The sequence below is a fragment of the Malus domestica genome, chromosome 12 (assembly GCF_042453785.1).
Source record: "Malus domestica chromosome 12, GDT2T_hap1".
Taxonomy (NCBI): Eukaryota; Viridiplantae; Streptophyta; class Magnoliopsida; order Rosales; family Rosaceae; genus Malus; species Malus domestica.
This window is the reverse complement of record NC_091672.1, coordinates 4,415,372-4,558,008: the sequence shown is the minus strand read 5'-3', so window position 1 is coordinate 4,558,008 and position 142,637 is coordinate 4,415,372. Positions and strand designations below refer to the sequence as shown.

Below are 142,637 nucleotides of genomic sequence, written 5' to 3'. Positions count from 1 at the left end.
AATAGATTTTCTTCTAATGAGGAAAGGAGATCGTATAACTTGTAAGGATTGCAAAGTTATACCAGGAGAGAGCTTGGCTAATCAACATCGCTGGTTGGTGATGGATGTACATATCAAAAGAGTGAGAAAAAAAAACAAGACTTGGAAGTGTCCAAGGACTAAATGGTGGAATCTAAAAGGAGAAAAACAAGCCATTTTCAAAGAGAAAGTAATCACCTAGTGTGTGTGGGATAGAGACGGGGAAGCTAGCCAAATGTGGGATTCCATGGCTAATTGTATCCGAAAAGTAGCAAAAGAGGTATTAGGAGAGTCTAAGGGCTTTGCTCCACACCAAAAGGAATCTTGGTGGTGGAATGAGGAAGTACAAACAAAGGTGAAGGCTAAGAAGGAATGTTGTAAAGCCTTATACAAAGATAGGACCGATGAAAATGGTGAAAGGTATAGAAGAGCGAAGCAAGAGGCGAAGAAAGCTGTGAGAGAAGCTAAGTTAGCGGCTTATGACAATATGTATAAGCAACTAGATACCAAAGAAGGAGAGTTGGATATCTATAAACTAGCTAGAGCAAGGGAAAAGAAGACAAGGGACCTAAACCAAGTGAGGTGCATCAAGGATGAGGATGGAAAGGTTCTTGCTACAGAGAACGCGGTCAAAAACAGATGGAGAGGTTATTTTCATAATCTTTTCAATGAAGGACATGAAAGGAGTACTTCTTTAGGGGAGTTGAATAACTCAGAAGAGTGTAGAAACTACTGCTTTTATCGTCTAATCAGGAAGAAAGAAGTGGTTGTAGCTTTGAAGAAGATGAAGCATAGAAAAGCAGTAAGCCCAGATGATATACCGATTGAAGTGTGGAAAGTCTTGGGAGAGACAGGTATAGCATGGCTCACTAACCTTTCCAATAGGATTTTGAAAATGAAGAAGATGCCAAATGAGTGGCGAAAGAGCACTTTGGTGCCTATCTACAAGAATAAGGGCGATGTACAAAATTCCATGAACTATAGGGGTATTAAACTAATGAGTCATACAATGAAGCTCTGGGAGAGAGTCATTGAGCATAGATTGAGGCAAGAGACATGGGTTTCGGACAACCAATTCAGGTTCATGCCAGGGTGCTCAACCATGGAGGCAATCTATCTCTTACGAAGATTGATGGAAAGATATAGAGATGGGAAAAATGATTTACACATGGTCTTTATAGATTTGGAAAAAGCGTATGATAGGGTCCCAAGAGACATTCTTTGGAGGATTTTAGAGAAGAAAAGAGTACGAGTAGCATATATCCAAGCTATAAAGGATATGTACTAAGGAGCAAAGACTGCCATAAGAACTCATGAAGGACAAACCGAAAGCTTCCCTATAACTGTAGGATTACATCAAGGCTCATCCTTAAGTCCTTACCTTTTTGCGTTGGTAATGGATGAGTTAATAGGACATATTCAAGATGATATTCCTTGGTGTATGCTTTTCGCAGACGATATAGTGTTGATAGATGAAACTCAGGAAGGGGTAAATGCGAAGCTTAACCTTTGGAGAGAAATGTTGGAATCTAAAGGTCTTCGCCTAAGCCGATCAAAGACAGAATATATGGAGTGCAAGTTCAGTGCAAATAGAGGCCAAAATGAGTTAGGGGTAAGGATCGGAGATCAGGAAATACCAAAGAGCGACTGCTTTCACTACCTAGGATCTCTCTTGCAAAAGAACGGAGAATTAGATGGAGATCTCAACCATAGAATACAAGCTGGATAGATGAAGTGGAAGAGTGCATCTGGAGTGTTGTGTGATCGCCGTATGCCACTGAAGCTCAAGGGAAAATTTTATAGGACGGCAATAAGGTCGGCGATGCTGTATGGCACAGAAAGTTAGGCGGTGAAGCATCAACACGTACACAAAATGGGTGTAACGGAGATGAGGATGCTTCGTTGGATATGTGGGCACACAAGAAAGAATAAGATTAGGAATGAGGATATCCGAGGTAAAGTAGGAGTAGCCGAAATTGTAGGAAAGCTAAGAGAAAATTGATTACGGTGGTTTGGACATATGTAAAGAAGGCCTACTGACGTTCCGGTTAGAAGATGCGACTACAGGACAGAGGTTCAGGGCCGAAGGGGTAAAGGAAGACCTAGGAAAACTTTGGAAGAGACTCTAAGAAAATACTTAGAGTACTTGGATCTAACGAAGGACATGACACAGGACTTAGCACAATGGCATTCTAAGATTCATATAGTCGACCCCACTCAGTGACTTGGATTTTTCAAGTCTCCAACCAAGAAGTTTTCCTCACTCGGGAAATTAAGGGAACACTACCTCAACCTACATGCTCCACTCACAAAGCTTCAACATACAAGCTCCAACAAAAGAAAAATTCAAAGAACTTAGTGAAGAAGGCTTTGGTATATTTAACACAATACGTTGAAATGAAGCAAAGCTTATTTATTGATATCTCCGATAAGTTACAAATATGTGCATATACATGAGTCAAAATAAACAAATAAGATGGAGCCTTCACAAAGGTTGCTTAGGAAAAGTCTTAGCAGTCGGTAGAGCCCCAGAAAGAGAAGGCACCGGAAGGTGATCATTCGAAGCCTCAGTACTGGACAGAACCCTAGAAGGAGGAGGCATCGGAGGTTGATCATTTGGAGCTTCACTACACGGTACAGCCTCAGAAGACGAAGGCAATAAATGCCTTTGGAACAAACCCACAAACCTCTGATGATCAGATAAAATCTGACCATCAGATTCCTTCATCTGGTCAAGCTTCCTCTTCATGTTTATAGCATAGTCATGTGCGAGCCGGTGCAACTGTTTATTCTCATGCTTGAGCCCTCTAATCTCCTGTTTGAAACTTATCACTTCAGCCGCCAATGATTCAACTTGGCAGGTTCGAGCAAATAGGCGTTGGGCCATATTAGACACAGAACCTGCACACTGAACATTGAGAGCCAGAGAATCCTTAACAGCCAACGCATCAAACCGTTTGGAAAGTAGTCTGTTATCTTTAGGAGTGAGAAGGTTTCTGGCCACCACCGCAGCGGTTATATCATTCTTCATTATGGAATCCTCAACGGTAAGAGGACCAGTAGGAGATAAGAAGGATGGGCGCCATATGTTGTCTGGAGAAGGCGTGGCTGCCTCTTCAACAAGGTTTAAGTCAAAACGACAGTCGGAAGGGCCAGACATTTTCAAAGGTGTTGAAGAGAGAAGAGGTCGGACAAATCAAGATCTTAGAAGTGCAAGAAGGGAGCTTCTACTAGTAGAGATTCAAGTGTGCTTTGGAACTTAATACCAGCCTCTATAAAAATATGCACTCGACGGAGCTTCAGAAATCGAATAGGCGCCTGCTCAGAAATCGAAGAGGCGTTTGCTTTCTCAAAAGCTGGGCTGCTCAGAGACCACAAGGGCCGATCTCAGAAATCGAAGAGGCATTTGTTTTCTCAAAAGCTGGGCTGCTCAAAGACCACGAAAGCCGATCTTAGAAATCGAAGAGGCGCTTGCTTTCTCAAAAGCTGGGCTGCTCAAAGACCACAAGGGCCGATCTCAGAAATCGAAGAGGCACCTGCTTTTTCAGCCTTGTCAGCACCTGTCACATGCACATTCAGCTTTGCAAAAATTACGGGCATTCTGTCGAAGATTTCTGGTGAAGTATAAAGCATGTGAATCTTACTGTTCAATCATCCACTTTCCACATGCAACATCAGCTCATGGGTACCACAGATAACTTTGCCAAAGATCTCTGACAAAGTTTAGACATGTGAAGCTTGCAGCTCCCACTACATCGTTATGACCAAGAAGGGTAAAAGAATAGTAAAGAAACAACACTAACAAAGTTTAGACACATAAATTTTGAAGGTCTAGCTACCATATTATTACCCATAAGGGTAAAGGAACAGCACCACTGCTGGATAATTGGAAAGTCCCTGTGTGTCAACCTCTATGCTCCGTGGTAAGGTAGACTAGCAAACATGCCCAACCTTTACTCACATTAGAGAAAACACTCCCAACAAGATTGCTTACTCCAAAATCGAAGAGGCACTACCCTCCGAATCTCGAGAGCCAGACTCCCAACATGATTACTTTCTCAAAAATCGAAGAGACACCGCTCTCCGAATCTCGAGAGCCAGACTCCCAGCAAGATTGCTTTCTCAAAAACCAAAGATGCACCGTTCTCCGAATCTCAAGAGCCAGATCCCCGACAGGATTGCTTGTTTGAAAACCGAAGAGGCACCGCTTTCTCAACTTCGAGAGCCAGATCTTCTTGGATAAAGCTTGTCTGTAATCTTCACACGCAACATCAACTTTCCAGATACCACAGACCACTTTTTCAAAGTGCTCTGACAGAGTTAAAACACGTGAAACTGGCAGCTCTCACTACAGTGTTATGACCAAGCAGGGTAAAGGAATAGCATTACTATTTGTTGTTAGGGAGACTCCTATATATGTCGACCTCCATCCTCAACGGACAGGCAGACCTGCAAAAATGCTTAACCCTTCCTCATATCTGAGAGGGCACTCCCTACGAAGCCTCTCGAAATACTCAGCTTTCTTTCCCCCCGATAATACCTCTGCAAACAAGCTACACCAGAGCAAGAATATCTCATATCATCAGGGTTAAAAGCAAGAGTATCCCATATCATGCTTTTTCCTTATCTTTTCCTTTGGCCTTGTTCTTACCTGCAAGACAAGGAGAAAAAGAGCAATCAGTCAGCACTTGGAATCCAGCTTCCAGTTAGGAACTGACTGCCTGGAACCCCTTACCTGATTACCTACCTGGCATTGCTTTCAAGTACTCATCTTCATCTTATGCTTCCAAAGAAGATACCACATCTGTCTGAGGAACAGATATGGCAAGTGACAAGGATACAAGGAAGCATGTGGAGACAAGCGTAACAGAACACGTGCCGATACATCCACTACTTTGTCAACAGCAAAAGTATCACATATCAGCAGGGTCGAACGTACTCTAGATTTGATGAACTTGTTTTGACCCTCAAATTCTTCAGTTGGCCTTATACTCTGGAGGAAACCAGAAAACCCTCCAGCCCAGTTCAAGAATAAGCCTAGGGAAAGTTACTTCTTCAAAAGCAAAAGTATCTCATATCATCTCTTCTCCTTTTCTTCTCTTTATCCTTCATGCTGCCTGCAAGATAGGGAGAATGAGAACAATCAGCCGGAACTCGAAATTAAACTTCTGATCTGGCACTGATTGCCTAGAGCTCTTATTGCTTACCTTATATGTCACCTCTTTTAGCAGATCCCCTAGCTCGGCGACTTGGGGGACTCCGGCTACATGGTTTGTATCGCGCTTGACCAAGCTTGAAACTACAAGTAAGCTTCAAGTGAAATTGATATATACCTTGTGCATCTCCGCCAGTTAAAGATACCACCACTGGATGGAGGAAGAGTACTTCCAGAGAAGATGCCACATCTACCCATGAGACAGATAAGGTAAATGAAGACGATACCACACTTCGGTACTTAGAAGTTTCGTGATTACTCAGCGGCTTGGATCTTGCAAGACCCCAACCGATGAGCTTTCCTCACTTGGGAACTTAGGGGAGCACTGTTTGTACCATACTTGACCAATACTGAAACTACCGAGCACCGGTCAACGTTACATCGTCAAGGACCCAGAAGAGTTTCCCTCCAACCAGGAGGCCAATCACAGAGCGACATGTGTTGACATCAGAAGCCAATCATGGCGTGACACGTGCCAACATCGGAAGCCAATCACAACACAATACGTGTCAATGTCAGAACAAGGCTAGAAACTCTCTTCTATAAAAGGAGATCATTCTCCCACAATATTTCCTAATGTCATTTGTACTAAATCATTCACTTGTACTCACTAAAGGAGAGCTTGAACCTATGTACTTGTGTAAACCCTTCACAATTAATGAGAACTCCTCTACTCCGTGGACGTAGCCAATCTGGGTGAACCACGTACATCTTGTGTTTGCTTTCCTGTCTCTATCCATTTACATACTTATCCAAACTAATGACCGGAGCAATCTAGCGAATATCACAAACTTAATGCTTTTTGTTGTACCAAAGTCCTCACTGATTTTGTGCATCAACAATCCTTAAGTCCTTACCTTTTTACGTTGGTAATGGATGAGTTAACAGGACATATTCAAAATGATATTCCTTGGTGTATACTTTTCACAAACGATATAGTGTTGATAGATGAAACTCAGGAAGGGGTAAATGCGAAGCTTAACCTTTGGAGAGAAGTGTTGGAATCTAAAGGTCTTGGCCTAAGCCGATCAAAGACAGAACATATGGTGTGAAAGTTCAGTGCAAATGGAGGCCAAAATGAGTTAGGGGTGAGGATCAGAGATCAGGAAATACCAGAGAGCGACCGTTTTTGCTACCTAGGATCTATCTTGAAAAAGAATGGAGAATTAGATGGAGACCTCAACCATAGAATACAAGCTGGATGGATGAAGTGGAAGAGTACATCCGGCGTGTTGTGTGACCGTCGTATGCCACTGAAGCTCAAGGGAAAATTTTATAGGACGACAATAAAGCTGGCGATGCTGTATGGCACAGAATGTTGGGCGGTGAAGCATCAACACGTACACAAAATGGGTGTAGCGGAGATGAGGATGCTTCGTTGGATGCGTGGGCACACGAGATAGGATAAGATTAGGAATGGGGATATATTGAGATAAAGTAGGAGTAGCTGAAATTGAAGGAAAGATGAGAGAAAATCGGTTACGGTGGTTTGGACATGTGCAAATAAGGCCTACTAACGCTTCGGTTCGAAGATGTGACTACGGGACAAAGGTTCAGGGCCGAAAGGGTAGAGGAAGACCTAAAAAAACTTTGGAAGAGACCCTAAGAAAATACTTAGAGTACTTGGGTCTAACGGAGGACATGACACAAAATCGAGCGCAATGGCGTTCTACGGATTTGTTTTAAGGGATTTGTTTTTAATTTGAAAATCGTTCTCTTGTTCTTTTCACTCTTTGGGCTAAGTTGCCAATTCCAAACTAACCCGTCTACCCCAGCCTTGCCAAAATAGAAAGACAATCATTGAGCACCAACGTTTTTTCTCTTTCTTAATTTAATTTATTTTTCCCTTAAACTCCTAGTAATCCTCAAGTCATCTATTGATAATTGGCTGAAACATTAATAGAAACGAGAGCAAAAGAAAACAAAATAATAAACCATAATTAACTTCATGATTTATGTGATATTCATCTCTTGCTGCAGACATTTCCCCATTGGAAGTTCGAATATGGTCCAAGAGAATCGAATAAAGTGGTTCATTGGTTGGGTTTGCTAAAAAAAAAAACAAATGGTTCATTGGTTGGCGAGAATGGGTATAGTCTCAGTTAATCCGGGCGTTTGGCTTGAGAATCCCCCCGATGTAATTTCGGATCTACTATTTGAGGAGAGTTATATTAGTCAATTAATTGGTGTGGGATGCTCTTTTTCCCTTGGTCTGGGTTGAAATCACCAGCAAGGCTTTTATCGAGGCCCATTGTAAGCACCTTACCCCCTTGTTATGTACTTATTCCTTCGTTATCAATGAATATCGCACTTTCACTCCAAAAAAATAACTTCATGATGTTATAAACATTGTATTTAAGTGTGATTGTGTAAATCCTATATTAGATTTAATACTAGTTATTCTTCTCTATTAGGACTTGTATTCCTTGGAGGAAAAGGATTCTTCCCTCCCTTATTACTATAAATAAAGTCACTGCGTAGAGGAAATAACACATATTCTACACAATCATACAAATGCATCTCTCTCCCTACTCTTTCTGCTGACATACCTCCCTCTCTCCTTGTCAGCACGCTCCTACTGCTGTGCTTAGGAATCTGACGTGAAAGTTTTCTGCATTAAACCAGTTCATCAATATCATCACGCAATCAAGTTCTTCCAAAAAATGGTTTTTAACTCAATATTTTTGCAGCCTTGATAGCATGAACATTCACCATAATGCATGATCCAACTTTACGTTTTGCAAATTTTAGATTCTACATAAATTGTGTATGCATTACATCCATAATCGTTGAATTATGTGAATTGATATTGCCATGAATTGCATCAAATATTTGTCCATGCATTAAATTATATGTTGAATATGCATGAAATTGAATTAATTTATAATCTAGAAACGAAAAAAAAAATTAAAGAAATAAATTAGGGTTTTCGTGAAACCCTAGCAATGCCCGTTTTAAGTAGTGCCACCGTGTAAGTAGGGTAGCAACCTGCATCGGCTTGGTGAGCCCAACCCAATCCCAAGGCTGCAAGCCCAAAGAACCCAAACGTGCATTCCAGCACCACCATCCTTAATCCATACCCGACCTGAAGCTAAGGCCTTTCCCGTTGATTATTTCGACGAAACCACGATTGGCAATTGTGTGCTTAGGACAAAACTCATCGTTTTCAACAACGATTTTCAAAAATTCTAGAAGAATTTCTTGAGTTTTTCATGGGATCCCCTCGAATCCCTTCGGTTCTCACATCTACAACGTTGAGACTTTACCTCTGTCGCCAAAAAACTTGGTTCTCTGATGAACCATGGCCTGCTTCGACCATAGAAAACAGCCTGAAGTGGTGCCGTTGACCATTTCCAGTAGATTCCCACACCCAGCGTCGCTGGGGTAGCCTGCAAATCCAACCCGAGCCCTAAGGGGCCACAATTTCCTTTGGTCCATATTGGACAACACCCTTATTTTTTGGGCCTACTTGTGCTTATCACCTTGACCCACATCACCAACCCTTTGGGCTTTGGTGATTATTGGCCCGATAGCCAATTGAGACGTTCTGGGCTTATTCTTTCTCTCATGCACCGCGCCACACACAATCCTAGCCTTCTGTTGGTGCCTGTGTCTACGCCGCACTGGAACAAGCCCCATATCTAGGGCCTACGTGTTCCCACCCACACTTGATCCATGCCAATCTGAGCATTTGGTCTATTGAGCCTGCAGCCCAACCATGCCTATTCCAACACATTTCTGGGCCTGGACCCCCATTACCTTAAATTACTCAGTCTACCTGTGAGCCTTGAGTTTTTAATTGCCTATTTTTTTAGGCACTCTTTGGGTTTTATAATTTTTTTCACCCACACTTTAAATTTGGCCCGAAGTCCAAATAATCAATTCAATTATAATTTTAGACATGAAGATCTATTTGCATATTTTATTGTTCCATATTTCTGTATATATATTTGTGTTTGTCTGCAGGAACATATGAACCTGAAGTTCATAATTCTTTTGAAACCCGAAGTTTCTAGAAACATGCCTTGTTTGAAAACCTGAAGTTTTCATTAAAAAAAACATCACCCATGAAAACCCAAAGTTTTTTTATGTAACTTTAAACCAATAAATGTCTATTAGAATATGAATGTTCTACTCCTATGTGAATGGATTGATTTTTCTCCATTACACTAACCATATTCATGTCCATTTATTTTGTGATAGAGACATGTTGAATTTGAACAAACTCTACTTCACCGCTTTAGAGGTCTTTAGAAGAAACTACCTCAAGTGGATCTTCAGATGTGAAGCTCCATCTCACCGTCAAGAATTTGCGCCCACCATTGAAGATGAGACGGATAAACTGGTTAGCATCTGAAGACACATTCATGATGCACGCAAACCGAGTACCTTTCTGAAGAAGACCACGGGCACTTTGGGTCGCTTTGGCTGATCACTTCGATCACCAAAATGACATCTTCTTGCCTGAAGCAAAACACGACTGGCAGCATCTGCGCTTCCAAGACTTTAAATCTGTGAATGAATATAATTATGAAGTTTGTCGAATCCGATCACTTCTCAAGTTCTATAACTAGAACTTGACCAAGGAGGATCTCCTAGAGAAAACCTATTCAACCTTCTCTGCTACCAATGTTATTCTGCATCAACAATATAGGGCTCAGAAGTTCACTAAGTTTTCAGATTTGATCTATGTTTTACTTCTCACTGAAAAGTATAATCAGTTATTGATGAATAATCACCAAGCTCGACCTACTGGGGCGACTGTTGTTCTTGAAGCACATTATAGCACAAACTAATACCTAAAACACCAATACCCCGTCAAGTTCAACAAAGACAAGGCCCATCTAAAAGAGGAAACCAAACCTAGAAGCTGACACACCTCGACCCGAAATGTCCAATATGACTCCGAATCGAACTGTTCTGGCAACACCTGGAAAGTGACAAAGCCATAAAGTATAATGATGTGGAAAATGTAAATAAATTTAAACCTAAAAGTGCCTAAAGACAAAAGAGCGCTGTGAGCGGGAATGAACCCATTTCACACGCAACGTCAAAGCATAAGTAAAATACAGTAGTGTGGGTAAGGATCATACCCTCAGAGGTAGCCACCTATACTGTAATTCGCCAGGAATCCTTGTCGATACGAACTCTCAGCAACTAAAACCTATAGGGGCGAGAAACAGAAAACGTGAGTAGGCAAAAACAAAGTTTTTGAAAACATCTTTCTCTTTAAAATGTACTAACTCCTCACCGTAAAACCCGTATAATTTCCCAGAAAATAATACTACATACATATATACAAATCATATTCAAGAACAATGGAAATCAAGTATATGCCATGTCAACCATCTCAGCAACAAATGTGTAAGCCAGGTGATAAAATCAATACAAAATGATATGTTAGTCGGAGTCACCTAATGTGACCTTGTAGACATCGAAATTGCGGTGAAATAAATGTTCACCAACGCATTAAAATTTTGACGTGTCAAGGCATACATGGCATATGCCACGTGTCATACAAATTGTACACATGGTGTGTGACTCAACAAAATAAAAAGAAATACCCTTGGAGGATTACACAAGTTTTTCTTCTCATTTTGGGCAATGACAAGGCAAGCACATTTCAATCCATTGAAGATCAAAACAAGGTTTTCTTCTCATTTTGGGCAATGACAAAGCATGCACATATCAAGTTTAAAATGATATTAAGTGGAAAATTAGGCCATAAAATTACCACTTCAAGTTTAAAATTGTATTAAGTGGGAAATTAGGCAATGGTGCTTGGAAAAGAAAAAAATATTTTGTGGTGGTGATTCATTCTCAAAGCCTATAAATAGGCTTCTACATCAAGGTATCATGAACCAATTCACAAATACATCTCTCTACTCCCAAAATGGAAGAGAATACTCCCCACACATCCAAAATCCTTGAAGCTTTGAAACTCTAAAGCTTTCAAGCATCCAACCTCCCAAATTCAAGCAAATCCCGAAGGATCAAGAAAGCCCTCTTCGTTCTTCGTCAAATTTCTCCTTCAAGATCAAGCCCCAACGGCCCTTGAAGAAAGTGTTCAACAAATCCACACAACTGTTCATCCTAAGATCAAGCCCCGACGGCCCTTTTGGATCAACAACATCACCAAATCCACATAACTGTTCATCCTAAGATCAAGCCCCAACGGCCCTTTGGATCAACAACATCAACAAATCCACACAATTGTTCATCCTAAGATCAAGCCCCGACGGCCCTTTTGGATCAACAACATCACCAAATCCACATAACTGTTCATCCTAAGATCAAGCCCCAACGGCCCTTTGGATCAACAACATCAATAAATCCACATAATTTTTCATCCTAAGATCAAGCCCCAACGGCCCTTTGGATCAATAACATCAACAAATCCACACAACTGTTCATCCTAAGATCAAGCCCTGACGGCCCTTTTGGATCAACAACATCACCAAATCCACATAATTGTTCATCCTAAGATCAAGCCCCAACGGCCCTTTGGATCAACAACATCAACAAATCCACACAACTGTTCATCCTAAGATCAAGCCTCAACGGCCTTTTGGATCAACAACATCAATAAATCCACACAACTGTTCATCCCAAGATCAAGCCTCGACGGCCCTTTGGATCAACAATCATCCACCAATTCAAGATCAAGCCCCGACGGCCCTTGAAGAAAGTGTTCTTCGTTCCTCGTTCATCATTCTTCCAAGATCAATCCCCGACGGCCCTTGGATCAACCATCCACCAATTCAAGATCAAACCCCAACGGCCCTTGAAGAACTTCCACCAATTCAAGATCAAGCCCCGATGGCCCTTGAAGAAAGCACCATCGTTCATCATCTGTTCATCCAAGATCAAGCCCCGACGGCCCTTGGATCAACAACATCAACAAATCCACACATCCAACCGTTCTTCAAGATCAAGCCCAAAAACCCTTGAAGATCCGTTCATCACCATTATTCAAGATCAAACCTTAACGGCCCTTGAAGAAACACTCATCCTCAAGATCAAGCCCCAACGGCTCCTTGAAGATCCGCTCAAATCCACCTTCAAAGATCAAGCCCACGGCCCCTTGAAGAAACTTCCAACAGTTCATCCAAGATCAAGCCTCGACGGCCCTTGGATCAACGAAACATCCACAAATCAACACCTTACGGAGATCGAATCAGAGGATCAAATTTGAGAGAGATTGTAACCCAAAATCATCAAACACAAATATTATTTTGTGCACGTTGTTCTTGTCTCTTTCGTTTCAGGAATTTTCCATGTTCACAGACCTGTACGGCTGAACCTATAGCTCATCTATCAACTTCTGCACACGAGTCAGAACTACCTAATGTGGTCTGTACGACAGGCCAGGTGTAAATAAGTACACTCAAGTGCTACGATCACGTGAAGGCTGTGCGAAGTATCGCAAGTCACCTACAAGTCAAAACCACCTAATGTGGTCTGTACGACAGGCTGGCACCTGCCTTGGATCCAAGGTGAGCGTATGGTGCGGGAGGTGAACGATCACGTGAAAGCTAGACCCTGGCCTCGGCGGAGCACTAACACCGGGGTGCAGGATAATAAGCACTAGATGCATTGAATCACAACCATACATAATGCAATCACTATCACCAATAAGTACTCACCTGAAGCCTACCTGGACTTCCGCAACATCAATGAATATTATGCATATCTATACTAATGTATATACTAAAATGTAATGCAATTGACATGACATAACAAAACGTAATTCCATTTAAAATAGTTTCTGGGAAAAATGTAAAGCATATATATATATATATATATATATATATATATATATATATATATATATATATAGAAAACCAAAAGCCCATTCACCTGGAGTCTATGCTACAACTCCCTAGCATAAACATCGAGGCGTCACGAACGATCGGCGCTTAAAGCAATTATAAAACCACATCTCATAATCTTTATCAATAGAACATGTAACTTACATAAAATACATCCCTAAGGACGTTCTATAATGATTTGAGACACATTGACCAAAATTTGACCTTCGGTCAAAGATCGACGGTAGGGTCCACAACCCTACGTAATTCAATTCAGAAGATCCACATCTTAGATTTCTGATCCGTAAATTCCAAAGATCCACATTACGCTTATAAAACATCATACTAAAGTTTCATTACGATCCAACGATTGGATCTCCGCGAATTGCAAATTCAAGTGGCGGTTAACGTTTTATTCTATGAAGTTACAAATCCAATTTGAGAAGATCTGTATGTCGGATTCCCAACCCATAAGTTCCTACGATCCTCAAATATTACATACCATAACGTATTGAATTTTGGTGACAATCCAACGGTCAGATCGTCGATTCATACAATTATCAAGTAACGCAAGTTAATCAAACTAGATTCACACCAATCAAATCACATCATACGGACATCAAATCTGAGATCAATATATCGATTTAGCATAAAATAATGTCGGCTGCCCACTGGCCACGCGCCGCCACATGCACGTCGCCGGTTGCGATCTGCCGCCCCGATTCGTCGGAAAATTCAACTATTTCTAAAAATTACCAAATTTCACAAGAAAGTAGATCTCAGTGAGTGAAGCAACTTTCATACCTGTGACTAAGGCCAATTTGGCCTGAAAAATCCCTAATTTCGTGAAAACCCCCGGAAACCCTAAAGAGGGTGTGCTTCGATTCGACCTCTATAATCACTCTGACGCCTCCACCACTGCTTGGGCTTTGTTCATGAGGTTGAGGGGAGTCTAATAGTGGTGGTAATTGAATGAAATCATTTTATATTTAGAGGATTTCGGCCAAGAGTCTTCGCTGCACCCGCGGCTCCCTTGGTTTCGGTTCTTCACGAAATCAAGGTTATACTCAATGGAGTTTGGGTGAAAATGGAAGAGGGAAGGATGATGGCCAGTTTACAGGTGGTGACAAGGTTTGGATCACTGGAAAATCGACGAAAAAGCGTCAGAAAATCCACGGCACGGATCGGATCCGATGGGATAAATGGGTCAAGGGGAAATAAAATTCCCGTTTGGTGCTTCTCACTTCCCTCATTTCTCTTCTTGCTCTGCCTTCTCATTGGTCGTTCTTTCTCCCCATTTCACTAATTGGTCCACACCCTTCCTTATCCTCCTTTCATTCCCATCAGAGCCACACACATGGCATAACCAAATAATGCTCCAAAAAATTGAAGCATTCCAGAAAATAAGAATTTTACAATTTTGCCCTCAACTTCAATCGTTAATAACCCATTCATTATAACTCCAAATTACGTTTCGTTTGCATCCACACGTTCATAGTGATGAGTACTACGAGGATATGCCAAGAAAATAAGTTTTGTGTGACACGACATGGCAGTCAACAAAAGTCAACACTTTGGCTCGAATGGCATTTCATAAATTCACTTATTAAAATTATGAAAACTGAAATTTTTAGGAATGGGTCGTCACAATCTTCCCCCCTAAAAAAATTTTGTCCCCAAAATTTAAGATAACTTGTAAAATACTTGAAAATAGGGAGATGATATGTATATAGATACATATACAAGGAAGAAATTGAGTTCGAGCGGCTGCATAAAAGAGAATGCCATTCCGTCAAGATCAGATTGCAATTATTCCTCTTTCATGCCTCCAAGTTTTTACCTTCTTCCTTCCTTGATAATATAGTAGTGTAATACTTGTATAAAATATAAATTCGGAAATACGATGACAAAAATTAGATATGCAAAAACGTACGATTTGAATACTGATACCAAGTTTGAAATTAAAGGTGGAAATAACTCTTCCAAATTTTGTAATGGCAGAAATACCCATATAAATAAAATAACGTAGTAGAAATATATTTGCACGAAAAATCAAAACTCAAAATGAAAATGGACTTCAACAAACATTCGTCATGTCATGAACTTCGAGAATAAGTCTGAACCATAGTTAGCTAGTGAGTGTTGCCGTAAATGATGCGTCTCGCCCACTTGCTTAGTGAACTCAACAATTAAGCCATTGATATTGCAGTCTGCAGCCTGTAACGCCGATAACCCATTGTTGTCTCAATAAACTAGTGAGAAGTTCCCGAGGATGCCAAAATATCATTTTTCATCCTCATGTGCGAATATGCCTAGATAGTCTTATTCATGCCTCAATCGCGGCGCCGTAATATTCCAGAGCACACCAATTTAGCTATTAGAAGTGCTTCGAAATCCATGTTCACTCGAACCAATAAGTTCTAGAGTGATGTAATGAAAAGATACGTAGAAACGAACACATATCGTAAAATATTTCCTTCGTGACTAATCACTAATGTTATTCACCAAATCAAGGGGTATAACCTCTGAAATCCTGAATTAGAGAACCCATATCTCTGACGACATTCTTCGAATGACAATTGCAGTTTCGAGCCACATATGGAGATTGATGCCACAATTGTCGAGCTTTATACCTTCACCAATACCATGCTGAAATATTGCTTAATCTTCAGAGCTGCTTGGAATTTTTCCTGGGTAAGTCTAGTCGCAAGAAGATTATACTCCAATGGTTCCTGCTATCATCGATATGAAACTAGCGCACACATCCGCCAAGTCGACCTATCATGAATTCCTGACTGATTGAGCGAGAAACCATGTCGGGAAGGCTAAAAGAATACTCAAGAATTTGAGAGTCAAAACAAGTTCATCAAATTTGAAGCTCAAGATATCTAGATTGATTGCCTGCCATCACACTACAAAACAACTTCCAGAATATTCAATCACCAACGGTAACGATCCATCTAACAAAGTATTTGACAGATGATTGAAGAATTAATAATCACAACTAAATTTCAATATCCAAGCAATTCTTCTAAACAGTCTACATGTCTTCGAAATAACACAAACTGCAGTAGAGTAGACACGTACCCAAAGTTGACTAAAATGTCTTTCCAGCAGAAAGGAGTGACTATGGAGCCACAATAAAAAAAATGATGATCACAATGCCAGAAAATCTGATAAATTCAAGAATGGGTAATTTTACCAAGTGGTCTAAAATGTAGTCCCTCTTGACCAATAAAAAAATGGGTTGACTTGTCAAATCGATCTATAACCATTGAAACATCATCATAATCTCCATATGTACAAGATACCTCATACCATAAGCTTATATTGATATTTCTCATCTTTATACAAGTACAGGAAATGATTATAACCATCCAAACAATTTATTGATATCTCACGAGTAACGTTAAAACAATACTTTTGAGTTCCAATTGAAGTGGGATAAGACAAGCTAAAGGTGCTCAATAACTACGTTTGCACCAACAGGGTAATACACGATAGTGTAATCGTAGGCGTTGATTTGGTACTTCCAACGTTGCTATTAGAAATTTTAGTTTATCTCTAATGAAGATGTATTTGAGAAATCTAAGGTTGGTAAGGGGTTTAAACATGCTTCTCCTTAGAGAAATGTCATTTGATTTTCCAAATGAAGATGATAACAATTGACTCTGGGTCATGGATAAGGTAGTTCACTTCATACGGTTCCAACCGTTGAAAATTATACAAGCGATACTCTGTCAAGTTATCTCTGTACAGTCGAACATCCAAAGAACACATCATCATGCATTTCCAAAATAATCAATGTCCTCGAAAGGCGTAACACAAAGGTAGACTGAGACAATAATTCAGTTGTTAGAACTTTATTCATACCAACATCACAACTAAATTAACTTTCCTCGGTTGTGAGTGAGGAAAAACACTATAGTTGAAAATCGCTAACCAATCGTCTAAAGATATCTCGAAATTCACAGTATCTTGTAAGAATTCCCACTTTCTTCCACTACAATCTTTTAGGAAAAAGAAAAGAATCTCGTTCACTGAGATCACGTCTCCCAAAAAGAGTATCAATTTAATCAAAGTTTACAGTCGAGGAATCTGGTATAAAGCTGACTAACAGAGTTCAGAGGATTTGGTCTCATTGCCGAGGTAGATAAGAAGGTAGTCGATAAGACCACTATGAATTCATCAGACCATGGAGGCAAACTCTAGTTACAAAGGTTGGTCGATTAGATCATCAGCTCGAAGTAGAGAATAACGGGCTTGGTTAAATAAATTCCTAATCGGTAAGCTTTAGTAACTAAGTTCTTCCAAATGGTAGGAGTTGTTCATAAAGGCGCAAGGAAGCTAATGTAGTATGAGAAAGTGGATCGATGATAATATCTAAGGTAAGACCTTGGAATGTGACGCCTGAATGTACGTCCTTAGAACGTACCATAGTACTTCTTTTCACTATGCCATATGCTAATAGATCTTCACTGCTTCCTCGATACTTAATTCACTCTAACAGTGAGAAATTAACTTGTACTTCGATTTTACTGTCTACCTGTGAAGGTGATCGAAAAGGTGGCTAGTCAGAGAGGTTATGTTTACCTAGATAGGTGATAAGGTAAAAACAACTATGAGTTTACTATCCTAATACAAAGCATGCTTCTAACGTTTCGAGATTTAGTTTCTTCGGCTCCAGCAGTCACTGTTGATTAGTCTATTATTCACGCGCTAATTAATATATTTATGATATTTTGATATTATTTGTTATCTTGAAACTGTGAACAAACATTTTGGTATAAAGGTATCACTCCCAGATACCAGCACCTGTGTCCGGTATTAAAAATCATACTGCTGAATACTGGTTAGCAATTTCTGGATATCGGACAATATCGTCAATTAGTAGCGCCACCATGGATTGATTACAGACTAGAGCCTGCTCGAGTGGGTAGTTTTGGACGACTGATAAGGAACTAGTCATGTGAGGTGGTTTCATAATTCTAGGAGAAAAACTCATTACCACAGAGATTTTATACTAATAATAGGTATAACAACTCGTACTTCGGTACATATACTCGTCGAAATGACGAGTATATCACCAAAAGAAATTTGGAAACTAGTATTGGTTAAGATGTCCTAAAGCCGGAAAAAATGAATTTACTAATAATGTACTTTAGAATGGGTTTAAACAGAAGTCGATCTTTCTTCTGAAGATCCAAAATGATAACCAATGTGTTTGAGAAGGCAAGTACCATCGAGGACCAAAGTGACAGTTCCCCCAGATGTTTCTTTTGTCGAGTGCTACCACTTTAGCACCAAGTGTCGCTCAAGACAATTTTGGACTCTTGACGAAGTAAACTTCGTAGGAATTCCAATAAATGGTATGCTAACTGGTATTGCCAAGGAATCAAAATCAATTCTGGTTTCCTATCTCAAAAATGTTGATAATGATGGCGTCAAAATAATGATGGGATTGATTTACAGTTCCCTGGTGATCCACCAATATCGATACATTAGCCCTGCTTTAAAGCCATCAACTTGTCCCAAATCTACATGTTTCCTTGGTAGGGAAGTTCTTCGCTTTAAGTCTAAAAGCGTTCGCCAAAACGACTTTCTAAATATCAACAAGTCGACAAAACTACCAAAAACTCAAGAAAAGCTAACACATTTTTCCTATTCGACGATGTGGCAAGATTCGAACATTAGGCTCAAGAATCAAGAATGCTTACATCATGCGTGTGATGAATGCAATACTGCCCAACATATGCTCTGATACCAAACTTACACATCCCGACTCAGAATGTCCACTAAGACTCCAAATTAAGATGTGCTGGCCGACACCTGGAAGGTGACGAAGCCATAAAATATAGTGATGTGGAAAATGTGAATAAATTTAAACCTAAAAGTGCCTAAAGACAAAAGAGCGCTGTGAGCGGGAATGAACCCATTTTACACGCGACCTTAGAGCATAAGTAAAGTACAGTAATGTGGGTAAGGATCATACCTTCAGAGGTAGCCATCTATACTGCAATTCGCCAGGAATCCTCGTCGATATGAACTTTTAGTAGCTAAAACTTGGAAGGGTGAAAAACAGAAAACGTGAGTGGGCAAAAACAAAGTTTTTGAAAGCATCTTTCTTTTTAAAATGTAACAACCCCTCACCTTAAAACCCGTATAATTTCCCAGAAAATAATACTACATACGTATATAGAAATCATATTCAAGAACAATGGAAATCAAGTATATGCCATGTCAACCATCTCAGCAGTAAATGTGTAAGCCAGGTGATAAAATCAATACAAAATGATATGTCAGCCGTAGTCATCTAATATGACCTGTACGGCTGAACCTATAGCTCATCTATCAACTTCTGGACACGAGTCAGAACCACCTAATCTGGTATGTACGACAGGCTAGGTGTAAATAAGTACGCTCAAGTGCTACGATCACGTGAAGGTTGTGCGAAGTATCGCAAGTCACCTACAAGTTGAAACCACCTAATGTGGTCTGTACGACAGGCTGGCACCTGCCTTGGATCCAAGGTGAGCGTCTGGTGCGGGAGGTGAACGATCTCGTGAAGGCTAGGCCCTGGCCTCGGGCGAAGCACTAACACCGGGGTGCAAGATAATGAGCACTAGATGCATCGAATCACAACCATACATAATGTAATCACTATCACCAATAAGTACTCACCTGAAGCTTACCTACACTTTCGCAACATCAATGAATATTATGCATATCTATACTAATGCATATACTAAAATGTAATGCAATTGTTATGGCATAAAAAAACGTAATTCTATTTAAAACAGTTTTTAGGAAAAATGTAAAGCATATATATATATATATAGAAAACCAAAAGCCCACTCACCTAGAATCTGCGCTACAACTCTTTAGCATAAGCATCGAGGCTTCACAAACGATCGGTGCCTAGAACAATTATCAAACCACATCTCAAAATCCTTATCAATAGAACACGTAACTTACATAAAATACATCTCCAAGGACGTTCTAGAATGATTTGAGACCTATTAACCAAAAGTCGACCGTCGATCAAAGATCAACAGCAGGGTCCACAACCCTACGTAATTCGATTTGGAAGATCCACATCTCAGATCTCCGATCCTTAACTTTCAAAGATCCACATTATACTTCTAAAACATCATACTTAGTTTCATTACGATCCAACAGATGGATCTCTGCCAATTGCAAATTCAAGTGGCGGTTAACGTTTTATCCTATGAACTTACAAATCCAATTTGGGAAGATCCATACTTCGGATTCCCGACCCATAAGTTCTTATGACCCTCAAATATTACATACCATAATGTATTGAATTTTGGTGACAATCCAATGGTCAGATCGTCGATTCATATAATTATCAAGTAACGCACCTTAATCAAACGAGATTCAAACCAATCAAACCATATCATACAGATATCAAATCTGAGATCAATATATCGATTTAGCATAAAATAGCATCGGCGGCCCACTAGCCATGCGTCGCCACACGCATGCCTCCGGTGGCGGTCAGCCACCCCGACTCACAGGAAAATTCAACTATTTCTAAAAATTACCAAATTTTACAGGAAAGTAGATCTCAATGCGTGGAGCAACTTTCATACCTGTGATTTAGGCCAATTTGGCCAAAAAAAACCCTAATTTCACAAAAACCCTCCTGAAACCCTAAATATGGTGTACTTCGATTCGACCTCCATACTCACTCCGACACTTCCACCACTGCTTGGGCTTTGTTCATGAGGTTGAGGGGAGTCTAATGGTGGTGGTAATTAAATGAAACCATTTTAGATTTGGAGGATTTCGGCCAAAAGTCTTCGCCATAGCCGTGGCTCCCTAGGTTTCGATTCTTCACGAAATCAAGGTTATACTCAGTGGAGTTTCGGTGAAAATAGAAGAAGGAAGGATGATGGCCAATTTTCAGGTGGTAACAAGGTTTGGATCGCCAGAAAATTGACTGGAAATCATCGAAAAACCCATGGCACGGGTCGGATTTGACGGGATAAATGGGTCAAAGGGAAATAAAATTCTCGTTTGGTGCTTCTCACTTCCCTCATTTCTCTCCTTGCTCTGCCTTTTCATTGGTCCTTCTTTCTCCCCCTTTCATTGATTGGCATGCACCCCTCCTTATCCTCATTTCCTTCCCATCACAACCACACATGTGGCATAACCAGATAATGCTCCAAAAATCTGAAGCATCGCAGAAAATAAGAATTTTACAATTTTGCCCTCAACTTCAATCGTTAATAACTCCTTCATTATAACTCCAAATTACATTCCATTTGCGTCCACGCGTTCGTAGCAACAAGTACTACTAGGATATTCCAAGAAAATGAGTCTTACGTGACACGAAATGACAGTCAACACTTTGCCTAGAAGGGCATTTTCATAAATTCACTTATTAAAATTATGAAAACTGAAATTTTTAGGAACGGGTTGTTATAGAATCACCCTAACCTTACTCACAAAGCCCCGAACTTCAAGAATAAGGACAAAGCACCTGATACCATGGATACAAACACATGCTACCATTGTGGTTCAGATGACCATTAGTCTCGTGTTTGCCGTGCTCCCTCAAAGGTTGTAACTGAATATCATTCATGTCATAAGAAGTTTGAATCAAACTTTGTGCAAGTAGATGAACCGGAGAATACCAAAATGGAGGTTTCTGATTTTCAACAGGCTATTACCCCTATGGAAGATTAGAATCTTATACATGAACTATTTTTAGTTGCATTTTAGACCCATGAAGCAGAATTCCACCTAGTGGCCGAACCCTCTTGTTTTTTTAGTTTAAGTTTGAACAATTTTCCTTTATTTTTGGATTATTTGTTGTGATTTGTATTTTGGATATTAAGTTTTTTTTTTTTTAAATTACCAACCTTGAATGCTTAAATTAGTTTGAATTGATTTTTGTTTTTAGAACTTTTATGCATGTGACCGATTCAAATTAATTTTTATTTCAAGATATGACTAGTGGGAAAATTAGTTGTCTAGCGGATAGTGCAACCACGCACACTGTTTTGCGTGAACACATGTATTTCACTAACTTCGTACCTAAGAATGCACATCTGACAACCTTATCAAGCTCATCCAACCTGATTGAAGGATACAGTAAGACACATATAATGTTATCCAACAGTACAATCTTGACCATTGAAGAGGCGCTTTATTCTCCATGTTCCTGAATAACGTTGTTGAGTTTCAAGGACATTAGAGACAATAATTACCACGTTGAAACCTATGTAGAAAATATAGTTGAATTGATGTGCATCACTTCCTACGAATATGGCCAGAAGCGTATTCTAGAGAAGATGAAGCGTATCCCGAGCGGTTTGTATACTACAACCATACGCCTTCTAAAGAGCCAATATGTGTCGGCTCTACTTCAAGGACCACGCACGAAATTACACTTTGGCATGATCGTTTGAGACATCCTGGACAAATAGCGATGCGCCGTATTCTCAAATCTTCATACGGGCATCCACTAACCCAAAGTTTAGGTTCAATTCAAGCAATTGCATGTCAAATATGATCCATGGGAAAGCTTATTATTAGGCTTTCTTATGACAAGATTTGCTCGAATCCTCCTACTTTTTTACAAATGATTTACAGGGACATTTGTGGATCAATTCACCTTCCATGCGAACCATTTAGATATTTTATGGTTTTGATTTACGCTTCCACACTTTGGTCACACGTGTGCTTGTTGTCCACAAGGAACGCTGCATTCTCCAAACTGTTGGCTCAGGTTATCAACCTCAAGGCTTACCAGCCTGATTATTCGATCAAATCTATTCGATTGGATAATGTCGGATAATTCACATATAAAACTTTTAATGACTATTGCATGTCAATTGAGGTTAAAGTTGAACATCCAGTACCCCATGTTCACACCCATAACGGCCTTGCAGAGGCATTCTTTAAGCGCTTACAAATGATTGCTCGATCGTTGGTCATATGTACCAAGCTCCCGATCGCTGCTTGGGGCCATGCAATATTGTATGTAACCATGGTGGTTTGTTTGAGGCCAGTTGCGACCAACCATATAGCACCCCTCAGTTGGTTAGTGGATACAAACCCGACATATCGCACCTGTATGTTTTTGGTTATGCGGTCTATGTACCGTTTTCGCCGCCCTTACGTACAAAAATGGGGCCTCAGCGAAGAATGAGAATCTATGTCAGATATAATTCTCCTTCAATTATTTGTTACTTAAAACCTTTGACATACAATTTTTTTTTACCGCTCGTTTTACGGATTATCACTTTTATAAGACAGTCTTCTAGTCATTAGGAGCAGATAAGAACGTCACCGTTTCTGAAGAACGATGCGAATTATCATGGAAGACTCCCACTTTGTCTCATTTGGATCCCCTCACCACACAGTCTAAAACTGAAGTTCAGCGCATGTTAGATCTTCAAAGCATAGCTCAGAGCATGCCAGATGTTTTCATGGATCTAGCGCGAGTGACAAGATCACATATTACGACTACAAATGTGCCTGCAAAGATGGATGTACCAAATGTACGAGGGACTTCCCTCCTAGAGGCCCGAGAAGCCATTTTAGCCGATCCACGTACATTAGTGGCTAGCCAATCTTTTGCCCCTACACAAAAGCGTGGCAAACCACTTAGTTCAAAGGATTCACACCCCCATAAAAAGAAACCCACAACACATTTTGTTCAGCCTACTGTGAATCTGTCTGTTGCCTACTAATTCTATTCAACTCATGAGGAAATTCTAGATTACGGAAGCGTCTTTGAATAGACAAATCCACATCCCGAGATTCGTGAGATTTTGGTCCATTATGCTAGCTTGGATAGTGTTTGGTGTAGAAATGAGATGATTATCGACTATGCATTAGCATATGCAATAGCTACCGAGATCATGTTGAGCGATGACATTGAACCCTGTTTCGTTAATGTATGTCGACATAGAACTAATTGTTCAAACTAGAAATAAGCAATCCAAGTCGAACTCAATTCGCTTGCTAAACGTAAGGTGTTTGAACTTGTAGCTCATACTCCTCCACATGTGAAGCCCGTTGGCTACATGTGGGTTTTCGTTCGAAAGCGTAATGAGAAGAACAAAATTGTGCATTACAAAGCTTGTCTTGTTGCGCATAGCTTCTCACAACGCCCTAGGATTGACTATAACGAAACTTATTCACCCATTATGGATGTGATTACTTTTCGCTACCTTATCACTTTGGTAGTTTTTGAAAAATTGAGTATGCAGCTAATGGACGTAGTAACTGCATATCTCTATGGGGATCTTGATATGGAAATTTATATGAAAGTTCCTGAAAGACTTACATTGACTGGATCAAATATTTCCAAACCCCGGAACACGCTCGCAATTCGGTTGGGGCGCTTCAAAAGAATGTGGTATAACTGTTTGAGTGAGTATTTGACTAGTCAGGAATATGTGAACAACGAACTATGCCCTTGTGTGTTCATTAAAAAGTCACATTCCGGTTTTGCGATTGTTGTAGTGTATGTCAACGACATGAACCTCATCGGAACTTCTGAAGAGCTCGAAAGAACTGCCGTGCACATGAAGTCAAAATTTGAGATGAAGGATCTAGAAAATACTCGATATTATCTCAGTCTCAAGATAAAGCATCTTTTGGATGGAATCTTAGTACATCAATCGAACTACACATAGAAGGTGTTGCGCCGCTTTAACGTGGATAAAGTGAAGCCTTCAAGTACTCCTATGGTCGTTCAATCGCTAGATGCAAAACGAGATCCCTTCCGTCCAAAAGAGGATGATGAAGAGATTTAGAGCCCGAAGTTCCTTATCTAAGTGCAATAGGCACTTTATTGTACTTAGCTTAATGCATTAGACCCGATATATCTCTCGCTGTTAATCTTTTGGCAAGATACTGTAATGCACCAACACGCAAACACTAGACTGGTGTTAAAAACATATTCCGTTACCTTAAGGGGTACTACGGATCTAGGCTTGTTCTATCCTTAGGATCCTCGAGTGATGCCGCACCCCTATCTCGAGTTGATTCTCACCTTGTTGGTTATGCCGACGTATGTTACTTATCTGACCCACATAAGGCGCGCTCTTAAAGGGGTTATGTCTTTACCGTTAAAGGCACCGCAATCTCTTGGAAGTCAACTAAACAGACCTTAGTTGCCACTTCATCTAACCATGCTGAAATTCTTGCCTTACACGAAGATACTCGGGAGTGCTTCTGCTGAGAGCAATTTTGGGCTATATTTGAAGCTCCAACGATCTTTACCCCATCGTTGACATCCCGACGACAATCTTTGAAGATAACGCAGCATGCATTGAACAACTCAAGAAGGGTTACATCAAAGGAGACAACACTAAGCACAATGCGTCGAAGTTCTTCTTATATCAACAACAAGAGCATCAAAAGATTGAAGTCACACAAATCCATTCACAAGATAATTGGTCGACCTCTTCACCAAATCACTACTGAATGCGACGTTTCAGAAGCTTGTTCAAGGAATAGGTATGCGTAAACTTTCTAAGTTGTAACATTGTTAGTTCTTTTTGGAATTATGTCAAACTCAAGGGAAGTATCCTGAAGTATACTTGCTTGATCCTAATGTACTTTTTTCCCTACAATTAGGAGCATATTTCCCTTTGGGTTTTTGCTACCTAACAAGATTTTGACAAGGCACACACCTTGGGTTGATTAGATCCCTGATGACGTCTCGTAAACGTTTCATTTGACTTTGCATTTTCTCACACATTTTTCCTTAGACTACGGTTTTGTCCCTACTTGGTTGTTACCATAGCCATTGGGTTTTTTTGTGAGACTTAGTTCCATATGCAAGTTCCTACTTTACTTTGAGACTAGCGTGTTCCCAGAATCAGTGTCGACGAGTCGACTTCCTCAACTCTACATGATGCTGAATCTACTTGAGTATTTACAAACTCAAGGGTGAGTGTTATAAGCATTGTATTTAAGTGTGATTGTGTAAATCCTAGATTAGATTTGATACTAGTTATTTTTCCCTATTAGGACTTATATTCCTTGTAGGAGAAGGATTCTTCTCTCCCTTATTACTATAAATAAAAGCACTACGTAGGGTGAATAACACATCATCTACACATCTCTCTCCCTACTCTTTCTCTCCTGCCGCGCCTCCCTCTTTCCTTGTCAGATTAAAATAAGCCACAACACATGAATAATTATACCCACCTTAATGTTATCACTAATTTAATTAAATGAAGAACAATAACATTATGATTTTAATAATACATTCCAAAATCGGGGAGCTCTCACCACTTGCAAATTGACCCTTCTATCACAAAGATGAATCACAAACCTCGAATTATATAAAGTTGTACCAGATTCTTTGAAGGATATTTACCTTTAATTAACCATCATGCAGGAGATTTAATCGCCCACTACTCGGGAAAGAAAAAGATTAAGAAACGTTAATCCACTTGCTTAGTGGCAATCCAATTTCGTCCACCCTAGCGATAATACTTTTTAGTAATTATATTTATATAAAAGTGAAGAAAAGCATAATTTTTTTTTTTTTTGGCTTAATTAGTTAACTCCCTTTCCTGGTGAAGTGAATATGCATGCCACGTAATAGGTCTTTACCGATAAGGGGAAAACAATCCTCCTAAAACCAATACGACACAAAGTGAAAATAATTAAATAAATAATAAACATCGCCAATCCAACTTTAAGATGCCGATGAACACCATAAGTATACATAGTAAAATCCTGCATGCAATCACGTAAACACCATACACCTGTAAAAATCTCTTTTATATTTTTATTACATATGTAGATGTGAAAAGATCAAGACACAAACACAGTGGATCAAATCCAAGCAAAAATAATTGTAGTCACTCCAATTCTATTGTATTATTGGTACTCCGTCCGTCCGATTACGCCATGCCACTTAATCATTAATTTATGATATTTATGATTTATGCACTTTTTACATAAAACTGGTGCATCTCATTCAACAAATTTTATATCATACTTTTGGTTAAAAAAAAAATTATATCATACTTTTTAAAACGATAAAAGATATATAGGAGAGTAATTTTGATTGCCTAGTCTTTTATTAGTTTACCTGTTGTCGTTTTCTAAATTATGATACAAAATTTACATGAATAATATTATTCACGTATATTTTTTTTATCAAAAATATGAGTCACTTTTTCTAATTATATTAGTAAAAATCGAATCATGAATCTATTTAATTTCCACCTAATCATGAATCTATTTAGTTTCCACCTAATTATCTCACCCTAAAGCGTACCCTAGACCTAATATTACCTAGCTAGCTAGGTCAAGGTTCTTCTTCCATTAATCTCTTTATATGGCCATCACTTTCTTTTATACTATTCCTTGTAATAGGTTTTCATTATTTTCTTATCGTTTTCGATGCTCTCTGCTACCTTATCTTAACAATAAAAATTACCACCACGTAGAGCTAGCTGGCTCGACCTCTTTGTTATTGAAGCTAATATTTTTGTGTTAGGACTTGGATTATGAATTCTAATTCACGCTTGTACAAACACAAAGAATATGGTGTACGTGTCCACTTGATCAGCCTATTGTGGATCGATCCAAGAAAGCAAACCCTTTAGACGTTCACAATGAAATAAAGCTCTCTAGTTCTCTCTCGATCTCTCCTGATCACATGTATCCAAAAGGCCATGCCAGTGCTGGTGGTGTAGTCTGCTAGTTAGGGTTAAAAGATTAAAAGAAAGTTCAAAAGCTTGGTTTGTGATTAAGTGGATTGCAAACCTAACAGGCACAAAATAAAGATCAGTCCACCTTTTGTACGTGTCCCTCCAGCAGATTTCCCACTTGGCGGCTCGTCGTCCGCCATCGTGGAGCCATTTTTGGGTGCTCCATATATATAATGGACACGGTTCACACTTCACAACCCATAGTGTCTTGAGTGGTGGAAAGCTTTCTCAATTCAACATCAAACAGTGAGAGAGCTGAAAGAGGTAGACAAAAAGTCACAAAGGATTGTTCATTAGGAGTATATATAATTGTTTGAGCAACGAAGCCATGCGTTGATCACAAAGCAAACTATTCTTTCGCCTTTTACTAAAGAATATTGTGTGCTTGTCGTTTTAAATGGCATACGTCTATTTTTGGAGGGGCGCAACTCTGTCGGTGCCCCTTGAAAAAAACTAATAAAAAAAAAATTGTTTGAGTGAGTAGCTTGTATGACCATTTGGCTTTTGTAACTTTGTTATATATTAACGACCTTTATCAACGTACGTACTACTTGGCTAACGATATTCTTGAATAATTGAGGAGAGAAGCTAGCTAAGACTAGAGACAGCCAGCTAGGCATCTGCTTTGAGAAACTGGTAAAAGTATGGGCATGGCAGAGGAGACTAGATGTAGGGCTAGTTTGGTATTGTTGTGCTTTGAAAAAAAACTGCTGTGAGAATAAGCGGCTGTGCTGTGAGAATAAGCGGCTGTGAAAAAAATCAGCAGAGTGTTTGGTAAACTTTTTTGTAAAAGTGTTTTTGAAGAAAAAAAGCAGTCTGATAGTGGATCTTTTCATTAAAGGAGCACTATAGCTCCGTGTGCTTTGAAAAAAAAGCCAGTTTTCCAAAGTTGCAAATAGCAGCTTCAGCTTTTTCCTTTGATTTCAGCTTATTCTCACAGCGGCTTCCAAAATAAGCCATTTTTTTTCAGTTTACCAAGCACCTAAAACCCTCACAGCTTTTTTTCATGGGTGCTTTTTTTTTAAGCATCTCACTCCCAAACCACCCCGTAATGTGATTTTCCTGTTTGGTTAACAACAATGTTTGGACTACTACTTCATATAGGTATGCATGCATGCTTCTTGAAAAAAGAAACATTAATTACAACTTGTATTCTGTGCTGCTGAATTTTGCCATTTTAAAGATACTATTTAGGTGGGAGGACTTGAATGCATATACTAGTACCCTTTGCCACATTGTCATTTTTTATACAAGTTATATTGAGGGAAGAAGAACAGAATGTAAGATTTCAAGTAAATCGATGAATACTCTGAACTACTTAAGCTACAAATCTCTTGTACCATATTAATCACGAATACTACATCCTAATTTTTTTTAACTAGAAATATAAACAAATAAATGAATCAAGAAAAATAAGATTCATACTTTCCTCTCATGAGATCAGCAACCGTAAAATACCTTACAATATTTAAAAGCTAGCACTACTGTCATGGTGAACTACTCAATCAATACTTGATAATTGATATATATGTTGTTGGGCCATTAGTAATAGACAATTAATATGTCATGAAGCCATTAGTAATAGATAATTGAATTGGTATTTTTAGTGGAAGTTGTACTTATCCAGAACTTGGTTACCAATGAGCAAAACAATACTGTAATCTAGGGTTTCTGAAGTAAGAAATTGAAGAACTCAGAAGAACTTGAAGAAAGAAATGAAAACGCAGAAATTGAACCTTTCAATTAACCGACTAAAGTCATTTCCACATCAGCTATATATAACTATCCAATCGTCGTTTATCAACTAGGCTATTACACTGCTTACAATTAAACAACCAACACACAAATGACAAGTGTACAAATACACAAATGACAAGTGACATCATCCAGCATCATCTATGTTATTAGCTCCAGCTCATTAGAAGCGAAATTAATTATATTATTAACGTTAATTAAACCTGGAACTAGGTAGTTAGTGTCTGTTGAAGTGTGGCTGTTATTTGAGACCTTATGAAAACTTTAATTGATAGGTTGCTCCCTGCCCTATCAACCATCCTCTCCAGCCCCTCCAAATAAACAAATAAGTTGCTCACTCATTGTCATCATTGAACTAAATTTCTTGAAGCAAACAAATAAACTTTAGGTACGTCTCGGTGTTTGTCGGGGTTTTGTAATCTAGCTATATGTGTTGTTGTTTTAGTTTCCTTATAAAAAGTAATTAGAGAAAAATAAACATTGATGTATATGTTATTAGCATCTTTGGTAATATTCCAGGTTTTGGAGCAGGACAATGGACCTTGTCTCATCGTTCAAATCATTTTGGTGTAATCAAAGTCTTTACCTACTCAATCACACGAGACCAAAGTAAAAAAGTAAAGCAAAAGTTCAAGGAAAAGGAAAATGACTAACGGGGACTCTCACAGTGCCCAGTAGGAATTTTTTATTTTTTGAACAACCAATATTATCTAAACTAAGAGAGTAGGAGTGGGCTAAGCCTTACAATGGACTTACCATAATAATGTGATTTAACTTCACCTACGATGATTGAACCTAAGACCTCTCACTAACAGATAAAAATGAATACCACTGGATTGTAGTACTAAATTGCAAAAGTGCAAAGTAAGATTTAAAGTTATTTATTTATTATATCTTCTCGAAAGCAAGAGGTTATTTAGTTAGAGAGAAAAAAAACAGCGTCTAGGATCGTGCTTTAATACTAGATGCAAATTACATAGGGTTTAGTGCTTTAATACCTAATTTAATTACTCTTCATATTTTATTTCTGAAAAGTAAAAATATCAGATATATATGTGTTTCCATTTTGTTACAATCGAATTAGCGAAACACATTTTGGATACAACATAATATATAGCAATACTAATCAAGTTTAGATCGGGTGTTACTATGTTCATGTTGAAATAAATATGAACACAAGATCGATACAATGGCATAGAATAGATGCCTAAGAATAATGAGGAGCAGCTTGACAAGAGTGACTCCATAAAGAACAAAGTCCATTCTTTGTAGATTGCTCTAAGCTCTTATTTAAGTTAAAACTTATTGTTTCGAAGAAAATAATGAGAAGAGTCAAAAACATTTTTTTTTAGTCATATGTGGTCCCCTTAACTCTAATTCGATAATAAATTGTCTAAAATCATTTTAAGTATTACCTAAAATCATTTTTAAGTATTACCTAAAATCATTTTAATTATTTATGTAATCTTATTCTTGTTTGTATTTTGCTTCCAATTAGGGTTTCTGGGGAAACTCGAGTTTGAATTTTAAGCAACCCTAACTCAAAAATAAAAGAATTGATATGCTACATGATTAACTAGTTGTACCATGTTAACAACCTAATGCAGTTAATAATCACATGTTAACTAAATTTGAAGAACTCGTGCATCACTGCTCTATTAATTTGCAAAGCCTTTTTTTTTATTTTTTTTTTCCAATTGGAAAGGAAGAACAACGTTGCGGTGTTACCTGACAAAACCTATTGATTACAAGTAATACTATGGAATAATTTACCCTAAAATACTGAGTTTATTCCTTACCAAACAGAACCTTGTTTTTATTTGAATCCTAAGCCGTACAAGTAGAATTATTGAATAACAAAAGATGATTACTAACTTACCAAAACCAGCAACAGCTTGTTAGACTACTAGCCATAGCCGGCGCATATACATATAAATTATAATACATTCTTCGGATAAATCACCTTCTACAACTAATTCAGTAGTATTAGGCATTCCACAGTGGTTCAAACAAGTGTGATACCTATATATAGGAATCAGACATCATGAGTTTGATTTTTATAACATTATTGTTATACTAGTGCGAGTTCAATATAATGGTACCACACTTATGTGTCTAATATATTGAACTATCATGAGTTTAATAAATTGGTATCACACTCAAATTTTTTGATCCACTGTAGAAGTGTTGATTCCTATATAAGTTTAATAATTTTTTTGGTCCACTGTAGAAGTGTTGATTCCTATATAAGTTTAATATATCAATATCACTCTCACTTTTTTCAACCTACTGGGGAAGGCCTTAGTATTAAGTTACAATGTGCCTAATGAAAACAACTTGAAATTTTGAATTTTTGAGTCTTAGATTAATATATATATATTTAATCAAATTAAAACATAAAAAGATAAAAACCGAGCTAGCTACTACGCGCCTAAATATCCTTGTATCTTGTCAGTGTTTCACAAGAAAAACTGAAAAACTACCACGACAAGGACTGCAAATGTGCAGATATCTTAGCAAGTTTAGTGAGCTTGACCAGTCCTCCTACCAACATTTCTTGTGGTCCAACCTTTCGTCTATATTCATTTCGTACTTCGGTTGCTTTTTCTGTAGGGTTTTGTTAATGATTGATGTTTATGGTTCCTGAAATCGAAGGTTTGGTGATGTCACATGAATGTACTGAGCTTTGCCGCTAAGCAAGGGGAAGCAAAGCACTGGCCAGTGGGCACCTCCAAATTAACCTAATTATTCTTCAAACATTCGAAGCAAATGGCCGGCTTAGAAACACAGCCAAAACTAAATTAAATAGTGTGAGGGAGCAAATGGCACAAGTGTCAAGAGCTGAGAAGGCCGATTCCCCATTTTCCAAAAGTCCCTGTCCACTTTATTCTAACAATTTTGGGGACATTGCCGGCTATTGAGCCCAAACTCTATGGAGGGTGCCATAAACTCATCAATGCTGTTGATTTGTCTAATCATTATTTTCCCTTCAATAGGGAACAAGGGATTCTCTCCTAGCTAATATGCTTCGGGGCATCTTATAAACTGAAATTTTTAACTGTTAAATTTTTTGTCAAGTATGTAATAGCCAATATTTTACAGTTAAAAATCTCAAAGTAGTTTTTTTCGTTTCAAAATAATTTTTCTTATTAACTAGCTAATAATGCTACCATGCCTTTAGCTAGCTAGCTAAATATTTTAAAATGTGTACCTTAATTACTTGTACTTTTCAATCCATTTGGATTGGGCATCCCTTGTGCAATGCAAGTCTTTCATAAAAGGAAAATAAAAGACTAGTTCCAGATAAATCCTAGAGCAGAAACAGATTTGAGCCAGTGACAAAACTGCCCCAACGTAATTAGCTTAAAGGAAGTACTACAGCTACTACTTGGAGATAAAATGAGAGTTAACCCGACCCAACAGGATTCTCTCCGGATCCTTTTGGTGAGGATCTTAGGAATCCGTGAATCGTGTCCGTTCCTCGTATATCATGCGGTTAGCTTTTGTCAAGTACTGTTTGTGTTTAATTTTAAATAAAATATTTAAAATAATTTCTGACTGCACGATATACGATGAACGGACAAGATTGACGGATTTCCGAGATCCTCACAAAGAAGATTCGGCAAGGATCCGGATTCTAACCCAACTATGTTAATTTAGACATGTTGAATGACAAAGCAAATTTTAGGAATTGTTATTAGCACTCTAAAAATCTTATTCTACACTTCTCATAAGTGTATTTTTTTCTAATGATAGAAAGATTGAAGTATAAAATGAGATTTTTGGAGTGTCAATAACAATTATCTTATTTTATTATATTAAATATGGGTCAAGATCGGGAGACACACACTTTTTAACACACATTTTAACACTCCTTCGTTGAGCCCACTCCATAATGTACTTAAATGATCCAACCATCTATTTTTTTGGTATTTCCTCAAAGATAATCTCTACAAAAAAATCACTCAAATGCGAAACCATATAACCATTGGATTTATTTGTAGTCATTAAGTGTTTCTTTGTGAAACCTATTTTCTTTACTATAATAAATGTTTTAATGGTTTTGGATTTGTCTCATTTTTGGTAAGGATAATGTATGAATGATAATTGAAATATAGACAACTCAGATCCTTAAAAAAACACTACTACATTTAACGGTTCTAGCGACGAAGAACATTTGGTTGTGCAAAGAAAAATTCTGTCACATAAATATTAAAGAGACAAATCTTCGTCATTTGCACAAGTTGTCGCGCAAAGGTCATGAAAAAAGATCTTGTGCGATGAAATTATGAACTTCGTTGCGCAACAAATGGAGCCGCACGACAAAATGAGGTTTTGTCGAAATAAATGTATTGGAACAAAGCCCTTCGTTGCTGGAAGAATAAGGGTACAAGAAAATGTTTCAAAATGGGTGTTCCCTGATCCTAACCCATTAAATATAAGTGACATACGTTACTCGTCATATTAAAGTTTTATAGAGATACTATATATATAAAAGAATGATTTTCATGTAGTCATAAAAAATTTCGGTCCCAACTCGGGACTAGTTATATATTGGAATAAACCAAGAGAGAGAGAGCTCCAACTTACCTAATCCATATCAAAGTAGAACAACGTACATAGGCGTTGAAAAGAAGGAGATATGTTCTCAATCTTCACTTTAACATGCATCTTCTAGGTAGCCATTAGCAAGAAAAATCTAGCAACTAGCCAAACATATTGAATGACAAGACAAAGTCAAACACATTGTGCATACTCACGATCAAAAAAGTAAGAAGATAAAGGACACTAGTTGTAATTTTTTGCATCTTACTATTTTTCTTTTATCTCACAACCAAATTAAGTGCCTGGCAAGCCAAAGCCAAGCTACTGGTTGGAAATTTTTTTGTATTCTCATATCAGAAGATAAAAAAAAGGTTGAAGTACAAAAACAAAATAACAACTTTAAAAAATAGTGCATATGTATCATCCCAACCCACCCATCCATCCAATAACTTGATGGGCCAACCTAGAAAAGTAACAGATGTTTGAGATAGCAAACCTAGAAAAGTAAAATATAAAAGTAAAGTCATATACTTATATGATTGTACATTTTAATATCTTAATTATCTTATCTTTATGAGTGTTAAGTTTAAACTTATCTGTCACGCACTTGTATTAGTAATAACAAAGGGCACTTGTGAATAACGTGACCACTTCTCCAACATAGATGGCATACTCAGATTCTCAACTAAAATAAATACCAAAATAAATCTAAATTAAAAGAAAGAAAAAAAAAAGCATAAATGGAGATGTAGAGATGAGGATTGGTGTGTGGTTATACCATCATTTCTTTTTATCTTTTGGGTCAATTGGTATTGTTTTTGTGGGGGCATTTTCTCACCACCTTCATGTTGTGGCAGAGTAATGCTAGGTGAATTAAATTTGTAGACTAAATGATGTGTCATAAATAAGAAATAAACATGTTAATCAATACTTAAGTAACAGTACAATCATCAACTTTAATATCATTTAGTTTACATAATTCAGTCAACATTCAGTCTCACTAGCATTGCCCGGTGATGATAATATGCTCATATTCTACTTCTTATTATTTGGATAAGTTTAAATTTTAAGATTTGTGTCTACCCACTATCTCAATCTTGAAATTTAAACTCATTTAATATTTGTGATAAATAACTTAGTAAGCATAATCATCAGCTAAGGGTGGTGAGAAAAATAACTCCTTGTTTTTGTGGCCACTACCCTCTCACTAACAGATCTCAACACCCTTGGTTTTGAAGTTGGGATACATTAATTAAGTATAATGGCCCCAAACTTACCATATTATTATTATTATGATAAATTATTTAATTAAGTTATTCTAATACTAAAATACAGAAATATATAAATACAAAAGTGAGAGAAGGAGAGAGAAAATGTGTACGGTATTTTTATAGTATTAAGTATGGCAGAAAGGCACATATTAGAAAGCGGGGTTGCATGAAAGCCAAAGCTCATTGGCCACTGGTGTGGAGTTCCATATCACTTGTGCGCATATATCATCGCTCTCTTCGGCCGTTTTTCTCTCCCCTTATCTCTCTCCTCTCTCTCTCTCTCTCTCTCTCTCTCTCTCCCCCCCCGCCCCCTCTCTGCTTTGCTCTTCTGCTTGTAACTGTACCGACATGGCTCCTAGCAAATGGGGTTTCTCTGCTTCTGCTTAGAACTCAAATTAAGCTGCTCCTTCCACTTACTCTACAAGCACTTCTGCAATTGGTTTCTTCTCCACCAACCTCACTGTTAAAACGGTCTGTTCGGAATCTTTAGACCTGTTTCTATGCTTTCTTTCTTTTCTTCAGTTGTTTAGCTTCTACGGTTGTGATTTCCGGTTTTCGCTTCTGGTTTTCGCTTACATGATTGTTGCTCTCTCTTCTAAGTTATAATATTTTTGCTACCTCACTGCTAAAAAGGGTCTGTTCAGAATCGTTAGACCTGTTTCTATGCTTTCTTTCTTTTCTTTCAGTTATTTAGCTTCTACGGTTGCGATTTCCGGTTTTCGCTTACATGATCGTTGTTCTCTCTTCTAGGTTATCATATTTTTGCTAATATCTTTCACAATTCAGTATCTTTTGTTGAGTTCGTTTTACTCTTTCTGGTATTTTTTTTTTTTTTTTCCCGTTATCTAATTTTTATGTATGTCTATTTTCTTCTCTCTTTTCTTTCGAAATATTCCATTTATTTATTCCCTAAATTCAGCTTGTTTTCATCTTCTATGTACCAATTGGAAGCTCATATGAGCAGTTAGTCATTCTTTTCTTATATCATAGGAACATTTTAGTTGCATATTGTTGTCAAATATTTCATTAAAATCACACACAGAAGAGGCATGTTGATATTCGAGCGATTAGTAACAGAAGGAAAATTGTCCTCTTTGGTGGATTTATTTCAGTAGATACATTTCAGTCCTTTTCCTTCTTTAGCTGAAAGGTAGCATAATTGGTATGTTTTTAACATTCAACTTTGAATTTGCAGGCATATTGTGTGGAATATTTGAATTAGAATTAAGTAAAACTCATTGCTGGGATCATTAGTTTTGGAGGACAATATGGCTATGCAAACTGTGTATTTCAAAGGACATGAAGGAATTGCCCCTAATCCCATAGGCCAGTTTTCATCAGCATTGTCAGGACCTTGGTGGAGTTCCTTGGGATCTCAACCGGTGTATGGTGAATCCTGTGGTCTGTCGAAACCTTCTACTAAGGAGCAGCCTAATACTGGGGACCATTTCAATGCCACTAAACTTGCCGGGCGGGGTACTGAACAAGGACTGGAAAAAGGGAACACAAATCAGTTCACTATCTTTCCTGGTAATAATCTCCTCCTTTACTTTTGATGTCTTTCCTTCTCTAAAAGACTTCTCTTTATGAAGTCTTTTGGTCTATAACATTTACATAGTGGTTTTGAAAAGAAAAAGAAATGCTTTACTAGCTTCTTTTTTGTCGCTTAAATTTATGTCTGAAGATAAGGTTCGTATCCTTCGTCATGAAGATCCCTCGTTGTTTCCTTGTTCATCATAGACCGATTGGAGATGGGCTAAAATGTGGGGTCAGGAAACGTGTTTTTTCTTTTCGTATCAATACATTTAAGGATTCCCTTTTGGCGATGATTGAAGGTAAAGTCAGTAACAAACGTTTAGTCATATTTGGTGAAGAGAGTGAGTGTAGTTAGTACTTGAGAGATACTAGAGGGGGTATGAGAATCTTTCTATGCCAACCTCAAGGTAAGGTTTTTTTTTTTTTTTTTTTTTTTTTCATGCAAGCTTGTCGATAAGTTTTCTTAAATATCATTGCTGTTCCGCAGCAAATCATGAAGAAACTAGCTAACAAGGTGTGTGGAAGATGAGAAATGAGATAGTAGAAGAAGGTTTATGAAAAAGACGCACCATTACATGTTCGAATAATATCCCTTTCGGGATCATATGTCAGAGCTTATGCTGCGATGATCTTAGTGTTAGAGGTTTTAGGAAGTTAAGGTGGAGTTTCTTTTACTATAGTCTCTTTCCCAATAAATTTGATTATGCTGATGCGATATTGGATATCTTATAATTTTTTAAGTATGATCTTCATCAGGTTTAGAAATAATAAAGAAGGGGCTTATCTTTCCCCTAAAGATCGGAGCCTAAATGTCGAACCATCTAGATTCATTCATTGCTTATATGTTATAGGACGCTACTAATTGTAACTTCATTTGGAGTATTCTCATGAATCCCAGGGAGAGTAAGAAAACTATGAAACTGGACGCATAAGGTTTAGGTGATTCTCTAACATTGCCTAGGAAATCAGTGACAGCAATAACATTAACCATGTACCTCCACTAAGAACTTCTCTATGCCCCTCCCTCACCACTCATTCGAGCTCTTCTTTACTCTGAAGCCTGATTGTGTAGCCCACCCTTGTCCCGGCTTAATTATGAAGAAGAGGCTGTCTCAGATCACGTGGGAGTCGGAGCCCTGCTGCCGAGAGTTATTTAATTTTAACTGTTTTTGAGTAATCTGGGTGAGAGGAATATGAAGGACCCATGAGAGACTGGTGAGGGTTTTGACGTGAGCAGCATTAAAGCGAGCTTTTAATCCTTTTTTGACGCTTCTATTCCAAACTGCTCTCCAAATGTCACCTTGTAGGAATTAGGTACAAAATTTGGTTGTCAATTTCCGAAGCATTCTGAGGGTCATTTCCAATGCAATACTATTGGCTGCAACTATAGAAAATGATTCGTAGAAGTGTGCGAGTGTAGTTCGCAGTATTATTATGGAAATTAAATGTAGACTTGGTAGAGTAAGCTTTTCTCCTGCTGAGTAGACATGCCAGTATGAAGGAAATTACTTTATAAAAGAAAAAATGGTTACAAAGAATGGATGTAGATGCTGTAGGAACAAAGTCTTAGCAGTTGATGTTGTCCACTCTACGTGCTTTGAAAGATCGAGTTCTTACTCAACGACGAAATAGTTGTTGATAATTGCATTATTAGTTACACTTGTTTTCTCACCTTTTCTGACCTTCTGTGGCAATAGAGATTGTTAAACTGGTTTGCCATTACAGAAAACCTTCCATCCTCCCTCACAAGCCCTTGTTAACTAGAACCGATGAATAAATTATCAACTCGTTTACATTATCGTTCTTTCACAACTTGTTCAAAATGATTTACTTCTCAAACAGAAGTTATTTTTAGTCATGGATAACCAGCCAAGTAGTTTCTCATTCAGGTGAATGTTAATTTTCAGGGGATGGACAGAAGTCCCAGGCAGCAATCTCTCTGCAATCATCGCCAGGAAAATATCATGGTCATTTTGAGCTCGGATTCAGCCAGCCAGTGGTAAGCTTTTCTTTTTCGATTACTTTCATTTGTTTATTTGTGAATCAATAACTGTTTTAGGAATAATGAATATGGTTCTTGTCACAATTGCTGATAAGTTGATTCTTTGTTTGGAACTTAAAATGTAGATCTGTGCAAAATATCCATTTATGGATCAATGCTATGGACTCTTCTCAACCTATGGACCTCAAATTTCGGTGCTTCTTCCATCTCTTCTCCTACCTCACTATATATGGAGCTATTACTTTTTCAATCATGTTAATTCCTTGAAAACAATATTTCTATTTCTCTGTAACCTGCTAATTTTGGAATATACTATCGTTTTCTTGCTAGTGCATTAAAATGGAAATATGAGAAATAGAACCAGTTTAAGAAGCATGAATCTCTATTTACATTCTTGGTTCTCTACGATAATTTTAGTTTTGCGAACTAGAAACCATTTAGGATTTAACTTAGAAAGTCTCTCTTAGCACCCCTCTGTGTATTTTCGTGAGTTAGAGTAAGCACGTCTCTGCTTGTCTTTGAGTTTTACTCTTATTAAAAGTCGGAACAATGTCAAGACAAGCAGAGAATCCGTTTCTCTGCGAAAGAGGCAGTTCTTTGAGTGTAGCATATTTACTGATGCACGTACTTATCCGTTTGCAATGGATTAGGGACGCATTATGCTGCCACTGAACTTGACTGAGGATGAAGGACCAATCTATGTAAATGCTAAGCAGTACCATGGAATCATGCGTCGCCGACAATCCCGTGCGAAGGCTGTCATTGAGAACAGAGCAGCTAGACTGCGTAAGGTATGACATCTGAATTCGGTAGGATGCAAGTTTGAGAAACAAAATGCACATCTGATGCAAAAATATTTCTCTTGTGCAATGACATAGTCAGTTAGAATGACCTACGATCTATTTTTTTTCTACAGCCGTATATGCATGAATCGCGCCATCGTCATGCAATGCGCCGACCAAGGGGCTGCGGTGGTCGTTTTCTGAACACTAAGACTATGAACAATGGGGACAAGGGAACTGAAGGGAAGCAAGTTGGTGATGGGCAGCTGTTTAGGCTTTCGGGTTCTCAGAGTTCTGAAGTCCTGCAATCCGACAGTGGAACTTTAAACTCGTCAAAGGAAACGAATGGCAGCATTTCAAACATATCCGGGTCAGAGGTGACAAGTATGTACTCTAGGGGAGACCTTGATTGCTTTTCAATCAATCATCTCGGTCCCTCCCTGCACTCTCTCTCAGACATGAGAGATAGTGCGCGTGGTATGGTCATTCCCACGAAATGGGTTGCAGCAGGAGATAACTGCTGCAACCTCAATGTTTGATAGCAAAGGAAAAGATGGGGTTGGTGCCAACTCCGTTGCCTCAACCCCATCTACTCGGCAACCAGATGGAGAAGCTGGGTTGCAGTTTCTGTTACGGCTGTTGCAACAGGCTTTCGGTTCTAGGATTGTCCTGCCCCCATTTGGTTGCTATCAAAAGGCAACTCATTCTTGGCTAATGCTTGCGGAAAAGTTTTCCTGCCGTTCGATGCAGTCAACCTGTTCGGGCGGCTAGCGAAAACAGCGGAAACCTTGAAGCAGCATGAATTAATCAGTAGACTATATATATGGCTCTCTTCCCATAAGAGGAATCAGAACTTGAGAGTCTGGTGTGTGTTTGTGCTAAAATTAAAAAATTAAAAAAAATGCTAAATTTCTTGTGTAACACTGTAATATCTTAGTGTCTGGATTTTTGACCTACTTGGTTGGTGTGATGTATAACTGAATGTTTGTGTTGTGTTCCGAACGTTTGGAAGAATAATGTATCATATTTTAAGACATATTTCTTGACTTGTTGATGTCAAGGAAGATGCTTTTCAAGTGTGGTGATACTCAAGCCAAGCACCTAAACAACACATATAGCATATTGTTCTAAGAATTCCCATCTAGACGCTACGTGGTTGGCCATCGTCTTGATTAATCCCTAAGCATTTGAAAATTAAGAAATGACGTCTAGACCTGCTTAGGCGCCGATCTAGCCGGTCCAGACCCGCCTAAGTTGTGACTCTCATTTGGACAAAAAATAAATAACTTTCAATGAATTTTTTTTTTGTTCAATAAATTGTAAGAGACTTGTTGATGATTTAGATAAACTCACATTATATGCTTATTCCCCATTGTTTCATTATGTTCTAATACTTTATAATCTATATGTTATTCTATTTTGCAATTTATATATCCTAATGTAATTATGTACTTTTTAAGTGTAAGAAGAAACTTATTTAAATGATAATATAATAAATTTACTTAAATCTGTCGAGTCCGCCTAGGACCCCGCCTACGCCCAGCCTAGGCCCTGCTGCCCAACTAGCGCCTACCTTCTTTTAGAGCAACTCCACCGTTGTTTATTGCCTAATTGGGGATAGGCAACCCAATCCACTCTCCCCTCCCCCAAAACACTCCAGCCCACTTGGGCAATAGGACCCAAGGAGAGCCCGATGGAGAAGTCAAACAATAATCGCCTAACTTAGTGCCCTACCTATATAATGTAAGGCTGACATCAACCACAATTTAAATTATTAAAAAATTAGAGAGAATATAAAAAATTATAAATAAAAAAAAAACTAATTTTTTTTCTATAAAGACGTAACCATGTTCTTCCATGTTACAGATACATAGCCACGTTCTTCCACTTTACATTACATTTCAATATTTTTGAATACTTTCAACTAATCTTTTATTATTATATGAAATTAAAAATAAAGTTATCTTTTATTATTTTATAAAATAAAAAATATTAATATTTTAATATGAATTGCCTGGGCTATTCAATTTAGGGGTGGAGATGAACTCGGACAGTTATTATTCATTGCAGGCAATTATAATTCATTTAAGGGGATTGAGTTGCCTATTGCCCAGGAGGCCTTCCTACATTGGAAGTGCTCTTAGAGCCTTGATATCAGGTGACGTTGATCAAGGCTCATTACCAAATTCACAGAGTAATACTTCACCATGGAATTTTGATTAGGGGTGGGTTCAAAAAACCGAAAACCGAAAAAAAAAAAACAAATCAAACACCGAACCAAGATAGAAAAAACAGAACCGAACTGAATTCTTTTGGTTTGGTTTCAGTTTTAGTGGTCTAGAAACCGAATCGAATTAATTAAATTAATTTTTATTTTATTTTATTTATTTAATTATCTGTTTTGGATATATATGTATGTGTGTGTGTGTTGGAATGTGTAATAGGTAATTATTATATTATTAAAATAACTAAAATTGGTTGACAAAAGTTGTATCAAGCACATGAGTGCTTGCTTTCTAAAGACAGAAATCTATCTCTCTCTTATTTTCTGTTGCCTCAGACTACTACCCATTTCTGAGATCTAGCAAAGAGCCATCTTGAGCCCAGAGCCAAACGGCTCTCTTCCACATTTCCATCAGTCCTCTCCCTCAAAACAACACATGCCTCCATTTCTCTTCTCTCAGCACAAATCTCATCGCTGCAACCAAAATCACAGAGCCTCCAAGGGTGCACAAGTCTGCAAACGAAATTGCAGACCTTGTTGAAGGATCAATCCCAAAAACAAACCCCCAAGGTAAAAATCTCTCTTGGCTGCTATCTAGTTTAGTGGGTTTATTTTCATGGAAAATCAAAGAACTAACACATGCATGCATTTTCTCTGCGAGAGCTCTCAGACCCACAACAAAAAAGACACACTGACACCCAATAATGTTAGATCCATGGCCGATCGTCCAACTCCTGATCATCAGTCATAGAAACAAAACCCCACTCCCAATCATCAATCATAGAATCAAAACCCTTATCAGGTGTATAGCTTCCATCTGCTCTTGACTGCCCAGTTAAAAAAAATCATGGAAAAACCGAACTGGACTGAAACCAAACAAAAAAAACCGAAGAAAAACTGAACCGAACAGTAACTTCGATTTGGTTTCCGATTTCGGCCAAAAATCAAACCGAACGGAACCAAACCTACCCCTAATTTTGATTATCTTCACGAATGTGTGACGAAAGAGAGTGGAGTGTCAGAATCAGGAGCCTCTTTCATCACTCAAGGGTTTAGTATTTAGGGTTTAGGGTGTGTTTTACTATTTCAAAAATATCCTCAGTAAACAGTGTACATGAATCTCTCTGCAGACCTGCCTCTCTCTCTCTCTAAAGTATCTCCCTCTTCTCTCCCTCGCCAAGGTCTTTACCCATAAACTCTGGTTCCCAGCCGCCGGCCCCTCTTTTGGTTGGGGTCGGTGGCAATCCTTAAGTTTGCTTTTCCTGCAACTCTTAGCTTTCCTTACTTTTCTTGCTTTACTTTTGATCCTTGTATTTGAGCTCGGTCTCACTTTCCCTTAGCTCTGTCTCGGTTTCCTGGGCTCTGTCTCAATTTTCCTGGGCTGTTAGGCCTTTACCTTATATTTTATTTGGTTGCATTATTGCTTGGTTGTTTTGGTTTTTCTACGGACTTTCCTAACCTTGTATTAGGCTTTATTTAATGAACTTCACTTCTTTTGGTAAAAAAACAAAAAAAAACAGTGTACATGTATGTAAATAAAGGATATGGATTGTATGCCCTCCCCATCTCATACCCTCTTCATGTCCTCTTATTTCTGTGATCACGATTAAATCACGTCAACATTTTATATTTCAATTACTTTTTGTCTTATTATTTTTATAAAAAATCAATATAAAATGCTGACTTGGTTTAACCTTTACCACATAATATAGAAGGGTATGGGATGAGGAGGGCAGACAATCCATGTCTGTAAATAAAGGACTTGAATTGTTTGCCCTCCCCATCTCATACCCTCCACATGCCCTTCTATTTCTGTTGTCACGGTTAAGTCACGTCAACATTTTATATTCCCATTACATTTTGTCTTACTATTTCTATAAAAAAATCAATATAAAATATTAACGTGGTTTAACCATGACCACATAATATAGAAAGGAATGCGATAGAGAGGTCAGACAATCCAAGTCCGTAAATAAATCCATAAAGTGGGTGGGGGGGGGGCGGGGGGGGGGGGGGCGGGGGGTTATCAAATGAAAATCCAAAAATCCAGAAAGCTTATCCATGTCCCACACGTGGGCATTCGTCTTAGTCAAATGGGAAGCCCCTCGTCCCGTCTTCTGCCACTCGAAGACCTTCCATCCCCAAACACCATTTCCTCCCACACAATGCTATCCATGGCTTCCACAAGCACTTCTTGTTCTTCTCCCCTCTGCAACAAAATCCCCAACTTCTCAATCTCCCGCTCACTCACTCCAATTCCCACCCACTTCCCACCACACATTAAACTCCTAAAACCCCTCGAGCTCAAAGCCTGTTTCCACAGCTTCCCTCACCTCTCTCCTTCCCCCAGTTTCCGCCGCTCGTTGGCGGCGTTTGACGGCTTCGAAGTCAAAGAAGATAGTGAAAGCCAAGCCGAACTAGACCCAGAAGCAGAGCTCCATGAAAAGCAAGAAGAAGAAGAAGAAAGAGAGGAAGTGCCAAAGAGCTCAGACGCCGGGAGGCTATATGTAGGGAATTTGCCTTATAATTTGACTTCGACCCAATTGGCTGAGGTTTTCGGGGAGGCTGGCACGGTGGTTTTCTCAGAGGTTTGAGCTCTTCTTCTTCATGTTTCCATTGTTTGATTTGATGGGTTTGTAAATTGTTGGTGATTGTGTTTGTTTGGTGTAGATTATTTATAACAGGGTCACAGATAGAAGCCGGGGATTCGGATTTGTCACAATGTCAACTGTTGAGGAAGCTCAGGATGCCATTAGGATGTTTGATGGCTCTGTAAGTATCAGCGAAATGTGTTTCTTGTGTTAGTTGATTCTTTTAACACGAAAAAACTCGAGAACTGTTATTGACGCTCCAAGAATGTCTATCCTTCACTTCACCAAGTGCGATATGATATTTTTGGAATGTCAGTAACAGCTCCCAGAAACTCGAACTCTTTTCGGTTTGTTAATTGTGTGGGATGGTGGCAATGGTTGACAGCAAGTAGGAGGTAGAACTGTGAAGGTGAACTTCCCAGAAGTGCCAAGAGGAGGTGAAAGGGAAATTTTAGGACCCAATAGCACAAGGACAGGGTTCAAGGTGTACATAGATAGTCCACACAAGGTTTATGCAGGAAACCTTAGCTGGGGTTTAACTTCACAGGGTCTTAAAGATGCCTTTGAAGAGCAGCCAGGGCTGTTGGGTGCCAAGGTCATATATGAGAGGGTTTCTGGACGATCCAGAGGTTTCGGGTTTGTGACATTCGAAACTAATGAGGCTGCGGAATCAGCTGTCGCTGCCATGAATGGAGTGGTAAGAAAAGTTTGTTAATAGGTCTTTGGTACGCCGTATTGGACTTTGTGTATCTTATTACGTTGCCAGACTGAATACGAACAGTTGGTTATTAGGTTAATTCTTAAATCAACCTGCGGTCTAGGTTCACATGGTTCCGTAATAATCCGTGTGTTCGTGTATGAAATTGCAAAACAGGAGGTTGATGGGCGGCCTTTGCGATTAAACATGGCGGCAGAAAGAGCAAGGCATGTTGCTTCCTCTCCGGCAGCACCAGAAACAACTGCACAAGACACAGATAGTAGTGAATTGGTCTCGCCTCCTGCATCGGAAACAACCACAGAAGACGGAGACAGTGGCGAATTGGTTTCCAGCGTTAGCATCTGAATTTAACATTGCACTAAAGGGCAGCCTAGTACCAGTTTTACCAAACAAAATGATACCGAGGCTGTGGTGATTTTTCGGTTGCAGGGGCAAAGTGAGACTCGAGTTTTTCCAAGGAGCGAATAATTAGGCCTTAATCATGTATAAACGAATGGAAAACAATTTCAAAGTAATTTTGTTTCATGTATAAAATAAATCAATACAAATGTACCTATTATTTTAAAATGGGGCCGACAACTCGTTGGAATTTTTCTTCAGGTTCCCTGAACAATGGAGGTTTTCTTGTTTTAATGGTCAATTTTGTTAACATGGAACTGCATCGAGTTTTTATCATAACAACCACAATGATTAACTTCGTACTAAAACGTAATGCAGCCTGAGAACAAACAAATTAATCTCTTAAGCAAATTTAGGACAACTCCCAACTCCTCGGAGTAAGATAAAATCTCAATTTTCAGAGCCAGAGGCAGCTAGCAAATAAATACAGAATGCAGTTTAACTAATTTCCCTACCATCCATCAATGTTGTTGAGTATGTCACTTTTAGAAGAAAAAGAAGAGGTTTACGCATTGACATCCCAATAAAAAAGAGGAACTGAATAACCTTCGGCACGAAGGAGTTTGGCTTTATCACTGAGGGTCATGACCATCAAGTAAAGAATCTGCTGCAGAATCCAAATCCTGAGGAAAGAAAACCCTGCACAACAGTATGTTGTTATTAATCAAAGCTCATACTGTGCGGTGATTGATTCTTCTGGCAGATATGGTGTGGAAAAACTGGCACGATCATGATCAGCTTGCACTAACAAAATTCATAAAAGCCAAAATACACAGCGAGAGGTAAGGTTTACTCCATGAGGTTCACTGCACATCTAAAGCAAACACAGACTAGTACAAAATCCAGAGTCCAGGAACATTTACCTGCAAGTATTGTGATACAATGTCCGGCTCAGCTGACCTATGTCATTGATACCCTTACAACCAGCTACCACCTCAAGAACTTGCCTGAAAGAAAGAAAAAAAAAACCTCATGTTGAATGACGAAGCAGATACATAAATTAGGAGCTAAAACAAAATTCACTTCAGATAAACATGCACTTGCTAACAAGGAAATTGTCATAACTGGTATGGTCAAACTAAATTCCATGTCCTAATGTCAAGTTCATGAAATGAAAAATAGACGGACCACAATGTCTTAATATCAAGTTGAGCCAAACAAGAATGTAAGAGACGGACTTTTCCTGACAAAGATAAATGCATGTGTACTGCAGATGTCAAAGCCCAAGGTTGATGATCACTCAATTGACGCTGCAGATAGTATCTTCCCAATAAAATTTGGCTTGAGTCCCATCTATTATTGTACAAAATTATGCAGTACTATGGCTTCCTAAGCAGTAAATGGTTCGTGTTAGGGGAAATACTATTCATTGAACAGTAGAACAGTCCAACATCACGCTATAAGAGTTTTCTTCTTACACATTACAGGTTCATTATTCTTTTTACCACAAGAATAAAAGAAAAGAAATGGAGTTCATAATATGGTGGTAGAAAAATATTTCCACTTACCGAACCAAACACGGTTCATTGCGGTCTTTAACAATGCACTCTTGATCATACTTCTCTTTCTTCTTCGAAGGCCAAATGGACTTCACAAATTTAATCCCAGCACTTGTGTTCTTGATTCCACAATAAGGAGAGTCTGTCTCAATCATCATCCTCTCAATAGGAATGTCCCTCACAACGTCGAGATTCTCAGTTGTCTTCAGAGAGCAACCATTTACTCCTGTTTAGAACCAAAAGGTATTCATGACCTCTATCTAAACCAAGATAAAGTGTTCAATATGTCCATCGTAACTAGCAATTAAAAACTACTATTTTATATTCAAAGAAGCAAAAGAGGAACTTTGTTCTCTCCTTTCAAACTTCAGATATGCAATAAAATCAGAAAATTAAAAACGTCAATGCAAAACTTGTTGCTCTATTTGCACAGGTCACAAAAATTATATATAATCTTTTTTAGAAAATGATTTGTTAATTCGATCAGAAATTCATTCTTATGGTGCTCATTACTCAAGATTAAAATAACCAAGTGGCCATATGTGTTGTATAATGAGGAAAGAGAATCGGTAAATTATATAGGGCAATGAGACAAGTTAGACAAAAGATACCCCTGGCCCTAAAAAAGTAAATATTTAACCAAAATCCAGTCTATAAAAAAATAACTTTCTGCTCAACCCCATTTTGCCTGCACTGGGGTCATATTATTCTCTATAAAGCCCCCAAAATTTCCAAGTACCAGGGAATGTAGGCTAAATTAGTCATAGTGCACTACAGAATATTAGATAGAGGGATTTGTAAATGACTACTTGAAATGAGTCATTTGAAAATCCTTTATTTAGTGGCTTTGTAATGCTCATGTAGTGTGTTTTCAATCTCTCCTATTTAATGTTTTGTAGTGCATAACCATCAATTTTTAAGCATTTATCTACACATAGGATTTATAGAAAGAAACAGACATTGTAAACTTTTGCAGGCATAGAAAGATTTGTCTTAGAAGACATACTATTTTTTATAATTTTTTCACCTATATACATGTTGTTGATGGAAAGAAGTTTATCACGATCTTCTGCACTGCCAGTAAATGAGTGGGCGACCCCAGCACTGAATCTGTGAAATGGTAGAGGAAATGTGACACATCACGCACACATGTACAGCAGGCCACCATCACATAGAATTGAAAGACTATCATAAAAATTCATTTAGTGCAGTACAAGGCAAAATGGAAAGAAAACAGGGACGAGATAAACTTGCAGCTATTCTTTTCCTCATTAACAGAAATGATTATTCATCAGAAAACTAAAATGTCCAGCTGGTATTTCAGTTGTCAAAAGTGCAAGTTCAATCCAATTGTCCAGTTTATTCTGCATCCCCAGTCTAGTAACTTTGGAATTTGAGGGTGAACAAAAATTAAAAAAATAAATAAGAAAATAAAAACAGTGATGATGTTAACCACCACATTTTGACTCTAGAATTATGGTGCTAAGGATTCTCACCTGCCCCTGTTTCTCTCTACAATTTCACAGAAATCTGGAGCAGCTGCACGCATATGCAGAAACATGGGAAGCTTAGTGGTGTGTGCCAATTCAAACTGCTTCTCAAAATACCTGGAGTTCACAATACAGAAAAAAAGATGGAAAAGACAGAACGTATCTTGTAACAGAACGAAAGTAAAAGCATGCAAGCGGAAACAGATAATAAGAAAATCTACTTTTTTCAGAAACCACGTACTTTTTTTGGATCTCTGCTGGGCAAAACTGAAGCCTGTCATAGTCCAGTCCACACTCACCAATTGCAACCACCTTACAAGCACAAGAGAACGAAATAAGCAGTATAAAATATATTGCTCCATGATATGAATATCTGACCAGACCACTCTCTCAAAGATGTTTTAATGACTTGAAACCCTATAATGCACGCCTCATGTTCCTTGTGATATAAAGAACTTAGGGTATGGGGCACACCTTTCCCTTCTCGATGCCCTCTTTGGCCAATGACAGAAGCGCCTGAAAATGCTTATCTGGATCCCCACTCTCTTCAAATTCCTAAACAGAATAGACAATTATCCTAATTCTCAAGCATCTCTAACCAAAACCGGAAATCAATAGACACACATATCAACTTCTTCCGCAGTTAAAAGTAAAAAGTGAGAAAGAAAAAAGGGCAAACCTTGCATCTAGTGGGGTGCACACCAACCGTACAAAAAAGCCTTGCTGCAAAAAAAACAAAGAAGAAACCCCCCAATTGTAGCTCAAATCGACATTTTTAAAACTTGGCAATGACATTTATTCACAACAATACAGTAACAGTAACAAACAGAGCAAGCAAAAAAAACCATCGGTTTCCGCAATTGTTAGAGCTTCCTTTGATTCCTCAAGTGATCCACCAGTGACCTACATTATCCATAAGCCTAGTTCCAATTTCAGAGCGCATTAAACCACAACAATTACTTAACAATTCAAATCGAAAAGGAAAGAGAGTTACGATAATGCGGTCGACGCCGGCAGTCCAAGCCCTGCTCAAAACCGTGGCTATATCCGAGACATGGCACTGCTTTCCATTGTATACTCCTCTGAACATTCCATCTGTAATTTGCATTTCTTCAAAATTTCAGTTTCGATAGTCGGATTTGACAAGTATGAAGTTTGATTTTTGGTAAGACAAAACTGGCATGCCAAGTGTTCGATGAAATGCCTGAGTGACTGACCTGTGAAGTTGACGGCTATGTCTATATTGGGCATCACCAAAAACAGCAGAAAGAGAGAGAGAATTTAAGAAGAATGAATGGAGGTATGAATTGAATTGTTGCAGAAAGCAAGGATATAGGAAGAGATACTTGCCTATCATGCGGATTGTTGCCATGGCCACGGCGAGAGGGAAAGGAAGAGCTGGTGCTGTAATTCTACAAAGGACTTGGATTCTCTGCCCTCCCAATTCGGTGCCCTCTCCGTGCACAATGTTTGGTCTCTGGTTTTTGTATCGGTTAGGATCCGGTTTGGTTCGGTTTAAAACTCATATTGTGAACAAAATCAATCGAACCGGTGTATTGGTCAAATCATGATCGAACTTTGTTGGGTTGGTTTTTCTTTTTACTAGATGGAACGTAACTATAATTAATGACACGTTTGCGTATAAATTGAATTAAATTAAATTCTGATTACAAAGTGCTCCAATATTTACTAAATATTGGAGAATAAAAATGTGATGGGATGCAAATAAATTTTGGAATTCAATTCCTCATTTTGGAGGAATTGAACACTGTATATAGGTGGCATTCCAATTCCGAGTGATGTTAAAATTCCAGAATGAAATTTTTTAGTTATTAGGGTTAAACTGATTTCATGTGAATTTTAAATCGATTTCATCTGTTACAAAATTAATAATAAGCAGCCATTGATGCATTTTCTTTTTTTGTAATAATTAGGCTAACGAAAATGAAAAATACAAAAAGAAAAGGGAATTTGGCTTAGGACCAAACCGCCAGAACAGGTATTGTTAAAACTTAAGTCAAACCAACCGGTATATTTCAATTGGTTCGGCTTCAATTTTAAAATAAAACTGATCCAATCCAAACTATTCTCACCCCTACTTAGCATCCACATGGACCACGTTTCTTTTGTTCATATCATTGTTCGTATCATTGACTGAGGGCTCATTTGGAAGTGTTATTAAAATGACTAGAAGTGTTTTTAGCAAAAATATTTTGGGGTTCTAAAAGCATTTAAAGTGCTTCTTGCAATTGTGCTTCTTATATGACGCATTTTAAGTGCTTTTTGAAAATTCACTTACATTTTTACTAAAGATTGGTTCCAAAAACATTTTAACCAGAAGCGCTTTCAGTTATTTTAAAAGCACTTCCAAACGAGCTCTAAATCTATGAATGTCTTTGCTCTTTCGCCACTACTGCAAACTATATAGATATCCTTCTCTTTAATTAAAAAAAAAATACAAAATGTCATAGAAAGATCACTATATATGAAAATAATGCACTCTTCAACCAATCAACCTAACCAAAAAAAAAAATACAAGTATATATATACACAATACAATATACATACAAAAGAAATGGAGAGAAAAATAAGAACAAAAATGTATATGGACCACAGACATATCTCAAGCAAAAAGGTGAAAATTTAAAGCTAAAGAAACGAAATGGTAACCAAATGATTGTGAAATTATGATTTACTATTTAGGCAGCGTCGCGGCCAATATAATCCCAACGATGATGAGCAAGAGTATGATGCCATAACAAGTCCATTTACGACTGTTTTTCTGGAAGAACCTGGCCTTCTGCAACTGCTGGGTGCCAGCATGCACGTACGAGTTAGCTCTCTCCACATGACCCTGAATGTCGTCCAACTGGTCACCTTGAGCTTGCACAAGAACTGCCATGTCCATGAACACCTGGTGCAACTCATTCAGATTCCTTTCCATGGCCTTCACACCATCATGTCTCTCTTGAATCTCTTGTATGGTGTCCAAAACCCTCCATCTTCCTTGCTCTTGGATTGCCTTCTGTAAAAATGTCTCGCTCTCACCTATGTACATATGCATATATAATAGTTTGCAAATTAGTATTTAGTTGTACGAGCATCATTGACACTCCACTCACTAATTTTGCTCAGGGGTAGAGGTAATTAATAACTTAATACATTACTAATCACTACTCGTAACTTAATTAATATAGTACTAATCATTACTCTATAGTTTCATAATCGATCATTTTTTAGGTATTGAAAAATCGTCCTACAAAATTCATTTCAATCGTAAGTGGTTTGGTTGTCAAACTCTGACCTAATAAATAAACTAATATAGTATTATTAGTAATTAAACAATGAAATGTTCATAATAATAATATTCAAAGGGTTAAATGATTTCTAAATTGAGAAATTTGTTGCAAAGATGATCTATGAATGAAAACCTAAATAAATCAACAAATTAGATTATCATATTATGTTGTGGAGGGAACTGGACTTACGAAATTATTATCGTTTCCTATGTATATAGATACATGTACACATTACGTATATGGCATGACATCTTAATACGGTGTACAAATTTACACGAATTATAACATGTGTATTATATATTATTAAGGGTTAATCTCAGTTTACTATACCCTGAAATTTCTTGGCTTTCAATATTTCATACATCAAGTTTTTTTTGTCCCAGTCTGGTACCTAAAGTCATAATTTTGGGACCCTGTCATACATCCGTTAAGTTTTCCGTCAGAACATCCGCTAACTAATGACGTGAATGATGACTGGACACCACATGGACATTAAAAAATTAAAAAATTAATGTCCATGTGATGCTCAATCATTATCCACGTGGGCGTCACACTATCAGTTAATAGAGGTTCTGACGGAAAACTTAACGGATATATGAAAGCGTCCCAAAATTATGATTTTAAGTACCAAACCAGGACGAAAAAAATTAATATATGAAATGTTGAAAACCAAGAAATTTCATAATAGTAAACTAAGATGAACCGTAATATTAATATCTAACTTCTAAACCTCAAATGAATCCAAGATCTGCACGCCCAAGTGTATCAAATATATGAACCAATAGTCTTTCATATCTGTAGCACTCAAACCTAGATTCACTCTAGAACTCGCTTCTAGGGACAAATCATTTGTTGAATAAATTTGGTGGGCGTAACGTTATTGACCTGCTATTTTTATTTCACATATTTCACACACGTTATGTTACCTGTAGAGATGAGAAGGTCTAGGGTTTTGTCGTCGGGGTTATCTCCGGTGACCGTGAAGTACCTACGCTGAACGGTCTCTCTATGCTCCGATGAGATCTTGTTCCTCAAGTCGTTAAAGCTATCCATGGAATCCTTTAGCTTCTTCCTCAGCCCGTTGACCACCGACGTCCGTGTCCGGTCAGATGAGGAGCCAGGACCGCAGCCAGGCAAGCTCCGATTGGCGGCGTTGGACTTGTCCAATGCATCCAACTGCACCTTAAGAACCTTAGCGGTCTTAAGGGCGGTATGGACGTCCGCGTCCATGCGGGATCGGAGGTCCTTGACTGCCTTGGAGTTGTGGAGACTCTTGCTCTGCTCGTGTGCGCTTTGCAAGCTCTTATTGATCTTTTGAAGCTCATTGAGCTCGTTCTGGACCGACTCCACGTCCTGGAAAAACTTGTTGAGTTCGGTGGATGTCGCCGCCATTTCAATGACATGGTGGTCCGGCGAGTCCTCGGAGAAGGAGCTGGAGAGCAAATCGTTCATTTTCCGATGCCGTAATTTGCTCCGAGATCATAAACTCTCAGAAGTTAAGCTTTTCTCTCTGAGTTTCTATGCACTCAAAATTTAGGTTTTGGATACATGTTATACACACAGAGATGTTTTGGCAGTCTTTCTTGACCTGTAGGTCAGGTCTTGGCTGCGTTTCAAGTTTTCAACTACCAACTTTGAAGGGTTCAAACAAACATTATCCCCCAAGTACCAAGTACATTCCTAGCAGCCAAGGACCATGTTTTTTCCAACCTTCTGGAATCTATTTGGAGAAATGTAGGACCGTTGTTGTAGACTATAGTGGGAACATGTGCTACTAATCTACCATGATAAAGGAGTTTTAACAAAAAATCTGCGATACTATTCACTTTAACGAAAAATCATATTTTTACACTAAAAAAATCAAACCTGATACTATTCACTTTACCCTTTATTTTGTCATTATCGTTAAAACTCAAAGTTTTCAAGCACTTTTTATTAATTTTCTTTTTCTTTTCAGAGCTTTTAGAGATAAAGACTTACTAAAGATGATTTTTAGAATATGACCTGCAAGGTTTATAACATTTAAAATGATCTTTCATTTTAATGCACCATGACATGCATGTCACCTATAATAATACCACATATTTTACCACAATTTACATGGTTGCCATCTTAATTTTTTAGAATGTAACCTACACTTCCTGATTTCAAAAAACGTAATAGAAGGGGCGAGAAAACATTCATATCACAGAATTGAAAACAAGACGTGAAAGCAGGCTACAATTGCATCTGTAATCAATGAAAATTTTCAAATTTTTAAATGGCAACTGTCACAAAACAGTATGTTAGGTATTGTTACCTTCTACATCTCCATAAAAAATCTATTTGAAGCTACAATAAAAAGAGAAATTATTGTTCAGGTTAACGATTCGCTGCCTTCGTCGGAACCCAAGAATCACTTGTAAGCTCACAACAGTGGGTACGGTTTGTGTTGTTGTTGTCTTAATCATAAGGTATATAGTGTGGAAAATGTGTGTAGCTCTCATAATCAACACACCAGTTGATACTTGTGTAGCTTTTTGGTACAGTTGGTATGTTTAGGTTCGATAGTTTTCTTTGTTTTAGCAAGAATAGATTATTTTGCAATGCACACCATACCATGTGTTTGTTGAAATCCTATGTGGTAAATTTGCATTTGGTGGTTTTGTTTTTAATTTAGGTACGACCAATTAGGTAGGTCCGATCGATTCAGTACAGTCAGTTAGGTACGCTATATAGGATGTGAAGCACAGATGGAAACATTGTAAGTAGAATAGGATGTGATGTGAAGGTGGGGGATGAAATCTCAATTAAAAATAGTGTAATGTACATCGTAGCTGGGTAGGGATTGAGGATATGGCCTAAAGTATTTGCTGGCTGTGAAGTGCCATCATTTTTTTGAATTTTTATACGGTCATTTAAGTCCAGTCGATTCAGTATGATCAGTTAGGTACGTTACTTAGGATAGGTTCAATCGTTTTGGTACAGTCAATAAGGTACGGAAAACTTATGTTTGATTCCAAAAAACATAGTTCTATCAATTTCGGGTTCAGTATATAGAAAAGAAGCGTGAACATTGTCATCAGTAGAGAAGGAGGAAAAAACTGCATTGCCGCCAAAGATGGGGAATTCCATTGTAACCAGAAGAGAAGAGATGTGAAGAATCAATAAATACAAAACACTAAAACATTGATTTGTAGGAAACTAAACTACAATAATTCTATTAAAAAATGATATGGAATACTATAATCTGACATGGATGACTATTTTTAGTTTTTAATCTTACATAGGGTTTACTGAAAAAATAATCTTATTTAGGGATTAAAATGAAGTTTTCTACATTTTTTTTCCTCAAGGTTTAGGTTTGGAAATCATTTGCTCTATCTTGGAAGTAGGAAATCTTACATGCCCCAATCACAGATTGACATGTCTGCAATAACTTTTCTTTCTATATTTTTTATGAGTTATTTTTGTGTACATGTCAAATTGTGATTAAAATGTAGAAAGTCTTTGCATATAAATTAAACTAAAGTTGATTAATTCTATCTAAACACACACACACACACACACACACACACAAAATGACAAACTATCTAATACAGGTAAATCTCATATACAACCGTATTATGGATTGATCTTTGGGGTTACCGTAACTTCCTTTCACTAATTTTGCGATTAACAATCAAAATGAAAGGTAACAAAGGACATCGATTGCTAAGCTTAAGTTTTGACCCCAAACAAACAGCACGAAAGTAGAATTACAAGCTTAAGTCATTTACAACACAACGGGGTACGCACAATATACGCCATTTACAAAATTTAAATTTAAAACTTTTTATTTATCAATGACGATGGATACCACTTGATCGTAATACCAAGTGACTTCTTAATTATGTCATTTTCTTGATGCCACCCTAAGAACCATTTGTGACATCCAATATTTATTAATATTTGGTACTACATAATTATCACTCATCTCAATTTTCAGATTCCACGGAGAAAATAAAAAAGAAAAGAACAAAAAGAGCATTTATACGTTTGATAATTGTCTAGTTGCACACTTCCACGTTTAATGTCCATCCTTCAAGTTAGCAAGTTAGAGTCAAAATTGATCTGCCCCCTTGACCACCAGGCCTCTCCAATATTGATCAGAATTGTCCATCCTTCAAGTTAACTCATTATTTTGGCATAGAGGATGCAAAAGGATACAAAAATAGTAACTTCATATTACGGTCGAGCAATATTTTTCTTTATTTTTTACTTGTAAGTGAAAGTTTTAAGTTAGAATCACATGGCCTTTTCCCCCCAACTGTTAGTTTTTTATTATTCTGTCCAAATTTATGTTAAATATAAGCATGTGCACAACATGTAAGGGTAGTTCGGTCGCTTTATTCTTTAAAATAATTGAAAACCCTAAATTTCGAAAATGTCGACCTATGCAAATTTGTGTGATTATGTAACTTTTGTGTCTAAATGTCTAGCGAAATGTCATTTTTTTCTTCTAAACAAACAATATTATCTACACTAAATAAGTGGACTAAGTCTCACAATTGACTAGTAATACACCTCTCAAGGTACCCACCTAGCAATTGCTAGAGTTTCTTGCCTACCAAATGTTGTGGGGTCAGGCGGGTGGCCTAGTGAGTAGTCGGGTCAAAGACCCGGAGACACTAGTTTCAAAAAAAAAAAATAATAATAATAATAATAATAATGTAGTTCAAATTCACTTGGCTTTAAACCGTATATAAGACATCTCATTTATAAGTAAAGAGAAATATCACTAAACTATAATCCTAAGTGGCTACATTCTAACTTTTAAGTATTTTAAATCTCCGACCACTTTTCCCACCACACGTTTGACTCTAAACTGACCTTTACAAAGGAGAAGGATCCCCGTGATCGTTACCGTTCATCTTACGCAATGAACCTATACAAGAGCTTGTATTTTAATTTTTAATTTTTTTTTTAAACAAAACGATATTTGAAGCTATCTTAGTACCGAAAAGAGATTTAAACTTGATACGAGTAAGCAAACACAACTCTGATCAACTGGTGAAACCTAACAAAATAAAATGAAGAAACCCCTATTATAAAAAATAAATCAATGTCACAAAAATTTAACACAAACAATAGGAATGTGGAATATGAACAAATCACGATACTCTTTACTCTCTCCTCTCCTCTCCTCTCCTCTCCTCTCCTACTGCGGTTGCGGTGGCGGTGGCGCGGCGGGCGTCGGATTATTGATATTATTATTGTTGTTATTGCTACCGCCACCCCAATTCCAGGGCTTCAAGCTGAGGATCACGATCAGAATAATAACCAGCAGCAGAATAATGGCGAAGCAAGACCACTTGCGGGTGTTCTTCTGGGAGGCCCTGGCCTTGGTGAGCTGCTGGGTGCCACTGTTGACGAACGAGTTGGCTCTCATGACGTGGTTTTCGATGTCGTCGATCTGCTCCCCCTGCGCCTGCACCAGCACGGCCATGTCCAGGAACACCTGGTGCAGCTCCTGCAGGTTCCTCTCCATGTCCTTTACGGCGTCGTGTCGCTCCTGGATCTCCTGAATCGTGTCAAGGACTTGGCCCCTCCCTTGCTCCTGTATTGCCTTCTGCAGAAACGTTTCGCTCTCTCCTGCAGATTTAATTCCCAATTTGGTTAATCAAATACTTCATTAAGCATTTATTTTTTCAACCAAAAAAATAGTTCACTAAGCACTAAAATTGCAGGATTAGTTTTTAAATTGCGACGGAATTGGAGCTTTGGTCCTTAAATTAAAAATGATTGAAACTGGTATTGGAATTCACACAAAATGTGAAGCCTTGGTCCTTCGTGCCAATTCACTAAGAATTTCCGTCACAATTAAGCGACGGTTATAACAAAATCGAGTAACATAATTCTTTAGGCACTTCCGCTTTGCATGCTTAATTTTGACGGAAATTCTAATTAGAATTATGGTTGCACTTTAAGGTTTTAAATACTACATCCCCGTAATTTTGACGGAAATTCTTACTAAAGTTATAAATAAAGATCAATGCTCTACATTTTGTCAAATTTAAATCGAATTTTAATGAATGTTTAGTTTTAAGGTAAAAGCTATAATTTAGTCAAAGTTTGGGACTAATGTCGCAATTTACTCAATTCCATTAAGCAGCAAAATAAATGGCGACGAATGATGGTTAAAATGCGAGAATGACGGATTTGCCCTTACCGGTGGAGATGAGGAGGTCTAATGTTTTCTCGTCGGGATTTTGGCCGGAGACGGTGTAGTACCTCCGCTGTACGGTCTCGCGGTACTCGGACGAGATCTTCTGCCGCAGAGCGTTGAAGCTATCCATGGAGTCCTTGAGCTTCTTGCGGAGGCCGTTGACGACGGAGATCCGCGTCCGGTCCGACGACGACCCCGGCCCGCAGTTCGGCAGGCTCCGGTTCGCGGCGTTGGATCGGTCTAGCGCCTCGAGGCGGACCTTCAGCACCTTGGCCTTCTTCAGAGCGAGAGTGACGTCAGCGTCCATGCGGGATCGGAGGTCCTTGACGGCGGAGGCGTTGTGGAGCGTCTTGCTCTGCTCGTGGGAGGACTGGAGGCTGAAGTACACGCGCTCGAGCTCCTTGAGCTCGTCCTTGACGGACTCGACGTCGGCGAAGAACTTGTCGAGGTTGACTCCGGCGGTGCCCGACCTCGCCGCCGCCGTCGACCCCATCTCGATCACGTGATCATCGCGCCGCGGCGACTGCTCCTCGCTCCGGAACCGCGAGAAGGAGCCGGAGAACAAATCGTTCATGATTTTGCGAGCTTAGAGTTTTTCAAATCGAAATCGAAACCAAAATCCGATCGGAATCGATAAGAATAATTGGGAATTTGGAATGAATTGGAGATATGAAATTTTGGGGAGGGGGTTTGAAGAGGAATGTGGGGGGTAGATCTAGTCAACGAGGACTCGGACTGTTCACCTGTGAGAAGAAGAGAAGGGGACGTGGACGCGGTGTAGTGGATTTTGGTGCGAAAAGCGAAAGACGTGATTTCTTGGAAGGTGAACGGTCTCTTTTATGATTGGGCCACCTGTTAATCTAGAGAGAGAAAGAGGATGAGAGAGATAGGCAGAGACTTAATCCTTAATCCGAATATAAATTTTTCAATGTGTCGGAAATAAGGTATGTTATTTCAAGCGTAATAATATCACTGGTTGAACATTTTTTTTTCAAGCATTCAATCACTTGTATTTTGATATTTTGTGTACTGAATTGCATTCCCGGCACATTGAAAAATATCTTGTTAGTAAGAGAGAGATTCAATCCTTAACCCTCTGTTTGTTAATGTGTAGCCACTTGGGCTAATTACGCGTAAGAAGAAGAAAAAAAGGAAAATTAGGAATTTAAAGATTGAGTAATTAAGTTGGAAAGCGAGTTAAACTCATGGGACTTGGTCGGGTGTTATTTGGGACTTTGTCTTCTTCTACGTTGTTTCGCTTTTTAATGATGCCATATGGCTGCTAACAAAGGTACATGGCCCATAAAATCAAGCCACCAAGAGAGACTTATTTATCATACACAAAAATAGAATGATATCTCAAAAGCAAGAACGCTTGTCATGTTTAAAAGTTTACCACATATGACATTGTATTATTGGATTTTGAAATTGCCAATGGTACATCCGGTATAAGCCGCACATATGACATTGTATTATTGGATTTTGAAATTGCCAATGGTACATCCGGTATAAGCCGTCCGCTTTATACACTCATACGGCTACATTTCTCGTTACAAAAACGTTACACAAAGTGTTTTTAAAACTCCTACAAAAGGGAAGAAGCTTACGAAGATTCCTAGTGGAAAATTATTTATGCGTAACCATTTTTCCTTTCTGTTTACCAAAAAAATAAAGAGAGTTTTAACGAAAAACCCGCGATACTGTTCACTTTAACGATAAACCACATTTTTACACTAAAAAGTCAAACCTGATACTATTCACTTGACCCTTTATTTTGTCGTTATCGTTAAAACTCATAGTTTTCAAATCATTTTCATTAGTTTTCCTAAAAATAAAACCATTTTTTTCTTTCTACACAACCATGTGTTTTTTTCTCTTAATTTTCCTTTGATTTATTCGACCCTGGCCATGGGTGTGCTACCGTCCTCGACGTCCGTCGCGTATATATCCTCAAGAATTGTCACCGAAACATAATGAGATCCAACTTCTTTTTTTTCTAGTGAAAATAGGTACATTCATTCATGTATAATAATTTCGGAATACACCAACATTCACTGCTCTAATTAATCGGAGAACAAAATGGAAAAACAATTTGATTTCACCTCCTAACTTTCCTAACCCTTTCATAGTTCCTGCTCTGCTAAAATAAAAAATTGAAAACGAAGGAGAGACATCGCGAACATTATAATTTACAGGCCAAAGATACAAAACATGGTACACCCATCGTTATGGAGGACGTAAAAATGAAAGAAAATTTTCAATCTGACTGGAGTACGGTAAGGTAATACGGATATCCCTGGCATGTCCCGGAAGACCTTCCATCCCAATTTTCTTGATCGTTAGAAAGTAAAAGGTTCCAATGCAAAACATAGTTCGACAGATCATGTGTCCCGGGAGAGAATACACAAACTTGAAGAGGAATTTCAGTTCTTGACATAGGATCAAGTTGGACTCTAGTTGAGCTTGACCCGGACCAAATAAATGGGGAGACGCTCTCCACGGGAATTGACTTACTGACCTGGGATCCAAGGGCATCGGAGGTCACTTTGATGTCAGTCGCTAGTGAGAGGTCATGCCATCCATCTTGGTTGCCAGAAGACATGGCAGGTTGAACTGGAGTTGCATCGCCTGAATGATCACTAGTACTGGAGTCTGAGGTGTTTATGCGTACAGATGAAACGACATCTGATGAGTTGTAGATTGTCATGCTAAGATTTATTTCACAAAAGGAAGCAGAGAAGTTATGATACAAGGTTCGAGGTCCGTCCACTAGCCATGATATAGGACTTGGGCTTGCAGTACTGTTGATTAACCACCATAATAGATGTCAGCTTAACATAAATTAAAACAAGAAACTACAAAGTTAGGTAAAGAGAGCAAAAATCCATATTGATACAAAACTTGCCTGCAGTGACATGCATGATGAGAATAAAGATGCGGTGGCTCGGACACTTCAGGATTAATGTCATTCTTCAAAGGCCGGGAAATCAATATGAAATCAACTGGATTAGTGTCTCCCTAAACCATACAAAAAGAAAAGGGTCAGTGTGAAAATAATGCTGAGAAGCAGCCACAGTGAACAAACGCATAAGCTAATGGGTCACGACTTGTACATGTTCTGATGCACACTTTAGTTCCCCTTCAAGACAAGGTGATTTATGAGTCAAACCAAATCCAAACGGTGTCATGAACAAAAAAAGATTGTTGAAATGATATAGCAAGAATATATCAACCTTATGTAAAATTTCCTGGTGCAGTCTTTCAGAATGGTGGAAATCTGCCAGGGGAGAGCTAGCTATATCAAAAAGTGGTCCATTACTGAATCTCAAATCAGTTCTCCGAAGTCGGGAATGGGAAGATTTCTCATCTTCAGAAGTTGATGACTTGCCATGATTCTGAATCCAAAATTAATTCCATTCATTAGAAAGAAACGAGAAGAGAGAGAAGGGGGGGGGGGGGGGGGGGGGGATGAAATTCTGTAAAAAAAATATGGGACCACAGTTTCAGCTTCAGCTTCTTCACGAACCTTGAGCATGAAGAAACATGACAATGCTTGATGAGCGGTCAAAGATTGTGAAGGAATGATGTCATCGACAGGTTGAAGTAATGAGATTTCCCATTGGTTCCCAACAGATGACAACTGTTGAATTTCGAAACTTTCAGAGCTTGTCTTGTTGACAACATCCATGCGCACAAGAAACTCTTGCAATCTTGATGGACAGGGACTAATAAGGAATGACACATCCAATGACGGCAATACCTATGAAAATGAATGTTCATCATTGATATAAGGTAATCAATATATTTGAAGATAAGCATCTATTTTAAAAGATTGCATTGATTTATAATCATAAAAAAAACCATGAAATACTTCTTAGAAAAGTGAATCAAATCAAGAAACTTTCATAATTGACATTGATGCACACACCTGCAAATTGTAATGCATGCGTAAAGTGCGATATCTCATGGTGCTTGAAGTATCGCCCATCTCATAATATATAGTTATGTACAAGGAAATGTTCCCAGGAACAGCTGCCCGAAACCAAAGAGGCCACAATAATGGTGTTTCCCCTTGAATAATTGTGTCCTGTAGTATAGAAAGAGATCAACATAAAACACTAGGACTAGAAACTGGAAATTTATAGCTTCATTACAAACCGGGAGAAATTGGATGCTGACCTCTGGAAATAGAAACAGGGCCTGAGAAATGTCATTGGGGTTAGCATGTTCAGCAGACCGATCAGAATTTGTCTTTTCTAAGCAAGCAGGAAACTCGGTGTTCAAACTTTCTTGCTTTCCAAGATTCAAGAATCTAGGATGACTAATCTTTATTTTCAGATTCTGCAAGAATATCAGGCCATAACATGTAAGCACATTAAACAGATTGTAAGCATATGGTTAGCCCCTGCCTAACATAAAGGTGTATAATCATTAGCTCATGCAGGACTCATGCAATGGCATCTAGTACGACAATCCTGCATGGCAAAGTGATCAAAGAAATTTCAAGACAACTACCTAGACTACGTCCTAAACAATGAAGAGCAAACAAAAATTTCCATAAAAGTCAATACAGTGCAAGAGTTCACAAAAACAACACAGATAAACCAACTACCTGATTATAGATTTAGAACATAGAGTCCAACTGAGCATACCTTCACAGCAAATTCAGATTTGTTCTTTAACTCCAACACAAGATGCCGTAAATCTCCCGCATATGCCCTTTTAGGTGGTGGATGAATGACACCCTCAAGCTTGGGTACACTCTGACATAGGAAAGAAGATAGTCAGAAGAAATGGATGCCCGAACATAGTCATTGCAGAATTCTTAAGGTGGAAAGAATAGAAGGTGGGAGCAAACACCTTAACAACTACAAACTTTAAATTATCGCTATGAGGATGCTTAGCCTTCTGTATTCGTTTTCTGCTTATCTTCTTCATGGGGTTAGTGTCAAATTTATGGAAGCCAACAACAGAACCTGACAACTTCCACTTTACACCAACAATCTGTAAAATGCCTTCTATTCTAGGAGTAACCGTTAGTTGCACCTGAAGGGAACGGGAACTAACAATAAGTAGAATTCAAGAAGTATAACAATGAATTTGTAAACAAGATAGTTTATAAAATGTGTTATAGGAAATCAATTTAACTATATTTTTCAAGCAGAAAGAATAACCAGACATGTAAAATAGATCTCAAAATGTCTTTAAAATAAATAAACAATTGAAGTTGGCACAATGTGCACAGGAAGTACACAGGAAAAAATAAAAATGTAAAGGACTGAGAAAAAAAGGAAGAAAAGACAGTGATTGAAGTCATGCATCATATTAGCTAAAAACTCAGCTCTATTTTATTCTTAGTACAAAGTTACAAATCAAGTTAAGAATGAGAATTATAAAAACATATATTAAATTTTAGTAGTATAACTAACCAGTTTTATTAGTTTCAATCACAAGCGACTTTCTATCATTTGCACGGATTGTGTAGATGCAAATTAATTCACTCCATAGACTAAGAAACACCAAAAGATATATAGTACTCAGTGATTTTAAAATTTTGCAAAAGGAAAAAAATTTGAGAAAAGGGTCTTAATTTATGGAGGATCCTTATAAATTTCTTTCTGCAATACTTTAACAACACAAATGAAGTACTCACCACAATTTTTTCACCTCCTGCTAATGAAAAATCAACATCAGACAAAGAAAATAAAGAACTCTCAAGGTTCACATCCCTGCAAAAGTCAAGCAAACAAATCCACCTTAGCAGGTGCAAACATAATAAGAACCGAAATAGGGATACTGATATAGACAAGTAATGAATGTTTTCAAAGCCACAGGGTAATTATCAAAGCATTTACGAGTAAGCCTTTGGGACACAAAGCTCTACAACAAGAAATATACACTGGTCATGGTTTAAGCCCCAAATACAATGACTTATTAAGTAGTCCATGGGACAGCCTAATATCCATTAAAATCATGAAATACGGAAGCCCACAAGCCCTACTATAAGGCCCGAACTTGGCAAAGCCAAAACTCATTTTACAAACCCAACAGGTTCTGGTTCATATTAAAATAAAATAAGTAAAGAATCCACCAGTTGTGCAATATAAAGGCATGCAGTCAGCCAAACGAATGACAGACAGTATTACTACAGGTTGATACTAGTCTTGCAAAAGGAGAAGATGAGATTTCTCTACAAACTCCTCAAATCTTCAGTGATTGTCTTGATTAAGAGCTTACAAAGTCATTAAAAGATAATTTTGGCCAGTAAGTATTCAAAAATAAAAATAAAAACTATCAATTCAGCAACAAAATAGCTCATGCCTGGTAATGCAATAAGATGCTGAAAGTTGTCACCCAATGCATTTTAGGGTCGCATTGCACTGAATGCCTCACCAGTGCCTTTTAAAAATACTGAAAGTAATTATAAACAATCATATACACACCTATGAATTAAATTAGTAGATTCCCCATCCTGAATCTCCGTCAACGAGCTACTTGCATCTACATCATCACAAACCGATCCGCCAATGATTGTGACATGTGCTTGCCAATAATCAACTTAAAGAGTTAAATTGTGTTTGTGTGTGTTGGGGGGGTAGTTACCAGATTTCATTTCATCAGAGCCTGCAGAAAGCTCGCATATTAGGGAAACACTAGACAGGAGGAGGGGGATTTGCAATGGGTTTTTGAATTCAATATCAATCCTGACAGCTTCTGCATATGGTAATAAAGAACAAAATATCAAGAAATGTCAACAAAGCGTAAAATAACCCTAAAACATCTTCTTTCTTCAATATCAATGGCAAGAAGAATGTGCATTAATCCTTAGAAGGATGCAATTTAATATATAAAGTACTAATCAAGCAACTTCATATATTGTTCATGTTCATACCTCCTGCAACACAAACATTTGAATCTTTGTACTTCTTTGGGACAAGCTTTGATTGTAACTCCAACCAATTAGTTCTAGTGGTAGACAAATTTGGAATCATTTCCTCCTCTAAGGAGACCCATATTTTTTCCTTGACATTTGCCTGGAATGTTCATAAACACAACACTGGCAATTACAAGCCATGGTCTAAACCACCTTAAAGAGTCATTCAAGAAAGTCCATGAGAAAGAAAGGCTTCTCATCAGCATCACATATAGATGAAAGGAATAAGTATGATCACATTTTCTGCGCCTATGATCAAAGCACAAATTACGTGAGTTTTCATAAGTAATTCATGCTCATTAGTACATTAGTACATCATACTACGTGTACCACATTTAGAAATTCCTATACAACACTCTCAAAATTCTTTTCTTGAAGTTCGCAAAAATTCAGTACACAATTTAGTAAGGCTACAAAGAAGAATATGCGTCCATAAGAATAAACAATCAATTTGTAAACCTTCATTTTTCCCAATCATGTTGTGTGTGTGTGTGTCACAATACATTCATTGATATGTTGTACATGGTTCTGCAAAAGCAGACTCCAGCAGCAGCATAGGAAAACTAAAAGAGTCAAGCATGTCAAAAGACATATTCAGGCAGTTTTGTTTGTTGTACATTGTGGCAATCCCTACACTACAATTTGTAACCTCGTTCAAAGACTTTATGCACCTTGGGAATATATGCATTAACAATGCAAAGCTCCTAGAGGTTTACAAGAGCTGGTATATTTCCATCTATTTGTATTCCACTGTTGTACCAAAATTACTGAAACAGCAACATCCACATATTTTTTTCATAAGGGAGTACAACCCTTATAGACAATAAGAACATCATCCTCATATTCTACAAGTAAACTCACCAGCCTCCTAATAGCTTCATCAAATGGGAGAGAAATAATGAAATTACAAGGAAGAAATCATTGAAAAATAAGGAAATAGAGAGAAAAGGGGGAGCATTGAATAGAACATTTATAAGATAGAAAGGAAATATAACTTACAGCTGCAGATGATGCATAAGTCCGATGATCCTCAAAAATTACCCTAACAGATGAAATATTGATCTCTGGCAATTGAAGCTTTGATACTTCAACTGCTTTCCCTGCTTTCTATATAATCGAGGAGGAAAGCTGAGTTAGTTTTTAGTAAAACCTAGTTAAAGGACCATGTTGATCTCATTTCAATTGCTTAAAATGTTTTAAGAAATTTAATCTGTTTAATCTAAGAAAAATAACATAAGCAAAAAGCGCAAACCATAAAAGAGTGATAAATAGGACGGAAGTCTACTAATTTTTGCTACAGAAGTTGCTAAAACTTCCGTTCCAATTTGAACAGGTCAGTGGATGTCTAGAGGGCCTGAGAAGTTATCATGTTTCCTATCAGGATCATATTTAACTTTACACTCTGGGGGTGTAGAATCACCTAACATTTTAGTCCACCCTAGGTGGGGATAAGAAAAAAAGTCGTACGCATGTTTTAAAATACTAAAAAAATTAAAAATATGGCATTAAACTCATTCTGAATGCAGGTTAATGAATTTAAAAGGTCAAGCCAAACCATATTATACCTTGAGATCTGAAATGAAAGTTAATTTTTCCTACGTTCTAAAGAGCAAATACAAACTATTTTAAGGACCTTACACTTTTTCCTTCTCCTCAATCAAGCACAGAATACAAAGAGTACTAGTGCTGACCTGAACAATTTGAAGGAAGTCTCTCAGGAATAACTCCTGCGTTTTCTTGGACTGATGACTACAGGCCAGGACCTCCAACACATGATTTACAGCCAAATCATATAGCCCAAGAAGAGCATACCACCTGAATCACAATAATGGTATGAAATATGCTATAGATTGGTCCGCAAGAAGTTGGCATGCAAAACTACATACCAAATAAAGCTGCATCTAAACTTACTGTCCAATATGGAAATGAACATGGTCTTTGATATGACTCCACGTAGTTCCTGTATACACAGACATGGCACCTCTATATGTGCGAATTGCATGTTTGACCTGGAGAACACAAGGCAAGAAATCTTTTTCAAAAGATGCAGCATTTATTTAAACAAGTTAAGTTGAATAAACTAAAGAATAGCTACCTGATCACATTTCTTGTAACGGTCACCAGAAAGAACAAGATGAAATCCATATTTGTGCAACATAGGCGGTCTAGACAGCAAGTAACAATAAGAAGCTTGCTCAAGCATTACAGCAGAATGTAGCGGCTCCTATCAAAGAATTAGTCAGGAATGAGAAAACAAGACCTCCTAACTGATTATAGTGAAAAGCTAGCAGTAGACACTTGCTCAAGCAGACTGTAGCAGCTCCAAAAAAAGAATTGGTCAGGAGTAAAATAAAAAATGTTCCCATAACATATTAAATTGAAAAATGAGCATAACCTCAGTACAAACACGGAAGTAAACAGTTGCAGCCTCTTTATACTGATATCTTGTCTTCAACATCTCCACCCACCAAAGACCACACCTAGTTGCATTTTGCTGGCTAGATGGTGCAACTTTCTGCTTGGATACCAATAAAACGAAATTAGGAAGGATCAACCAGAAAGAAGAACGGGAAAGATATGGGGGAGCTGCAAGTGGATATTATAATATAAGTCTAACAGGCTCAAAAATTTGCCAATTTAGCCAGTCGAGTTCCAGAAAAAATGCAGAACAATCCGTGCAATGCAAACCTGAGAATCTATTGAGAGCAAAAATGGAATTGTAGGATGTCAGAGTTGGATTTTAGGTGGATGGGTTGGATTGGCATGCAAATGATGAGGAGACAGCATATTGGTTGTAAGGCCTTTAAAGGAAGATGAAACTTGAAAAGTTTTGTTTGCCTGTGGAAGGATAGATCCCTTTGCTTTGGTGGGTTTTCAATGACAGCTTCCCAGGATTGTTGGGCTGTAACTAGAGACTAATCATCTAACAAAATATAAGTATTAAGAGTGGGCTTGTGATGAACGCTAATGCTATTAAAATAGGGAATTTTAACAAAACACTCCCGGTACTGTTCACTTTTAATGAAAAACCACATTTTTACCTTTAACTGACACTATTCACTAAAAGGTCGTACCCAGTGCACAAGGCTCCCGCTTTACGCAGGGTCTGGGAGAGGTGAATGTTGGCTAGCCTTACCCCCATTTATGGAGAGGCTGCTCCCAAGTCTCGAACCCGAGACCTACCGCTCATGGGCGAAGGCACTTGCCATCGCACCAAGTGCGACCTCTAACTGGCACTATTCACTATACCTTTAAAAAAGGCTTTTCATTAAAAGAGAAGGTTTTTTGGATTTTTCATTAGTTTTCCTATATGCTTGATTCCTAAAACTCCATTTGTTCGAGTTATGGACTACAGACCTACAATTTGGTTCACTAGTATCTACATGATCTTAGCTAACACTCATATCCCTGAGATTGAGAGAGGAATTGGGTAATGTCATGTGATACCTATTCCTCAAGGGCTTTTGGCTAGCAAACTTATTAATCTCAAACCAAAAAGGACAATAAAAAATATACATACTAAATAGGTAGTAAATGCGTTTTCCATGCAATACTCTGCATCCTTTCTTGATTGGTCTAACATGAAATATGCAAGCCCCATCATTTCCTGCAAGGACAAATGAAATAAGTGAGATTTGTTACACCATGAAACCCTCACAACAAAATAAAGACCTTTTAGCCGAGGGAGAGAAATCGAATGTAGGGATACATAAGCAGAGGGGTAAAATCAAAATCCAAAAAAGAAATATATAAAAATTAGAGAAAAAGTTACAATCCAGAAGTCATTAAACCCACCTGTACGCCAGCATAGCGTTTCCAGGCTTTGTCAAGCTTGTAATCTGTGGATATTAGGCGATAATTTGACAATGCAAGTTCATAATCACATAGCATGAAGGCATAATCACCCAAAACTCTAATTTGGGATTCAATGGAGTTAAAGGTATACCTAGAACAAGGAAAGTAAACTCCATATTAGTAGAATAAAAGGATATAACAAAGAACACATAGTAACAAAGTAATAATGAAATGAAATCTATTGTACAGCATACATAGGGCCACTGGGAGAATCCACCACATCATCTTTTCCTTTTCTCCACCATAGATTTTTTATTTGATTCCTGAAACCTTTCCTTGTTGCAGCAACCTGAAAACCAGAGAGTCAGACATAATCTAATTAATTACACATATACCAATTGTACACTAGAAAGTAAAATACTCACAGAAACTAAAGGTAATATTGTCAAGTTAAATACCTGCTGATTGAGCGCACGTATTTTTTGCTCCATGTAGGGAATAATGTGTTTAGTTGATAAATCTTGCATGAGATCCTTTATCTGTCCCAGTTTGTACAAATTGGATATCATGGTCAAAATTCTGACGTAAGCAAAACGTTTGAATTATCAACCTAACATAGGATTATACGAAAATTAGATAATGAGCAACAAAAAGTACTTTACCTCATTAAAATCGTTAATATTAAGGAAGCAGCGAAGCGGTTGAGTAGGTAAATCTTCAAATTTCTGTCAATAACACACACAAGCACAGAGGCTCAGCTATAATTCGTCTAATTACTTTGTACAATAATACCATCAGACAATCTACCTACGGAAAAGCAAAGCAGAACAAGGTAAAAACAGAGTACTTCAGAATATCTTACATAAAGCACCCAGGGATAATCTTGATGTTCAACCACACCATCTAGAGAAGAATTAATGCATAGTAATTGACAGTCAGAGCCAAAAGTGCTCCTCATTTCAGTTAAAATTTTAGTTGCCCTGCAAAAATAATATGACTAACAATATCAATTTTCCATTGTTGTCACCTTTGATTATCGAAAGTTACTATTTCTCTTAGAGAGCTCATCCAACAGAAAAGTTACAAGATTGTTTGAAAGGAAAATAAGAGAAGAAATAAGTAGAAGGAAAGAGAAACAAAATGTCCAATAACAAAAAGTCCAACAACAAAAAGCCCACAATCAATATAATACTCCCCTCTCCCCTCTTTCCAACACCAAATCTAGAGAGGAACTCAAGAAACCTCACTCTGATTTTTTATTTATGTTTATATGATAGGACTCTATTGTTTCTTATCATTCCATCCAATGAGTTCACAAAATTTCCAAACATGACATAACCACAAAGTTCAAGCTTTCATTCGAAGTAACTCCAAAATGATACTCCCCGAGTAAGGAGTAGCAATCTCTTGACAGCGCATCACAATACTAAAAACTTCCCCCAACTATGAGTGATAAAAGGACAATGCAGGAAGAAATAACTAATACAAGTTGCATCTCTAAAGCAAAAAAATAAGATTTAGATGAAAAACACCAAGCACATTTGAAGTCCATATGATGCAAAGGGAACTGAAGATCAAGAACACTCACAATTCTCCCGCATTCATGTAACACCTAAAAGTCAAGAGCCAATAAACAGATGTAGAGGGAACTGAAGAGGCAAACAAGCAACTGAAGAGAAAGCAGCATACTGATTTAATGACACCGATTATTAATGAGAGAAGAAGACTCCCAAGACAAACTTCTACCAAGATCTACTCGTATTCCATCCCCCTCCAATTTGCTACCTCAATGGTGCATCTTAAGCAAATCTGCCTCTGAATCAACCAACAACAACAACAACAAAGCCTTTTCCCACTAAGTGGGGTCGGCTATATGAATCCTAGTACGCCATTGCGCTCGGTTTTGTGTCATGTCCTCCGTTAGATCCAAGTACTCAAGTCTTTTCTTAGGGTCTCTTCCAAAGTTTTCCTAGGTCTTCCTCTACCCCTTCGGCCCTGAACCTCTGTCCCGTAGTCACATTTTCGAACCGGAGCGTCTGTAGGCCTTCTTTGCACATGTCCAAACCACCGGAACCGATTTTCTCTCATATTTCCTTCAATTTTGGCTACTCCTACTTTACCTCGGATATCCTCATTCCCAATCTTATCCTTTCTCGTGTGCCCATACATCCCACGAAGCATCCTCATCTCCGCTACACCCATTTTGTGTACGTATTGATGCTTCACCGCCCAACATTCTGTGCCATACAACATCGCTGGCGTTATTGCCGTCCTATAAAATTTTCCCTTGAGCTTCAGTGGCCTACGACGGTCACACAACACGTCGGGTGCACTCTTACACTTCATCCATCCAGCTTGTATTCTATGGTTGAGATCTCCATCTAATTCTCCGTTCTCTTGCAAGATAGATCCTAGGTAGCGAAAACGATCACTTTTTGTGATCTTCGCTAGATTGCTCCGGTCATTAGTGTGGATAAGTATATAAATGGATAGAGATAGGAAAGCAAACACAAGATGTACGTGGTTCACCCAGATTGGCTACGTCCACGGAATAGAGGAGTTCTCATTAATTGTGAAGGGTTTACACAAGTACATAGGTTCAAGCTCTCCTTTAGTGAGTACAAGTGAATGATTTAGTACAAATGACATTAGGAAATATTGTGGGAGAATGATCTCGTAACCACGAAACTTCTAAGTACCGGAGTGTGGTATCGTCTTGACTTGCCTTATCTGTCTCATAGGTAGATGTGGCATCTTCTCTGGAAGTACTCTTGCTCCATCCAGGGGTGGTATCTGTAACTAGTGGAGATTCACAAGGTAATGTATCAATTTCACTTGAAGCTTACTTGTAGTTTCAGGCTTGGTCAAGCGCGATACAAACCATGTAGTAGGAGTCCCCCAAGTCGCCGGGCTAGGGGATCTGCTGAAAGAGGTGACAGACAAGGTAAGCAATCAGAGCTCCGGCTGATTGTTCACATTCTCCCTATCTTGCAGGCAGCATGAAGGATAAAGAGAAGAAAAATGAGAAGAGATGATATGGGATACTTTTGCTTTTGAAGAAGTAACTTTCCACAGGCTTATTCTTGAACCGGGCTGGAGGGTTTTCTGGTTTCCTCCAGAGTATAAGGCCGACTGAAGAATTTGAGGGTCAAAACAAGTCCATCAAATCTAGAGTACGTTCGACCCTGCTGATATGGGATACTTTTGCTTTTGACAGAGTAGTGGATGTATCGGCACGTGTGCTGTTACGCTTGTCTCCACATGCTTCCTTGTATCCTTCTCACTTGCCCTATCTGTTCCTCAGGCAGATGCGGTATCTTCCCTGGAAGCATAAGATGTTGAAGATGAGTACTCGAGAGCAATGCCAGGTAAGTAATCAGGTAAGGGGTTCCAGGCAGTCAGTACCTGGCTGGAAGCTTGATTCCAAGTGCTAACTGATTGCTCTCTTTCTCCTTGTCTTGCAGGTAAGAACAAGGCCAAAGGAAAAGACAGGGAAAAAGCATGATATGGGATACTCTTGCTTTTAACCCTGATGATATGAGATATTCTTGCTCTAGTATAGCTTGTTTACAGAGGTATAATCGGGGGGAAAGAAAGCTGAATATTTCGAAAGGCTTCGTTGGGAGTGCCCTCTCAGATAAGAGAAAGGGTTGAGCATTTTTGCAGGTCTGCCTGTCCGTTAGGGATGGAGGTCGACATATATAGGAGTCTCCCTAACATCAAGTAATAATGCTATTCCTTTACCCTGCTTGGTCATAGCACGGTAGTGGGAGCTGCCAGCTTCACATGTTTTAACTCTGTCGGAGCACTTTGAAAACGTGGTCTGTGGTATCTGGAAAGCTGATGTTGCGTGTGAAGATTACAGACAAGCTTTATCCAAGGAGATCCAGCTCTTGAAGTTGGGAAAGTGGTGCCTCTTCGGTTTTCGAACAAGCAATCCTGTCGGGGATCTGGCCCTCGAGATTCGGAGAACGATGCCTCTTCGATTTTTGAGAAAGCAATCCTGCTGGGGGTCTGGCTCTCGAGATTCGGAGAGCGGTGTCTCTTCGATTTTTGAGAAAGTAATCATGTTGGGAGTCTGGCTCTCGAAATTCGGAGGGCGGTGCCTCTTCGATTTTGGAGCAAGCAATCTTGTTGGGAGTGTTTTTTCGAATGTGAGTAAAGGTTGGGCATGTTTGCTAGTCTACCTTGCCACGAAGCACAGAGGTTGACACACAGGGACTTTCCAATTATCCAGCAGTGGTACTGTTCCTTTACCCTCTCTTCGATTTTTGAGAAAGTAATCATGTTGGGAGTCTGGCTCTCGAGATTCGGAGGGCGGTGCCTCTTCGATTTTGGAGCAAGCAATCTTGTTGGGAGTGTTTTCTCGAATGTGAGTAAAGGTTGGGTATGTTTGCTAGTCTACCTTGCCACGAAGCACAAAGGTTGACACACAGGGACTTTCCAATTATCCAGCAGTGGTATTGTTCCTTTACCCTCTCTTCGATTTTTGAGAAAGTAATCATGTTGGGAGTCTAGCTCTCGAGATTCGGAGGGCGGTGCCTCTTCGATTTTGGAGCAAGCAATCCTGTTGGGAGTGTTTTCTCGAATGTGAGTAAAGGTTGGGCATGTTTGCTAGTCTACCTTGCCACGAAGAACATAGGTTGACACACCGGGACTTTCCAATTATCCAGCAGTGGTACTGTTCCTTTACCCTTGTGGGTAATAATATGGTAGCTAGACCTTCAAAATTTATGTGTCTAAACTTTGTTAGTGTTGTTTCTTTGCAATTCTTTTACCCTTCTTGGTCAGAGCGATGTAGCGGGAGCTGCAAGCTTCACGTGTCTCAACTTTGTCAGAGAACTTTGGCAAAGTTATCTGTGGTACCCATGAGTTACTGTTGCGTGTGGGAAGTGGGTGATTGAACAGTACGATTCATGTGCTTTCTACTTCGCCAGAAATCTTCGACAGAATGCCCATAATTTCCGCAAAGCTGAGTGTGCGTGTGACAGGTGCTGACAAGGCTGGAAAAGTAGGTGCCTCTTCGATTTCTGAGATCGGCCCTCGTGGTATCTGAGCAGCCCAGCTTTTGAGAAAGCAAGCCTCTTCGATTTCTAAGATCGGCCTTCGTGGTCTTTGAGCAGCCCAGCTTTTGAGAAACCAAATGCCTCTTCGATTTCTGAGATCGACCCTCGTGGTCTCTGAGCAGCCCAGCTTTTGAGAAAGCAAACGCCTCTTCGATTTCTGAGCAGGCGCCTCTTCGATTTCTGAAGCTTCGTCGAGTGCAGATTTTTATAGGGGGTTGACATTAAGTTCCAAAGCACACTTGAATATCCACCAGTAGAAGCTCCATTCTTGCACTTCTAAGATCTTGATTTGTCCGACCTCTTCTCTCTTCAACACCTTTGAAAATGTCTGGCCCCTCCGACCGTCGTTTTGACTTGAACCTTGTTGAAGAGGCAGCCCCGCCTTCTCCAAACAACATACGGCGCCCATCCTTCGTCTCCCCTACTGATCCTCTTACCGTTGGGGATTCCGTGATGAAGAATGATATGATCGCTGCGGTAGTGGCCAGGAACCTTCTCACTCCCAAAGATAACAAACTACTTTCCAAACGGTCTGATGAGTTGGCTGTTAAGGATTCTCTGGCTCTCAGTGTTCAGTGTGCAGGTTCTGTGTCTACTATGGCTCAACACCTATTTGCTCGAACCCGCCAAGTTGAATCATTGGCGGCTGAAGTGATGAGTCTCAAACAGGAGATTAGAGGGCTCAAGCATGAGAATAAACAGTTGCACCGGCTCGCACATGACTATGCTACAAACATGAAGAGGAAGCTTGACCAGATGAAGGAATCTGATGGTCAGGTTTTACTTGATCATCAGAGATTTGTGGGTTTGTTCCAAAGGCATTTATTGCCTTCATCTTCTGGGGCTGTACCGCGTAATGAAGCTCCAAATGATCAACCTCTGATGCCTCCTCCTTCTAGGGTTTTGTCCAGTACTGAGGCTCCGAATGATCCCCCTCCGGTGCCTTCTCTTTCTGGGGCTCTACCGACTGCTGAGACTTCTCCTAAGCAACCTTTGTGAAGGCTCTCTCTTGTTTGTTTATTTTGACTCAAGTATATGTACATATTTGTAACTTATCGGGGATATCAATAAATAAACTTTCCTTCATTTCAACGTATTGTGTTAAATACATCAAAGCCTTCTTCGCTAAGTTCTTTGAATTTTCTTTTGTTGAAGCTTGTATGTTGAAGCTTTGTAAGTGGAGATAGGTTGAGGTAGTGTTCCCTTAATTTCCCGAGTGAGGAAAACTTCTCGGTTGGAGACTTGGAAAATCCAAGTCACTGAGTGGGATCGGCTATATGAATCTTAGAACGCCATTGTGTTCTGTCCTGTGTCATATCCTCCGTTAGATCCAAGTACTCTAAGTCTTTTCTTAGGGTCTCTTCCAAAGGTTTCCTAGGTCTTCCTCTACCCCTTTGGCCCTGAACCTCTGTCCCATAGTCGCATCTTCTAATCGGAGCGTCAGTAGGCCTTCTTTGCACATGTCCAAACCACCGTAACCGATTTTCTCTCATCTTTCCTTCAATTTCAGCTACTCCTACTTTACCCCGGATATCCTCATTCCTAATCTTATCATTTCTCGTGTCCCCACACATCCAACGAAGCATCCTCATCTCTGCTACACCCATTTTGTGTACGTGTTGATGCTTCACCGCCCAACATTCTGTGCCATACAGCATCGCCGGCCTTATTGCCGTCTTATAAAATTTTCCCTTGAGCTTCAGTGGCATACGGCGGTCACACAACACGCCGGATGCACTCTTCCACTTCATCCATCCAGCTTGTATTCTATGGTTGAGATCTCCATCTAATTCTCCGTTCTTTTGCAAGATAGATCCTAGGTAACGAAAACGGTCGCTCTTTGGTATTTCTTAATCTCCGATCCTCACCCCTAACTCGTTTTGGCCTCCATTTGCACTGAACTTGCACTCCATATATTCTGTCTTTGATCGGCTTAGGCGAAGACCTTTAGATTCCAACACTTCTCTCCAAAGGTTAAGCTTTGCATTTACCCCTTCCTGAGTTTCATCTATCAACACTATATCGTCTGTTAAAAAGCATACACCAAGGAATATCATCTTGAATATGTCCTGTTAACTCATCCATTACCAACGCAAAAAGGTAAGGACTTAAGGATGAGCCTTGATGTAATCCTACAGTTATGGGAAAGCTTTCGGTTTGTCCTTCATGAGTTCTTACGGCAGTCTTTGCTCCTTCATACATATCCTGTATAGCTTGGATATATGCTACTCGTACTCCTTTCTTCTCTAAAATCCTCCAAAGAATGTCTCTTGGGACCCTATCATACGCTTTTTCCAAATCTATAAAGACCATGTGTAAATCCTTTTTCCCATCTGTATATCTTTCCATCAATCTTCGTAAGAGATAGATTGCCTCCATGGTTGAGCGCCCTGGCATGAACCCGAATTGGTTGTCCGAAACCCGTGTCTCTTGCCTCAATCTATGCTCAATGACTCTCTCCCAGAGCTTCATTGTATGACTCATTAGCTTAATACCCCTATAGTTCATACAATTTTGTACATCGCCCTTATTCTTGTAGATAGGCACCAAAGTGCTCATTCGCCACTCATTTGGCATCTTCTTCGTTTTCAAAATCCTATTGAAAAGGTCAGTGAGCCATGTTATACCTGTCTCTCCCAAAACTTTCCACACTTCGATTGGTATATCGTCTGGGCCTACTACTTTTCTATGCTTCATCTTCTTCAAAGCTACAACCACTTCTTCCTTCCGGATTCTACGATAAAAAGAGTAGTTTCTACACTCTTCTGAGTTACTCAACTCCCCTAAAGAAGCACTCCTTTCATGACCTTCATTGAAAAGATTATGAAAATAACATTTCCATCTGTCTTTAACCGCGTTCTCTGTAGCAAGAACCTTTCCATCCTCATCCTTGATGCACCTCACTTGATTTAGGTCTCTTGTCTTCTTTTCCCTTGCTCTAGCTAGTTTATAGATATTCAACTCTCCTTCTTTGGTATCTAGTCGCTTATACATATCGTCATAAGCCGCTAACTTAGCTTCTCTCACAGCTTTCTTTGCCTCTTGCTTTGCTTTTCTATACCTTTCACCATTTTCATCGGTCCTATCCTTGTATAAGGCTTTACAACATTCCTTCTTAGCCTTCACCTTTGTTTGTACCTCCTCATTCCACCACCAAGATTCCTTTTGGTGTGGGGCAAAGCCCTTGGACTCTCCTAATACCTCTTTTGCTACTTTTCGGATACAACTAGCCATGGAATCCCACATTTGGTTAGCTTCCCCCTCTCTATCCCACACACACTGGGTGATTACTTTCTCTTTGAAAATGGCTTGTTTTTCTTCTTTTAGATTCCACCATCTAGTCCTTGGGCACTTCCAAGTCTTGTTTTTTTTCTCTCTTTTGATATGTACATCCATCACCAACAAGCGATGTTGATTAGCCACGCTCTCTCCTGGTATAACTTTGCAATCCTTACAAGTTATACGATCCCCTTTCCTCATTAGAAGAAAATCTATTTGTGTTTTTGACGACCCACTCTTGTAGGTGATCACATGTTCTTCTCTCTTCTTAAAGAAGGTGTTGGCTAAGAAGAGATCATATGCAATTGCAAAATCCAAGATAGCTTCCCCATCCTCGTTTCTCTCCCCAAAACCATGGCCACCATGAAAACCTCCATAGTTACCTGTCTCCCTGCCCACGTGTCCATTTAAATCTCCTCCTATAAATAACTTCTCCGTCTGAGCAATTCCTTGCACCAAGTCTCCAAGGTCTTCCCAAAATTTCTCCTTCGAACTTGTATCCAACCCTACTTGAGGTGCGTACGCACTAATCACGTTGATAAGCTCTTGTCCTATTACAATCTTGATTGCCATGATTCTATCTCCTACCCTCTTGACATCTACAACATCTTGTGTCAAGGTCTTGTCCACGATGATGCCAACACCATTTCTCGTTCTATTTGTGCCCGAATACCATAGTTTAAACCCTGAGTTTTCTAGATCCTTTGCCTTACGACCAACCCACTTAGTTTCTTGTAGGCACATAATATTTATCCTTCTCCTCACCATAACTTCTACTACTTCCATAGATTTTCCCGTCAAGGTTCCTATATTCCACGTTCCTAAACGCATTTTGCTCTCTTGAACACTACCTTTCTGTCCTAGCTTCTTCACCCTTCCCCGTCTAATAGGATCAAAGTACTTCTTTTGTGTGTCCCGTGTAAAGTTGATAGGAGCATATGCTCCCAAACAACTTTGAGTGGAGTTGTTCGAAAAGAAGTTTCTATAGCCCCCTTGCTCATTTAACACTGCATCCGGGTGCCGATGGAGATACAGCGACCCTTGCTCACTTATCACTGTGCTCGGGCCACACAGCGCGCCACTTACGGGTGACGCCCTAGCTTTAGCGCGATTTCGTTCTGGATTCATTTTCATAAGGATTCGACGTGATCATGGAGTGCCAGCTGTCGACTACCTGACGCCCTCCCCCTCCTCCTTTATCCGGGCTTGGGACCGGCAATGTAAGATAAACTTACACGGCGGAGTTTGCCTCTGAATCAACCAACCACCTTTTTTCATTGTCCTGTGACTTTGAGTTTATGGCTGATGTTGTTCAGGGAGAAGGTATCTCTTGGGTAATACCAAAGCATTGTCTTTCCTCATCAAAGCCGGGGTATTGTTTGTCTGTATGTTTCATGCTGTGGTTTAAGTTGTTTGGATGCAGAGAAATAAAAGGATCTTCAAGGATTATGGGGGAGCAAATAAACTTCAGTTTCTATCAGTCTAATGGTCTTCTGTTTCTAATGAGTTCACACTGGAATATCAGTTTCCTTCCTTTGTCTAGATTGGAAGGCAGCTATTTGCTAGTCTGGCTGTTTTTGGTTCTCAGCTGTTGTTTGTTTTTGTTTGCTTGGGTTTGTGGTCTTGTTGTGGTAGGAGTGTTCGGGCTGGTATGCTAGACCCCCCTCTCTGTTTGCTTCTTTTGTTAATGAAGTTGAATCATTATTAAAAAAAAGTTTCAAATCTTCATCCTTTCCTGTAGAAAATCTCTAGGATTTTGTTCACTCTTTGGGAGTCTAAATATAGACATGAAATTAGTAGGAATAGTACTTAAGACTGACTGCATGAGCATGAGTTATAACCTCTAGGCAAACACGGACATTCCCAGAATTTTACAATTCATAATCCCCGAATTTCAGAAAGCATGGATTACACCCCGAAGGGTGCCCAAGATAAATCAAGGCCACCCACCAGCTTCGCAACTCACACCCAAATCAGGGACACCCTTATCTGAACATTGATATCCACCATAACACTCTTGAACACCTTGATTATGAAGCTCAATAATCCTAATATAGTTTATAAGAGAACTAAGAAGACTATTTGGATTATCAATGTTAGCTTACCTTGACCTAAGAGTGTTTAGTCTAATGGTCAGGCCCTTGGTTTGTTACCAAGAGGTCTGGGGTTCGACACCTCTCAAGGTACCCACCTAGCAATTGCTAGAGTTTCTTGCCTACCAAATGTTGTGGGGTCAGGCGGGTGGCCTAGTGAGTAGTCGGGTCAAAGACCCGGAGACACTAGATTCAAAAATAAATAAATAAATAAATAAATAAAATGTTAGCTTACCTTGTTTCAACTCCATGTACCTTGACGGTATGAAAAATACCCCTTAGTTCCTTACCTCCCTATATTTACTAAATTCAGTCAAATGTGTACACAAATTAATTTGATAAGTTTTGAGACTGCTGACCAACAGGTATAAAAGTTTTATGGCCATGCAGATTCTTCAGTCACTTTCTAACATGATTAGAAGGCCAGAAAGGTACTTACTTCTCTAAAGGTCCATCTTGATTATCATGCACTAGTAAATAATGCTTCAAAATCCTTGGGTCCATTGCCCCATTAGTAAGAAGGGAGGGCAACTTGGTCGAGTTAAAGAGGTCAACAAATCTGTTGATGGGCTGATCATCCTTTGAAGAAACTACAACGAGACCTGCAAGTAAAATCAAACAAGATAGTTACATCAGACCACCAATTAATACCACAAAAAGAAAAACTAGCATTTTGAGAACTACGATTCTGTGACTGATAGCGTGGACCAGACTTTTTGAGCTTTGTCATTAAATTGTAACTAGATAGGCAAAAGATAGGTACTTTATAAGTTTCAACATCTTACATGCCACAGGATGATCAAAAGCTTCATGGTCTGAAAAAGACACTGTATGCACAAGCTCTTTATTGAAAAACTGAAACCATGATGGTTGAACTTCAGATTCCGATACTGCAAAGGAAAGCCATAATCAATGTTAAAAATGCAGATCTGGGTAAAAATAAGCATTCATTTCAATTTCAATTGTACAACACAGGTGCAGAGAATAGCCTATGAAAGATAATTGCTCAATCAATTTCACAAAATCTAAAATTAAATATAACAGAAAATAGTTGGCCACAACACAACTCCCTTGAGAGCAGAATGTTGACCACGGATCTATATGAGGAATATTACTTACTGGATAATGCATTATCAATTTGAGGTAGGTCCGAGCACAATTCAGAAAGATCTTTCTCCGCAGCCTGGGTTATGACTTGTTTCAACCTTTCTTTTGCTACCTAGGTGACGTTAAATAATATATCTCAGGCTCAGACAGTTGAGAATCCGAGAGGAAATTAACCTTAACTATAAAACTACATATGCAAAACAGATATAATATTCAAACCCAAAAGGGCCAAAACCCACCTAAACTTCAACATGATACTTCTTCTCATTTTTTTCTCCCTTTGCTTCACTGAGAAACATACCATGATGGAAAGCAACACAGTGTACATAAGAGATAGAACCAGCCAACGAGGAACATTTAACATATAACAAGTTGGACTTGTAATTGTTTCAACTTGAGCTTAAATTTCTTCTTAATGCTTCCTCTGTGTACTCAATATCTAACAAGTATAGTCCTTTTTCCCTTTTCCCTTTCCCATCTCTCGGTTAATGTCCGTGCTTTCAAAAATCAAGTCAACTGTTTATATGTGCCAGCCTAGTAGCTTACCAATATCCACTAGTCAAATTAGTAGCCAAGAAAACTTGAGTTCAACTAACTCAAGTTTGACGCTTTCGCATATCTCTTTTCCGGGTTTTCAACTAATTAACACAATCATACTCCAACTGAAGTGAAGGTTTGTACCTTCCCAAGTTCTAATAAAAATCCTAAACTCCAATTTTTTCAGTTCCCACATTTTCACAGCAACAAAACAGCACAATCGAAAAGTTACCTCTAAGTTTGGTTGCCGAATATCGGACTCATAAAACAACCGCAACCCGAACTTCTGAAGCCTGTAGGGTTGATCACTCGCAGTCCGCACCGGCACTGAACCAAAACCGAAACACAAAAATCTCAATTTCCACTCAAATTCCACCATCAGAAACCCTAACACGCACATAAATAGGTGCATAAATTAGTAGAGAAGTGAGAAATAAGCGCGTGGCGTTCACCGTCGATGTTGTTGAAGACGCAGAAGGGCTTGAGCATTTGAACGAAGGTGAGGCCGTTCTTGAGGCAAGCTTCTTCGACGAGGGGCGTACGGAGGACCATGATGACGGGAGTGATCTCCTCCAATAACATTCTGCCAAGTGGCGTATTCGCCGGATCCACCATTTCTCTGGAAATGCGCGGTGAAATTGGCGACGGCGACTCGGAGTAAATGACGGAACTGAGTCACTCACCGGGTCGATGCGGGTCGGGTGAGTCAGGCGGGGGCTGGGCTCTCTCAGATCCCGGGCGTCAATGGAAGATCAGAGAACGAGCGATTCTGGCGGATGAAATCTGCGTAGAGAACTCAGAGAAGAGCTTCTACGACTTCGTTTTTGTTTTTGTTTTCGTTTGTTGTCCGGTATTCGGGTCGGGTAATTATTTGGGCTTTATCGGGTTTGTCGGTGGGAAGCCCAATTACATCACTTGGACGCGTGCCCGTGCGCAGCAGCGCGCACAAACATATCTGAAGTGGGAAGTGCAGTCCGTGTGTTTGTTATAAATGTCAGTGCGCTTACTCCTTGGCGCAACAACAAGCTGCCCGCTTCCCCGACACCTCCTCGCCGCGCCCAAAATCTTCGCGTTTCGCCCTGGGATCTCGACACTCGCCATGTCCGGACGCACCAACTTCCAAGGCGGTCGCCGAGGCGGCCCTAACTCTGGCGGAGGCCGCCGCGGTGGCGGTCGCGGTGGCGGCGGCAGAGGTGGAGGCGGCCGCGGCGGAGAACAGCGCTGGTGGGACCCGGTATGGCGCGCAGAGCGACTGAGGCAGCAGGCTGTCCAGGTAGGCAGTGGGTTAGATTATGTGTTTTGCTTTGGTTAATTGAAATTTGAAGAGTTTAGAGTATCTGTGGTAAATTAAGGAGTTGTCTGGTACACACTTAACTCATTGGTTTCGAAAACAAACAAAAATTGGATATAATATGGGTACCAAACAGGCCCTAATGATAATGGATATGATATGGACAGCAGATGGAAGTTCTTGATATGGGTTGCTTGGTATTCTATTTGAAACGAATTTATAGTTTTCGAAAATGATGAATGTAGCTAAATCACCTTGACTCGTGGGTTTCGGAAACAAAAAAGTTGGATTCTAGTGGATAACGAACAGCCTGTAGATGTAATGAATATGATATGCTTGGCAGATGGAAGTGCTTGATGAGACCGAATGGTGGGGAAAGATGGAGCAGATGAAGAACGGAGCGGAGCAGGAGATGGTAATTAAGCGTAATTTTAGCCGGAATGATCAGCAAATTCTATATGACATGGCTTATCAACTGGGGCTTTACTTGTAAGTAGCCTCACTATGACATTATTTCGTACATTTGGTGTGCAATGCATAGTCCTCTTATTTATATTTTGGGTAAAAACAAAGCTGCTTATTAGTCTTACAATTTCATTTTTTGCATGTTTTTTTATGCTTGGGGAAAGAAAGCCATGCATACAATAAAGGGAAGGCTTTGGTGGTCAGCAAAGTTCCATTGCCGGACTACCGGGCAGATCTTGATGAGCGCCATGGTTCCACACAGAAAGAGGTACGACTTTACTTAATGGGCGTTGGTACAATGCTTCAAATTTGTACTGGAGTATTCATTTTTGTGTTTTGTACAGATTAAAATGTCTACAGAGACTGCCAATAGAGTTGGGAGTCTTTTGCACAGCTCGCCGTCACAGGGGGAAATATCTGTCAGTGGGCCTTCTGGGTCAGGGCAGGGAAACAGACAAACTTCAGCTAGCGTAATTACGAGTAAACCTGTAGCCCAGTTAGAGCCTGATAATGTTAATGAGAAAGAGAAACTCAGCCTTCAACTTAAGGAGAAACAGGAAAAAATGAAGGTACATACATGCATATCATACTTCTTGTTTCGTTTAATGGGTTTTGTTGGGAGATTTATCCGTGCTATTGCTTACTTATGAGCAGGTGAGCAATAGTTTAAAAGCAATGCAATCGTTTCGAGAAAAGCTTCCTGCTTTCAAAATGAAGTCCGAGTTTCTGAAAGCTGTTTCAGAAAATCAGGTGCAATATTTTGCCCACTTTCATTTAAAATTCTCCTTTTTATCCAGAAACTATGCAAGTTGAACTCTTGTATGAATTGCTATTTATGATGTTTATTTTAGTCTAAACGGAAAAAATATGGTTTGAACATCTTCTGCACAGAGAGAGAGAGAGAGAGAGAGAGAGAGAGAGAGAGAGAGAGAGAACCTAATTGGGACACTCTGTGAGTTGCATCAGATGAAATTCATTGGTCAGTGTATTTGTAAATATACAACACCAGTTCGAGATAGCTTGGTATGGCTCATGATGCATATTGCAATTTTGCAATGAATCCCCAGATGTGTGTACAGCTTACTTTATGTAAATTTTAGGGTACACTTGTCAACCTTCCACGATAATTTGGCATGAAGATACACATTTATTTAGGTCAAAATTTGAAAAGCATTTCTTAGATGTTTGCTAGGAAGAATAAAGGATGAAGGTGGAATATATCAACAGTATTGACTAGGTGTTCATCATTTTAGTTGATCTTGATCTAGTGGTCTATATTGGTCTGATGACTAGGTACTTTTTACAAATATGTTCAGGAATAGAGGTTATGTTAACTGTTTACCATATAACTGATCCTTTTTTCCAAGATGCCACTAATTTGCTTACACTTCTTAAATTTGTTTACAATCCAGGTCTTGGTAGTCTCTGGGGAGACAGGTTGCGGAAAAACAACACAGCTTCCGCAATTTATTCTAGAAGATGAGATCTCACGTCTGCATGGTGCTGATTGCAACATAATATGCACACAACCTCGTCGTATTTCTGCTGTATCTGTTGCAGCTCGTATATCCTCTGAAAGGGGAGAGAATCTTGGTGAAACTGTTGGTTATCAGATCCGTCTTGAATCAAAGCGTACTGCTCAAACACGACTGTTATTTTGCACCACTGGAGTGTTACTTCGACAGTTGGTAATATGTTTTATCTGTTATGTTTCCAACAATTGGTTTAGACTGGTATCCTGATTAGTCCTTGTTTTCTTCCCTAGCTAGCCTTCAACAACGTATAAATATGTTTTTTTTTTTAACTTCCTGACTTGGAAGTTGCTTGATGTGTAGCTTGATTCAGTCCTTAGGTTTCTGTTTGTTCTGAGACCTTGAGATAAATAATTGTTTAGATCTCCCCTGGGAAAACAAGTTGTTTTTGTTTATTCACGAGTTATAATTTTGTGCATCCTAGCACTCAGAAAAGTAATGTTAAAGTGTATAATTATACTTCGCAAAACAATGGTGATTGTTGGAACATTTGTTAGTCCATGTTTTAGAAACCTCTCCCGTTTATTTTCTGTAAAAGCTATCATCTAGGGAATATTTTTCTAGTTTTTATAATTAGTTCTAATGATTAATTAGTTCTAATGATATTGGTAGTGGTAACAATTTTGTAACATTTAATACATTCTAAGTTACCTTGATATACTCTTTAAGTTAGTGCTATATCATTGATGGTAATATGCTTGTATTCCAATGGCACCATTATACATGCAATCTTTCTAATCCATTTAATTTATACTATCCGTGACAACTCTCTTGTATTTGATGTTGAACTACAGGTTCAAGACCCAGAATTAACGGGCGTGAGCCACTTGCTAGTTGATGAAATTCATGAAAGAGGCATGAATGAGGACTTTTTACTCATAATTTTGCGTGACCTTCTTCCTCGGCGTCCAGATCTACGATTAATTCTAATGAGTGCTACCATCAATGCCGACTTGTTCTCCAAATACTTTGGAAATTCCCCAACAATACATATACCAGTATAATTTTCTTCTTTTTCTTTTGATTTACTTGAATCTTTTGAGTTCAAATTTAAGATACATGTTTAAATGTTATTGTTGTTGAAAAATGGCAGGGATTAACTTTTCCTGTGGCAGAGTTATTTCTTGAAGATATTCTGGAGAAAACTCGTTACGCTGTCAAGTCAGAGTATGACAACTTTGAGGGGGGAAATTCCAGGAGAAGGAGACAGCAAGATTCCAAGAAAGATCCTTTAACTGAATTATTTGAGGCAATCCAGCATTCCCTTATTATTCTCAATGTCCTCATTGAAATCTACCTAATTATCTTCTAGTACACATCTTTAATACTTGTACATGTTTAGAGAAATGATACAGCTCTTGGTTCATTAAAATATTTGACAGCATAGACTTATAATCAAAAGAATGTCTGTGTTTATAATTTTTAGCTTGAGCATTTCCTATATTGTTTGTGTTAAGTAGTTATGAGGATAATGCTTTGGACATGCAGGATGCCGATATTGATGTTCAGTTCAAAAATTACAGCACAGCTACAAGAAAGTCTCTTGAAGCTTGGTCTGGTTCACAGCTTGATTTGGGGCTGGTAAATCACTTACTTTAGCACCCGCATGTCTCTGTTGCTTTGAAGAATGTGTTGCATCTCACTCTCTAATGAGCATATGCTGTCATGCTGACGGAAGTTTTTCTATGTAGAAAATGAATTCTCGTCCTTTGTTAAAAATGGATAAAACAAATTTGCATTCAAATCATCATAACTTTTGTAGGTGGAGGCGACAATTGAACATATATGTCGCAATGAGAGAGATGGAGCAATTCTTGTATTCCTTACAGGCTGGGATGACATATCAAAGTTACTTGACAAAATTAAGGGAAATAGATTCCTTGGAGATCCCACAAAATATATGGTTCTTCCCCTGCATGGGTCAATGCCTACCGTCAATCAACGAGAGATATTTGATCGTCCTCCCCCTAATAAAAGGCAAGCATGTAGTGTTGAAAGAATTTGAAGTTCTATTCTGTTTAGGCATTGAGATTCATCATTTGATCTTATCTTCTATATTTCATTTTTTATCTCCATGTCCTTTGGACCATATGCTCTTGTCTATACAATTAAAAATCATTATGCTTAGTGTTTTCTTCAGTTGAATCAATTGTTTGAACTGATTGAAAATGAAATATGTGCTTTTGTTGTGAGCTAACTTGTTGGTAATCAACATTACCCTGCATGATCCATATTGTTATATTTTATTAAGACCTCCTTAATCTTGTTTACTTCACCTGTTTTCCAAATATTAAATTTCCTTGTATTTATGTTTTCAGAAAAATTGTGCTAGCAACAAACATAGCCGAGAGTAGTATCACCATAGATGATGTTGTGTATGTCATAGACTGCGGAAAGGCAAAGGAAACCAGTTATGATGCTTTAAACAAGTTGGCTTGTCTATTACCTTCATGGATTTCAAAGGCTTCAGCACATCAGGTATAATTTACTAGCAGAAGTAAGAGAATATGAGGCTTTGCCTGTATTTTGGACTCGCTGAGACCAAGCCGGAGCCATTTTATGTTTGGCTAAATGAGCATTAATTTTATTGCTATGGTGCAATGATTTCAGAGGCGAGGGCGTGCTGGCCGTGTGCAACCTGGAGTTTGTTACAGACTATATCCGAAAATGATCCATGATGCAATGCTCCAATATCAATTACCTGAAATCCTCCGGACGCCTTTGCAAGAGCTATGCCTCCACATCAAAAGTTTGCAACTTGGAGCTGTTGGGTCATTTTTGGCAAAGGCACTTCAGCCACCAGATTCTCTTGCAGTTCAAAATGCAATTGAACTTCTCAAAACCATTGGAGCTTTAGATGACACAGAGGAGCTTACCCCGCTTGGTATGTATCACTTTATGCAACTTATGTCTCTACTGAATATCTGCTCTGGTAGTTGACCAAATATCTTACGTAACAGGTCGCCATCTTTGCACTCTACCATTGGATCCAAACATTGGGAAGATGCTTTTAATGGGTTCTATATTTCAATGCCTCAATCCTGCTTTAACAATTGCAGCTGCTCTCGCTCATCGTGACCCATTTGTACTACCAATAAATAGGAAAGAGGATGCTGATGCTGCAAAGAGGTCCTTTGCGGGTGATTCTTTCAGGTACAGCTCATTAAACTGAGGCATATTGCTGAGTGTTACAAGGTTGAGCTTTCCTCTATATTATTGTATCTGTTTATTTATTTTCTTGCAGTGATCACATAGCTCTTGTGAAAGCTTTTGAAGGATGGAAAGATGCAAAACAAAATGGAGCGGGAGAAGGAAAGTCGTTCTGCTGGGAGAACTTTTTATCCCCTGTAACATTGCAGATGATGGAAGATATGAGGATCCAGTTTCTTGATCTATTATCAAATATTGGCTTTCTTGACAAATCCAGGGGTGCTAATGTAAGCTCCTTTAAGGGCTCGTTTGTTAATCGTTTTATGTTCTGTTTATTTGCTGCTCTTTTTCCTAATTACAAGACAATATGGAACAAATTTTACATAAAAATTGACAAGTTTAAAATTGATTTTCAGTTTTCAGCTCTAACTTTTAGTTCACTTGGATGATGTGCAATAACTAAATATAACATGTGCGTGCGGGCAGGCTTACAATCAATACAGCCATGACTTGGAGATGGTGTGTGCGGTCCTGTGTGCTGGGCTCTATCCGAATGTCGTTCAGTGTAAAAGAAGAGGAAAGCGGACAGCATTCTATACTAAGGAAGTCGGTAAAGTTGATATCCATCCTGCATCAGTCAATGCTGGGGTTCATTTATTCCCTCTCCCTTACATGGTTTATAGTGAAAAGGTGAAGACAACCAGCATTTACATCCGAGACTCTACGAATTTATCAGATTATGCTCTACTTCTATTTGGTGGTAGTCTTATCCCTAGCAAGACCGGGGAGGGCATTGAGATGCTTGGAGGTTACCTTCATTTCTCTGCATCAAAGAGTGTTTTAGAATTGATTCGGGTAATGGCTCTCGAGATCTTATGTTAAACCATCACTTCTAGAGGACGGTAGTTGCTCCTACACTATTTTATTTGGATAGTGAAAACAATGTTCTGAATATTTGTCTTTCGTTGTGGCTTTTTGCAGAAACTGCGTGGTGAACTTGACAAGCTTTTGAACAGGAAGATTGACAACCCAGGATTGGACATCTCCAGCGAGGGAAAGGCAGTTGTGTCTGCTGTGGTAGAGTTGCTGCATAGTCAGAATGTACAATATTGAAAACTTTGTTCCTTTTGGACTGTCACAGTTTTGGTAAAATTTTGTCTCCCATTATGTAATGCAGATGTAATTTTTTTTCGTTTTCCATTTGAATGCGCAGCTTAATTTCTTGTGATGTCTTGTATGACGAGTCTTTAGAAAAAAGTGGCTACGAAGTAATCGTTTTACCATCATGTGGGCATCATAGCTTTTTCATCAATGAATATTGTTAAAACTAAACTTCGAAACAATATAGAAGATTACTTTCTTGCTGATTGTATAATTCTCCATATGAAAGAAAAATTCTTGTTGATATTGATTCAGATTCATTAATCGATAGAAGGGATGTATAGGAGACAAAAGATGAATAAAGAAACATGGTGTAAATATAATGTATAAAACAAAAATTGATAATGGAAATGACTTATGATTGTTTTTCATTCTTTGGTTTTAATAAGGTTTTAAAAGACGCTAATTACTAGTTGGGCAGCGGACTGGAGCTTAGCGCATAGGTAGTTAGTAGGGCCTAACGTCTAGGCTAGGATTTTTAGAATAGTGGTTTTAATTTTCATGTTGTATACAATTCCATATATACTTTTCCACATTTCTCCGATCATCAACTCTTCTTTTATTCATTCTCTATTCCGCGTATATTTTCCTTTATATTTTTATTCAAAATTAGAACGAAACAAATTAACTATCAAATAGTACTAGATTGTATTAGGGAAAGGCATTTATTGCTTCATATGGATCGCACTTTAGCTCTTAAGGATGATGGAACTTAAGTATTAAAGGTAGGGTTTCGAAGCCTTAAAGATTAGTCTAAATGATGAGGACGGATGAAATAATGAGTTAGGATTAATATATATTTATAGTTTATATTTCTCTAATTAGAATGTCAGAAGCACACTTTGGTGTCTCACGACTTCACAAAAAAAAAAATTGGATTGAAAAGCCCATTAAACAAAAAAAAGAATAAAAATAGAACTGACCGAATTTGATACATGAAAACACGCAAGGGCAATTTTGTAAAAAAAAACATAAATCTGAAATTCACTTTATATTTCTCTAATTAGAAAGCCATAAGCACACTTTGGTGTCTCAAGGCTTCACAAAAAAAAAAAGATAGAAATGCCCCTTAAACAAAAAAAAAATTAGAACTGATCGAATTTGATACATGAAAACACACAAGGGCAATTTTGTAAAAAAAACATAAATCTATATTCTTTTTATTAGAAGAAAAAAAAATTAAAAAGGGGGAAGACGTGCTGGACTAAAGAGATATTAATCTCACTAAAAAAGGGGGCAATGCAACTAACCCCACTCCTCCTCCAATTTAGGAGAGTGATTATTCTTCCATATAAATTTGTAAAAATTTGTTTTATTGGAAAAAAAACAAATAAAAAAGAGACGAATACTTCAAATAAAAAATAAAACATGGAAACTGAAATACTGCAACCACGTTTAGCAAAAAGCAGAGTTTCTATCAAATTGAACTGCCAATATATCATTTTATTGAAAAAAAATGATAAAGAAACAAATTAAAAAGAGACATGATAAATCCCTCAAATGAAAAATAGAACGTGGAAACAGAAAAACTATACCCATGTTGAGCAAAAAGTAGTTTGATAAATCCTTCCACAAATCTCATTTCAATTCAGAATCAGATAAACGTGCACAGAGTTTCCATTTTACAAAATTTCCAATTTTTTCTCAACTAGGTTCGCTACATATTATATGATTACACAAATATATTTTTTATAGCAAATTGTTTCTCTGATCGTTGCAAAAATAAAGGAGAAGAGAACGAGGGCGAGGGAGAGGATGAAACAGAAAGACAAATCGACAAAGAGTCTTCCTTGGCACAACTTCTCAACTCTCAATCTTAATCTTTTATTCTCAATTCTCAATCTCAATCATTTCCTCCCTCCTGTCAATCTTAATCTTAATATTTTTTGTTTGTATCTCTTTAGATTAATTCAAAAGGTTGTTTATGTTCCTCCTGCGCATTAGTTTATTTTAATTATGAGAAATTAGGTTCTCATCCCTCCTTTTGCTACTCCATTAATTAAAACCTTATTCCTCTCAATTTTTTTTATCAAGGTCCTTGGGTATTAATAACATCATTAATTATTTCAATAATAAAAAAACTTATTTCTAAATATATTCATTTAGTGTTAAAAATGTTACAATTAATATATTTATATTTATGGCTAAATTTTTTATCATATATTTTTATTTGTAGTTTGTACCCATTTTTAATTTGCAACCCTTTTTTAATTTGTACCAATTTTCTTTTTAGTTTTAATTTGTATCCATGTATTAATTTCTTTTTGTGCCATATTTTTTAAAGTTTTATTTGTATTTGTACCCATATTTTTTTTATTTATTTGTACCCATTTTTAATTTTTCTCAATGTACCCATTCTAATTATATGTATTTATTTTATGTTTTAAAATATATTTGCAGTCATTTTTTAAAATATGTTAATAATTATATGGGTACATTATTTTCTTGCTATAATTTTGTGAAGAACAATATTACTCTAATATTATTTTCAAGTATTTATTATATTTTAAAAATATTATTTTAATTTGTTTAAATTTCATAATTTGTGGGACATTAAATGCATAAATGCATAAGTTAAATCTCTTAAATGATGTTAAGGACCTTGATCAAAATATTTAAACAAACAAGGTTTTTATCTAACAATTAGATTCGAACTTGAATCCTGAAAACACACTGATATAGTTAACTTGGCTACGCTAATAAGCAATTGTCAGTAGTATGTCTCAATGGCTGGTCTCAAAACCTAACAATGGACCTTAAAAGGAATTGACCTAACAATTATCACATCATTTAGTTCCTGAGATACGGCAAAAATTATCACATCATTTGTTCTTTTGAATCAATCAGACATTTGAAAAATGGTATTAACTTAAGACTAGGTCAATATAGGTGATTACCTCAGATACGGCAACAACAAATCATACACCCTGAGTAAAGCTTTGAGAGAATCTCAATATATCTTTCATAGTTCTGTAATCTGTATAAGAGAATTTAGGTCACACATTAAATCCGAGAAGGCGAATGTTCGACCTTCGCTCTTCTCGTCGCTTAATCTTACACCCGCTTTTTACCAAAAGAAAAATGACAGAAGAGCAAGAGAACCTAGCTTGGCACTGAATATGACTCAAGCTGTTATTAAGCTGTTATTAGCCTTTTATACAATGGCGAATACAATGCAGTTATAACTTACTCATAGAAACAGATCCCAGCTCTTTGGCCTTGGCCCTCAGCAAATGCTTCTGTATCTTCCCGGTAGCGGTCTTTGGCCACGGTCCAAATACCACGGATCTCGGAACACAATAAGCAGGCAGCTTAGACCGGCAGAACTTCATTATATCTTCTGCCAGATGCTTCTCATGATCAGAATTGTCGACACCCGGCTTCAATGTCACAAAAGCACAAGGAGTTTCACCCCACTTCTCACGTGGCCTTGCAACCACTGATATCTTGAATATGGCTGGCTGTTGATATAGAGTGTTCTCGACCTCCACGCTACCGATGTTCTAACCACCAGAGATGATAATATCCTCTGATCTGTCTTTGATTTCGATATAGCCATCTCGATGCTTCACTGCAAGATCCCCAGAATGAAACCACCCGTTGGCAAAAACTTCCTCATTCACCTTTGGGTTCTTTAAATACCCCTTCATTGCAAGATTGCCCCGCATCCTTATCTCTCCCAATCCCATGGTTGCTCCATCTGCGGGATCAGGTTGCATAGTCTCAGGGTTGAAAACATCTACCCCCTCCATGCCAATGTACCGAACACCTTGGCGTGCATTAAGTCACGCTTGTTTTACGGGGGGGAGTGAGTTCCACGGCTTCCACGCACATACTGTGGAGGGGCCATAAGTGTGCGTTACTCGGAAGCCCTTATTAATTTCTTTTTGTTTCCATATTTTCTAAAGTTTTATTTGTATTTGTACCCATATTTATTTATTTATTTGTACCTAATTTAAATTTTTCTAAATGTATCCATGCTAATTATACGTATTTATTTTATGTTTTAAAATATATCAGTAGTTATTTTTTTTAAATATGTTAATAATTATATGGGTACATTATTTTCTTGCCATAATTTGTGAAGAACAATATTACTCTAATATTATTTTTAAGTATTTATTATATTTTAAAAATATTATTTGAATTTATTTAAATTTCATAATTTGTTGGACATTAAATGCATAAATGCATGAGTTAAATCTCTTAAATGATGTTAAGGACCTTGATCAAAATATTTAAACAACCAAGGTTTCTGTCTAACAATTAGGTTGATTAAGGATGGGAACTAAAACGACCCTTTTAATTAATTAGTAGAAATTTTCATTTTTATGTTCCTTCTGCCAATGAGTTTATTTTAATTAATTTAATAAAATTTTCATTTTTAATTTTTGGGTAAGTGAATGATTGAAAATTTTTAATTTGTATATAATCAGTCTTGAAGTTGGTTTCACAGGGAAAATACAGAAATATTATGTTTTGCACCATCCGACTCTGATAGGTTTCAGCCCCCTTTTCATTTGTTTTATTGCAAGAAGTATGCTTGAAATATCCATTAACTTCTTTATTATATACTAATTTATTAGTTAAATAATGGTTAATCATTTTTCAGAATTTAAAGGGTGGTTACTCATTTTTCAGGATTTTAGTTTCACTGTCCATTTTAATATGATGTTTTCCAATTTATATTGATTACTTATGTAATGCAAGGTGGATGTACTCATTAATCTTGAGTGACCAAGATATTGCTATCAAGTTTTTAAGGTACACTAATATGTATTTTTATGTTATTTTTTTCGTGATTTCACGAACCCCTAATTGTGTTGCATTATTATTATTATTATTATTTTGAACAATCAATATTATCTACAGTAAGAGGAGGGGGTGGGCTTAGTCTCACAATAGGTTAGCAATAATGTTGTTCAAATTTGTCTTTGGCAAAAATCGAATTTAAGACCTCTCACTTACTAGTGAAAAGGAATACCACCAGACCTGTTAACAATTTATGGTTTAATTTTATTAATATATTGTATCCGATACAAAATGACACCAATTCCATTCAATGTATATATATTAATTAAAAATCCTAACTTTATTTTGAATGTAACTGATGCTTGCAGGGATTAATAGTCCTTAGTCCCACCATGCTTCAACTGTACTGAGGTTGCCGTTTGTTTCAAATTGTACCACTCAGAAATTGGAATTATCACAAAGTTTGGTATACTAATGCTTGAAATAGAAATGGTTTCAGGGAAGAAAAGATATGATGGAGTAATATTTTGCACAGGCAACTTCAAGGAAGAGGAGAAACATGCCTTGGTTTGCATGTATGTCGATATTGGCTTCTCCTTTTTAACTAACATTCTTATTATGTTATGTTTAATTTATTGTTGATACGATTTTTCTTTAATTTTGAGGAATGCGAGAAATAATTTTAAAATATTATTAATTTTATTATTTGATATGTTTATATATGTTGCGCGACTAATTCAGACTTCAAGTTTGTAATTTTATTGTGATTTTTTTTTCACACGTAGGGTTAGTTTTCTCTTTATATATTGAGGTTGTCTTTTTGTGCAGTTTATTTACTTAGTTTGACGATAATTTAAATGGTGTATTCATATGTGACTTTTTTGCTATCATTTGGACATAAAGTTTCATTTTTGTGGCATTTGTGATATGGGAGATTAAACATGAACATCATTTTTAGCTTCGTTTCATTCATATGCTTCTTTCTTTTCAAGTTGAGAGGCTTGTAGTATCTTGATTTAAATCTAACAGTACAAAAGTTCATACAAATTTTTAGCCAAAAAAATTAAAATGAAAGAATATCTCTTGACAAGTAAAAATTTTATAATTAAACATTGTATGTTGCGCTTAGGACATTGTAACTATAAGAATGTCTTTAAGCGTGAACGAATGTAAAAAGAAAAAAATAACTCTAGATGTCACACGTAGCACGCCATGATGCAAAAAAAAGACATTTTGCATGTGCATAAGTACATGCAGAAAGGCTAGTATTTCTCTAATATAATTTAAAAATAGAAGATGGGATCTTGCAGGCGACAAGTGTTAAAAAGGAGAAAATATGAAACTATTAAACATAAAATATTAGTTTTTTATAGGATAAATTATACAAAATTACCTCAACTATGAGTCAAATCACAATTTCATACCTCATGTTTTAAATGTTGCAATGTCATACCTCAACTTATAAATTCATTACAATGTTAGACCTCCGTTAAATTTTCTGCCAATTGGCTGTTAAATGCTGACGTTGCAGGAACGGGACCTACTCTTTTGTTAATTTAAATAAAAAATTAATTAATTATTAATTTTTATTTAAAAATTAATTAAAAAATCTCTCCTTATTGCAACTCTCCTGGTTGCACTAACTACTGAATTATGCAAGGAAGAAGGCCAGAAAATTCCAGCTTCGTTCAACACTGAAATCTCCGCCAAAACATACAAAATTGATATCAAAATGAAGATCAGTGAAAAAGGAGGCCCAGAATACTCCCTCGTGCTTGCCAGGTCCTCGTCACCGGCGCCCCTCTCGCCACTCTCCCAAGCTCCCCAACCTCAAATACCTCAACCTCACCAAAGATTAATTAACCTCAAATACCCACTTAGTGATCTACTTAATTCAACATAATTAAGCAGTGAAAACCAAAATTTGAGAACAAATTAACAAGCTGGACCAGTTGCGACCCGACCCTTACAGAGATCAGTTAGATTAGCAGCTCCATAGCAGGGTAGCCATGGAATCGTCGTTAACTATCAGGATCTTCTCATGCGCCTCGTTGTCGGTTGGCTTCTTTGCCTGAATGCCATGACCACAAAGACAGAGGCTATAGCTGCAGCAACTTCGATGACTCGTCGTTCTGTTCGCATAATCGAGATACTGGTGAAAGGGCCTTAATTTGACAGAAATTACAGGCCTTAAGGTCATCTCTAACAGAGGGCTGGCCAGCCAGAGGGCTCGTTTTAGTCATCTGGCCCTCTAAGATTTCCCAATATATTAATATTTTAATGAACAGTACAAGGTCATATTTGCCTCCGTCTCCAACCGAGAGTCAAAGGGCCATAGGGCCAAACATAATTTATTATGCAAAAGTACAAATTTTGTGAAATAGAAGTTATAGGAAAAAAATGGAATTTAAAAAAAATATGAAACAAATTTTGTGAAATAGAAGTTATAGGAAAAAATAGAAGTTATATGAAAATTTTTGTAAATAAAAAAAAAAATAATAATGTTAAAAAAAAATTTCAAATCAAATGCAACGGCTAGTAGCCGTTTCATTTGAATTTAAAAAAAAATCCTGTTGGTTGCCATTATTTAGTATATTAAATAATAGCATGTATTCTTGTCGGTTATAACCGACAGAAATAACAAAACTATAAAAAAAAAGCCAGCCCTTTGGCCCTTTGAAATTCCGTGGGGCCCTCCCAGATTCCCGAGCTCTCTGGCCTAGCCATCGGTTGGAGACGGTTTTAGGGCTATTTTCGGCCCTCTGGCCCTCTGGATCCTTCAGTTGGAGATGGCCTAATCTTCTTCGCGTAACCAGGGTTGAGGGAAAGCTTTTTTATATATCAATTTTGATTTTGTTGAGTAAGATTGGATCTGCATTTAGGCTTAGGAAATTGGGGGAAGAAAGGAAGGAGAAAGAGGTTTTTTTTAATTAATTTTGAATATTAAATAATAATTTTTTAATTAATTATTAAATAAGAAAACTAATAATTTATTAAGTTTTTATTTCAATTGGCAAAAGAGTGGGCCCCACTCCTGCCACGTCATCATTTAACAACAAAATTAACAGAAAATTTAACGGAGGTCTGACATTGCAAGGAATTATAAATTGAGGTATGAGATTGTGATTCGACCTATAGTTGAGGTAGTTCTATATAATTTACCCTTTTTTATATGTGAGACAGCATTTTTCATTGCATATAAATTAGAATGTCATGGCACAAAACTTTTCTTTTGTAATTTTAATGGGATATTTTGCTACTGTGTCAAAAAAAATGATTGACACTTAAAGATGAAATGATGTCTTATATGTACAGAGTCAAACAATGTTTTCCTAAACGCCCGAATTTGGTCCTGTAATCTAAATGAACCAAAACGGGGACCCACTCATGTAATAGACTAGAAAAGGATCACGGGCCATGTCTTCGTCTCCAAGATAAAAGGATTAAGAGGCCCAAACCAAGAGGAATGAAGATCTTACCCTTTTTGGGAACCAACTTAAAGAAGTTTTTAAGTCTTGTAATAGATTAGAAAAGGATCACGGGCCCTAACTTCGTCACCAAGATAAAAGGATTAAAAGGCCCAAACCAAGAAAAATGAAGATCTTACCTTTTTTGAGAACCAATTTGAAGAAATTTTTACCTGTATCAAACCCTAAAGTACGCATATGTAGGTTAGACCATTTTGGGCCTAGTAGTGCACCTAATAAAAATGTGAAATCTCATTCCTGGATTTCATTGTTATAACCTACGTATTTGTATTATTGAGATTTTATATATTTTTTTTTTTGAGAATTTATTTTAATTCATTTGAATGTATATTTTAATTAAACTAGTTACGAATTTTGAAGTTTGGAAATTAATTATTAAAATTCGCAGACCCTTCGAGGTCACAATTTATATTTTTGAATAGAGCTCATCTCACGAATGCGTAGGCGCAAATCATTCGTGAAACAGAGTTATAACAAGAGAGTTATTAACGTTTAAAGTTAGGGGTATTATTGTAAAGTGGCCCTTATATAGAAGGCTCCAGCAATTTTGGAGCAGTGGGAGAAATGCCACGTGGGTGGCCAGGATGGAGAGTTGAGGAGAGAAAGGAGAGAGATGGATGAAGGAAAAGAAAAGAAAAGGAGGAAGAGAGAGGAAAATGAAAGGGTGAATGGAAAGGAAAAGAAATTAGGGGAAGGGAGAGATGAGAGACTTACCAGATTGCCTACCCCGTCCTTCACTTTGACCCGACCCGAGTTCCGTTGACATTCCCGACGGTTTTTCCATCCATTTTTCAGGTGAATTACGGCCTTCCACCCCCACTAAACAACTCCATGGCCCCTCCCTCTTCCACTTTCACAAAAAAATTTGAAGATATTTGGTGGTAATTCGATGAAGAACCGACGACGATGTCTCGAAGCCACGGTGGCGGAATCTGTCGTTTCTGCAAGCTCTTCTGTCAACCATCACCACCCTTAGGTGTCCTTAGAGTCCAGGAACAGAGCCCAATCAACGTTTGGGGCGGCGGAGCAACGAAATGGATGAATCGAAGTTCACCCTTTTAGGGTTTTCCGACAGTTCTTGATGATTTCAAGCCACTTCCTGACCAAACTAGGCTTCAACCCATGTATGAAAATTGCTCCCCTCACTGAGATATACTTTCTTGTAAAATTTGGTAATTTTTAGAAATAGTTGAATTTTCTGGCAAATCAGGGTAGTCGACCGCCACCCATGACGGTGCGTGCGGCGGCGCGTGGCCAGTGGGCCACCGATGCCATTTTATGCTATCTTAGATTTGATATACGTATGATGTGATTTGATTATTGTGAACTTAGTTTCATTATGGTACGCTACTTAATTATTATAGGAATCGATGATCCAACAGTTGGATTGTCACCAAACTTTGATACATTATAGTACGTAATATTCGAGAACCATAGGAACTGACGGATCATGAGTCTGACGTACGAATCTTCTCGAATTGGATTTGTAAGTTTATAAAATAATGCCTTGACTGCCACTTGAATTTGTGATTGGCAGAGATCCGACTGTGGGATCGTAATGATATTTTAGTATGTTATTATATAAGCATAATTTGGATCTTTGGAAGTTACGGATTAGGAATCTGATAGGCGGATTTTCCGGTTTAGATTTATGAGGTTGTGGACCCTAATCTCGACCTTGATCAACGGTTGACTTTTTAGTCAACTAGCATGAGTTCTTCTAGTGTGTTGCCGATCTTAGAGTGCAGTTGAGATTTTATGAAGCTTGATGGGCTCCTCGTGATGACTTGTTCCTCGATTGACGTGCACCTCGATTTACGTAATGATGGCATTATATGGTGATATGCTTGTATATTTTATGTGATTGGATTTGTGTATTGAACTTGTTGTGGAATGTGTGGTTTGATTTGTATGATTGGTTTGATGTGATGAAATGTGAGGGCTAGTAGTGAACCGTTAACCCAATGTCATGGGGTTTGTTGCTTCGAGACTTGTTTCACATATCGTATCATTGTTCCATTTATTGTTTCGTTAAGTTTTTGTATCTTGAGCACTTGATTCACGTTTGTTTCTTTGAGTTGTTGATATGTTCTTTGGCCCTCCGCTCGGTTCTGTTGAGTGATTCGGAATTGAGTATCCGCTAGGGCTTCGTTGAGTGGTCTGGTTCCCTGCTCCGTTTAGATTCCATTAGGAGGTCTGGAATCCATCGTGATCCGTGATTCCGTTGAGTGGTCCGGAATCGTATCCAGCTTGGTTTTCATTCAGTGGTTCGATATGCATTGTACTCTACGATTTCGTTAAGTGGTATGGAATCGTATCCACTCGGATTCCATTGAGAGGTCCAGAATCCCTTTTACTTCGTGGTTCCGTTGAGTGGTCTGGAATCCCTTTTGGTGACTTGGTTCTGTTGAGTGGTCTGGAACTCGATGTTGATGGATTTTGTTGAGTGGTCCGAAATCGCATCATTTGACTCATTGGTTCCTTGGTTTAATTCATTTGAGACGGTTTTAGAGATGTAGGCTTTGGCCGAACTGTGTCGCTCTAGTCCTGCATTTTGGTGTATTGTATGAGTTATTGATTGATGTGATAATTGGATGGTGTTGGAATGCATATGTGTGGATGAATGACGAGATGACTAGATATTATTATTGTGTTTTGTTAAATGTTCCTTGATATGCTACATGACTGAATTGTGGTATTATGTTAAGACATTTATATCTACTAAAGCTCAGTTGGCCTTCACTGTTCATCATGTGAGAGGGGCAACTGTTCACCAGCAGTGAACTCCCTAAACTGCCCTCCCATTCCTTCCTTGCCGGGCATTTTTTCCCTCTCTGCTGCAAGAAAATGATCTCCTTGCCCTTATTGTTACCCTTCTTTTCTTTGGGATTCTTTCGCTCTTTGGCCATATATTGATCAATATGGGTATTCTTTTTTTCCATTCTAACTCCCTCTTTTATTTTATCTTTTGTGTCGCCATTCGACTCCCTTTTTTATTCACACCTGGCAGCAATGGTACATGCTTTTCCACCAAAAAATAATTAAAAAACCTTACCTCATCACACCTGACAGCAATGATGCATGCTTTTCCACCAAAAAAATAATTAAAAAACAAAAATCTGGAACATGCATTGAAGCCATCGTTTTTTTTCTAGCCGTATGGTCTCCACGTGTTGATTATCGCTTCGACTTCTCTTTTGGGTAGGTCTTTGGCCTTTTTGTTGCTTTTTTGTTTTTATCTCTCATTTCTCTTTGTGGTTGTTTTCTACCGTTTCTTTCTTTTGTAGACTGCAGTTGCTTTCTTTGGGTTTAGACTACATATTTTTTCCATTTCCCACCCTTTCGTCTTTATGCAGTTGGAGATTAAGAGGTTGTTTGTTGATGGGAAACCATGGTTCGGTCATGCTAGATCTTTTTTTCTCTCGGAACGCATCGTGTTCGATCTTGGTGGATCTCTTTTGTTGGGGGGACACATCGTTGCTTGCAAATTTTTGGGTGTTTTTTAACGTAGCTCTTTGTATTTTTCTGTTTTGGTTTTAGATGCATGTATAGATTTTGTATTTGAATTTTTTTCCCTCATTTTTAACATTTTTTTTAAAGGTTTGAGGGTTTGGATTTTGGTTTTAATTTTGGGGGATTCAAGTTTTAAATTTTTTTTTTTCAGATTTGGAAAACATCTGTGTTTAGCGTTGGAGAGTCCATTTAAAGCTCTAGTGTTTTTATGGGTAAGTGAAGATCATCTGTTGGGTGAGGTCTGGATTTGAATTTTTTTTTTTTTAATTTTTATGCAGAAGTTTATTTGCTCAACCAATTTTTGTGATAAAAAAAATATGGCATTCATTATATTTTTTATGTTCATTGTTTTATTCTTTTTAATTGTGAGTACAGTCCATTTTCATAATTTAAGACTAAATTAACGTAGTTTATTTGATCAATGTTCATATAGCTTGGGAAGTAATTAAAGGACCTTAGTAGTTTAATTTGCCATTTGAATGTCTTTAATTGTTGAGAAACAATGTTGCACTACAAAACATGTTATTCTCCAATTCATGTGTGAAAAATTATTCTTTGTTTAACTATTCGTTTTTTAACTTTTTAATAATAATTATTGCTAAATTTATATTTTATCTCAGGAAGTTAAATGGATATCATATTTCCAACTCCCATTCAAGAACTAAAGCCATATGGAAGAGTGACAAAGATCAAAGTTCAAATTTTTAGAATATGGAAACTAGACATTCCAGTAATGGATGGAAAAAATATGGGACTACATTGTATATTAGTTGACGACATGGTAAGAAATTTTTTTGCAATGGTTTTTATTATAGATGATAAAAGTAATAAGCAATTGAACAAATGATTGTTTTCTTTGGTATGTATATTTGGATATTCAATGTTAATTTTTATTGTGTAATGTCGCGCTTAATGTTTGGTATTTACATGTGCAATCATGTAAGCCAAAATGTAATATGCACTATCATTTGTTTGTTGATCATATTTGTGACCCGTCCTTTTCTTTTTCCTTTTTTATATGATGAATTGCAAAGCAAGATGCAATTGAAGCCTGCTCAACAGAAATGGATCATGAAATCTTAGCGTTGAAAGTCCAGGCTGGGAATTGCTATGAGATTACAAATTTTTGCATCAATAGAAGGAAGGCCGAATGCAGAGTGGTGCCAAATGACAACCAAATTATGTTCACGCTCAAAACAATTTTTCTTCTCTGTCGCTAGAAACTTTGCCCCCGCCAGTTATTGCTGTTTTTACAAGTTTAAAAGTGAGGTTGTACAAAGGTATTTAATTTAACAAAATAATAATCAGTTTTACATCATTCTCTAATAAATTTATTATACAGTTTGTCTTAAATGTTGCCATGTTATTTAATTTGAATATTGCTATTCTTTCATTACATAGATACACATGCATTGTCAATTACAACATTTGCTTATACTTGCATTTATTATCATACAAGTTAATAAATTATCATTTCCTTTTGGTACTGCTTTTTAAAAATTTATTAAAACTAAAAGTCAATTTGTATTACATTGATGTGTTTAAATTATATTGATAGATTTTTTTATTTTTTTTAATTGTTGGTTTTCATTTTCTTTGTTGTTTTCTTGGTATGCAGACAACGTTATCCTAAATAGCACTGGTTCCTCACTTTTCTTCATTGACCCATACATTACAGAAATAAACTCATGCAAATCAGTGTGAGCATATTTAATGATGTTAAAACATACTGAATATATGTTTAATATTTTTGAAATGCAAATACATCGAGATAAAATTGCATATTAATTGTTGTAGGTTTTCCAGTTCGACAGATTCTCTCAGAATATTGCCCTCCTCTTCAAACAAAATAAATGAAACCGAAATCTTGCAGACTGAAAAAAAAATGACAATTGATCAATTGGGTTTTTTGGATCCAGATTTACACAAGGTATACAAACTGATCACATGTTATTTTCTTTGGCTAAAATTTTGTCATTGGATTCTCGCATTTTTAACAAAATATATGTATCTGAACATCACTGATGCAAATGTTGGTTAAAATATTTTCTAGGATGATACATTTTTGTGTGAAGCATCTGTCAAACGCTTTGACACACGTCACAACTGGTAGTACAATGCTTGCCCAACCTGTGTCAAGCAAATGCATAAGGATCCAACTGGACAGTTAACTTGCCACAAACACCCAAATCAAATTCCAACTTCTTGGTATTTTCTTCTTTGTCTTAAAATAATGAGTTTGGTTATTAATAGTTTTACCAATTTCTAGCCTCAAAACTACATGTATAGCAAATTCAGCACTTCACTTACTATGTAAAAAACATAAATTTCCATTAGCTCTATTTGTAATAACTTTCTGATTAAATAAATCTATTATGAATAACTGTTTTTGTTCATCAATTGCATTATCTATTTTTCTTGCCACTATAAACTAAATTACAACATCTAACTTTCATTTTCAAACATAGGTACAAGGTAACCTTGGTTCTTCATGATGAAGCTAATGAAATCAGTACTTTAATAACTAATTCCTCACCTGTGAACCATATATATAGCAAATTTACCACTTCACTTATTATGTACAAAGCATATATTTCCATTTACTTTAATAAATGATATCTCTCTGATCAAATAAATCAATTATGAATAATGTTTATGTTCATCAACTGCATTATCAATTTTTCTTGCTGTTGTAAATTGAATTACAACAACTAACTTTCATTTATAAACATAGGTACAAGGTAACCTTGGTTCTTCATGATGAAACTGATGAAATCAGTGCTTTGATCATTGGTAAATGCAGGGAAAAATTATTTGGTACAAGTTGCAAAAATTTGGTCTTCAATTAGAGACTAGCAGATCAACAACAGTTGCCAAATGAATTTTTAAGACTGATAAGCCAGAAAAAAACTTTCCACCTCAGATTCAGCAAGCTCAAAAATTACATGAACTCTAATGATCTTCTCATCCACAATGTTTTTGAAGATGTGTCCATGCAACCAACAACCCTGCTACCCCTTTTTAGACAAGCATCAATGTCTTCCACTATAGTATCATCATCAACCTCAACCCCAGATGCAAATGCCCAATCATATAAAAGAAAGAGGGAATCAGTCAGTAGCGCTTTTTATCGATGCCAAGAAAATGTGATATATTGGTGAACAACTATCTTTGTCGTGTTTAAATTATTATTATTTTTTTCTATTATGCATCCCTATTTTTCAATGTTTGTCCAGTTTTAAAAACAGTGATATGAAAGAAATTTCAGAAGCCAGTATCCAAGATTTTGATGAAATTCCTATCAAGTTATTGAAAAGGTCTTCTCCAACTGGTTCAGGAAAAAACATCTCTCCACCAAAAAAATATTAGGTGACCATCTGTTTTTATTATATTTTCCAGATTTTAATTTTATTCTTGCATAATTCTAACATCTGTTTTGATGTTTTACATTATTTTTCTTTTCCCTAGATTGCTTTCTCAACAATCAAGAAGGTTTGATGCAAATGCTTCATGTTTTGCTGAAGAAAAACAAGGCATAGCATGCATGCTTCATGTTTTGCTCAAGAGAAGCAAGACATAGTTATTATAGATTTTAATAAATCCACACAATGTTTCTCTATTTTTTTTGCTAACTAAACAGCACGACATGGTCTAAATGCCTTAATATTTTTTGCATGTGAATAACACAATGTTACTAAAGTTTTTTGCATGTAAATAGCACAAAGTTGCCAATATATTTTGAATGTAAATAGCACACAAGTGTGTAATATTTTCTGAGCAACTATTGCATCCAGTGTAAAACTACAAACCACTGAATTCAAATCTTTGGCTGCATCATTTTTTGCATGTAAATAGCAGGATACCACGAGCTATTAACCCAGAGTCTATATCCCATGTTGCACCCCTGTTTTACAAGATTTTTTTTTGCAAATTTTATCCGTTGAACAAGTTTTCAAACATTTTCAATTTAAAAACTTTTAGTTTTCTCTCAAATCATTTTTACATTGTTTGAACAGAACATTTGACACAATTTTAAAATCCGCAGCAATGCGCAGACAATATAATCTAGTAGTGGTCTATGTGATGAATGTTCGAGTGTAGTGAAATGGTGAACTACGAATGACTTGATCCCTATTGAGGGTACGTAGACAGTATAATGAGGAGGTTAGATACGGCAATAAAGTATACGAAAAATTATTATGCTAGTTAAGGCTTGAGTTATGCTTGGTACATATTCTGAAGGCGGGGTATGTTAGATATACGGGTTTTTGATGACGTCATGTGCTGGTCCTGGACGTATGTTGGGATTGAGATGTGACAAAAAAAATGTATAGCAAAATCTCACAAGATTTCGCCGTACAGCTTAATATAAGTCTTGATTAAGAATGATGATGATCTACATTTCCTCCATGCATGATTTTGTGGATAATCAAAACAATTTTGGGCCGTTGATAATAAATATATGATTTTAAGCTAGACATGAAAGTCCAAAATCAATTATCCAATCCAATGCATTTCGCCATTCCCATTAGCGCGTGATTAAAAATTCGTAACTCTCCAAAAAGACCTTTTACATAGGCATGAGCACGTATGAAGAAGTAACCAGATCCCCTCTTGAGCATGGGTAGTGGAGCCTGTTGAGCAGCCCATATGGGCCCTTGAAATTTGATCCAACGGTTACAAATAGGGAGCCTATATAAAAGTTATAATAATTACAACCGTTGGATCAAATTTCAAGAATCCAGATAGGCTGTTCAGCAGGCTCCAATCCTCATGCTCAGGAGGGGATCCGATTCCCATGAAGAAGTTAGTTTCTATTTAAATTAATTAATTAAACCCAGAACAATAATTAAAAAGTATTGAACAAAATTATTAATTAAAATAATTTTTTCAAGCCAAGACCTTTTTTCTCTCTCATTCATGTCGGTGACACATAACAAACCTGAAACCCCCTCCTTCCCTCCTCCTCACTTCAAAACCCCCACCTTTTGTTCCGGAGAAGAACCTCCAAAACCCTAGAAATTCAAATTCAACGACTCAAATTTCCATGTTTTCTTGATAAGACACTCGAAAATCACAGCGAATGGGTCGCCCCGAGCCTTGTGTGTTGTTCGCCCAGACCTTCGTCCACCCCCATCTCGATGAATACGTCGACGAGGTTTCTCTCTCTCTCTCTCTCTCTGCAATTTTTTGAATTTTCAATTGATCGCCATTCGGTTAATTTAATGCCTGTTTTGCAACTGATTTACGAATTTTTATTTTTTAGTTACTCTTACTTTCTATGGATTCTGTGTTGCCAATGCATTGATCGAACTACACCGTGTGTATAAATTTCTAAATTTGTTGAATTTATGCTTGGTTTTTACTATTAGTTAAATGTTACTCATTCGAAGCGGAATGTCGTTTTTTAGGTATTGTTTGCTGAGCCCATTGTCATCACTGCTTGCGAGTTCCTCGAACAGAACGTGTCGTTTGCTTCTCAGGCAGTATCACTTCTCGGGTAAGCGGCTTTATCGATTTCGGAATTGTTTCAGCCTTTACCTTTGTTTGTGAATTTTAGAATATTGTGATGGGATCTTTTAGATTAGGCCTGAACATGAACATGCTGGTCATTATATTCAGCATTCACATAAGCTTGTTACAAATACCGTATCTTAGATCCGGCCCAAGGCATATGTTTTCACATCTGACAAAATGTTTTTCTATCTTACGAATGCCATATCTTCTGCTGTAGAGTTTTGGTGGCATCTGCTATTTTGTCAGATGTGAAAGCATGCGTTTTGTTTGGGAATTCTGTTTGTCTTGATGTATCTCCCCTAGATATGAGTTGTTGCTGCGGATTACATATTTAGTGTTCTTCTAGAATTGTCGAAATTGGCGAGTTCTTTTAATTAATATTTCTATTTCTTATTAAAAGAGAAAATATAAAAACATTAGTGCAGTTGCTATTGCAAAGTTTACTAACTTAGTTAAAAGATTCAAAGTCAGAAATCTAGTGAGAGATTTTTTATGGGATAACCAAGGGGAAGGGATAAAACAGGAGTTATTTAGTGAAGGGGAATTCGTTTTAAGATCTAAGGAAAATGTGGTTTAGGTGTTGGAATCTTGATTAAGAGGAAAGCCCCTTGATTGTGGACAAGCAGTTAGCATTTTGTCACCTGAAGTAGGTATTGCCATGGTGCTAGGAGGTGGGGTTCCCATTTCGATGTGGTGTTCAGAGGCTCTTGAAACTCTTCTAGAAGCCTTTGAAGAAACATACAGGGAGTGAATTCCTTTTCTCAAAACCTTTGCTTTGAGATAGGATTAAATTTCTGAAGATAAATGGTGTGGGGATAGGTTGCTTATACTCACGATATGTCAATTGCCAATTTGTCACTCATCCTCTTACCTATTGGGTTGGAATTTAACTTCTAAAGGAGCCTAAATGTCTTTAAATTAACAAAGGCTTTCTTCCCTATTATCAATTTATCAAAATTCTTTGAATGAAAATGTTAACTTTTATTAGGCCTGGTTGATACGGGCTTTTCAATTAAAATTTCCTAAAACTTAAAAATCTTGTTTTAATTGGTTGATTGATGACATGTGTTTACCTATTCTCAATCCAACCCAACATAAATAATTTGGAATTCTAGGATACATAGTGAAGTACAAGTGCTTGTTTGGAGAATTACTCATGGGAGAGTTGAGACGTACAACAATGTTGACCACAGGAGGCCTGATATATCTCTTTCACTTTCATGGTCTTGTATGTGCAAACTTGAAGCAGTCATTTTTGTGGAGAATTGTTGTTGTGAAAACTTTTGGGGGGAAGTGTTGGGTATTGACATTTTTTTTACATTTGTATGGCTTGGAATGGCAAGAACTTTTGAATAAAAGATGGAGGAGGTGTCAAAATTTGGGGATAGATCAGAGAGTCAGGTTTTGAGCTTCTCTGTGGGCATTAGCTGCAGAGTTTTTAGAGATATCCCTTTGCTCTTCTGCATGCCTATTGGGGAGATACAGTTTATTGATTAGTTTTATTGAAGTTTTTTTTCCTGTGTTAGTAACATGTAGGAAGATTGAATGAAACTTTTGCATTAGATATCACTCTGTTTAGATGGTAGACTTCTTGTTCACCGCTTAACATTATGGCTATGTTTGGGTGAGGGACTGACGTAAAGTTAGTAAGGAATGGACTACAAAATGTTAGATAGAGGGGATTAGAAATGCACTTCATGAGCATTACAAAGGAATATGAGAGGGATTTGCAAATAACTACTTGTAAGGAGTCATTAACAAATCCCTCATACATGCTTGTGCCATGATTATGTAGTGCATCTCTAGTCCCTTTTGTAGTCTATTTCTTCCTCACTTAGCCTCCATGCATTGGAAATTGGAAGCCCCTCACCCATACTTAGCCTGTATTTGTTCTCTTTCTGAATTTCAAAAATAGGTTTCCATTCTTATACCAAAAATCAATAAAATTTTGGGCTTTTACCACTGAAATTTAGTTTGCCTGTTGTGCCAGATTATGCATGATAGATATTGCATTAGTATCAATGTCGTATCAATGTTTTGAAGTGCTAATTGTTGTTTACAGGGCTACTTCACCTCCTTCATTTGCTTTGGAGGTATTTGTTCAATGTGAAGGGGAGACAAGGTTCAGGCGCCTCTGTCAGCCTTTCCTATATTCTCCTTCTTCTTCAAATGTGCTAGAAGTAGAGGTAATTATCATATTTACACATGATTATGGTACATGCTGTATTTTGCAAATTTCTGCTCCTGTTTTTGAGTACCTTCCGATGGTGGACTGTCAATGTTGAGATGACGAGTATGTTCCAGTTTATAGATTTATTTGTTTTAGCTTTTTAAAATGTGTTTATTCCCTCCGTAAGTAATGATTTTAGGTCATCTTAAACTTCTTATGTGTAATCTACCTCTCTATGAGTAAATAAATTTCTAGACTAGCATTATACTAGAAAATCATAATTTAATGGGTGGACAAATGCACTTGGAGAAAAAAGAGTTGGGAACATTTTGGTTTCAGTTTGTTTTGTTCCTGTTCCCTTCTGCTTGTCCTAGCTATAGGTGAACCTATTGTTAATATTGATGAACAGTCTCCTTATGTATTGCTATAACACACATTTACAAGCATATTGCTGTTTCTTCTCTTGACTATTCTCACAGGAGTCATTGCTTATCTGCAGGCTGTTGTAACTAATCATCTCGTTGTAAGGGGCAGCTACCGCAGTCTGACCTTAGTCATATATGGAAACACGGCAGAAGATCTAGGGCAATTTAACATTGAAATTGATGATAGCTCGATAACTAATCTTGTTAGCTCTTCTGAGGGAAAGCTTGAAGACCTCCCTCTTGCTTTACATTCAACTAATCTGACAACTGGGGAATCCATATCAGCTCTTAATACTCTATCTCTACCTGTTGCGGCATCAGATATATCTGTTGAAGCTAAGCATTTATTACAACTGATGTTGAAGGTTTTTGAGTTGCCCAATCTAGGTGATGCATTGCATAAAGTTGTCGCTGCTGTAGTAACAGCTGCCACTTCTTATGTCACCTCCTCTTGGGGAAGATCCAATGAGTGTGAAGAGTTGCGCAATGTTCTTAGTGAGGCCAGAACAAAGGTTATGGAGCTCTATAAAGTCGTTAAACACGAATCAGGGAATGGCTTAGCTGAATCACATGAAGACAACGGGCTTTTTGAGTTTGAGGCTGAATTAGCAAATTCTAAACAGTTGGTGGATGTGTTAAGTCAGTACTTTCAGTTTAGTAGGGAGTTCTTGAGTGTTGTGCATCACCAACTTCCGCAGGTGATTAAATTACAATTTCTTTCATTTCTGTACTCCATATTTTCAAAATACAACAGACAAAGGCATGTGCTCTCTCTCTCTTTCTACCTGTGTGCCCACATTGAATGTGATCCATTTTTTAATGTTGTATCTTTGTTTTCAGAATACAAATGTCATGTTGGGGTTGAGTGTGGCTTTTCTTTTGTGCTCTGGAAGAGAGAGTTGCTTTCATTTTGTTAGTGGTGGGGGAATGGAGCAGCTTGTACATGCTTTTTGTTGTGACAAGCAGAATTCAACTGCCACTACATTACTACTACTTGGAGTTGTTGAGAAGGCTACTCAGCATTCTTTTGGGTGTGAAGGATTTTTAGGTTGGTGGCCACGTGAAGATGAAAACATCCCATCCGGTGTCAGTGATGGTTATAGTAGATTGTTAAATCTGTTATTGCAAAAACAGCGTCATGATATTGCTTCTTGTGCAACTTACGTCCTTCATCGGTTAAGATTTTATGAGGTTGCTTCAAGATTCGAGGTATACTTTCACTTTGGTGACACTGTTTGTGGTTTTACTTGTGTTTGTGCGACCTATATTTTAAGTGGTTTCTTATGGTAATTCTATTCTTTGCAGTGCGCAGCTTTATCGGTTTTGGGTGGTCTATCTACTGTTGGTAGAGTCACAAGTGGAACTCTGGACATGCTTATCTGTGCAAAGTCACAACTTAAAAAGCTGTTGGTCAGTTCAGTTATCATTTTGTTGCTTTTGTTTTCAGCTATGTGAATCCTTTGGATATATTTTTTCCACTTTAGATGTCACTGAAACTTGCATTGCAATTTTTTTATTCATACTTAATAATTACTTATTGACAAGTATTTATGCAGAAATTGATAAATTCACGTGGTCCAATTGAAGATCCTTCTCCAGTTGCCCAAGCAACCAAATCCTTGATTCTTGGTCAGATTGAAGGTTTGTTGTCAATCAAAGCATCCAATAACTTGATTGCTTCTTCAAATTGTTGTTTCTCAAATTCGGATATCGACATGCATTTGCTGGCTCTTCTCAAGGTAAATTTCCCTGTTTTCTCTTTCAGCTTCTTCCTAAAAAACTGAGCTATGGTTAATTTATATGGTTTATTTGTATAGTCTCTATGATGTATGGCCTATTACTGCTCCATATTTCACTATTATTCTAAATTACATACCTTTTTGTCAGTAATTTTAAAAGGGTGAAAGTCTAGGCTTGGGACTAACTTTGTTAGAATTGAAAACTAAACTTCCCAGAACATTGGCAGACCAAAATAGAGAGGTAGAAGTAGCATGTAGCAAGGAAACTAAGTATGTGATAGTAGGGATGCGGTGGAGAAATATAGTTTTGGATAGATCTGACTGACAGAGGATGGTCCATGTTAAAAAACCTGACTCCCCAAAGACTTGGTTGTTTATGTATTATATGTTAATGAACATAGGGGTAGAGTTAATATTTTATTAGCTCAACTCTATATCCAAATTGTTGCATCACCGTAATAATCACTTGGAAAGAGACTAAGAAATACCTTGCAGTACTTGGATCTAACGGAAGACTTGGCACAAAACCGAGCTCAGTGGCGTTCTAGGATTCATACAGCCGACCCCACATAGTGGGTTAAGACTTTGTTGTTGTTATTCAACTGCATGATCAAATTAAATCACTAAAATACCCTCAAGTTCGTTATCCAGAATCAACACAAATTAAACTCTCTAATCTGTTCATCCCTTAATCAGGTGAAGTTTTGTCCATAAAATTGTTTTTTTTCCAACTTTCCTATCATTTTCCCATGTGTTCACACTCTCTTTATTCTGCATCACAGTTTAAATTTAGGTAGTTGTTCTTGTTTACTTTATGTATTGCAATTTATGTTGCAATTTGCAACTGATATTTTAACTTTTTCTTTGTTGCTCAATGTTCAAACAATATAACCATATTAGTTTTTGACTAAGCAATGTTTAAAATACCTTGGTAACAGGAGAGGGGATTTCTACCTCTATCAGTTGCAATATTGTCGTCATCCATATTGCGTTCAGAAGTCGGATGTGTGAGGGACATATTTGTGGATGTTGTGTCATCAATTGAGGCCATAATTCTCTCCCTTCTTTTTTGTCGCTCAGGTCTCTCTAATGCTCTCCTATTATCAACCTTCTTATATCTGTCAAATCCAGATCATGTTAATGACAATTATGACATGTTTTCTTACTCAGGCTTAATTTTTCTTCTGCACCACCCTGAACTTTCTGCAACAATAATAGGTGCACTAAGGGGTGCTGATGATGTGAATAAGGATGCGTGTCTTCCTCTTCGATATGCATTTATTTCATTATCCAAAGGATTCTTTTGTGCTCCACAGGATGTTGGAATGATTGTTGGGGTCCATTTGAGGGTGGTTAGACTTTTGGCCCCTGTTGATTTTAAAATCTCTGTTACAGACTTTCAGCTAAGAGCCTAAGATAGAAACTTTCTAATGCTTTGGTGCAGGTTAATGCTGTAGACCGTTTGCTTACTGCAGCACCTAACTCTGAAGAATTTTTATGGGTGTTGTGGGAACTGTGTGGTCTTGCAAGGTGGAACGAAATTCATCTTGTTGATTTTCAGTTGTTAATACATGGTCTTTAACCACTTTTCTGTTTTGATTTGCAGGTCTGACTGTGGACGTCAAGCATTATTGGCTCTGGGGTATTTTCCGGAGGTACTGATGAATTTGCTTTCTGAAACCATATAGTAATAATTATTGCACAAGTCTTCTTCCAACCAATTTAAACTAGCTTGATTTTAAAATACAACTTTTTTCATCTATATGGAACTTATCTTGGCTTTTGGAAATCATTCTTATATTAATGATTTACTAAATGGTAACTAATTTGCTAAGTTCTTATATTGAGTTCTAAATTTTTCATATTTCACATTATATTTTTGAAGTTTTGTTTTGTTTGATGGGTACAAACAGTTTGAACTTAGGCCTCATGTACAAGCCAAAGAGGGTTTACCAACTAACCTTAAGCAGTATTATGCAATTTTATTTTGGTATATAATTATTGTCACAAATGTAGATTTGTATGGTAGTTTTACAAGTTCCAAAATCTAACAATGTAGTATCTGTGGTATCTGAACAATAGTTCTGTATGTTGTTCTTGGTATTCCTATTGTTAGATTATTCTTTATAGATACATACTTCAGTTATTGACAAATGAGTGAATATCCATTTTGTAGGCTGTTAAAATTTTGATTGAAGCTTTACATTCTGCCAAGGAAACAGAGCCGCTTGCTAAAAATAATGGTTGTGCACTTGCCTTCATCTAAATCTGAAAGTTTGACAATTATGTGCTTTTTTAGTTATGTATTTAGTATTCACTCAGTTGATGTTCTGGATATTCAGGAGCCTCGCCGTTAAATATTGCCATATTTCACTCAGCTGCTGAGATTTTTGAAGTGATTGTTTCTGATTCCACTGCATCTTCTCTTGGATCTTGGATTGGACATGTTATGGAGCTCCATAGGGCTTTACATTCCTCTTCTCCTGGGTCAAATAGGAAAGATGCCCCCACACGGCTGTTGGAATGGATAGATGCTGGTGTAGTATATCATAAAAATGGGGCAACAAGTCTTATACGGTATGTTGCTATGTTGGCTTCTGGAGGAGATGCTCACTTGACTTCAAACATACCGCTGGGGGCAGATTTGGCAGATGTAGAGAATGCAATTGGAGATACATCTAGTGGTTCTGATGTGAATGTTATGGAAAATCTTGGAAAGTTTATATCTGACAAGACTTTTGATGGTGTTAATCTTCGTGACTCTTCTGTAGTACAGTTGACAACAGCATTTCGCATTTTAGCGTTCATTTCAGAGAACTCAGTATGTGATTTTCTACTTTTTTATTTACCGTTATAGTGAATTTTTTACGTTGCTCATGTTTATTTTGTTGATGTAGACTGTTGCTGCTACTTTGTATGATGAAGGTGTTATACCAATAATCTATGCAGTTCTGGTCAATTGTAGGTCTATGCTTGAGAGGTCCTCAAACAGTTATGGTATGTTGATTGGAAATAGTTGATTTGCATATATATTGTATAACCATTATAAGTGTTTCTTTGAAAAGTTTGCTACCAAACTTGTCCCATCAAAATCCAAATATTTCTACACTGTAAACTTAGGGGGAAGAGGTGATTTCAACATCACCTCAACTTTTGAGTGTCAAGAGTTCTCTGTACATTTATATGTCCTTGCTCTCTGTTCATTACGTTCTTTGCTGTCTGCAATTTGGCTTCCCCAACTTTTCTTCCTCTTGCTTATAAGTTTGTTGCAGTTACAGATTCCTCTCATTTCTTTTAGAACCTTCTCCTCAAATTAGACACTTCTTATTGTACAATATTCTGATATTTTAATAGGTCCATTTTGTTTGACTTGTGGAAATTTTGCTCTTATTTTGTCTTGAACAGACTACCTTGTTGATGAGGAGTGCAATACTACATCAGATTTATTGTCGGAACGTAATCATGAGCAGAGTTTAGTTGATCTTCTTATTCCTACAATTGTGTTGTTGATCAATTTGTTGCAGAAATTGCAGGTTTGCTACATTTTGTTCCTAGCTTCTATATGATTGATTTATGTATATGGGAAGTTTTGTTTGATTGAGAGAAGCAGCATTTCACATTGGAGCAAAGTTGTCTGTAAACGGTTACTATCCAATCTGGATGCTCACATCATTCATGTTAGAGATTCTAAAATGTTGGTAATCTCATTGGATAAAACAACCTTTTATCTAGGGCATAGGATAGATGTGTTGACATTAGCAGCTATGGTTTTGGTCATATTATATCATAGGATTGATTGGCTTTAAATCTAACTAAGTTTTGAGAAAATCATGACTAACAAACTGCCAGATGCTGAAATGTTGGTAATCTCACTAGATAAAAAAACCTTTTTATGTAGGGCATAGGATAGATGTGTTGACATTAGAAGCTATGGTTTTGGTCATGTTATGTCATTGGATTGATTGGCTATGAATCTATCTAAATGGAATTTTCCCTTCATACTACCCATGACTTGTAGAAAAGAGGGAAATCTTTTCCTTCTATGCAGGGCAGAGAATAGTTGTGTTTGGTTTTATCCATGAATATATCTCATTTTTGAGAAAGGATGCTTTCACTACCTCACGCTATAAACAAACTGTTAAATGGAAATTTCATTACATCCTACTGATTTGTAAATAGGAAATGCTTGATTGTTCCATCCTTCTGTTTTTAGATCTGGGAATTGCATGAACTTGCTGCTGCATTTTAATTTTCAGTTCATTTGGGACTTGCACACTGTTTGTATTTGTAAGATGTATGCTCTCACCGGTTGTAAGTTAAAATGTGGTCTTTTGACCGCTATCTGTAGGAAGTACAAGAGCAGCACAGAAATACCAAGTTATTGAATGCCCTTCTACGATTGCATAGAGAAGTAAGGTAACTGTGTCGTCCTCATTTTCCTCTTCCCTAGACGTGTTAGTTGTATTCATACATAATGAATTTATTCAATTGCAGTCCAAAATTAGCCGCATGTGCAGCAGACTTATCCTCTCCATATCCTGTTTCTGCACTTGGTTTTGGAGCTATCTGTCATCTTCTGGTGTCGGCACTTGCTTGTTGGCCGGTCTATGGTTGGACTCCTGGCGTTTTTCACTCCCTCCTTGCTAATGTTCAAGTTCCTTCTTTGCTGGCCTTGGGTCCAAAGGAAACATGTAGTTTGCTTTGTCTTCTGGTATGCATTTCTTCTCTTGTTCCTTTCTTTTGTTTTTGGGAATATAATGTAGAACAGTCATTGTAAGTGATTTAGTGAAAGATTAAAGAGACGTTTCATAAGGAGCTTCACTTAGAGCTGTCTGAGACTTTCCTAGTAGCAGGATCATTAAAAACAGCAGTGGTTTAGCATGCCTAGTCCATTTTAGTTATTCATAGTGAACTTAACAACCCTCGTGTATCTGTAACTAGTGGTGCTTACTCCATTCCCGGTTTCTGTTTATTGTGCGCTTGCTGTACCAAAGAGAGTGAATACATACAGCATCATGTTATACTGATTATTCACTTTGTAAATTTCGGAGTGATTCTTTTCTTGGCCGGTAACTTGGACTGTATTCAATGCTTTTGGTTTAAACTGCTTGTCTAAATTGTTATTTTGATATAATTAACGATCATTGACCACGTCTAGTTTCTTTTCTGATACTTTGTTTATTGAGTTGGTAAATGTGGCATACTTTGCCTAAACCATCAGTTATGTTATAATTTCCACCTTTGTGGGCTGCTAAACAATGTATGACACATGTTTTAACATGTTTTCTCTTGTGTTTTCTTCCTTTCTGGGAATGCAAGAATGATTTATTTCCTGATGAAGGGGTCTGGCTCTGGAAAAATGGGATGCCCTTGTTGAGTGCCCTTAGAAAGTTGTCTGTTGGGACTGTTTTGGGTCCTCAGAAGGAGAGACAGGTCAATTGGTATTTGCATCATGTGCACCTGGAGAAGATGCTCAGCCAATTGACGCCACATCTTGACAAAGTTGCCCAGATTATTCAACATTATGCTATCTCCGTATGTGATTTCTTTCAGTGAAGTTACCTGTTATTTTACTTTTTGTTTTCTTTCTCGTACCTCTGAGAGAAAAGAGTAGGCAGTGGACCCACTATTAATGAATACTCGCAGCTTTTGTCATCTTGCACGACTAATGAGATCACTTTAAACAGGCACTGGTGGTCATTCAAGACATGCTTCGAGTCTTTATTATTCGTATTGCTTGCCTAAGAGCTCAAAGTTTTCCCATACTTTTACGACCCATATTCTCATGGATTCGTGATCATGCGTATGATACATCTTCGCCATCAGATACAGATGCTTATAAGGCAAGTTTCTTGCCACTGTTAAAAATTAATAGTTTGTGTATTTTTGTATATTTAAGTATCCTCTTCTCTTTCCAGGTTTATAGATATATTGATTTCATTGCTAGCTTATTGGAGCATCCACGTGCCAAGGTTTGCATTTTAATTTCTGATTTATTTTGTTCCCTTCCTTTTGACTATCAAAGAAGCATTGGATTTTTAATTTCGGTTTTCCTTTTGCAGTCACTATTATTGAAGGAGGGTGCATTTAAGTTGCTAATCAGAGTGTTGGATAGTTGTTTAGTTGCCACTGAGACAGAAGGAATAGAGAATCTTGATGGTAGAAGTTCAGCTACATTTGGATTCGGTTTGCTCAATTGGTGCCTCCCTGTATTCAAGTCCTTCTCATTGATTTTCATTCCTCAAGCATCTCCACACCATGCTGGGGGAAATGATTTGTAAGTAGATAATATACATATACATATATATGTTAATGTTATTTCTTTTCTTTTTAATTGGATGATACAATTTGAATTTGTGTATGCTAAACTACTTCTGGTTTAATAGGCACGAATTTGAAAAGTTGAGTACTGAAGATTGCAAAATCTTTTTAAAGTATTTCCTCAGGTTTTGTCAGGTAACTCTTTCCTTCCTCTGTACCTGAAGTTGGACTAGTGTATGTTGGTCAATGGGATATTTTTCCAGTAGCTAGTTTTTGTTGTTTACTGTCTCGCTGCCCAATGGATCTGAAAGAGTAAATAAGAATTGCGCTTGAACACAAAATAAGCAAAACTTGGTATTCTGAAGACATTTGGGAAAATTGAGTATTAAAGATGATAATGATAATAATTTTCTGGGACTTCCTTCTAATGATTTTGAGCTGTTATGGAATTATTAATATGACAAGCGACTATATCAACTTCACATTGTAAAATGTCGACTCAGATTACTAATATCTAGATGAGGAAAGAATTCTTTAGTTATATATATTTTTTTGCAAGAAAGTAATTGGGGAGAGATTGAGAAGTATAAAGCACCATGGACGGTCCATCAGAATCAGACAACTAAGATATAACCATACTATTCAAAAACTGTACCAAATGGAAGAAACCAGTAAAAGATTTGGCTCTTCTTATTTGATTTGTTGAGAGTATCCTTCCTTTCCAGGTTCTACCAGTTGGAAAAGAATTACTTGCCTGTCTTACTGCTTTTAAAGAACTGGGTGCTTGCAGTGAAGGTCAAAAAGCTTTAGCAGCCACTTTATATCCTGCCCTCTCTGTTGAGGACCATGAATGGAGAAAGAGTCCCCCATTGTTAAGTTGCTGTAAAAACTTGTTAAGATCAGTTTACTCTAAAGATGGGTTGTCAAGTTATGGAATTGAGGCCGTCAATGCATTGTCTGTGGGATCTTTCCGCTTCTGCCTTGATGGGGAAAGGTGACTACTCTTACCTTATCGGCTATTTTACCAAATCATAATTTTAGGGTAGACTTGTTAATTGTTGTATGTTTTGAGTTGTTTAACATTGTCAATTTGTTTGCCTAAAAACCATCTAGGTTTCATGGCATTGTGTCCTTGAACTATGTTCTTTTTTTCCTTCTACTTCTTTCATTTAGTTGTTTCACATACTTGGCAAACTTCAGAGCTATAAAAGATGACTGTCCCTTAAAGTTAAAGTGTTTTTTTGTTTGTTTTTTTTTCATATGTAGGGAGTTTGTTGCTCACTGAGGCTAAAGATGGTGCCATATAATTAATTTTGCCATATAATTAATTTTTCCAATGGGCCTTTTGTAATGCGACGCACATTGGCTAGAATTAGAAGTACTGGGATATCCTCAAACAGATTTTGAAATGCTTGCAAGTCAATTTTGAGTATAGTGATTTTGGCATTAGTTGCGAAATATGTATACTTTAGGATTCATTAAAATGTTATTTCCTAAGTAAACTTTAGCTTTTTTAGAACCATTATATTAGTATTCTATTTCCTGATCACCTGAAGTAACTTTGCATTACAATTGTATGACCTTACTTGAACAGGGTTTGTGCTACAGGTTGTACCTTTCTGTCCTTGAGTTCTGAAGTAATTTGGGGCGTCTCTATGCACATGTGTTATAATATATATATTGGCTTTGGTTTCTTCTGTTCAGTATCTGCATTCTTTTAAGCTTTGGAATGGAATTTGTAATATCCATGTCACTGGTTAGACTTATTGCTTGGTTCTTTGTTAGATTGAATCCAGACATGGTTGTTGCGGTGAGACTCCTGTTCGGAGTGTCTGATGATGATATAGCTGAAGCAGATGGTGTGCCTGATGAAAACTTGAGCTATATTCATGAATTGACCTCTCAATTGAAGACCATGGAGGCTGATCATATTGCCGGCTCTGATACTCAAACCCTTCTGTATCAGGTATAACTGGTTTTGATTTCTTCTTTCATGGGATTCTTTGTAATCTCCAAAATTGTTTGCATAATATTAATATCTGACATCATCTTCATCAATGCACAGGTTTTAGAATCTGCGAAATCATTAACATTGCTATTGCAAAAACCTAGTTCGTCATTAAAGGTGGATGATGTCTTTTCTGTTGATTCCGTACCTCTGTCACGAAATATTCTAGTTTCTTTAAATACCCATATAATGCCAGATGGTGGTGCTGAAATGGATTGTGATTATCTTTACCAAGGATCACTTGGAGACAAGTTTCACTGGGAGTGTCCTGATAAATCATCAGAATCAAATCTTAAAAGGAAACAGCTGCCATCACTTGATGGCCCAAATAGGCGTGCGAGAGGAGAAAACTCCCCAGCTGAAACTGCAAATCAAAATGTGTTTTCACGAGGACTGGGTTCAACTACTGCATCATCGGGTCCTACTCGTAGGGATACCTTTCGGCAGCGCAAACCAAATACCAGCAGGCCTCCTTCCATGCATGTTGATGACTATGTTGCAAGAGAAAGAAATGATGGTGTTTCTACTTCTAATGTAATAGCAGTCCAGCGGGTGGGATCTACTGGTGGGCGACCTCCGTCAATTCATGTAGATGAATTTATGGCCAGGCAAAGGGAACGCCAGAATCTAGCGTCGCCGGTTGTTGCAGATGCGGCTGTACCGGTGAAGAGTTCAACTCCTGTGAATGACACAGCTACAGAGAAGTTCAACAAGCCTAAACAATTGAAAGCAGATCTTGATGATGATCTTCAGGGCATTGACATAGTATTTGACGGTGAGGAGTCTGAACCTGATGACAAACTGCCCTTTCCTCAGCCGGATGATCACCTGCAACAGCCTGCTCCTGTCATTGTTGAGCAGAATTCTCCCCACTCTATTGTTGAAGAGACAGAGAGTGACTTGGCGACTCCAGTAGCATCTAACATGGATGAGAACACACAAAGCGAATTTTCTTCTAGGATGTCAGTATCACGTCCTGAAATTCCATTGACTCGTGAACCCAGTGTTTCTTCAGATAAAAAGTACTTTGAGCATTCTGACGACTCGAAGACTGCTATACTACACAAGGCTTCTAGTGGTTTTGACTCTGCAACAACAGCAAATAGTCCTAGATTCCCTGTTTTTGCTTATAATAACTCTGCAGCATCTTCCATACAGATACCAGTTGATTCTAGGATGACTCCACAAAATTTCTTTCCAAAGAATAGTCCGCAACATGCTGGCAATGTGCCTCCAGGATTTTATGACCAGAGATTTCTTCCAAATCAACCTCCTTTACCTCCCATGCCACCTCCCTCAACAGCTGTGATATCGCAGACTTCTGATTCTGTTCCAAGTCAATCATCCCCTTTTATGAACTCTATGACTGATGTACAGCAGTCACTTCCGACACCCTTTCAGGTAAGTTCTGTAGACATTTTTCTTCACCTGTCTCGTGTAGCTGTCTCTTGCTGGTTTATATGCATTTATGTAACCTCTTTGCTGTGCTTCATTGCAGATTCGCTCAGATTATCTTTCTCCCTTCAATAATGGTTCCACATCTTCAAGAAATTTCATCTCTTCTCCTAGTGGGGCTGTCAGACCACCTCCACCACTTCCTCCTACACCACCTCCTTTTTCCTCTAGTCCATATAACTTAACGCCCAATAGAACTATTACACAGTCTTCAGTATATAATCAGACAAGTGTGGGAACAACTGAACTTCTTCATAGCTCTACTACACCTTCAGGGGCCAGAGTAAATACCTACTCGCCATCTCCGCACATGGTTTTCCGACCTGGTTCTAATTCTATGAGTCCTTATGGAAGCATCCCAACTCAGCTGCAAGGCGACAATGCAACTGTTTTGCAGAATCTCTCTATCGCTCAGTCTTCCATTCAGGCAATTCATTCCCTTGCTCAGTTGCAGCCGCTGCAGCCACCACAGGTTCCACGCCCTCCACAACCACCTCAGCATCTTAGGCCACCTATGCAAGCTTCACAACAGTTGGAGCAAGGTGTATCTATGCAGAACCAAGTTCAAATGCATTCACTACAGATTCTGCAACAGCCACATGTTTCACCTATGCATGCTTACTATCAATCCCAACAGCAGGAGTTTGCTCATGTACAGCAGCAACAGCAAGTTGACCATTCTCAACAGCAGGCAATGCATCAATCAGGGGATGGTACATCCCAGCAACAAGATCCAGCAATGTCGTTACATGAATACTTCAAGTCTCCAGAAGCTATTCAGGTATTTGTTACGTAGGATACTTGCAGAGCGAAAAAACCTTTTCATGAGTTCTGGATTTCCCTTCAATTTTGGAGACCATTTGGTGCCGTCTTAGGGGAAAAAATGCATCTGTGAAGAACTTCAGTTTTAGAGCTTTCTTCAAATAGACTTTTTAAAATGAAAACAAAAAACAAAAAAACTTTTGTGAAAGATGTTTCTGGAGATGCTCTTTCATATGGACCCTTGCACTTTCTGCCTAAAGCTTTTAGATGTGTTTGACCGATTTGACCTTTGCTCTCTTGTAATTATTTGTTTTCCTTCTATGACAGTCTTTATTGAGTGACCGAGATAAACTTTGTCAGCTTTTGGAGCAGCATCCAAAGTTAATGCAGATGCTTGAGGTATTTTCTTTTGTCTTGGGCTCCTATATCAGCCTGCTAGTTCGTGTTACCTCTTATTAATGGTGTTGCTTTTCTTAATCTTGAATGATGGGGAATACATAATGAACACCAAATGTGTAGGGTTTTAGATATAAATGAGGCTAAAACAGTTTAAAAAAAAAAAAAAAAAAAAGAACGCATGTGAAATGACTATAAATGGTTTTGAATGAACCACAAGGAATCTTTGTTATCAAGTGTTTTTAAAGTTCTATTCTTTTAATTTCAGTTTTGGTTAGTATGGACCGTAATAATCTGATAATATACAACAAAGTGCCCAGGCTTGAATTCTCTCCTCCCATATAGGTCCTTAGTTGACAATTGACGTGCGTATTACTTGATGGCTTAAAGCTTCTTTCCACTGGATTTGTTTGGAAATTTCTTTTTATGGCTTAAACATGACGTCTTGTCTTTGTTTGCCCTGAACATGTCTTTCTAAATTTTAATAACCGAGTTGAGTCTCTTCCTCGTATGGCTTTTGGTTTACTTTATTTGTTCTCTCCTTGTATGTTTCTGCCTGGAGAGGGGCATATTTCTTGTTTGTCCTCGTTGCAAGGTGACCTTGGATGCTATGCCGTTCTAACGTTCTAGATTTGTTTGGTTCTTGTGAATTAACAGGAGAAGTTGGGCCAGATATAACGGAAGGACCAAGAATCGGACGAGTTTCTCAGGCTTCCTTTTAGGATATACTCGGAGCTATCAAGTGATGATCGAAGTCTTGCAACCCCAAAGCATCTAGGAGGTTAACCTTTGATCAATCATTTATTTTTTTGGTCACCTGAAATTTTGTATCGCTAATGTACTATAAAACTGTACATTATATTTTTCCCACCTTGATAATGTAATTCAATCCTATAAGGAAAGGTGTCATATTATTAGTGTAATTCCTGCCTGGTTTAATTAGCTGCAATTCAAACGCGTTTAATCGGTAGCTCGAATGTGCATTTATGACCTCATCAAAACTTTTCACAAGGTTTTGTGCTCGAATTTTGTATACTCGGGTTGAGTTCTTCCAAGGTTGGCCAATTTGTTGGGTATTCAATTATACCTATTGCGTGTGACACACCCCGATCCGAAATTACTACTTGGACTTCGAATCGAGCTGTGTTGGCCGATACTTGGAAGGTGACGAAATCATAAAGTGTAGTGCAGTGAAAAAATGAGGATAAATTTAAACCTAAAAATGCTTAAATATAAGAGTGCGCTGTGAGCGGGAATGAACTCATTTCACATGTGATGTCAGAACATAAGTAAAGTAGAGTAGGGTGGATTGAGAATCATACTATCGAAGGTAATTTTTAATACAAAGATTTGCCACGAATCATTGTTGATAAGAACGCTCAGCTATTAAAACCTGGAGGGGTGAAAAATAAGGGTGAGTGGGCCTGAAAATAAAGTTTTATAAAAACCTTTATGAAAACATTATAACCCTTCATTGTAAAACAAGTATAGTTTTCAAAATATAGTTACTACGTATGGTATAAAAAAATATTTACCGTAACATGCAAAGTCTCAAGAATTCATTACGGCACAATATCTTGTAACTAAGGGTAGGAGATCCAAAATCACAAAATCTCAACAATAATATAAGTAAAATCAGGTGCTCAATAATCTATGCTAGCACACAAGTCGAAGTCACCTAATGCGACCTGTACGACTGAACTGATGCTAATCAATTTATGCTAGCACACGAGTCGAAGTTGCCTAATGCAACCTGTACGACAGGATTGGGTGTAATAATAATATACGCTCTAGTGCTATAATCACGTGAAGACTGGCACTATTCGCGGTCACCTACGAGTCGGAGTTGCCTAATGCAACCTGTACGACAAGACTAACACCTACTTGGATCCAAGGCGAGCGTGCGGTGCGGATGTGAACATACATGTGAAAGATTGGCCTTGGCCCTGGGCGAGCACTAACACCAGGTGCAGGATATAATCATGCCACATCAATTCAACAATTCTAGTTATTATAATACTATTCATGACCATAAATATAATTAAGGCATCCCCTTAATAATAAGTTTACCCATGCATCCCGGAGGATTATTTCGTCATTTCCCAACAATGAGGCATTTCTTATAACGTTAATATAATCATGGCAATCACAGAGAGAATTTATTTATAAATGTATATATGGAAACTAACCAATATATATATATATATATATATATAAAGTAAAAAGACCCACTCACCTGAAGTTCGCGCTACAACTCTCTAGCACGAATATTGAGGCGTCACAAACGATTGTCGCCTAGAACAAATATCAAATCACGTTTCAGAATTCTTATCGATAGAACACGTAACTTACATAAAACACATCTCTAAGGATGTTCTAGAATGATTTGAAACCCATTGACCAAAAGTTAACCATCGGTCAAAGGTCGACAGTAGGGTCCACAGTCCTACGTAACTCAATCTGAAAGATTTGTAACTTCCCAAGAGTTTCAATAAGCTTCTAAAACAACATCCTTAAGTTTCGGAATGATCCAACGGTCGGATCTCGACCAATCGTTAAAATTAAGTGGTGGCCGACGTTTTATTTTACGAACTTATAAATCCAATTCGGGAAGATCTGTATGTCGGATTCCCGATCTGTAAGTTCCTAATGTCCTCAAATATTACGTACTATAACGTATTAAAGTTTAGTGACGATCCAACGATCGGATCGTCGATTCATTTAATGTCCAAGTGACGGTCTCTATCAAAACTATAGTCTTACAATGAGATTTCGTCAATCGAACGTCACATATGGAATTAGGGTATCCAAATTAGTCTAGGAAGGGCAGGTAGGGTCGCAGCCCACGCACCGCCTAGGCTCATCAGAAAATTCAACTATTTCAAAAAATTCTCAAATTTTACAGGAATGAAGATCTCAACGAGTAGATCAAGTTTTATACATGTGGCCAAGTCCAATTCGGCCGAGAAACGTCAAAATTTTCCCATGAACGGTCAGAACCCTAGTTTTGGGTGTGCTTTGATTCGATTTCCATGTGAGCTTTGACTCTTCTACCACGGCTTGGGCTTTGTTCCAGACCTCAAGAGAAGTGTTTTGGTGGTGGAGATTGACGTGATTGCCTTCAGAAATGGCCGATCGCTGGCATTAGACCTGACATTCATGTTGTGTTTTCATTGTTCATGTCATTTTCGTGTCATACTCGATATCTTAACGGGTCGTGTCGTGTAACACCCGTTAAAATAAACGGGTAAAATGACCCGACCTGAAATTGATCCGATAATATTAACATGTAATATGACCAGACCTATTACCTGTTAAGGAAAATATATTTTAAACCAATAAATAATCAAATGAAAAACATAATACTAAATAAGTATATACATACCATATTGTCACATCCAAAACATAAAAACACATTTTTCTTTAAAGTATATTTTCACTTACCTAAATTGATTGCTCTAGCCTTTTTCTTTGCAAGACTCGTATTTGTATTGTCTATACTTTCGCTTCCAAAATCTCGTTTTGTTCCCATTATAATCTCCATGGACTCCTCATCACTAAGGTTTACTGAATCTGAATCTCTAGCATCCATTGCTTCTGAAACAAAATGGGTATAAATTAATTAATAGCTTTTTAAACAGGTAGGATTCTAGGAACATCCGAACTCAATCCAATTTATAGATAGAAGCATGAACGAACAATAACACACACCAATAATGGATATTACTAAGCAATGAAGTGACTAATTAAACATGCCTAGTATAGACATTATTTTAGTACAACTTACAATTCAAATAACAACACTGATATAAGACAATGGTAATTTAAAAGAAATTGGCTGAAGAGTTGAGTAAGGTAGATCCACCCATAACCCAACCTCCAGGAAAAGTTAAGTGTTCAATTTCATGATGCATAGATCCACCCATCACTCTCTAATATATATAAACTAATAATTGTATCAAAGAATCGTCACCAACGACGTAAATTTGTTACAATGGTTTAAAATAGAAATGTCATACTCAAAACACTTAATAGTTATATAAAAGCTTTGACATTACTATACATATATGCAATATGAGTAATCAGTACTAAGTACTCTAACATATGCTTCGTTCCACACACACACACACACACACACACACACACACATATATATATATATATATATATATATGTATGTATATCATGTCAGTGGAGAGTATAAGCATGCTAAAAGTATAAACACTGATTACCAACATGCTTCTTTAACAATACACATATATCCATACATATATATGCAGTAGAAAAGGTACTTAATAAGCATATCAGTCTTTTGCATTCGACCAACAACTTCTACATATAATAGATCAAAGCAAGTATCTGCATAAAAATGGCCCTGACTAATATATAATGGACAAATCGACTCCACTTGATCAATCCATATCATACAAAACATGCGTTTCAGCTTTTATACCAAACTAGGGTTTAGGTCTCTGCATGTAAAACTAGTTATTGTATCAAATAAGTATTTGCATAGAAAAGCTTGCAGAGACATTTGCATATAAAACTAGGTTTCCCTAACAGCATTCATAGAAATAACCATGGAAACAAGTTCTGGGAATAATGACCAGAGCCTTAAAAGCTGCAGGTCAATAGGATTTGGAATCATAAACCCACATGTTCTTCAGTAACCCCGATCTCCCTTTTCGTATCCTCTCTAATCGAACTCTCTCTAGACCTTTTTCTTTCTCTCCAATTCGACAGGATATATAAATATGCATCCCCATCCTAGGCTTCCCAAAATCCATATCCTCATCCTTTTTTAACCTCTAAATTCCCTTCCACAATGAATCTAAATCAACACCATCTTGCAATTCTAAGTACAGTAAAACTTTGTTCTTGCGGAGATCGATTAAAGCAGTAACATAACTTAAAATGAAAAAACAATAACTGAACTTATTTAGGAAATAGCCAAAATCTTACATATAAATAGCCAAATTAAGATGCAAAATCGAACCTGGAGTGGAATTTGGAGAATAGAGATGCAGAGATGCAGAGATGTAGAGACGACCAGAGATGACAAGGATGATTCCGTCCACTGCACGAGGGAGGAGAAAAGAGAGACTGAGAAAGGCTACCGGAAGAACTAAACATACGACGGGAGAGAAGGGCCAGGAAAAAACAGACGGCGGGATCATGAGAGAGGGTTACAGGAGTGGGAGAGAGAAAGGGATTAGGGCTTTTGTTTTGATCAAATGGTAAAATTGAAAAATATTGGAATAGAGAAGGGGTTTTTTCGTCCAAAAAAGTTCTAATAATGTAAGTGAAATAGAATCCAACGGTACATATTTACTTTCATTTATCTTACAGCTGTTATTTAAGTAAAGTCTTTAATAGTTTTTTAATTAATGTAGAAGTGTAAAAAAATATAGAAAAAAATATATAAACGCTTGTAATGATAAGCTTTACAACTTTCATGAAGAGCTTAACTTTGAAATTCACCACTATAATCATATAAATCATAGATCAAAATTTAACCGTTGATTGTTGTTTACATTTACGCTTCATTGTTCTCATCAAATTTTGTCTTTTTAGATTTTGTTTTTTAAATACATGATCTATTAGAGGATGCATGAAGATAAATAGTTTGGATCGTTAATAGTATATTAAGAGTTTTACGGTTAGTGAAAATATTGATATCGAAATGTGATATCAAAAGTCTGAATTGTTCATCTTCTTACATCCACTAGATGATCATGTTTTCAAAAAAAAGAAAATTTAAAAAATGATCAGTAAGAAGAATAAAGTGTAAATGACAATCGACGGTTAAATATAAATTTAAGGTTTATGGATTATAGTGTTGGATTTCGAAGCTGACCCCTTCATGAAAGTTGTAAAGCTTGTTACTATGAGTGGTTGAATATTTTTTTTACATTTTTTTACACTTCTACAATAATTATTATTAATTTTATTAATTTTGCCCTCAAATAAAAAACATTATTCATGAGGGTTTGGAGGATTTTAAAAATCTAAACGATAATGTAAGTGTAACAATTATCTACTCGTGGAGGAATAATGATGAATCACGAGTGTTTATATATTTTTTCACATTTTTCATACTTGTATGTATGTCTTCTTAGTTCTTGCCTATACAAATACTATACTAGTTTATTTTAATTTTGGACAACAACATATTAAGTACAATTTAACCTAGTAATGATAATAAGGAACTCTCATAATAAAAATAAATAATGACTAAAACGTTTTTTTTAACTTATATAGAATAATAATACAAAACTATATATTTAATATAGAATATATTGTATATATTAATATGGCTATTGTATTTTATAATAAATCTTTTAGTAATTAAACTTTAAAATTATCAAAATATTTTTTTTTCTTAACGGGTCGAAACAGGTTACCCACGTGTATACCCATTAAGAACCTGTTATTAACGGGTCACCCGATAATAACCTGATTAGTTATCGTGTTGACCCGAAACCCGTTATTTTCGTGTTATGTCAAAAACTGCCGGGTCTAGTCGGCGTGTCCCATCCCACCCACCGATGCAATTCTTCATGATTCCGAGCCTAATTTCTTCAGATTTGGGGTGGAAATGATAAGGAGAGGGTCGCAGGGTACTTCCCAGATGGTGGTTTAGCTTAAATGAATTTGGCCTGCGGAACCCACGGATTCCATTTATTTCAACTGGGTTGGGTCACAAAACGGGTTAAGGAGGTGACCTAGTTTCTTCCCCCTCATTCTCTCTTCCCTCCTTTCCCTCCTTTCCCTCCTTTCCCTCCTTTCTTTTTTCTCCTATAGGTTCCTTCCTTCCTCTCTCCGCTCCCATTCGGCCAACCTCTCTCTCTCTCCCCCACCCGGTTAGGTAGCTCTGCCCCTTCCTCCTTTTTTTCTTTTCTTTTTCCCACAACCTCTCTACTAATATTAAACTAATAATATAATAACAAATAATTTTAAAATAATAATATAATAATTATGAGAAATATATAAAATAATAGATAGTAATCTTTACAAAAGTGCTTTTCGGATTTGTAGTTCCGTAAAACCCCTATCGTAACTTCGGTTTCGATTCAGATTACGCTTACATGATCGTCATGTCAAGAACTTCGAGAGTACGGTGAAATAATAAATCGTATGCGTCACGAAAGGTGGTCAACGAAAGTCAACAATCTAGCCTCTAGGGCATTTTCATCAATTCACTCATTTAAAAATTAATAAAATCGTAAAGTTAGGGACATGTTGTTACAGCGTGCATGCAGTATCTTACTATCTTTTTGTCAATTTTAGGGTTTTTGTCACAAATGGTCCCTGAATATACAAAATCAATCAATGTCGTCCCTAACATTCACTACCGTACATCAATTTGGACCTTTAGTTGAGATTCCGTCAACTATTTCGTTATTATGTATGTGGGACCCATAAATATAATAAAATGGTGACACATGGATCACACAAAATAAGGGTTTTTATCGCAAATGGTCCCTAACATTGATCAAACTCCTCATTTTGGCCTTGAGTTTCAAAAATTGATAAATTTGGTCCCTGACTTTCAGTGGCGAAGCTACATAGGGGCAGTCGCCCCTTCACTCACCGAAAAACAAGCCTAGGAACGAGTCTTAAGCCCCCTCTAGTTCGGCCGGAAACTGGAAAACATGGTGGCTGTTTCTATTTGTTCATACTACTGCGCTGCTTACTGTGCGCAAGGCTTTTGTTTTTTTAAAGTAAAACGGCATCGTTTTACTTGCTATTTGAATAATGTATATGATTATTCATATTGATTAATTGAATTGAATTTTTGTTTATTGAATAATTTGTATGATTTTTGGTATTGATTAATTGAATTGTTAGTTTAATTAGTTATTAGTCATATTGGTATAGTCTACTCTAGGATTAAGAGTCTAATAATTTTTTTTTCCATTATACAGTTACGTAATAAAACGATACTATAAGATCTTGGACATAGACGTCGAATGCTTGATTATCCACCAAATTATTATGAAGCAAATCGTAAACACTATCTCTAAAATACCCTTGCCAACCTAAATCCCACATCATGCCAAGGAAAGTTAGCGATAATTGATGTTTTATCCCTCATTGGTTTGTCATTTTTTAACCTTGCACTCCTTTAAGTTCACATTTCTCCTCGACAATTCCTAGCTTCGCCACTACTGACGTTCATTACCGCACATCAATTTAGTCATTTTGTTAAAATATCGTGATTACTTTTTGTTAGTGTGCTGATGTAGTCCCGGTAGTCCAATCATATGACGCCACGTGGATTAACTATAAGAAACTATTCTTTTAAGAGTGAACCAACTTACGAGTATTCCGCGTTGGCATTTCTCTCGTATCCCACAACCCCAATTGGATAAAAAATTCAATCTAAATTCGATAAAATCGAATCCAAATTCAATTCAAATTTGATAGCATTATAACCAACTAGAGGGAATGAGGAGTGGGTTTAGGGAGGCCAAGTGCTTTACCAGTGCCATGGTACCTTATTTTTGATTCTTAGCACACCAAGATGAAGATGATGATGTCTTTTTATTCTTTTAGTTTTTGCTTTTGGTTTCTTATTTTACTTTTAGTTTTAAATTTATCGATTTTTGAAACTCATGGACCAAAATGAGGAGTTTGATCAATGTCAGGGGTCATTTGTGATAAAAAAATCCTTATTTTGTGTAATCCATGTGTCACAATTTTATTGGATTTGTGGGTCCCACAAACAAACTAATAGAATAATTGATGGAATCTCAACCGAAAGTCCAAATTGATGTGCGGTAGTGAATGTTAGGGATGACATTAGTTGGTTTTGAAAATAAGGGACCAAAATGATGAGTTTGATCAATCTCAGGGACCATTTATGATAAAAACCCGTTAATTTTATAACTGAGAAAAATTGTTCGTTCACAAGATGGACGATGCTTGTGGGGCTGCTGTAGGTTGTTTAGAAGTTTTTTCGAGTTCTATAATGTGACAGTATAATCAATAGCGGAGCCAGGAATTATTTGGTGGGTGGGCTAAACTAAAATTATTACTAGGAGATCAAATGGTTAAATTTTTTTGTTACTTACATAAAGTTACACAATGACAAACTTGAAAGCAATAATTTAAAGTAAGAAATTTAGAATAAAGCAAGTTTCAACTAGATTTAACAAAGAAAACATTTGAAGTTGCAACTTATAGTAGAAAGAAACATACATCATCAATCTTGTCATAACAACTTAACAAATGAAAGAAAAAGTACCTATTCAAGTTGTGCCCTTCGATCCTTAATGGAATTGAAATCCTTGGTTATTTCTTCTGAATCAATCTTTTCAGCAAGCTCTTTTTCAATGTACACAACCATTGAATTTGCTAGAAATTCACTTTCCATCTTGTTGCGACGTCTTGTTTTAATAAGATTCATTGCTGAAAAAGCTCGTTCAGTAGTTGCTGTAGAAACGGGAAGAGTTAATACAAGTCGAATTAACCTATCAATCAAATAGTACCTTTCAGACCTCTTTGTTTCAACAAATCCCCGACATAATTCCGAAGTAGTAGACATTTTTTGAAAGACAGGATGATGCGGTACGTCTGATTCATAGATTTTCAACTCACATCTCAACGTATGTAGCTCTTTTTTCTGTGAAATCCATAGAATAAAATTTCTCTGCAAGCTTGCAAATGTGATCAATGTTGAACGCCTTAAAAGCTTCTCTTGGTTCTAAAGCTGAACTGAGAATAAGAAGTTCCATTGCCTCCTCACTAAACCTGCTATTTAGCTCTGCCAACTGAAAATCTATTGCATTATTGAAGATATCAATGTGATAATGATGCTCAAATGTAATATGATCTGTTTGCTGACAAGAACGGCCAGTTCCTACTTTGTATTGAGCATTCATATCGAGCATATCAATGTCATGTTTTTTGCAGAATAAACTCACTTTATCAATAAAGGTAGCCCAACCATCCAATCGCAACTTCTGGAGGACATCTTTTGTAATAGTGACTAGATTCATAGCATTCAGAATGTCTTGTGACTTATTTTGCAGTTCACGACAAAGGATATCAGTGATTCCCATGATCTCCTGCAATAGATGCACGATGAAAGTAAATTCAAAAGATCTGATTGCATTATAAGCACCAGTAGCTTCCCCACGCAAAGAGTTTGTAGCAGATCTATCATTCTTTATGTTCTCAAGTACTGTACAAGACGCGTCGTACATATGTATCAAGTCACACACTGAATCATAATGAGAACCCCAACGAGTAGCTCCAGGTCGATGTATAGTACCGATTTGATTAGCTCTTCTTCCCGTCTCAAGTTCACCAGCACCCACTAACTCTTCAATGTTCACTGTGTGTGCAACCTGCAGCTGAGTATGACGCTTTGGAGAAGTAGTAATAACATTTACAATTGAACCTAATTTTGAAAAGAATAACCAGATAACAGCTACTTCTTTTGATGCTGCAACTAATGCCAATTGCAGTTGATGAGCAAAACAATGCACGTAATAAGCAGATGAACACTCTTTAATAAATAAAGATTGTAGCCCATTCCACTGACCTCGCATATTACTCGCACCATCGTAGCCTTGACCTCGTAACTTGTTTATAGGCAACTCATGGAAAGCAAAGACTTTTTTTATCTCCCTGTGAAGTGTTGTTGCAGTAGTGTCTTCAACCCACACAATATCTAAAAACCGTTCTCGTAGAAAACCATCATTATAAACAAATCTTAAAATAATGGCCATTTGCTCTTTATGAGCAATATCATGTGCTTCATCAACAAGAATACAAAAAACACCATCCCCAACTTCTTCACGAATTTTTCTTCATACTATGTTGGCGAGAATGTTCAAAACCTCCTTTTGGATCATGGGTGAGAAATATTTGGCATTTTTTGGTGCATTTTCTAAAACAATTGCAGCCACCTTATCATTAAACTTGGCTGTATGCTTTACCAATTCAATAAAATTCCCACGATTTTTCGAACCCATTGATTCATCATATCCTCTAAAAGGACATGCTTGAAATGTAAGCCATCAAACACACTCAATTGTAGCCTTGAGTTGCAACCGATTCTTCAAAATTTCTTCTTTTGATTGTCGATTAATAACCTTGTCAACATGCTGAGATGGATTCATCAATTCCTCCACACGTGAAACACAAGTATTATGTAATGAAGATGGACCTCCAATATGAGAAAGAAATATACAATTCTTTCCATTGTTAACTCTTTTCCAATTGTTAAACCCATCAACAGTTAGTGTCGGACGACTTGCTGGACTAGTCCCAAAAAGAAAGCATGGGAAACAATATACTCTATCTGTTGTCGGAGAATATTCTAACCATGGAAATTGTGAAAACCAAGAATACTGAAATCGACGATATTGTGATCCAAACCGAGACCTAGGATACTCAAGAAATTTCTGTTGGTAAGGCCCAACTTTGATATAAGCACGTCAAACTTCATCTTGTTGATTAATAGGATGCTCATGTATTTGAATCCGTTTCCCCGGGTCTCGTTCCAATTCCAAAGAAGCATCATCAAAAACTTTTTCTTGAGGTTCAATTATATTAGATGTTTGGTGAGAATCATGAGGCTGCTCAGTTGATATTGGTGCGTTATCATTAGATGCAGAAGGTATATCACTCTCTAATTTATCACCATCATCTCTTTTTTTGAAAAATGAATCAATAGTTCTTAATCTCTTCATTGAAGGTTAACCTAACAAATTGAACAACAATAATGCAAGTTTATATAATAAATTATATTTCTAAGAAATCTATTAGACTATCTGAAAAAAAAAATTAAACTTGAAATCGAAATTTTAAAGTACGAATTCTTAAAATTAAAGCAATAAACAAATAAAATCATCAAGACATAAGAATAAAGTGGTTAAAAACTTACCTGATAAGAAAAATCAATCAGTTTTCTCACTTGTAATGTATGCTTGGTTTCTGTGATTCTGTTTCTGTGAATTGCAGTGTAGAGACGACATAGATGGGACGAAAGCTTTTCTGAAAGTGACAGAAACCCAAAAAGTCGAAATATAATAATAAATTAGTACAACTCCTAGGAAACCTAAAATAATAAAATAATAAATGTACTTTTTAAAACCGGATGGCTATCCTAGAAAACCTAATCTAATCACTATACTACTCCCTAGGACCCTAGAAACTAATCAAATAAAATGACTTAATGGGACGTGTGTGTCAGGGTGTGTATGCAATTTGAAATTTAATAATAATAAATTTTGATATTGATTAAAGTAAATAATTTATTTAATATTTATTAACTCTTACTTTTTTTAAAAGTAGTCATTTTGTTCAGAACTTTTACTTATTGGGTGGGCTTTAACAATTAAAAATAATAAAATAATCTAAATTATCAGTATTTTTAACTTTAAACAACTAAAACTCTCCCTATGCTAGAGCCCACCCTAGCCTTGTTAGTGGCTTCGCCGTTGAGTATAATGTCTCGTGTATAAGAAATGAGCTTGGGTGCCGATTCAAAACCAGATTTTGCGGAATTGTAGTTTTCTTCCTGTATGGTCCCTGTTAGGGTTTAGGAAATATTGATATTTGTGGAAATATCGACATAGATATTCATGGAAATATTGATATCGATGCAAACTTTGGGAAGTTTTTAAAGAACAGAAAATGACTATGAAACTATAAGGACACGAAATTGATTAAATATTCATCAATTAAACATACAATTTTCATAAACTTTGACATATCAAATGAATACATTGCATGTGAGTGTGTTCTTGAGATTGTAACACACTAATATGCAAAAACTTCTTAATTTTCAGAAGCATTCATGATTAGGTTCTTTAATATTTCGACGACACGGTAATTTTTTTGACCTCCAGAAATGTTAGTGGTTTAAAAAATCTATAATTTCATGAAAATGTCAATATATCAATGAACGTTCATGAAAGTATCAATATCGTTGTAGTTAATATTATTTAGGAATGTGATCGTATAAATCTAAAAATAGATTATGATAGGATTTTGGAGATCTAATTCTTTTATGACTTGCATTACTTGTTAAAGCCCACTTGATTAGTATACATAAGGCATAAGGCCACAAGCGAGCGTATGCAATTCACAACCTTACTATAAATAAAGGCATAAGGTCATAAGAGAGCGTGTACAATTCACAACCACCAAGCTCTCTCTTTCTCTCTCTTTCTCTCTCTTGCCGTCCCTCTTTTACCCTCACTCAACAAATTTTCCTTCAACAGTATATCAACGAATGTTTTCATCCGTCGCCCTTCTACTGATGTGTTTCTTAAAGCTTAGTATGAGCTTTTGCTCATCTGCGCATGAAAGGACGAAAGAGAACGGCTAAGATTTATGAAAAAACATGTGTGAAGAAGAATTTCCAAGCTTAGTATTGGTTTCCTTCCCAAAAGACATAAAATTCACGAGCTTACGGATCCAAGAAGCCCATGATCCAAGAGATCCTCCATAAAGTATAACTGTATATGCGTAGCTGAGCACCGACCCAAGGGACATTCCCACTTTAAGAAATTCTAGGCTCAAGAGCTCCCACATGATCTAGCTTTGCAGTACTTTTACTTGTTCTTGGTGTAATGTGTTTAATACCAAAAGATGAGGACTAGCGAACAATTTGTGTTTAGGTTTATATGGTTGAGAACAGATCGATGCCATTGATAGGCATACTAATTAAAGTACAATATGGATTGGTTTTACACTCATTCCCGATCAAAGGTAGGTAGTTAACCAAACTAAATTAGTGCTCACAATTTTTATGCTAGCGACAGTCTACATTGTATTAATCTAAATTATAGAGAGATGACTCAACTTGAATGCAAAGGGAACCATATTACTTTAACCTGTAAGGATGTGAAGGTTAAAGAGTCCCACATCGATGAAAGGAAAAACCTTGCAAATGCTTATAAGAGGTTGGGCTATTCTAGAACCCCAACTTTCTTCATGATATCAAAGTAGGTTGGCCACACGTGCGTCACCTGATTAGTGTGTCTATATGCTAAGCTTAAAAATTCAATAAACGTGAGACGGCGTGTTGAGAGTCTCAATTTCATGTCAGGAAAAGGAGGATTCTCAATCAGTAATAAATTGGAGTGATTAGTTTTAATTAAACATAAATCATAAAGAAAGCTGCCTGCTCCTCAAAGGGACCTGAAATTACCCTTTTCGAGGGTTTTGCTTCCTTCAACTCCCTCACGACTGTGCATGATCATGGCATCATTATCCTTGTGCTACGTGTGGCAAACACCGACACCCGCTATCAGCCTACGGGGACGTGACACACGCACAACCCTAACTCCCTTTGCGGCCTCAACGCCACCGAAACCTCCTGTGCACGGGTGCATACACACAGTCAACATTTCTATACAACAAACTTCACTCTTACATAATACTAATGGCATTAGAGTATTTTAACTCAAAATTTTGAAACTTTCTATTGCCTATTTGGTTCATTGACGATGATCACTTTTTATTTTATTGAAAAGATTCTGAGTTCAAATCTCATAAATATTGAAAATGAAGATTAATTGTAAGTTCTTACGTACATGTATGAGATAAAATCTCAACACATATCCTCAAACTTGGCATGAATTAAGCCAAATAATTACACAATACAAATTAGGCTTATTCTGATACTCCGATAGAACTAAAAACGTACCTTTGAACCAAAATCAATTAGCAATCGTTGAAGACCATAATTATATATTGAAAAATCAGAGTTTACATTATCAATGTGAGAAAATCTCTCAACACACTACATACTAGTGTGCAATGTGCACGGGGTTGTGTACTCTACACTACTTCTTTCTTAATTATAATTATTTTACCCCATATAAGCGTATAGACTGTACTATTTCATTTACATGCAACCCAACTCAGCCTTCTCTCTCTCTCTCTCTCTCTCTCTCTCTCTCTCTCCAACTCTGAAAGGATGAGGGAGTGTTGGAAATTTTGATGAAGCCTAAGAAGAATTGGGTCATTGGTGATGGAGAGAGCAGGATGGAAACCAAACGATGATCATCATCACATATCTCCCAATTGTCCCCGGTGTGGTTGTTCCAACACCAAATTTTGTTACTACAACAACTATAGTTTAACTCAGCCAAGGTACTTTTGCAAGGGGTGTAGGAGGTACTGGACCAAAGGAGGGTCCCTCAGGAACGTCCCCGTCGGAGGTGGCTGCCGCAGGAATAGAAGAGGGTCCAAGTCTTTAAGGCTATCCGCCACCTACACCACCAGCACTACAGAAGGTCACGCGCATCACAACACAAATAAGAGTAGGGCCAGTACTTATGAGGGTGCTCATAATTCCTATGGCACCAACGTGTTGGGTGATTCCACAAGTCCCTCAGTGACTCAAGATGGGTCACATATTGATCTTGCTCTTGTTTATGCAAATTTCTTGAAGCAGAAGCCCGATAATTCAGATAGTACTACCGGATCTGATCATCAACTACCAGAATTGCCAAGCGAATTCGACCCGGCAGCTTTAGATTTTTCAAGCATGGCATTAAACATGAACAATGCAAGCTCAGACAATACTAGTACTCAGGTAATGGATGATCATTATCATCAAAATGGTCTTGTTGGGTCGCTTGGATGTCACACTCTATCTCATGATCACTTGTCCACTGAAAATTGTAGCACCAATGACCGTATGTACTTTGGTGAATTAGACCCATTAATTCATCATCCAGAGAAGCATCATCATCAACACACAAGTGAAGTAGTACAATATGCAAGCGATTTTGGGTTGCCCCCATTGCCAGGCCAAGAGGCATTGTGGTCTACTACTTCTCAAATGATGGATTGTGGTAGTCATACAATGCAAGCTGGTACATCGCTACTAGGACATGAACTTCATAATCCAAACTCGTTAATGGGTAGTTGGAGCCCGTTTGATTTGCCATGTAACGAAACTTTCTCGAGGAGTACATGATGAGAGAAGAAATGTTGTTCATTGTTTTCATTTTGTTTTAATATACTATGAATATGATTAATTATGTATATAATAGATTGAAAATTAAGAATCACACCATGAATAATCCATAAATATAAATATGATCCTTTTACTTCAGTTTTGTGGTAGTATGTACTAATTATATTCAAGAAAAATTAGCTGATATTCGAATTTTAAAACTCCGCTGAAATAAAATAACGACAACATATTACCAAACTCTGAAAAAATGATCATTTCATCTATTGAGATATGCATTTTCATCATTTCAACCAATTTCCCTTCATTTAATTAAAATCCAATCAACAATTTCAATTTCCATTTTAGTGAGTGAGGCACATATGTAATGCAGATTATTCAACTAATCTAACGAAAGGTATTTCTCAATGTTATCTTTATCAGTTTAAGAGAGGATTATTACTTTGTAGCTAGCTAGAATTTCTTAGTTACTCTAGGATATCTTTTCTAAATTCATGCATTGCGCAAATGAAGCTCCTGTATAGAAGTTTCTTTAATTTGTAAGTTAGTAGACCTTTCTATTATTTGGAAGCTCCCACAGAAGCTTCTGTGGCTTAATTGTTGTTCCCCTACTCACTAAAGTTCAACTACTCGATCAATTTCCGACGAGGAAAATTATTAGGGCCAAAGCCCTACTATAATGAAAATTATTACTTGGTCAAACTGCATGTAGGACTGTAGGTTGACATGTTCCAAGTGGTGTCTCTGCCTCTTTTGAAGGGAAAAGTAGTCACTCTTGTGCCGTTTATAACCGTCATTGGAATTAAAAAGGAAAAATACATACGAAACTTTCAAATTTATTGAAAGCATGTTCTGGGTAGCCATGAAACCCCATGCAGCTAGCATGCGCAAGTTTGAAAATTTCAGAGGATTGACAATTGAAATGAGTCCGTAATAATCTCATATATATTGATGTGTGTACTAGTGGTTTACTAGGGGAGGTTGCCAAGGTTAGTTAAATATTTTTGAGGATTACATGAAATTTAGTGCAGCGCATGATCCCAGAAGCTCCCATGATCCAAGAATTTAATTAACTGACTTCCACAACCTTCTTCCAGCCGACAAAAATCTAGTTTACAGTGCCTGCAAAGTTTGATCAAATCATATATTGACTTGTAATATGAAGATTAGTGCTCCCCAAATCTATCTTGCAACATTATGAAATCGCCAATGAGAAGTACACGTTCAAATATGATTTTACTTCATTGATAATGTCAACGGTAATAAAAAACTGCTTAAGAGCTAATATGAGATTTCCAGAATACTCTAATTTAAGGGGGTGTCTTGGATATATAGTTTGATGAATTTTCATAAGGTTATGAATACATGGATTTTAAAGGAGTTTACTTGACTTTCATGGAATCCATGTGGATTTTGATTGAATTATACATGACTTTTATAGAGTTTGTGAGACTTTTATCATAAATTTTAATAAAGTTATGTGAATTGTCATGGACTTTTTATTAATCAATTTATTAATAAAGTATTGTTATTTTTAATTTTTTCACATTATTTGAAATGATTATTATGATCATGACAAAGTGGTCGTATAAGGTGGTGGATGTGCCCATGTGGTATTTTTGGCAATATGATGGTAGTAATGGTGGCGTATTTGGTGGCAACGTTAATAGTATGGGTGAAAATAGTGGTGGCAGTGTGGTGTTGGAGTGGGGCGGTAGTGATGTTGTGGTGATGATGGTGGTAGAGGTGGCAGCCATAATGAATGTGGTGTCAGTGATAGTCATGCTGGTGGTAATGACGACAATAAAAAAGTGGTCATCGGAGGTTGTGGTATGGTGGTGATGATCATGACAAGATGGTGAAAATGGTACCATGGTGACGGTCATAGGAAGGTGGTAGTAGTTAAGGTAGTGTGGGGCGGGTGGGTGTGGCAGGGAGAGGGAGTGGGTGGGAGTGGTAGTGGCGATGACAGTGGTGATGGGGGTGGTGATGATGCCCATGGCAATGATGGTGGTGACGACGATGATGACCATGGTAGTGGTGGGCTAAAGAGATGGTGTTTGGGCCATAAATGAAATAAGGCATACTATAGTACTTATTTATTTTTATTTAGGCAAAGTCACACAACTCCGGCCCACTAACTTTGACGCCTAAACTTGGGGCTCAGACGACAAATTCATTTCACTCTAACCTGTGCAAGGGCTCGGACAGGTTCTTATCCGAAGTGCATCTGCCACATAGGCGACCAAAGCCTAGGAATATCTCGCCCCCGTAAATGCCTATGCATGCGTAATCCAACACACTGATTTCATTACCGTGATCGTGCTAACCGTCTCAAGACACAGTTGAAGGCCACCTACCCAAAATAATAGTCATTGTTAATGCTAAATGCGCAATCTACCCTTACTTTAGCTAAATGATATTATCGAGGTTGCGCCTTCTCCCTCCCTATAAATAAAGCCTGAGGTCTTCAAGGTCGAGACCTTCATCAAGTTCAATCTCTACGATTAAACAAAAACTTTGAGTAATTATTCAATTAACCCAACTGCTTTTCAGCACAAACCCAATTGCTCTTTAGCAAAAACTCTCTTAGCTATTCAACTACAATCTCAAAGCTTTTCTTCAAAGCAAATACTGCTTATGATCCCTAAGATATAAAACTTTCACAACTTTGCCACCTCGTGGTATGATTTAGTTGATGTACAATTCCAACCACCCTGATTTCCTCTATGAGAAACATGTTTTGTACTAAGTCCAATCAAACACCAATCATCTCAATAGACTCCTCTAGCATTATCTTTCCCTTCATGGACTGAATCTTACTAGATTTTTACTGATTTCTTTACATTTTCAGTCAATTACATTTAATCATGTAGCTTAGCCCATCGGCCTAGAATTTACTTTTGTGAAACGTTTGTAATCTTGATTACATTTTGTTTCTCGTTTTAATTTATACTTTACTTCCATTTAATTTTTAGGCAAGCATACACGAAGCTACACTAAACTTTAAGTTCACATTTGCTCAATGAACAAAAAAGAACTCAATTGAACCAGTGTCCCACTCGGTGCACAATCATTGGTTAAAAAGTCAGATTAACGCGCAACTTCCACACACAATCAAACACAAACTTTATTTGTTGGCAACCTTCAACAGTGGCACGCCTTTTTCCCTCGAGCCACCTCGTGGCACTGAGACCAAAAGCAACACTCAGGGCAAATATGCGTTGAACCCAGTCCAGACTTCGTTTGAATTTTGACACCAACAAATGATCATGGTAAGGTGGTGGTGGCGACATGGTGGTGAAAGGGTAGTCATTGCATATGGTGAGTGGTGGAGTATATTATCAAAAAAGAAATAAAAAATGAAATCCATTAAAATCTTAGGGGTAGAGGTTATGTTTGATATGCAATAAACTTACTATAAAAGAACTCAACGTTCATCAAAGTCCACGACTTTTTAAAATTCTTTAAAATCAATGAAACTTTGAATACACATATTTTTTTTATAGACTCGCAAAAAGTCATAATTGAATACCATAAGATTTTTTGACTTTTTAGAAGACATAAAAATCCTTTTCAATACAGTGTGTCTTTTATTTACTCCTCCAAAGTCCGTATTTCCTAGATTTCAAAATCAAGTAAAGTACATCAAATTCCATATACAATACATTCCCCCACCACCTTAGTCATTAATAGGATTCCTTGTTCTACAAGTATTGTAATTAATCAGTAATTCGTAGGGCAACTAGAAGCTCTTCAATTAATAGTCTAATAACAAATTATATAGTTGGTATTCTAAAAATTTAATTATGACTCTTTATAATTAAGATTAATTTTCTTTATATATATATATATATATATATATATATATTTGACAGATTAATTCATGGATAAAATAAAAAACATCACCTAGTCAAATGCATGGTACCTAGTACCAATTCTATGCCTTTTATGTTAATTAGCATGTACTAGCTAGGTTATTTATAGTTTCCTCATCCATCACGCAATCGAATAATCGATCACATAATCTTTTTGGTGAACGACGTGAAAATTAATTTGTTTAATTTCCAACTTTCCATGGATGCGATTGTAAGTTGCAAATGCTGACCTGATCATAAGTAGTGGATTGCAACTTGAAAAATTATGGAGACAGCATGCTTCAACTTGTCTAATAACATACAAATGTCGGGCGATCGAACTTGGATGATATCCTCGCGTCATGATATATGCAAAAGTCAGTTAATTAAGGCTTTACGATGTGCAAGCTGTTTTTGGCCCCTGAGAGTAGCGAGAGGCTCAAGATTTGCATGGCTTTATTGTCACATATTATTAGTTGACTATGAGTTGGTGTTAATTTAATTTAATTTATTTATTTATTTATTTTTGAGAATTGAACTTGCAACATAGTAAGTAACAAATTAAATTATTTAATCTGCACCACATAATATGCTGGGGTTATCATCTTAAATAACTATATAGATATAATTTTTCAGCAATGGAAATAAGTGATCGAGCATATATGTTACTATATATGGGCCCAGATAAAAAAAAAAACTTTAAGAAGGTGATCTATGATCATATAAATTAAAAGTTTAACCGCTAGTTAGTTAGTAATTTATTACAAAATTATGCATCCATGTGTAGTCCTGAGTCCCTGATGCAAATCCTTTGTGAAAACAAAAAAAAAGAAATTAAAAGTTCAACCGCTAATTAGTTAGTAATTAAAAGTTTAAAAGTTTAAACTAGATTGCTTGTTTTCAGTTTGACCAATCGGTTTTACGTTGGCATTCATCAACGGAACATGGTTTAATGTCATCGCTAAGCATGATGTCAGTAGCTAATGTGTACGCAAATGCATCATCGACGATCATCTCATTCCTATACCAAACCTCGTCACTGCATAGTGGACTGAAATCTCGTGATTCTCGAGAGGTCGGTTTGTCTCGTCTAAGACATCACCGTAATCTAGAATAACCTCATGCGTTGGAACGGATGAGTGAGCGATGGTCAGATTCAAACTAGGATCACTAGTTTGTGCCATTTTTCTCTTCTGGGGTTGTGAATCCTTTGAACCAAGGGGTCTGCCACGTTTCAGGGTCGGAGTAGATGATTGGCTAGCAGCCAATGTACGGGGTTGCGTAGAAGGTGTGGCCTCCCCACCTTCAGGGACGGTCCGACCTTCCCTAGTGGGATGGTGATGTACACAGGGTGTATCTATCCTTGCAGGTGCGTTTGCAGCGGGTATATGTGATCTTGTCACCTTAGCTAGATCATTAAAAGCATCTGGCATGCTCGGAGCAATGCTCTGGAGATTTATAATTCGTCGCACTTCAGTTTCAGACAGATAAAAGTATAGGGTTTAAATGATATCTTTATTCTTCTCTCTCAGAGGAATATATATAGTTGTATAAGAGGTCCTATAAATCAGGAAACTAGAACCCCAATTATATAGGATATCAATCACATGATTACATACTCAAACAATACATCTATAATCCCTGAAATATAGCATTGACTCACGCCAACACTCCCCCTCAAGTTGGTGCGTAGATATCTTTCAAGCCCAAATTGACAAGTGAGTCTTGAAACATCTTTGCTGCCACTGCATGGGTTGACACATCAGCTAACTACTCGTCTGACCTCACATATGAAATGTCAACCAACTTGACATCTAGCTTTTCCTTGATAAAATGCCTATCCACCTCTACATGCTTGGTACAATCATGTTGAGCG

The 142,637-nt window shown here is 37.5% G+C and overlaps 10 protein-coding genes, 1 long non-coding RNA gene and 1 other non-coding gene across 25 annotated transcripts; 6 read left to right on the top strand and 6 right to left on the bottom strand.

Annotated features, from left to right (window-relative positions):
* The first annotated feature begins 28,085 nt into the window (after positions 1 to 28,085).
* On the top strand, positions 28,086 to 28,203 carry LOC114820278 (U5 spliceosomal RNA). The gene has a single exon (XR_003767770.1). It is a non-coding gene; the product is annotated as a U5 spliceosomal RNA (small nuclear RNA).
* Positions 28,204 to 35,490: 7,287 nt separating this feature from the next.
* Positions 35,491 to 40,688, top strand: LOC103449572 (nuclear transcription factor Y subunit A-10-like). Its single transcript, XM_008388897.4, has 6 exons — positions 35,491 to 35,803; positions 36,528 to 36,862; positions 38,776 to 38,867; positions 38,996 to 39,064; positions 39,521 to 39,661; positions 39,787 to 40,688. Exons 2-6 carry the CDS (start codon positions 36,601 to 36,603, stop codon positions 40,189 to 40,191), a joined length of 969 nt encoding a protein of 322 aa, XP_008387119.1. The 5' UTR covers positions 35,491 to 35,803; positions 36,528 to 36,600; the 3' UTR covers positions 40,192 to 40,688.
* A 1,427-nt stretch (positions 40,689 to 42,115) lies between these two features.
* On the top strand, positions 42,116 to 45,784 carry LOC103413528 (33 kDa ribonucleoprotein, chloroplastic). Its single transcript, XM_008351995.4, has 6 exons — positions 42,116 to 42,446; positions 42,947 to 43,704; positions 43,812 to 44,464; positions 44,547 to 44,648; positions 44,853 to 45,164; positions 45,342 to 45,784. The coding sequence occupies exons 3-6, from the start codon at positions 43,907 to 43,909 to the stop codon at positions 45,528 to 45,530; spliced, it is 1,161 nt and encodes a 386-aa protein (XP_008350217.3). The 5' UTR covers positions 42,116 to 42,446; positions 42,947 to 43,704; positions 43,812 to 43,906; the 3' UTR covers positions 45,531 to 45,784.
* A 113-nt stretch (positions 45,785 to 45,897) lies between these two features.
* LOC103413527 (uncharacterized) lies at positions 45,898 to 50,090 on the bottom strand. 6 transcript variants are annotated; one of them, XM_070809338.1, is made up of 12 exons: positions 49,924 to 50,071; positions 49,791 to 49,811; positions 49,568 to 49,668; positions 49,419 to 49,476; positions 49,253 to 49,296; positions 49,048 to 49,128; positions 48,815 to 48,885; positions 48,580 to 48,690; positions 48,090 to 48,193; positions 47,093 to 47,309; positions 46,448 to 46,531; positions 45,898 to 46,223 (listed from the first exon to the last, which is right to left on the bottom strand). In XM_070809338.1, the coding sequence occupies exons 1-12, from the start codon at positions 49,943 to 49,945 to the stop codon at positions 46,157 to 46,159; spliced, it is 981 nt and encodes a 326-aa protein (XP_070665439.1). In that variant the 5' UTR covers positions 49,946 to 50,071; the 3' UTR covers positions 45,898 to 46,156. The 6 variants fall into 6 exon arrangements, with proteins under 6 accessions (XP_070665439.1, XP_008350215.1, XP_008350216.1 ...); XM_008351993.4 differs by having other exon boundaries at positions 48,111 to 48,193; positions 49,924 to 50,069; XM_008351994.4 differs by lacking the exon at positions 49,791 to 49,811 and having other exon boundaries at positions 48,111 to 48,193; positions 49,924 to 50,090.
* Positions 50,091 to 50,984: 894 nt separating this feature from the next.
* LOC103413526 (syntaxin-121-like) lies at positions 50,985 to 53,463 on the bottom strand. Its single transcript, XM_008351992.4, has 2 exons — positions 52,799 to 53,463; positions 50,985 to 51,621 (listed from the first exon to the last, which is right to left on the bottom strand). Exons 1-2 carry the CDS (start codon positions 53,322 to 53,324, stop codon positions 51,269 to 51,271), a joined length of 879 nt encoding a protein of 292 aa, XP_008350214.2. The 5' UTR covers positions 53,325 to 53,463; the 3' UTR covers positions 50,985 to 51,268.
* Positions 53,464 to 56,919: 3,456 nt separating this feature from the next.
* Positions 56,920 to 58,867, bottom strand: LOC103449568 (syntaxin-121). Its single transcript, XM_008388894.4, has 2 exons — positions 58,063 to 58,867; positions 56,920 to 57,485 (listed from the first exon to the last, which is right to left on the bottom strand). The coding sequence occupies exons 1-2, from the start codon at positions 58,631 to 58,633 to the stop codon at positions 57,052 to 57,054; spliced, it is 1,005 nt and encodes a 334-aa protein (XP_008387116.2). The 5' UTR covers positions 58,634 to 58,867; the 3' UTR covers positions 56,920 to 57,051.
* A 1,232-nt stretch (positions 58,868 to 60,099) lies between these two features.
* LOC103449569 (uncharacterized) lies at positions 60,100 to 81,823 on the bottom strand. 5 transcript variants are annotated; one of them, XM_070810206.1, is made up of 29 exons: positions 81,323 to 81,684; positions 81,103 to 81,197; positions 80,573 to 80,621; positions 80,346 to 80,445; positions 80,012 to 80,116; positions 79,666 to 79,828; positions 69,651 to 69,768; positions 69,451 to 69,513; positions 69,247 to 69,327; positions 69,043 to 69,137; positions 68,789 to 68,939; positions 68,514 to 68,600; positions 67,389 to 67,508; positions 67,089 to 67,217; positions 66,905 to 67,002; positions 66,685 to 66,808; positions 65,993 to 66,100; positions 64,952 to 65,093; positions 64,663 to 64,773; positions 64,503 to 64,560; positions 63,713 to 63,788; positions 62,920 to 63,105; positions 62,712 to 62,822; positions 62,239 to 62,400; positions 61,988 to 62,146; positions 61,586 to 61,819; positions 61,293 to 61,454; positions 60,965 to 61,077; positions 60,100 to 60,860 (listed from the first exon to the last, which is right to left on the bottom strand). In XM_070810206.1, the coding sequence occupies exons 6-29, from the start codon at positions 79,728 to 79,730 to the stop codon at positions 60,317 to 60,319; spliced, it is 3,297 nt and encodes a 1,098-aa protein (XP_070666307.1). In that variant the 5' UTR covers positions 79,731 to 79,828; positions 80,012 to 80,116; positions 80,346 to 80,445; positions 80,573 to 80,621; positions 81,103 to 81,197; positions 81,323 to 81,684; the 3' UTR covers positions 60,100 to 60,316. The 5 variants fall into 5 exon arrangements, with proteins under 5 accessions (XP_070666307.1, XP_008387117.2, XP_028946206.1 ...); XM_008388895.4 differs by lacking the exon at positions 80,573 to 80,621 and having other exon boundaries at positions 81,323 to 81,823; XM_029090373.2 differs by lacking the exon at positions 80,573 to 80,621 and having other exon boundaries at positions 69,247 to 69,367.
* On the top strand, positions 81,814 to 88,591 carry LOC103449624 (DExH-box ATP-dependent RNA helicase DExH1). 2 transcript variants are annotated; one of them, XM_029090375.2, is made up of 16 exons: positions 81,814 to 82,143; positions 82,505 to 82,650; positions 82,795 to 82,894; positions 82,971 to 83,195; positions 83,281 to 83,376; positions 84,039 to 84,314; positions 84,953 to 85,156; positions 85,252 to 85,407; positions 85,647 to 85,739; positions 85,921 to 86,135; positions 86,477 to 86,636; positions 86,769 to 87,042; positions 87,119 to 87,311; positions 87,403 to 87,595; positions 87,795 to 88,163; positions 88,290 to 88,591. In XM_029090375.2, exons 1-16 carry the CDS (start codon positions 81,862 to 81,864, stop codon positions 88,419 to 88,421), a joined length of 3,114 nt encoding a protein of 1,037 aa, XP_028946208.1. In that variant the 5' UTR covers positions 81,814 to 81,861; the 3' UTR covers positions 88,422 to 88,591. The 2 variants fall into 2 exon arrangements, with proteins under 2 accessions (XP_028946208.1, XP_008387180.2); XM_008388958.4 differs by having other exon boundaries at positions 81,847 to 82,143; positions 82,791 to 82,894.
* Positions 88,592 to 105,138: 16,547 nt separating this feature from the next.
* LOC103449567 (protein virilizer homolog) lies at positions 105,139 to 121,925 on the top strand. 4 transcript variants are annotated; one of them, XM_070809366.1, is made up of 29 exons: positions 105,192 to 105,380; positions 105,489 to 105,542; positions 105,634 to 105,722; positions 107,802 to 107,925; positions 108,409 to 109,032; positions 109,175 to 109,543; positions 109,640 to 109,744; positions 109,891 to 110,073; positions 111,012 to 111,153; positions 111,244 to 111,425; positions 111,518 to 111,603; positions 111,680 to 111,728; positions 112,250 to 112,316; positions 112,416 to 112,894; positions 112,971 to 113,070; positions 113,479 to 113,606; positions 114,422 to 114,489; positions 114,568 to 114,784; positions 115,393 to 115,608; positions 115,761 to 115,916; positions 115,992 to 116,045; positions 116,136 to 116,350; positions 116,460 to 116,529; positions 117,060 to 117,328; positions 118,120 to 118,300; positions 118,400 to 119,743; positions 119,841 to 120,578; positions 120,887 to 120,958; positions 121,613 to 121,925. In XM_070809366.1, the coding sequence occupies exons 5-29, from the start codon at positions 108,691 to 108,693 to the stop codon at positions 121,631 to 121,633; spliced, it is 5,853 nt and encodes a 1,950-aa protein (XP_070665467.1). In that variant the 5' UTR covers positions 105,192 to 105,380; positions 105,489 to 105,542; positions 105,634 to 105,722; positions 107,802 to 107,925; positions 108,409 to 108,690; the 3' UTR covers positions 121,634 to 121,925. The 4 variants fall into 4 exon arrangements, with proteins under 4 accessions (XP_028946204.1, XP_008387115.2, XP_017191936.2 ...); XM_029090371.2 differs by lacking the exon at positions 105,489 to 105,542 and having other exon boundaries at positions 105,139 to 105,380; positions 111,244 to 111,422; XM_008388893.4 differs by lacking the exon at positions 105,489 to 105,542 and having other exon boundaries at positions 105,145 to 105,380.
* Positions 121,926 to 123,810: 1,885 nt separating this feature from the next.
* On the bottom strand, positions 123,811 to 126,169 carry LOC139190140 (uncharacterized). Its single transcript, XR_011574151.1, has 3 exons — positions 125,952 to 126,169; positions 124,400 to 124,552; positions 123,811 to 124,217 (listed from the first exon to the last, which is right to left on the bottom strand). It is a non-coding gene; the product is annotated as an uncharacterized lncRNA (long non-coding RNA).
* A 4,385-nt stretch (positions 126,170 to 130,554) lies between these two features.
* On the bottom strand, positions 130,555 to 131,694 carry LOC103430262 (uncharacterized). The gene has a single exon (XM_008368395.2). It carries the CDS (start codon positions 131,692 to 131,694, stop codon positions 130,555 to 130,557), a length of 1,140 nt encoding a protein of 379 aa, XP_008366617.2.
* A 4,170-nt stretch (positions 131,695 to 135,864) lies between these two features.
* LOC103449622 (dof zinc finger protein DOF3.5) lies at positions 135,865 to 136,907 on the top strand. The gene has a single exon (XM_008388956.4). It carries the CDS (start codon positions 135,954 to 135,956, stop codon positions 136,905 to 136,907), a length of 954 nt encoding a protein of 317 aa, XP_008387178.1. The 5' UTR covers positions 135,865 to 135,953.
* Positions 136,908 to 142,637: the final 5,730 nt, after the last annotated feature.

Excerpts from the sequence above, each read along its gene's own strand:
- LOC103449572 (XM_008388897.4), top strand. The coding sequence starts at position 36,601 with ATGGCTATGCAAACTGTGTATTTCAAAGGACATGAAGGAATTGCCCCT. Across the intron at positions 36,863-38,775 it reads TCAGTTCACTATCTTTCCTG|GGGATGGACAGAAGTCCCAG; the intron begins GTAATAATCTCC and ends GTTAATTTTCAG. Across the intron at positions 39,662-39,786 it reads GAGCAGCTAGACTGCGTAAG|CCGTATATGCATGAATCGCG; the intron begins GTATGACATCTG and ends TTTTTTCTACAG.
- LOC103413528 (XM_008351995.4), top strand. The coding sequence starts at position 43,907 with ATGAAAATCCAAAAATCCAGAAAGCTTATCCATGTCCCACACGTGGGC. Across the intron at positions 44,465-44,546 it reads GCACGGTGGTTTTCTCAGAG|ATTATTTATAACAGGGTCAC; the intron begins GTTTGAGCTCTT and ends TGTTTGGTGTAG. Across the intron at positions 44,649-44,852 it reads TTAGGATGTTTGATGGCTCT|CAAGTAGGAGGTAGAACTGT; the intron begins GTAAGTATCAGC and ends AATGGTTGACAG.
- LOC103413527 (XM_070809338.1), bottom strand. The coding sequence starts at position 49,945 with ATGGCAACAATCCGCATGATAG. Across the intron at positions 49,812-49,923 it reads GGCAACAATCCGCATGATAG|ACATAGCCGTCAACTTCACA; the intron begins GCAAGTATCTCT and ends TGCCCAATATAG. Across the intron at positions 49,297-49,418 it reads AACAATTGCGGAAACCGATG|CAAGGCTTTTTTGTACGGTT; the intron begins GTTTTTTTTGCT and ends TTTTTTTTGCAG.
- LOC103413526 (XM_008351992.4), bottom strand. The coding sequence starts at position 53,324 with ATGAACGATTTGCTCTCCAGCTCCTTCTCCGAGGACTCGCCGGACCAC. Across the intron at positions 51,622-52,798 it reads AGACCTTCTCATCTCTACAG|GTGAGAGCGAGACATTTTTA; the intron begins GTAACATAACGT and ends ATATGTACATAG.
- LOC103449568 (XM_008388894.4), bottom strand. The coding sequence starts at position 58,633 with ATGAACGATTTGTTCTCCGGCTCCTTCTCGCGGTTCCGGAGCGAGGAG. Across the intron at positions 57,486-58,062 it reads AGACCTCCTCATCTCCACCG|GAGAGAGCGAAACGTTTCTG; the intron begins GTAAGGGCAAAT and ends TTAAATCTGCAG.
- LOC103449569 (XM_008388895.4), bottom strand. The coding sequence starts at position 81,485 with ATGGTGGATCCGGCGAATACGCCACTTGGCAGAATGTTATTGGAGGAG. Across the intron at positions 68,601-68,788 it reads AACGCTATGCTGGCGTACAG|GAAATGATGGGGCTTGCATA; the intron begins GTGGGTTTAATG and ends TTGTCCTTGCAG. Across the intron at positions 62,401-62,711 it reads AATCTGAATTTGCTGTGAAG|AATCTGAAAATAAAGATTAG; the intron begins GTATGCTCAGTT and ends ATATTCTTGCAG.
- LOC103449624 (XM_029090375.2), top strand. The coding sequence starts at position 81,862 with ATGTCAGTGCGCTTACTCCTTGGCGCAACAACAAGCTGCCCGCTTCCC. Across the intron at positions 83,377-84,038 it reads AAGCTGTTTCAGAAAATCAG|GTCTTGGTAGTCTCTGGGGA; the intron begins GTGCAATATTTT and ends TTTACAATCCAG. Across the intron at positions 86,637-86,768 it reads CAAAGGCTTCAGCACATCAG|AGGCGAGGGCGTGCTGGCCG; the intron begins GTATAATTTACT and ends CAATGATTTCAG.
- LOC103449567 (XM_008388893.4), top strand. The coding sequence starts at position 105,306 with ATGGGTCGCCCCGAGCCTTGTGTGTTGTTCGCCCAGACCTTCGTCCAC. Across the intron at positions 113,607-114,421 it reads ATTTGTTGCAGAAATTGCAG|GAAGTACAAGAGCAGCACAG; the intron begins GTTTGCTACATT and ends CGCTATCTGTAG. Across the intron at positions 117,329-118,119 it reads TTCTGCCTTGATGGGGAAAG|ATTGAATCCAGACATGGTTG; the intron begins GTGACTACTCTT and ends GTTCTTTGTTAG.
- LOC103430262 (XM_008368395.2), bottom strand. The coding sequence starts at position 131,694 with ATGGCCATTATTTTAAGATTTGTTTATAATGATGGTTTTCTACGAGAA.
- LOC103449622 (XM_008388956.4), top strand. The coding sequence starts at position 135,954 with ATGGAGAGAGCAGGATGGAAACCAAACGATGATCATCATCACATATCT.